The sequence below is a fragment of the Sapajus apella genome, unplaced genomic scaffold (genome assembly GCF_009761245.1).
Source record: "Sapajus apella isolate SASKATOON/1434 unplaced genomic scaffold, GSC_monkey_1.0 scaffold98, whole genome shotgun sequence".
Lineage (NCBI taxonomy): Eukaryota > Metazoa > Chordata > Mammalia > Primates > Cebidae > Sapajus > Sapajus apella.
Window position 1 is genome coordinate 4587338 of NW_022437038.1, and position 144179 is coordinate 4731516.

Genomic DNA, 144179 nt, shown 5'->3' on the forward strand with positions numbered 1-144179 from the left:
ATAATTTCTTAGCTGGGTATATAATGTACACATACAAGCAAACAAAAAGAAATATTAAAAGTCTGTAGATTTATGGAGTGAATTTGTAAATGCGGTAACGTGTCCTGACACCAAATGCCAACTGTTCATTTTATTGTGCAGCTTCACAGCTTCTTGATTCAACAGTGCAGGTGTACCCCATTACATGGGGTTTCACCAACTAGACATTTACCATAACAGAAAAGTAGGGAATAAATTCAATATATGCTTCCAGAAATCTCACATGAACCGAAATTTGCCAGCAAACTGTTTCCGAGAGCATATACAAAATGAGTTCTCCAGTTGTCTGTACCTTGCCACAGAAACAGCAGGATGTGACCAGCTGCTACTCGTATCTCCCACAGCTTGATCCTGGATGCAACATCAAATCTAGGCTGTGGCAATGGGGGATGAGAAGTTGTCTGCATGAGGCAAACATTTGAAACTAAAGCAAGGTGGAAAGAGCAGGAGTTCCTGCATTCCATGCTTGAACTGAGCCATGGCTTCAGGCAGGTGGCAGATGTTTTGAGTTAGTGGAGTACTGTACCCCTCTTGTGCTATAATCACCTTTAGGCAGGAACAGGAAAAAAAACTGAAACTGCAAAAGTTCAGGGACACATTTCTTCATTTCTTAAATTATTATGAAGGTTGATAGAAAAATAACTTGTTTTACACAAATTTGCTTTACAAGCCATTTTTCTGGGTGGTAGTTATTAGTTAAATCAGGTAATGCCCAAATGTAATGTAATTGACTAGTATTTAAATGATTAAATATTGAAAAGGCAACAATATTTTTTAAAAACCTGTGAACATTAAATAACACTGTTCAGGGGAGAAGTAAACATTCCTTGAAAAGTTTAGCTTAGCGAATAAACATTTTGTTTACTTGGTATTTGGTTCTAATGTCCCATGTCCAGGAATATTTTGATGTTATTATTGATGTGTGAGTTTATTCCTATCTTACCCACCCTTACCCCATATAATTAATTAGTAACAATTGTGAATCCCTAGGGTAGAAAGTGGAATAACGCCAATTGCCTAGAAACAGCTAATGTTGTTAATTATATAAGCCCAAAGGAAACAAGGTTGAAAAGTGAAATACAGGATCAAGTATAGGGAAGCTTATCTGACATCTCTGGACGTGGGTGCACTTTACATAAATGACTATATAACTGATGTTAATCTCTCTATTGGTTTGACTCTTAAAATATAAACTGTGTTTTAAAAAAAATTCTAGAACAAATAAAACATTTCTCTAACTCCTTATGGACATTATCCATTAGATAGTTTAATAGGACTATTACCTTTGATAATTACTGATTACTATACATAATGATCATTTTTTGTTGTTGTTGCTGAAAAAGAGTGACGCTTGGAGATGCTACTGAGACTGTGGGGTTGTTTGCCCAAAAGGTAAGCAAAGCCATTGTCTTTATGCTCCAGCTCGCTATCGATGGTTATCATGTCTCTCAGGGTTGTGAGCTGTTACATCAGGTTTCACTGAGATCAACGTGCCTATAATGCACCCATATTTTACACTTCTCATATACTATTTCTGTTGCATTTGGATAAGACAATAAGTAAATAAGACTGTGAAAATTTGACACAAGTAGATAAAGGACATTATATCATGGGTTTTATGGGAAATAATTGTTTCTTGCTATCAGCTTCTTGTGTTCTGCCTAGCTTAAAATTGCAGAATCTTAATCTCCAAATAAAAATCAAGTTACAGTTCATAAGACTTTATTTTTAAAAAAGAATCAGGAAAATAACAGTCATAGCAGCCATTATGGGTGGAGAGAATTTGCAGAGAGAAAGGTGTTAATACTAAGCCTAGGATAGAAATTCAAAGTCTCAACTCTCAGTGGAATATTCCTAAATTGTAGTTGTATAGTTTATTTGTAAATAACCTTGGTGATACATTAAACATGTAAACAATTACCTGCAAAACAGTCTTAATAATGTAATTTCAAGTTAACCATTACAAATTTTTAAAACTATAACTGGCCAAGTCTTTCATCATATCTTTAGCCCAGATTTACATCTTTGTACCAACAATTTTTTAAATTTTAGGTAGGATTCCTGTAGCCAACAGAATAAGTATAAGTACTTTTAATTATTTAAAGTCAAATATTGTGTCCAACATGAGTCTTCTTTTTTCTCCATGCAAATAATCTGGAGTTGCCTCATGTCTTCCTAAAATGACATGGTTTCAAGTCTTCCAGCCATCCTTGTTTCTCCTCTGTCAACATGTTGCATTTTCTCAGTTGGCATTCAGAGCTGAATACAGGTGCTCCTTGAATTACCATAGCATTACAACCTGATAAACCCATCATAAACTGAAAATACCGTTAAGTCAAACCCCATTATAAGTCAAGGAGCATAATGAATGCGTATTGCTTTCCCACCATTGTAACATTGAAAAATTGTAAATCGAACCATGGTGAGTAGGGAACCACACGTAAGATAGTCTTCTTTTATCCACAATTTCACTTTCTGTGGTTTTCTTTACTTGTGGTATGGGGCAATAAGATTTTTTTGTGAGAGAGAGAGAAAGAAAGAGAAATGGAGAAAGAGAGAGAGAGACCACATTCACATAACTTTAATTACAGTATGTTGTTTTAATTGTTCTAATTTATTTTTAGTTATTGTTAATCTCTTACTGTGCTTAATTTGTAAATTAAACTTCATAATTGGTATGTGTAGAAATATATATTATATATTTTCTATATGTATATTATATACTAAATATATATTATACACATATGTATATAATGTCTATGTACATTATATATAAAAATATATGTAAATAATACACATATGTATATAATACATATATTATATATTATATATATGTAGCTAAAAACTATCCATAATTTCCGGCATCTAATATGGGTGCTGGAACATATTGCCCATGGTTAAGGATGAATTAGCGTACAATGGTTCAGCTGTAATTGTGTCAATGTAGACTAAGTTTAATATTATTTGCGACTTTCATCTGATCTGCAATGCTTTTCTAAGTGCTTTTGCACTCATATCATGTTGCATTTGCTTTTATCTGGAATTTTAGGTATTCTAAATTTCTGGAATTTTAGGTATTCCAAATTTAATACGTAAAGGTGTATTTCAGACACAATTTTATGTTTTTAATGGTAGTTCTTAAGTGTGGTGTGTATTATGAATGATGAGATGATTTGTTTTTCTAGTGGGTGTCTTCTTTTGTTTACTTAGGACATTTTTGGCTGGTTTGTCTAAAGCCCCTATCCTTTAATTTTAATATAATTTTATTTTTAGTATCTCTGAATGGATGCCAAATCACTTCAAAGCAAGTTCCATTTTAGTCAAACTGAAATTGGATATTGGACCATTAGTAAAACTGATTTTAGCCAATGTGGGTGTTCTGCTGGAAACTGGACTAGGAGTTCAATTCCCCAGCTCAAGATCCTAATTTTTAGTGCAGTTTAAGATAATATTGGCTTAATTGGCAGTTCTATCATGCTCTTATAACATTTTGATCTTGCTTTACCTGAGAGTTTTTAAAAAAATACATTAAACACAGTCTGCTCTTAAACCACACTTCCCCTTTGTAATATCTGAGGAATTGTGATATGTCTGTAGCCAAGTTCTTAGTAGATCTGGTTCATTGCTAAGGTCATCAATAATATGTTGAGATTGCTTTTTCAATTCCTGATTCTATGGACTTGATCAGCATATTATCAATATGCTCATCCTGGTCATTGATTCTTAAAAAATTTTTTTTGACTTCCTAATTTATGCCAAACACTGACTGAAAGTCTAGCACTTCATAGTGTTCATAGTCTGGAAGGCCGTTCCCAAATATCAAAAAACAGGATGACTAATGACAGATTCCTCTGGTGTTCCACTAGAGATCTCTAAGTTGACATTTGCTTGTTTAACTGAAACTCTTTGAGTTTTATTGTTCAGCCAGCTGTGAATCGTCCTGTGTCCTAACATCAATCCCACAATTTGGTCCATCTTGTTCACATTCCTTGGAAACATCCACATACACCATTTGCGTCATTCTTTTGATTTAGTAAATATTGAGAAGGATGGAGATGGAAAGAGTGGTAAAAAGAATTCAAGGCCTGAATTTTTTGTTTTCAATTAAGAGCTTGCATCGGGTGAAGTAGCAGAATAGGTAGTTTGGAAAATATGAGTAGAATGTAGCAAGGAGAAAATAAAGTGGGGAAAAACAAAAGAAAGAAGCACAGTTACACAAATAGCAAAACAATTGGTCATCAAATCTTTTTGCCTCTGGATAAATGCTGCCGAATAAAAAGCATTTTCCATGTGCCTGACCAGAAGACCCATCTACATTCTCCTTCTTATTTTAGGTATATTCCTAAAAACTGGTTTGTTTTTCAGAAAAGCTGTCTGTTTATATTTTCTCCATGATGCAGTAAATTGCAATGTTCATGTCAGAGAGCATTAATCTGAGAAGAAAAGAGGACAGTGCAACTTTACATCATGGAATCATTTTCTTTTGTGTGTTTGCCTTTTCCATTCACTGGAATAAGTAAGCATGCATCTCTGTGATTGGAGTTCAGTATTTTGATTGAATGCTGTCTTCTTTACAAATAAAAGCAAACAAATCAATGCAAATTCAAAAATAAAAGTGGGATTGCCTTTGAAATCACAGTCCTGAGTTGCTGTTAGCAAAGAAAAACCCAGATAATTTACAAATGGCAAATGCATATTTAGTACAGCTTTAATGAGTCTCAGAACATTTACAATTTGTGGTTTGATGGAAAGAGCACTGCATGTGAGCAGGATGCTTGGATTCCAATTCTGGTTCCTCTATGAGTGTTCTGTGTATCATGATTCCTCTATGAGCTTTCTGTATATCAAACCTCATTTCTGTGAGTTTTTTATAACTCACATATCTTCTCTAAGTAGTCTTCCTTCTGACAAATAAAGGGGTTAGACATTGTTTGAAAGATATTTTTTAGCTCTGATGTTATTCCTTACATAGCAAGCAAAATGTCAACAAAGCTTATAATCAAGCTCTCCTTTGTGTTCCTGCAAGGGGATGACAGAAATTTGAACCCATTCTGGAACAACGACTTTTTTTTAAAGCCCTATAATTAAACTTTCTTGAATGGAAATTAAGACCTGCCTTCCACTGAATTTCAAGTACACTGAGGCTCTGGTACTTACTCTGGCTTTCTGATACTTCAGGTCTGTCTGTTGAGACCATGGAGAAGCCTGTCTGGCTCTACCCTATCCTTCAATAGTTCCCTCATCTATAGTGGAAAAAAACCACAGTCCCTTTTCTGTGCAGGCCATCATCAAAATCCTTTCTTGTATTGGCTGGGGAGGAAGTACAGAGGCAAGAACTGTTAAGCCTGAATGAAAGGCCTTTTCAGAGAAGGTTCAAACTAGGCTGACTTTTGAGTTGTTCACTTTTGGATGGCCACTAATAAAAAGGCTGAGTCTAAGCTCTCTTTTTTTTTTTTTTTTAAACCTTTCAATTTAAGTTCAGGGTTGCAAGTGCAAGTTTGTGTAAACTTGTGTCACGGGGCTTTATTGTACACATTATTTCATCACCTAGGTATTAAGCCTAGTACACATTAGTTGTGTTTCCTAATCTGTCTCTGACACTCCACTCTGTGAAAGGCCCCCGTGTGTGTTGCTCCCTTCTATATGTGTCTACATTCTCATCATTTAGCTTCCACTTATAAGTGAGAACATGCAGTATTTGGTTTTCTGTTCCTGTGCTAGTTTGCTAAGGATGATGGCCTCCAGCTCCATCTATGCCCCCGCAAAAGACATAATCTAATTATTTTTTATGGCTGCATAGTATTCTCTGGTGTTTATAAACCATAACTTTTATCTAGTCTATCATTGATCGACATTTAGGTTGCTTCCATGTCTTTGCTATTGTGAGTAGTACTGCAATGAACATATGCGTGCATATGTATTTATAATACAATGACTTATATTCGTTTGGGTATATACCCGGCAATGGAATTGCTGGGTCGAATGGTATTTCTGTCTTTAGGTCTTTGAGGAATTGCCACACTTTCTTCCACAATGGCTGAAATAATTTACAGTTCCACCAACAGTGTATAAGGATTCCTTTTTTTCTCCACAACCTCACCAACATCTGTTATTTTTTGACTTTTTAATAATAGCCATTCTGACTGGTATTAAATGGTATCTCATTGTGGTTTTGATTTCCATTCCTCTAATGAATTAGTGATGTTGAGCTTTTTTTCATATGATTGTTGGCCACATATATGTCTTGTTTTGAAAAGTGTCTATTTATGTCCTTGCCCACTTTTTTATGGAGTTGTTTGTTTTTCTCTTGTAAACATTTTTAAGTTCATAGATGCTGTATATTAGACCTTTGTCACATGCATAGTTTGCAAAAATTTTCTTGCATTCTGTAGGTTGTCTGTTCATTGTGTTGTGATAGTCTCCTTTGCTTTGCAGAAACTCTTTAGTTTAATTAGATCCCATCTGTCAATTTTTTTTCTTTTGTTGCAATTGCTTTTGACATATTCATCATAAAATATTTTTTCATGCCTGTGTCCTAAATGTTATTGCCTAGGTTGTCTTCCAGGGTTTTAATAGTTTTGAGTTTTATATTTAAGTCTTAATCCATCTTGAGTTAATTTTTGTTTATGGTGTAAGGAAGGGGTCCAGTTTCAATTTTCTGCGTATAGCTAGCTAGTTATCCCAGCATCATTTACTGAATACAGAATCCTTTCCCCATTGCTTGTTTTTGTCAGGTTTGTGAAAAATCAGATAGTTGTAGGTGTGGAGTTTTATTTCTGGGTTTTTTATTCTGTTCCATTGGTTTATGTGTCAGGTTTTGTACCGGTGCCATACTTTTTTAGTTACTGTAGCCCTGTAGCATAGTTTTAAAGTTGGGTAGCATGATATCTCCAGCTTTGTTCTTCTTGCTTAGGATTTCATTGGCTATTTGGGCTCTTTTTGGTTCCATATGAATTTTAAATAGTTTTTCCTAGTTCTGTGAAGAAGGTCAATGGTAGTTTAATGGAAATAGCATTGAATCTATAAATTGCTTTGGTCAGTATGGCCATTTTAATGATATTGATTCTTCCTATCCATGAGTATGGAATGTTTTTCATTTGTTTGTGTTATCTCTAATTTCTTTGAGCAGTAGTTTGTAGTTCTCCTTATAGAGATCTTCACCTCCCTAGTTGGCTGTATTAGGTATTTATTCTTTCTGTGTCAATTGTCAGTGGAATTGCCTTTTTGATTTGGCATTCAGCTTGACTGTTGTTGGTGTATAGGAATGCTAGTGATATTTGCACATTGATTTTGTATGCTGAGACTTTACTGAATTGTTTTATCAGCTTAAGAAGCTTTTGGCTGAGATGATGAGGTTTTCTAGATATAGGACCATGCTTTCTACAAACAGGGATAGTTTGACATTTTCTCTATTTGAATGCCCTTTATTTCTTTCTCTTTTATGGTTGTCTTGCCTAGAATTTCCAATACCCTTATATTTCTGATTTTTTGGCTCTTTACATAATGATGACAGGCAAAAGTTCTAGATGAGCCTGCCTTCTGTCAGTGACATTTGGTAGACCTAGGATTATTGCATTGTAGCCTCAGATAGCTCACTATTTTTTCTTATAAACATTGACACTATATTTTACAGCCCAAATTCACACCTTTCCTAAAACTAAAAAAAAAAAAGAATATAAAATAATTAAATGTCAGGATTAAGCATGCAGATTTTAGAAATTACACACTTTTCAGAAATGGATATAAATACTAATGTTAAAAGACAAGCTAAAGCCATATAAATTATTTTATTTAAAACTGAGTAGAAACATTGACTTTTAAAATCATTTCTGACACATAAACTGCTTTTGATGACACCTTCCGTATAAATTGTCTTTATGTTATGGAGAACAAAACTGAAATTTTACTTAAATCAAAACAGAGATCCAAATTGTCCCCAAAGCAGTTGGTTTGCAAAGAAAAGGCAACCTCTAAAATTTCAAGGAGAAAAATATACCTCATAAGGAGTAATTCCAGTAACTTTTAACATGTTATTCAGAGTAAAAATATAGTCTTAGATGCTATCTGGTGCGATTCCAGGTGGCACATTTATTTATGAGGTATTAAGATAAAGCCACTATGTCTGCAAAAAAGGCCCAAGAAAAGTAACTTATGCAAGGATAGAGTTCTGCAGAATTGGGCAAGCTACTTGGGCCTCATATTGTATTTCTCAAACCCACAGTATTTGCAGTTTCAGACCCCCATTGTCTTTCTATGTTATAACTTCAGGGACTGCCTCAAGAGCTACTTAGTCTCTTGTTCGCCTGCTAAATTACCCTTACATTCTGCAAATGTCTTTCTGATAGTTTCCCAATTACGGATGCTTGATACTAACTCAATACAATTCTGGTTTCTATCTGGCCCCAAGTCCCAGGAGATGCCAAGCAATGCATTATAAGAGATATGAAAAAGAGTCCTCCTTAAGATTAGTTAATATATGCATATGTCATTAATTACTTTTTTCTTTTTACAACTTCATGACCGACATTTTTTTCCTCATCAAAAGAACATGACTGACACAAGTCACATGAATAACATTTATATCCACTTGATAGAAAAAGTCCTTCTGAGAAAAACACTATATTGAAATCTTTCCAAGTAGCTTATTTCTCTTTGAGACATTCAATAAATGGAACAACCATTTAGAAACTACCCTCTTATTGTTCATAATGCTCCTTCTGCGTTGAACATCACATAAGTCAAGATGAAAGCTTGGAAGAAATATTTAAGTATTTTAATCTGATTTCACTTTAATAATACTAAGTGAGATGGAAAAAAAATCAGTAATAATTGACTAGATAGTTCAATTACTGGGACCTTAAAGTGCCTAGAGACATAAGAAGAAAAATTAGGCACCACAGATAATTTTATGGTATATAGGACTATCCAAGATCCTTCTACTTTTAGAGTAAGCATATAAATCATCCTCTAAACAAAAATACTTTTGAGAATGAGAGGAGCACTATTAAAAATTATATCCAGATAAAATGAGTTACCAGGAAACTTCCCCAATAAATAAGGGCATATAGTAACCCTTGGGTTGTTTGTTTTACCATATGCCCAAAACAGATGAAGACAGTACATACAGGATAGGAATTAAACACAAATATTTAAGTGATTTTAAGAGCTATGATATAGATACTTCTGACACTATTAATAAGGCAACATCTTACTAGTTGAATGGGGTATTTAAATATCAGGATTGTGTTGTAACTATATTGGAGAAAGGCATTTTAAAACTCCTAGAAGAATGCTCTAGCAATTGAAATTAGTAGGTAGTTAGAAGGCGCACATATATTTTTAAGTGGGAAAAAATATGTATGTTTTTATAAAAATAATATACAAACTAAAATGGGATATCTCTCTATAATTGGATATAACCTAATGAGCATTAATAACTTTCTTAAGAAATATGGTTTCTTTTTCTCTCCTTCCTTCCTTTTCTTTCTCTCTCTCTCTCTTTCCTTCCTTCCTTCCTTCCTTCCTTCCTTCCTTCCTTCCTTCCTTCCTTCCTTCCTTCCTTCCTTCCTTCTTTCTCTTTCTTCCCTCCCTCCCTCCCTCCCTCCTTCCTTCCTCCATTTCCTCTTTCCTTCCTTTTTTTCCTTTCTTTCTTTTTCTTTTCTTTTCTTTTTTTTTTTTTTATGTTCTTTTTTTTGAGACAGGGTCTTTCTCTGTCAGCCAGGCTGGAGTGCAGTGCTGCAATCTTGGGTCACTACAACCTTCGCCCTCCAGGCTCACGCGATCCTCCCACTTCAGTCTCCCAAGTAGGTGGAACCCCAGACACACACAATTTTTCTTTCTTTCTTTCTTTCTTTTTTTCTTTTTCTTTCTGTATTTTCTTTCTTTCTCTCTCCCTTCCCCCCCTCCCTCTCTCCCTCCCTCCCTCCCTTCCTTCCTTCCTTTCCTCCTCCTCCTCTTTCTTTCTTTCTTTTTCTTTATTTCAAGAAGTTCTACCTAGAGGTAAAACAGTTTTTTATTTTTCTAAACTGACTCTTCTTAACTTGTAAGAATTTCAGAATTAGAGCAAACTCTTGTGGCAAATTTTAGGTTGTGAATAATAATATTTCAATATAAATTGAAATTATTTCCTGCTATAACTATAGAAATAAATTTTGCTTATTTATAGGTCAAGGAGGAATTAAGACTTCATAGAGTAAGTTTTAAGAAGAGCCTAGCTGGAATAGAAATCTATACTCTCTAAAATACTTTGAAACATTTGGCTTCACTATAAAAGACATTTAACTCTATAATGAAAATTACAAAGGAAAAGAACATCTGATTTAATCAGAATTATTTCAACTAAAATAGATACAGAGACACTTAGCCAGAAAATCTAGAGTATGTCTGTTGTCTCAAAATTCTAATTTACATCCAAATAGACATTTTTAGTTCCAAATTTGGCCTATCATCATGCTTCACTGAAATGTTTCTTAGACCCATTCTGCAGATGGCTGGACTTAATGCATTGCCAGGGTAGAGGTAGTTAGATAGCCATGAATCCAAATCACTGGGTGGCATTAAAAGACTTGTTTAAATCAGAGGAAAAAAAAAGTAAAATTATCCTGTCAGATAGAAAAGGAGGCAATCAAGACAAATAACTAGATGACAGAAGCTGGTCGGACTAGCTGATATGGCAAGGACTGCAATCTCAGACTCTGTGGCCTAAAGAACATTGTCAAGTTTTGTGATTAAGAATTGTCCACTGTTAGCATCTTTAGAGTACAGAGAAAGGTGATTGGAAGTTAGAAGAGAGCACAAGGCTTTTTTCAATTAATGAGAAGGTAGGGATAAAATAATGAAAGCAAGAGAATTACAAATGGTTAGAATCAAAGCAGCACTACATGGCTAATGTCTAGAATCTGAGAGAGGGACTCTGAACCATTAATTTTTGTCTGATTGATGTGTGTCACATTATCTGGTATATATCAGACCCCTAATATGTATTTATAAAATGAATCAATGAAATGCTGATTTAAAGTATGTGGGGACCTGACCTAATTGACAATCCCTCTTCACATCTGCAAACATAATAGAAATTAAGTATAACTATAATGAAAACATTGTACGTATACACATGAGTTTAAATGAAATGGGGATCTTTGTACACTGCTGGATGTATTTTAGCATTCACATGGAAGATTTGATTGCTGGTCAGGATAAGGCAGGAAATTGTATATGAGATGTGCACAATTCACCAACCTGAAACGGCAGCCTCATTCATGAAAGAGGGGCTATAAAGACTTCAGTAACACGCATTTTTGTCTTGACTCCAGGATATTAACAAGCATTTTTGTCTCTGCTTGAGACCCTGAGTGGTAAACATATATCTGTGTTGTGGTTTGAATTGTGTTCCTCTCAAATTTATATGTTGCAGTTATAACTCCCAGCATTTCAGAATAGGACCTTATTTGAAGATAGGGTATTTATAGAGGTAATCAAGTTAACATGAGGTCATTAGGGTAGGTTCTTATCCAATACAACTGGTGTCCTCATAAAAAGAGAAATTTGGGCAGAGACATATACAGAGTAAAGATGATGGGGAGAAATAGGTAGAAGATAGCCATCTATAAGCTGAGAAGAAAGACCTGAAACAGATCCTTCCCATACAGCCCGCAGAAAAAACCAACTCTGCCGAGATCTTGATTTTGGACTTCTAGCCTACAGAACTGAGACAGCAAGTTTCTCTTGCTTAAGCCACTCAGTTTGTGGTACTTTGCCACAGCAACCGGAGCAAACTAATATACTCTGATACTAATGTGAAAGCTATAGATCTATGCTACCCTCAGGTGTGGATAGTAAACTCATACTACCTGTATGTCACAGGAATTCTCTGAGAAAATAATGTAGTATCGTACCAGACTACCAAAATCCTGAGATCTCTGTAGAATCAAATGCAAAACTACTTTTCTTTTCTTTTTTTTTCTTTTTTAGAGATATGGTCTCATTACATTGCCCAGGCTAATCTCCAGCTCGTGGGCTCAAGTGATCTTTTCTCTTCAGCCTTCTGAGTACCTAGGCTTATAGGTGCATGCCACCATGCCTGGTCAAAACCACTTTATAGTAACATAAAACCAAGGGTAAATGAAATTACCATAAAAAATCACTGATAAAGATGAGATCACAATAAGTAATGAAATACTACAAAGGGATGTGATATGCCATAAGGAAGAAGCAGAAGATACAATAAACAAAAGATTAGCAACCCTCAAACTTCAGATAATAGAATTTTCAGAAGTTGACTAACAAATTTAAGCTATAATTAGACAACTAATTATCTACTGTACTATATCCAAGTCCTCATTGAAAGAATGACTAAAGAATCTCTTGTGTAATTAACCTAAACTAGGAAGGAGGAAATGGAATGCAAGAGATTGGTAGAAATATAAACAAATCTTAATAAGCATTTGCTAAACAACGCAAACAACACAAGTAATAGTCTGGAGCTTAAACGAAGTTGGAAATAAAATGCAAGACAATAATAAAATAGAACTGGTAAAGAATGAATAGTATAAAAGCACTTGAAAGTCCTTGTTTTATGAGTTTAGTGGAGATATTGATTAATTTTATAATTTGTTGAGTCACATATACATATGAAACATGTAGCGTACTAGAAAAATTACAGACCTTCACACAAGTACAGGAGGAATACGGAAACAAATAAAAACCAATGAGCACAATAGAATGTAGGAAGGGATTACAAAATACAAACAAAACAAAAGCATAATCTAAATACATTTAAAAATTAGTAGTAAAATTTAAAAGATTAAAACTGTTTGGTAAAGAAATGCTTGGATTGAATTAAAAATTTAGTTTTATCTATTTATAAGTGCTATGGCTAAAATGTATGCCACAGAAAAGATGAATGTAAAAAGGTAGAGAAATGCATTGGTATTAAATTGCTACATCAGCTTTTTATCTGGATATTATTTCATTTCCAGATATTAATCAGTATCCAAAGAAAACTAATATGAATATCCAACATAATAGAGTTCACAAAAATATGCCTTCATGGTGAGAAATTATATCATTACATGGCAATAGAAGGAAAAATCAGGAATATATAATCAGTTCTGAATCATTTTCTACCTAAAAAACATAGCATCAAAATGAAAATGCTATAATCTAGAGGAGATTTTAAAACATTTTCTTAATAATTGATAGATTTGTGGAAGCTGTTAATAAATATATAAAATTTTGAGCATAAACCACAATAAACTTGATCAAAACTATACTTATAAAATTCCCACTCAATAATGAAAGACTTTACACTTTTTTCAAGCAAACATAAAACATTCATAAAAATAGAGTACCTATGAGGCTACAATGGAATTTTGAACAAATACCAAAGAATTAACATATAAACTATCTTCTCCAAAACAACACATAATAAAATTATAAGTCAATAACAAAGATATGGCAACCCCCATGGATTTGTAAACTTTAGAACAGACATGTGTTCTAAATATATAATAATTCTAAATAATTCATTGGTGAAGAAATAAATTATAATGACAACACAAAACATTATACAAGGAAAACCTATGTGGGATACAGGCAAAAAAATATGTACATCAAACTATAGCTCTAAAGGTACCTATTGGAAAAGAAGAAAGATTGAGAATTAATAAGTTTGGTTTATAATTAAACTGGCTGGAACAAAAATAGAAACAGCAAACATGAAAAGAAAAATGGTAGCAATTAAGGCAAACATTAAAGTAATGGAAAAAAATAGAGGATCAGCATAACCAAAAGCTGGCTCTATGTAAAGACTGTCATACCTCTTGCTAGATTGAATTGGGGAAAAGTATGAAGTTACAAAGACTTGACACGATATTCATTAGACATTGACAAAATTATAAGGACAAGTTATAAATAAATTTATCAAATAAATTTGAAAATAATTTGTATCAAATTAGATTTAGAAAACAGAAAACCTGAATAGACTTATAGTCATTAAGTAAATGAAATTTATTTTTTAGTTTTTATGTGTTTTTACAAAACAAAAACAAAATAGCATTTACCAAAAAAAAAAAAAAAAAAAGAGAGAATGAAACCCCAAATCAAAAATACCTGAGTAGATAACAACCAGGTAGAGAGTTTTACAGGAAAATTCTGCCAAATGTTTAAAACATAGATTAGTCCTCACTGACACAAAATCTTTAGAGTACAAAATAATCAAAAGTCCTCAAATAATTTTATACGGTATTGTGTTAACCTAAACTCTGGGCATTATTCATGCAAGAAAGAAAAGCATGGTATAATCTCATATAGATAAAAGAATCATAAACAATAAAATATTCGGAAGCAAATTCAACAATGTGTAAGATAAATTTTTGACACTGTGATCCACTACAGTGGAAGCCTAGGAAACAGAAAATTTTGCCTATGTTTGCTATAATGGTAAAATAGTAGAATTCTTATAATTTTCAGAGCTGTAAATGGAAAAATATTTTATTTGGTGTTTGAAATAGGAATAGTATTTATTCTGCTAGCAGGAGACTTTCTATTGGGTTTGAACCTACTTTTCCATGTTTATAAATGCATTTTGTATCTCAGACTTACAAAATATTAAATAATATAGAAAATCCATCCCAAGGATGTCTTCCAGTTTCAGCTCCAACATGTAAAGAACTTGTAAGCTATCACTCATATCTTTATCCTAAGGGAAAACTAGGCAAGGACTGTTCTTGGAGACATCATAGAACAGAGGTCACAGGGCAAACTGCAACCCCTAAATTTTGAGAGACAAGTAAATTTGGAGAATTTGAGCCAAGATCTCATTGCCTAGAACAGAAGCCACTGGATTCATAAACTAGTAGAATCACGTACATAGTAATTTTGATGAATTGCTGGAAGCTGAGTTTGGATTAGCATGAGGTTGAGAAATGTCTTGCACATTTTGGGGTTTAACTTCCAGGAACCCCACCAGATTCTCATGATAAATAAATGAGAAAGATACCTCTTGGCTCTGGTAGTAGGAGATAAGGGAATTCCTTCTGAGGTATACCTAGACCTTCTTCAAACAGAAGTATAACATATTTAAGGAGAAATTATACAACCTAATACATAAAATAAGACTTCAAATAGATCAGATTCATCAGTGAGAAGAGACTTGCTTTTATAAAATTGATAAACTCAATATCACCCTCTAAATAATTAGAAAACCTATAGTGTTGTTGGATTATGGGCTTTTTTGCACAATTTGCTGAGCTTATTTGAAAATTCTTATATATAAGTATCTTAGTCCATTTTGTGCTGTTTTAACAGAATACTCCAGACTAGGCAATTGATAAAGAAAAAAACAATTCTTAGAGTTTTGGAGGCTGCGAAGTTCAAAGTTGAGGGTCCTGCATCTAGTGAGGGCCTTCTTGCAGCCTCATTCCATGATGGAAGGCAAGAGAGTGAAAAAGAACAAGGGGAGAGGAAAGAGAAAAATGAGGCTAAACTCTTTTTTTTTTTTTTAATCTGAAAACTAATCCAGAGATAACTAACCCAATCTCATGATAATGGCCTTAATTCATTTATGAAAGTAGAGCCCTTATGACCTAATCACCTATTAAAGTTCTCACCTCTCAACACAGTTTCACTGGGGATTAAGTTGCCAACAAACAAACTTTGCAAAACACATTCAAACTACAGCAATGAATAAATGGCCAAAAACTCAGCCAAGTATAATTTAAAACAGAAAGCTAATTAGGTAGAACTTTTCTTACCAAATATCAATAATTAATATAAAGCCATAGTAATTAAAATAGTGTGATCTTAATTTAGGCATAGACAAATGGAGACTGATACATATTAAATGGCCTCAAAACAGACCCACGGAGTGATGGTAAGTTATTATATGATAGATGTGAAACTACTATACAGTGGTGAGAGATTCAGCTCTTCAATAAATGATATTTATTGTTAAAGTTTGTGATCTATATGGAAAGCAATAACCTTTATCCCTGTTTCACATTACACATAAAAAATAATCTTCATTTTGTCATTAATGGACTAAATGTGAAAAAGAAAGCTTAAAATATTTAGAAGAAAATTTAAGTTCATACCTTTGTAATTTAAGGATAATAAATCATCTCTTAAAAACACAAAGTTACAAATCATAAAGAAAAAGATGGATACAGGTGATTATAGTAAAATCATAAATTTTTATGTGAGAAAATATTTTAATAAACAATTAAAACAAAGAGATCTTGCTTACCACTCATAATATTTGAAAAAGAATTAACTTGATAATATCAAGTGGTGATAAAGATATGAGGAAACACATACATCACTGGTGTGAGTGTATATTAACACATTGACAGCCTTGAGAGGTAGAGCAAAATGGCAGAGTAGAAGGCTCCACCAACTGTCCCTCCAGACATGGACAACTTAACAACCACCTACACAACAAAAAGCACCTGATTTGTGGTTCTTATGAAAGTGCTTTTGTTGTGTAGGTAATTGGTAAGTAACTCTCACATGACCAAATGAGACACTGAAGAGGTAAGAAAAACAATCTTAAATTGCCAATGCCACACCTTTTCTATCTGCCGGCAGTGGTGACATGGTTCAGAAAGCATTTCTGTGCCCTGGAGAGATGGAGAGTCAATAATTTTGAGGCATTGAGCTCAGTGTTGTGTCAAGTGGACCAAACTCAGCTGATGCCTACCCTTGGAGGAAGCATTTAAACCAGCCATAGTCAGAGGGAAGTCACCAATTCTAGTGGTTGGAATTTGAATTTCTGCAAGCCTTGTCACAGTGGGCTAAAGCATTCTAAGGCCCCAAATAAACTTGAAAGGCAGGCTAGGCCACAAGGATGCAAAACCTAGGTGAGTCAAAGGGCCGAACTGGGCCCAGAGTGAACTGGGTGGGGCATGCAACCAAAATGGACACCAGCCAGGGCAGCTAAGTAAGTGCTGGCATCATGAATTCCCTAAGCCCAGTCTGTACAGCTCATGGCTTCAAAAGAAACTCCTGCCTTCTGCTTGAGAATAAGGGATGGAAGAGTGGTGGACTTAGTCTTGCATCTTGGAAACCAGCTCAGCCACAGCAGAATAGGGCACTAATCAGAGTCATGACACCCCCTCTCCAGGCTCTAGCTATCAAACATTTCTAGACACAGTGTGGGCCAGAAGAGACCCGTTGCCCAGAAAGGAAGAAACTAGTCCTGGCAGCATTCATCACCTGCTAATTAAAGAGCCCTTGGACCCCAAATAACCAGCAGCAATACCCAGGTTCTATAACAAGAACCTTGGATTAGATGCTAAGACTTGCTGTCCACAGGCAAGACTCAATACCTTCCAAGCTATGGTGGCTACAGCATGAGAGTCCTTCTGTGTGAGAAAAGCAGAGGAAAAAGTAAAGGGAAATTTGTTTTGAATCTTATGTATCAGCTTCACACAGGAATTTAGAGCACCAAGTGGGATCTTGGGGTAACCATTTCCAGGACTTGGTTCTTGGACAGCATTTCTGGACCTACCCTGGGCCATAGGGGAGCCCACTGCACTGAAGGGTGGCACCCAGGCTAGGAGACACTCACCATAAGCTGACCAAAGAGTCTTTGGTCCTTAAGGGAACATTGGCAGTAGTCTGGCATTACTACCAGTGGGCCTGAGTGATGGTGGCCATGGGGCGAAGCTCCTCTATCTTTGGAAAGAGGAGAGAAGAGTAACAAAAACTGCATCTTGTGGCTTAAGCGCCAGCTCAGCCACAGTACAACAGAACACTAGATGGATTTCCATGGTTTTTGATTGTCCCTAGAAATGCAACTTAAAAAAATGAGAAAAGCAAGAGCTAACCAATCCCCAAATTATTAGAAGATATATAATAAGTATCAGAACAGAAATATATAAAACTGGGGAAAAATGCCAGATATAGGTGAAGGAGAAGAAGGCAGCAAATCACACTGCCATGTGTGTACCTATGCAACAATCTTGCATGTTCTTCACATGTACCCACAAACCTAAAATGCAATAAAAAAAAGAGAGAAAAGAAGAAAAAAAAGAAAAAAAATAATAAAAAATTAAAAAAAGAAATATATAAAATTAAAATAAAAAATACAAAAGACCAATGAAACAAAAAGTTGATATTTGAAATGTTAAAAATAATTGACAATACTTTAGCTAGATTATCTAACAAGCCAAGAGAGTAGATCCATATAAATGAAATCAGAGATGAAAAAGGAGATATTGCAACTGATACTGCAGAAATTCAAAGGATCATGAAGGGCTACTATGAGCAATTATATGCTAATACATTAAAATTTAGAAGAAATGGGCACATTTCTTAGAAATATACAACCTACCAATATCGAACCAGGGATAAATCCAAAACGTGAACAGGTCAATTATAAGAAATGTGGTCAAAGTCATAATAAAAATTCTCCCAGTAAAGAAAAGGCTGGGAACCAGTGGCTTCAGTGCTGAATTCTAGTAAACATGTTAAGAACTAATACCAGTCCTACTCAAACCATTTGGAAAAATAGAGTAGGAGGAAAGACTTCCAAATTCACTCTACGAGGCTAATATTATCCTAATAACAAAACCAGACAAAGACATATCACAAACAAACAAACTATATGCCAATATCCCTGATGAATATTTATGCAAAAACTCTCAATAAAATATTAGCAAACCAAATTTATGAATATATCATAAATATTGTTCATCATGACCAAGTGGGATTTATCCCAGAGAGGCAAGGATGGTTCAGCATTTGCATATCAATCAATGTGAAACATCATATCAACAGAATAAATCAATACGATCATTCCAATTGATGCTGAAAAAGAATGTGATGAAACTCAACATCTGTTGCTGATAAAAACCCTCAAAAAAGAGCCCATGAAGGGAAATATACCTCAACATAATAAAAACCATGTATGACAGATCCACAACAAGTTTTACACTGAATGGGGAAAAACTGAAAGCCTTTTTTCTAAGATTTGGAACTTGACAAGAATGCCCACTTGCACCATTGTTGTTCAACACAGTACTGGAAGTCCTAGCTAGAGTGATCTAACAAGAGAAAAAAACAAAGGGCACCCAAATTGGAAAGGAAGAAATAAAATTATCCTTGTTTGCATATGATATAATCTGATATGTGGAAAAATCTAAAGATGCTACAACAACACTATTAGAAATGATAAATTCAGTAAAGTTGCAGGATACAAAATTAACACAGTAAAATAAACAGCACATCTATATGCCAACAACAGACAATGTGAGAAAGAAATTTTAAAAAGCAATTTCATTTGCAGTAGCCACAAATAAAATTAAATACCTAGGAATTTACTTAGCCAAAGATTAGTAAAATCTCTATAATGGAAACTATAAAACACTGATGAATGAAATTGAGGAGGACATCACAATTGGGAAGTTATTTCATGTTCATGGATTGGAAGACAGTTGTTCAAATGTCCATACTACCCATATCAGTCTACAGATTCAGTGCAATCTGTATCAAAATACCAATGACATTCTTTGCAGAAATTGAAAATAACTATCATAAAATTTATTTAAAAAACCCACAAAAGACCCAGAATAGCCAAATTTATCCTGAGCAAAAAGTACAAAACTCAGAGGAATCACATTACCTGACTTCAAATTATGCTGCTGAGCTATAGTAATCAAAACAGCATTGTGACAGCATAAAAACAAACACATGGACCAATGAAACTGAGTAGAGAAACAAGAAACAAATCCACACACCCACAGAAAACTCATTTTCAATAAAGTTGCTAAGAACATATGCTGGGGAAAAGACAGTCTCTTCCATAAGCGGTGACAGAAAAACTGGATATCCATAGGCACAGTGAAACTAGACTACTATCTTTCTCCATATAAAAAATCAAATCGAAATGGATTAAAGAACAAATACCAAAGAATTAACATATAAAGAAAAATGATGGTCTAAGATCTCAGACTGTAAAACAACTACAAGAAAACATTAGCGAAACTGTCCAGACATTTGTCTGTGCAAATATTTCTTGAGTAATACCCCACAAGCACAGGCAACCAAAGCAAAAACGGGCATGGCATTACATTAAGTTAAAAGCCTTCTGCACAGCAAAGAATACAATTAACAAAGTAAAGAGAAAACCCCATAGACTGGGAGAAAATATTTGCAAACCACCCATTTGAACAAGGATTCATAATCAGAATATGTAAGAAGCTCAAAACTCAATAGGAAAAAATCTAATAACTCTATTTTTAAAAAGGGCAAAAATTTGAATAGACATTTGTCAAAAGAAGACATACAAGTGGCAAATAGACATACAAAAATTTGCTCAACATTATTGATCATCAGAGAAATGCAAATCGAAACTACAATGAGATATCATCTCACCCCAGTTAAAATGGTTTATATCTAAAACACAGGCAATAGGAAATGCTGGCAAGGATATGGGGAAAAGGGAACACTGGTACACTGTTGGTGGGAATGTAAATTATCCTAACCACTATGGAGAATAGTTTGGAGATTCCTCAAAAAACTGACAATTGAGCTATGATATGATCCAGCAATTCCACTGCTGGGTATTTACCTAAAAGTAAGGAAGTCAATATATCAAAGATATATTTGCATTCTCATGTTTGTTGTAGCTCTGATCACGATCACTAAGATTTGGAATCAACCTGTGTCCATCAACAGATGAATGGATAAAGAAAATGTGGTACTTATACATAATGGAGTACTAATCAGCCATAAAAAAGAATAAAATTCAGTCACTTGCAACAACATGGATAGACCTCACGGTCATTATGTTAAGTGAAATGAGCTTAGCACAGAAAGACAACCATCATATATTCTTACTTATTTGTGGCATCTTTAGATGCCAAAAATCAAAACAATTGAATTCATGAACACAGGGAATAGAAGGATGGTTACTAGAGCCTGGGAAGGGTAGCGGGAGTTGGGCATGAGTTGGGGATGGTTAATGGGTACAAACAATAGAAAGAATGAATTAAACCTAATATTTAATAGTATAATAGGTGACCTAATATTTAATGATATAACAGGGTGACTAGAATATAATCCAATTCTTTTAGCTATTTTTAAAATGTACAATTAATTTTTTAACTCTTGAAAAATTAATTGTACATTTTAAAAATAGCTAAATGAATATAATTGGATTATTTATAAAAAAAGCATAAATGCTTGACGGGATGGGTACTCCATTCTTCATGATGTGATTATTCTTCATTGCATGCCTGTATCAAAACATCTCATACCTTGTAATTATATACATCTACTATCTACCCACAGACATATAAAAAATAAAATGTCATTCCTCAACCACAACAACAAAACAAACAAGTATTTTACAGACCAGTTAAGCAATGGCTAGTGAAGTTGAAGGTGCAGGCATTTTAGGACTTGGAAATTCCACTCTCAATCAGAACAAAAGCTACTCAGAGTCACTGGTCTGAGGACTATTTGTTATGTCTTCAATGAGATAAGAAACTTGTGTCCAAGTGTAAAATTAATTCAGTGCTTTCTTTATTGAGAAAGTCTTATTATGAAAATAATTATCAACTGAATTATATAGTAAATTTAATTACCATGTTGATTTGCATTCTGGGACCAGCTCCTTATCTAATTACAGACATGTAACTATCAGTTAATAGATTTGTGCTGATCTAAAGTCCACGTTTTGAGTAGCATTGACCTAGATAAAAATCTTGAAAATATTGACAAGGAGATAATTTTGTAATATCTTCAATTTGGAAACAACATGTATTCCTATCAATCAATAAATGGATAAACAAATATTACAAGGTGATTAAAATGATATAGTGGATATTCAATTATGGTGATATATACCTGACTTCATTTTTCTGTTTGACTGCTGACAGTTTTCAAGACCCACTACTCTCTCTTTCCCTCATGCCCACTGCTGGCCAAGCTGATAAGAAAGCCCTGGGCTCCGCTTTTAGTGCTGGCAGGAAGTTTAAAGCATGCAAACCTTGGCCCATGAACAGAAATCCCATGGCAGCCACATCCCCTAATCAGAGTAAAAGCCAAGACAGTCTTCTTTCTCAGCTCTCTGAAATAGTTTTCAGTTAAGGTTGGGAACTTTCACTACTCTCCCCAGAAAGTCTCATTATAAGAGTATAATAAGCCTTTTAATACTCTCTTGGTGCATATGTGCTAGCATCACGACAGCTTTAATATGTGAGCCAAGTTTTGGATGAAGGAGTTCATCCTACTTATGCATCATGACTACGTCAACTATTAATATGAATAAATCTGGAACACAGAGGGTTATTAGGAACATCATTCAATCACTTAAAACAAGTGTGAGATATCACCTCACACCAGTTAGAATGGCTATCAAAAAATCCGGAGACAGCATGCTGGAGAGGATGTGGAGAAATAGGAACACTTTTGCACTGTTGGTAGGAGTGTAAATTAGTTCAACCATTGTGGGAGACAGTGTGGCGATTCCTCAAGGACCTAGAAATAGAAATTTCATTTGACCTAGCAATCCCATTACTGGGTATATATCCAGAGGATTATAAATTGTTCTATTATAAAGACACATGCACACGAATGTACATTGCAGCACTGTTTACAATAGCAAAGACTTGGAACCAACCCAAATGCCCATCGATGATAGACTGGACAGGGAAAATGTGGCACATTTACACCATGGAATACTATGCAGCCATAAAAAACAATGAGTTCGTGTCCTTTGTAGGGACATGAATGAACCTGAAAACCATCATTCTCAGCAAACTGATGCAAGAACAGAAAATCAAACACTGCATTTCTCACTCATAGGCAGGTGTTGAACAATGAGAACACATGGACACAGGGAGGGGAGCATCACACACTGGGGTCTGTTGAGGGGTAATAGGAGAGGGACAGCAGGGGATAGGTAGGTTGAGGAGGGATAACATGGGGAGAAATACCAGATACAGGTGAAGGGGGGATGGAGGCAGCAAACCACATTGCCATGTATGTACCTATGCAACAACCCTTCACGATCTGCACATGTACCCCAGAACCTAAAGTGCAATAAAGTATATTAAAAAAAAAAAAAAGAATTCACAAAATAACCTGTGAGAGCCAAAACATTCAGCAAAGTTGCAGGATACAAAGCAAACATTCAAGTATCAATTGTATTTCTACACATCAATAATGAATAATGTACAAAGGGAATTAAAGCAATAATCTCATTTATGAAATTATCAAAAATACATATAAATAAACTTTCAAATAAATTTAAAATTTGTACACTGAAACCTATAAAACATTACTGACAGAAATTAAGGAAGACCTAAATAAATGGAGAGACATTCTATATTCATTGATTTGAAGATTTAATATCATTAAGATGACTATACTACCAAAACAATTCACAAATTTAGTGCAATCCCAATAAAATCTCCATGGCATTTTTCTATGGAAATGAGAAAACCAATTCTAAAATTCATATGGAATTTCAAGAGACCCACAATAGTCAAATATTAGAAGAAAACAACATTGGAGGACACACACTTCCTGATTTCAAAACTTACTACAAAGCGACAGTAATCAAAACAGTGTGGTACTGGAAAAGTATACATATATACCAGTAGAATAGAATTGAGAGTTCAGAAATAAACCGATATATCTATGGGTCAATTGAATTTTTACAAGGAAGTCAAGACTACTCAATGAGGGAAAGAACTGTCTATTTAACAAATGGTGCTAGGAAAACTGGATATACACATGTAGAGGAATGAAGTTGGACCCTTACCCTACATCATATACAAAAATTAACTCTAAAATATCAATTGAAGAGCTAAAACTGTAAATCTCTTAGAAGAAAACACAGGGGAAATGATGTATGATCTTGGATTTGATAATGGCTTCTTAAATATAACATCAGAAGTGCAGGCAAAAAAAAAAAAAAAGGATAAATTTGACTTCATCAACATTAAAAACTTTTGTGCCTAAAAGGACACTATCAAGAGAGTGAACAGCAGCTTGGAGTATGGGAGAAAATACCTGCAAATGATATATCTGAGAGGAACTTAATATACACAATATATAAGGAACTCCTATGTCTCAATGACAAAATTACAAAAAAGAAATGGGCAAAAGGCTTGAATAGACATTTCTCCATAGAAGATACACAAATGGTCAATAGGCACATGAAAAAATGCTCAATATCATTAGTCATTAGGAAGATGCAAATAAAAACCAAACTGAACCACCACTTCAAATAAGCCTATGGCATTTTTTATGGCAGCCTGAGCTGATTAAGACAGCATATAATTTACTATTATTCAGCCAGAAAAAGGAATAAAATTCTGATACATGCTACAACATGGACAAACATTGAAAACATGCTATGTGAAATAAACCAAACATAAAATGACAAATACGTTATGACTTCCCATATAGCAAATGTCCAAGATAGACAATTTCATTGAAACAGAAAGTAGATTAGAGGTTATAAGGGCTTGGTGGAAAAGTGTATGTGGAGTTATGCATTAGTGAGTATAGAGTTTCTGTGTGAAGTGATAAAAAAATTTCAGAAATAGATCATGGTGATAGTTGCACAGCATCGTGATGTAATTAATGTCACTGAATTGTACACCTAAAATGGTTGAATTGGTAAATTTAATCTTATATATATTTTGCCACTGTAAAAAAAAAAACATAGAAAACAAAGAGAGGACAATGGGAAAACATTACTGGTTGTCATAGGAAGGGAATGTCTCTCTCAATTATTAACACTCCATATCCAAAATTGATGAAAAATTTTACAATAGGATGTATTGTTCTATAAAGACTATGGTTACCCTTTAAATATGGTTCCAATCTTTTGGTGGACACCTGGAGGTAGAGAACCTGTTACAAATATAGAGTGCTAAAATTTGCTTCAAAATATTTCGGCTCAGTAGATATGAGCTGGAGCTCAGGGTTTTGCAGTTGAATAAACACTGTAGATGATTTTGATGAAAATGGTACACAGCCAATGCTTTGAGAAACAATGCTGTAAATGATGGTTAGATCCTCAGTTGAGACTATAGAAATGTATTTATCTCCAAATGTACATAAATATGGTAATATTTCAGTAATGCCTAACCATCATTTCTAATTTTATTCAACAAAATGTGTCCTAATATTCTTTCTATAGTGTTGAATAGGCAATAATAATTTTCTAGCTCTATACATTTTCATATATAATAGTCACCTTTCCAAGTAAATTTCAAGTCAAGCGCTCTAATTCAACAGACAGATAGCATATCCAGTTTAGGATATTACAGAGGACTTTCAGAATTCACTTGTATTATTATAGGTTATTTTTAAATTCAACTTTTATTTTAGATACAGGGGGAATATGTGCAGATCTGTTATGTGCCTATTAAATTGCATTCAGGGAGTGAGGATAGTACTCCGTAGGTAGTTTTTCAACCCACACTTTCTTCCTTCCTTCTCCCCACTAGTAATTAGTGTCTGTTATTCCCATGTTTATGTCCATGTGTACTCAGTGTTTAGCTCCCACTTACGAGTGAGAAAATACAGTATTTGATTTTCTGTTCTGGCATAATTTGCTTAAGATATAGGTCATTTCTAAAATGTTTTAAAATGAGGACTTTTTGTAACAGGGATTTTTATAAAGCAGAAAATTGCCTAAATTATAAGATTATGTATCAAATGTACTGGTTGTATATTGTAAAGCTCTTGAATATTAGTCAACTTTTATTTGTGCATGCTTGGCCTCCCTGATGGGATTGCATACTTCTGGAGGACAGAAACTATGTATGCTTATCATTGTATCTCCCATCACACCTAATAATGTTATTGACCAGACTAATCAACTGGGATGTTAACAGGCTATAATTGGCTTAGTGTGATACAGTTCACAATAGCAAACTAGGTCTCTTTGGAAAATATCAGTAGGACATTAATATGATTAGGACTGCTGACCAGATTGTCTTACCTCATAGCATAGAACAGAGAGAGGCAACCATAACAAAACTAGCTGCTGGAATGCCAGGAAGCAATGAAATCTTGAGCAATACATATGGCTTTAAAAAACGTTTACTCTATTTTACAACCACTGTGTATCATTATACATTTTTTTTTGCTTTCCAGAACAACCTCAGGAATATCTAAAGATGAGTACAAAGTGACAGGCTGATTTCTTCTGTTTCACAATAAACGTGGTCACAATTTGGTATACCTTAATAAATGTTATATATAGAATGGATTGGCATCAAGTTTCCAGCATCTTTGTGTTTGAAATGTCTCAATCTTCCTAAATGAGATTATCATTTGTTCAATCAAATTCAGATGTTGTTTCTCATAAGTCTTATCCTTGAACTAATGGAAAACACCAGAGGGTGAGAATAAGCAATAGTCATTTTTTACAGAATTTTATCATGCTAAAAGCAGTGTCCAAATATTATAAATTTTTACTGGCTCTTCACAGTGACTGTCTTGTACATGTAAATTTTATTCATGAAATTCATGAATATTAAGAATAAATAGTTATTTCTTCAGAAGCAAGTGGGCACCCTAAATACAGGGCTTGATAACATTAAAATAATTAAATCAGGATACTGAGATCTATTTGTAACTGCGGAACTGATCTCTATTTCTCTGCTAAATCAGATCCTCTTTTGTCAATCACTTTTGTTACCTGGTCAACAAGACAGAGATGCATTCTGTAAATAAAGCAACAATCTGGAGTCATACTTTCAGCCCTATACTTGCTATATCCTTTGCTGTGTACTGTGCCCAAGGACTTTACCTTCTGTGAGCCTGTCTCCTCAAAAGAAAGATACTAATAATTATCTAACTTACAGGGATTCTGTAAAGAGTAAATGAGTTCATAGATGTGCAAAATCACTTTGTAAAAGGCCAAATGATAAAGTCAGCCATTATTGCTATTATTATTATCATAAGTTTTTGCTTTGTGAGATCTTAAAAGAATTTACCAAGTGAAATAAAGCATTATTTCAATAATCAAAACCCCTGAAGCTTAACAATAATGACCATGATAATAGCTAGCATTAGATGTAACCCAACATGATCTAGCTCTGCCTATCGATCTGATCTCATGTCCTAATTCTCTTTTTCCCTTCACTCCATATTTTTCAGCCACAATGATGTCTTTGCATTTCCTAAAGAACATTAACAACATTCTTCCCTTTTAAAGAACATTACACTTTTTGTTCTCTCTGCCTGAAATGTTCTTCCCTGCCCACCCTCCCACCCCACTACGGTTATTTCATGGCTATCTCTTTGTGTGTGTTTCAGGTCTCTCATCAAGTGCCTCATCTTTAGAAAGAAGCTTTTCCAAACAACCCTAAATAAAATAGCATGTGTCCTACCCCTACAGTCAATCTGTAGTCCCTTATTCTGATGGCAATCATATCTGACATTTTTTGTTACGTATTATATATCTTTCCAATTAGAATATGAGATCATTGAGAGAAAGGACTGTTTTCTGTCTTGGTTCACCATTGTATCCCAGCCCATAAAACAGCGACACACTGATGGTAAATGCTTGATAAGCATCTTTTCAATGAACGAATTACGTTTATTGAAGTTTACATGCTAGGCCTTGTTTTGTATGTATCATTGTATTTAAAGTTGACAATAATCCTATGGGCTAGATACTATCATCCCTATTCTGCAAAAGAGAAAATTTAAGTTTAGCAAGGTTAAGTAAGTTGTTCAATGGTCACACAGCAGTTAATTGGAAAACCCAGGATTTGAACAGATATTCTGATTCTAGTGGACTTATTCATGATACTCCAATGCCTCTAGAGTTTATGTATTGAGCACTTAATATGTAGCAAGCACTATGTTAAATGATTTATGGGTATAATTTCATTTGGCTGATATCCCTGTCTTTATACAGAGAAACTTACATCTTAGATAGGTTATACAACTTGCCCTAGTTACACACATAATGATGGGCTATACTTTATGAAATATCTTTAAAAAAGATGGTAAAATTGTCACCTCATTTAAAGAACTCTCTTTGAATTTTTTTGTATTCTGAAAGAAAAAAATAAGAGTGAAATAAGTTGTCTCAACATTCTGGCCAAGTGGTCTCTTATTTCCAAAATCATATTTTTGCTTTCCTTTTTGGCTACTGTTAGCATATTCCTAATCAAGGTTGAACTTCATTTTTACAAACATACATTCTTATTTGTGAGAGCAACAAGAGCGATCCCCTTGCTCAGGCCTGTTCATGTCAAATAGTGACTTAATTGGTGCACTAAAACTAAAACTCAGATCTTCTGACTCTGGCTTAATTTCTAACTTCATTGTACTTTGTCCTCATCTTGCTTTAATCAACTGAGCTAATTGGAATGTAATAATGATGTGTTTTAATCTGTTTAAATACTTTTCTGTAATTTTAGATGAATCTCAATCATTGCTCTTACTGTCTATCTAGTTCAGGGGTCCCCAACCCCCAGGCCACCGACCCTCATGTAATGCCTCACAGCAGGAGGTGAGCAGCAGGGAGTGGGCATTAGTCCTTGAGCTCCACCTCCTGTCAGATCTGTGATGACTTTAGACTCTCATAGGAGCTCAAATCCTTTTGTGAACTGGATGTACGAGGGATCTATGTTGCATACTCCTTATGATAATCTAATACCTGATGATCTGAAGTAAAATGGTTTTATCCCAAAACTAACCCCCCACATCCATGGAAAATTGTCTTCCACAAAACCAGTCCCTGGTACCAAAAAGGGTGAGGAACACTGATCTAGTTTTACATATTCTTTTCATTCACAACCACTTACTCAGATATATGATTGTGTATCTATTTAAGGACAAGATTTTTTGAGGGTAGACGCGATGAGTAGTCTTTGTTATATACCTTTAACAATTCAAAAAAGAGTCAGTACTATCTGGATGCTGAGTATATCCTAGGTCACTTATGTTAGTTCCTTTAACCTTGGAGCACTGCAAAAGAAAGATGCCACTGAAACACGAAACATGAGATATTCAGACGGAACAAAAATCACAGAAAGCCTTGGATACATGTCAACACATACACATACACATAAACACAGAATTCCACAACATTTAAATTCATCCTTATTAACTTGGTTTGTACAGTTTTTCTTCTAACAAGGGATATCCCCAACAGTCATTCATGATAAACATCAAGTATTGTGGGCATTACCGCGATCACATTTGCCAAAAGGAATATGAATAATCCAGTGTTTGTTTAGCTACAGGGACAGGCATGTTTTGCCATTAGCAGAGAGAATCTTGGCTGACTTAGTGAGGACCAACTCATTCCATTCCACTAAGCACAAGTGGGAATCTTCTCCATTGTCTAGTTGCCAAATAAATATCTGCATTTATGTAAGGGCATTTTCATATTCAAAAGGAAAGGTTATTATGTGGGATACTTGCCATTTTTCAGTAATGATGAAATAAACAATCTCTGCAGGGCCTGTATAATTAAAACCTTTGTTTTTTAAAAAAGGCACAAATAATTTATACTTATTTCTAAGCTAAATTCTGTTGTTTTTTTGAACCAGTGATCTCATTTTCACAAACAAGAAGATGAGCCTCAACCTTTATGACGGTGGTATTACTTTCTGATTGTGAAAAATTGTTAACAGTCTGAATTTAAGCTTTTATCAGAGAAAAAATGAATTTTCTTTTTTTGAATACATGAGGAGAAGAGAAAACAATTGTCCTTGTATTATTAGTGCTATTTTCCTATTTCTACCGATTCTACGTGGTTAACATGAAATGAATGGATATTGCATGCAGATACATTATCTTAATTACAAGTAGCTTATAATTCACTTAGTGAAAAAATATATTTTCAAGGTACATAGAGTCAATATTGCTTATCAAGTTAGGTTACTAAGGGCAAAATAATCACCAATAGCCACTTAATATCTCCTGATATAATAAATTTTGTGAGGCAAAAGAGTTATTTAGAATTGATATTCAATGGAAAAAGTCAGAGGGGGCTTCTTGGAGGCAATGGCTAAATTTATTGAGCTGAATTTTAAAGCTTAGAGACATGGATCAGCAGAGAGAGGACATTCTAAGTAGGAACTCATTAGATTATGTGTTAATAGAGGAGGGTCCATTTAGGGAGAGTGGTGAAAATGGTGTTAATGATTAACAGGTGCAAGTTGATAGAGGTCTCTAAAGATCAGGAGGATCAATGTGTATTTGTTAATAAGCATAAGAAGAAAGCACTTTAGTTTTTTAAGAAAGGGAGTAACATAGTAAAGCAAATCCAGGCTACGACGGAGTATAGCATACTGGTACAGATCATACAGTCTGAACCTCAATTAATAGATTTGAATTCGGGTTCTTTCACTTCCTAGCAACTATCTGTTATTGAACTTCTTTGTGTTTCATATTCCTCAACAGCAAATTAGAACTAGTGATTGTGCCAACTTCATAGGGTTGGTATAATGATTAGATGATTTCATACAAGTAAAATGATTAGGAGAGTACCTCACATAGAGTATCCAATTAATAAATGTTAGTTCCTACGTGAGTGGTGTGAGGGAAACATCCCTTAACCATTTCTCAATGTAGCCATTCTTATTGTTTTTGTATGTTTTAATCTATGTCTTGTACTCCATCGAAACAAACCAGTTTGCTCATTCTGGTCGCTTAGACTTTGAACATACTATTCCTGCTTGCAGCAGCCTGTCCTTTTCCACCAAACAACATTCCTACTCTAGTTAAAACCCTGACTTCAAATGACATTCCTTCACTGAGCCCACCCAGATTCCAGAAATCCTGCAGCATTTTATATGTGGTGCAGGTGCTCCTGTCAACTTTTCTGTGGTTATCTTGGTGATTCAATCCTTGCCCCTCTCAACTGAAATGATCCTCCCAAATGCGACTAACTTGACCAAGAAGATAAGCCAGAATTCATTAGTGTTATCCACGCAAATTATTTTTTTCATCATAGTCTATATATATTTTCATTATAACATGTTTCTCTACTGCCAATTAGTCAAAAGGGAAGGAGGTAGCTCCCTGGAGAAAATGGTTAAATACTGAGTGCTTGCGGTGTGTAGGTATGGGAATTTGACTGTTTGGGTTTGTATCTTGGCTCTATTGTCTACTGGGCAACCTTAGGCAAGTGTTCTTAATGCTTCTGTGCGTAGGTTTCCTCATCTACAAAATAGAAAAAATAAATGATAAATCACTTGATATTGCTTGGATATATGTCCTCACCCAAATCTCATATTGAAATGTAATTCCTAGTACTAGAGGTGAGCCCTGATGGGAGGTGATTAGATAATGGAGGCAGTTTCTCATGCTTTAACATGATCCCTGCTTGGTGCTGTCATCATAATAGTGAGTTCTCATGAGATCCGGTTGTTTAAGAGATCAGGACCCTCTCTCTCGGTCCTGCTCCTGTCATGTAAGATGCCTGATTCCACGTTGCCTTCTGCCATGAGTAAAGGCTCCTTGAGGCCTCCCCAGAAGCAGATGCTGCCATACTTTCTACACAGCCTGCAGAATCATGTGTCAATTAAACATCTTTTCTTTATTAATAATCAGATTTCACGTGTTTCTTTACAACAATTTGAGGATGGACTAAAATACCACATCGCAGAAATGTTTAGAAAATTAAATAAAATAATGAATTTAAAGCATTTAGCACAGTGTCTGGCATGTACAAATATCTTAGTAATGTTAACTGTTATTTAGTCCTAAACCCAAAACATAGGAGAAAAATTATTATCTTCATCTTATAGAACAAGAAATAGGTTCAGAGTAAAGGACCTTATTCAAGTGACAGAGCTAAGAAATGCCTGCTGCTATTCCACTGCATTCATTTTATCCTGCTATTTTTCTGAGTTTTCACAACCTTTTAGATACTTAAAAGATTATTACTTTATGTCAGTTCAATTAGTAACATTTATTTATTTTGTACTTATGGCCATAGAATTATCAGCCCTGTACTAAGCCATCTGATTCTACCACTTTTGCCTCCAGGTGTATTGCTAATTTAGGTGTCTACTATGTAATACCTATGTAGGTGAAAGATGGTTTATTATGTGCAAATAAAACTGCATCAGTGAGGAAGAGCCCTGACTTCTTGTTTTCCAGAGCAATCCTAAAACTGGGTACCAAGGATTTATTTATTTGCATCTAACCGTGTGTATCACCACTGAGTGTCCCTAATTCTAAGAACATATAACAATTAATGTAACCCCAAGAACCTGGGCTTAAAATTCAACATTCAATAAATGTCCTATAGAAAAGTCACAGCAATGTTAAATTGATTATCTTAAACTAGTGCTTCCCCAAAGCATGTGTGGCCGAACACTGGTTTAATAAGAAGCTCCTTAAATAAAAGCATTTAGTGGTCAAATTTTAGTGTTTCCCCAAAATTCACATGTTGAAACCAAATCCTCAATTTGATAGTATTACGAGGTGGGGGCTTTTGGGAAGTGATTAAGTCATGAGGGTGGATTAGTGCCCTTATAAAAGAGGGCAGAAGGCCCTTAGCCTTATTTTTGCATGTAAGGACACCTAGTCTATGAAGAAAGAGCCCTTGCCAGACACTGAATCTTCTGGCATCCTGATCTTGGACTTCTCAGTCTCCAGAACTGTGAACAATAAATACTGTAACTTAAAAATTACTCAGTCTAAAATAATTTGTTATAGCAGCCTGAATAAACAAAGACAGGGAAGTTCCCAGAGAAGAGAAAATTCTTGTGAACTGCGTAGCCACCCCAAGAAGTTTCTGCCTTTAGAAACATTCTAAGAAGTGCCTTTTAAAAGAAATCTGCTTAGTTTTGTTGACTCAGATTTTACCTAAACTTATTTTACCATAAGATCCTATTTTTACCCATATGTAATAATATCACTGAGAGAAGTAATCTGCACAACACACATTAGGAAATGTTGTGTTAGAAAACTATTGAGTTAAAACTATTATTTCCTCATCTTCCCAGATTTCTGCCTAACCTTGCTATCAACTGATACATAATTTCTTTCTCTATATGACACAGTGGATGGCTCAGCCTCAGAGCTCTAAAGAATCTTTTGTCTCTTGGCTCACTACTTCATGAAATGCCTGGTATCAAAAAAGACAGGGATTTTATATAATCAAATCAGGTTAGCAAACATTGCATATAAACTTTTAAAATTTCAGTGTATTTAATCATTTAAAAGACTCTGAAAAGACTTGTAACAAAGATCAATTCTTCAACTTTGCTTAACCCAACATTTCTCAAACTTATTTTTTGAGAGGAGCTAACTTCTATCAATAAAGCCTACCTTATCCACACTCAGCAGCAGAAAGGAAGCCTGAAAATTGCAAGTCATTTTTTCCCCTTCATTTCTTCCTTCTTGCCTCTTAAAATCTTTATGGTCTAGAAAGAACAATCATTTTAGAAAGAATAGTCCCACAGAATTTCTGGTCTGAAATGGACCCTATTTAGCTATTACTTAAGGCATCTCTTTCTAACTTGCTTTGCTTTTTCCTCTATTATAAGAATGGTGAAGATCATAGCACATTCTTCTGAACCAAACAAATATTATGTCAAAAGTACCTGATATGAAAGGCATGCTTAGAATTCTGGTTCCTTGCAGTTGTATAACAAAAACAACTTTTGTTTTATTTTACAGCATTTAGAATTGATTTTGCTTAAATGCAAAACTGAGAAGCCACAAAAATTGGATTAACCACAAATCAAAGAATGCCTGGAGCAGGGCCTAGGTTATATACTTGTGCATCAGCTTCTTGAGTGTCTGCCTTAATGGATAATATTCCCTAAAGCATTTTTATGTATTTCAACAATAAATAAAACAAGTTACAATAGGTGTGTTCACCTACTGAATTTACCTGTTATTACATCTGCATTTGACATGGCTGCCCTTGAGTTTCATACATTTACAGAGCCAGGCTGCTGTGCTGCTTATTATGGGGGTGACTTGGATAAGTTTTGAGGATGAGCAGTCAGTGTACTTAAAGGAAGAACTAACTGGGTCACCATCAAACATTTTCCTTTACATTTTTCAGGGAAAGATCACATCTGTGAGAATCATAAGAAATGGGGAAGATAAAAGTATCAAAGCAAAATTGAGACTTAGCTTCCTGACACAGCTCTCCCATTCACCAACACTTGGCAAACAAAAAAATGTAAAAAAAAAAATAAAAAAATGTGAAGGTGAAGCTTAATAGGCATTTATTACTGTTATTTAAAATAAGGTCAGAAACCAAACACAAAGAGCCCAGCTCAAGCTGTCTGCCACCTGTCTGGGTCTGGCTGCATGAAGCTGCCACGTATTCCCTGGTGGCTGTCCTTCTTGACTACCTAACGGGTTAACCAGCCATCTGTGTCTCCTGCCATCACTAATCAGGGTGGTACACACATCTATTGTCCTTGGGCTTCAGGGCTCTTAGAGCATTGTGGTTCTTGCCTATGGCTTATTGCTTAAGGAAAGCTACTCTGGTTCACAGAGACTTTCTGAAGCTCTCCTTTTCTCTCCTTCCGTGACCCTCTGACAGCTTCTCTGCTCTTTCCACCCTTCAGTGGTCCCTCACTCGATTTCCATTTAATCATTAAAATCATCATCACCAAGCTGTCTTTCTCCAGGACTCCATCTGCTTTGCTTTCAAATTCCACGTCCTCTGGGACAAAGCACTCCTGAGAATTCCATCTATTTTGCAATCTTAAAACTTGAGTTTAGCAGTTACTGACTCTTAATAGTGAGGGAAGCCCCAGCTGTTTGGCTTTAAAGAGGGAAACTGCACACACACACACAGTCATAACTGGGCAACACAATAAAGAGAAAATATACTGAAAATCTTGGAGTTTCTGGTTTATTCTGACAGCCACCTAAAATTCCATTGAACAGATATTTGCTTAACATATAAGTAATAGAGTCTAAAGATAGAAAAATAAATTATAGACCCAGCCACATAAGGTATATGTTGTCTAATTTTATAGGATCTCAAAGTGCTTAACTTATAATGTTAGATTTAAGAAATAATGAGTAAATTGGGGGTGTGTGTCTTTGTTCTAAATGATCATAGTTTCCAGAAAAAGAAATAATAGTGTGTTTTTCAGATTTCATTGTTTGTTTTTAGTATTTTTCTTGTTTTATCTCATTTACAGGATGTTAATCCCTTTTATCTAATTTTTAAATATTCACAGAAACATAACTCAAATACCGTGTTTGCCTCACCATGCAAGCTTTCATTTGTGTGAGAAAGTCTAGCCTAATTTCTTAAGTTCTTTTCTAACATTACAGAATACTTTTAATTATAAGAATTAGGCCAGAACTTTGGTTTTAATCACTATGGAAATTCAATTCTTATTTCTCTTATGCAAAAAGAAAGCCAGCACACTTATTGTATGTGAAAGTCTTTTCCTAGTTGAAAAGAAAATAATGTTTTGATTATAGTAATTCAGTATTTCATTAGTACTATTCAGTTTTACTGCTATTCCTCACCCCAATATTCAGAAACTAATAAGGCAGTCTTAATTATTACCTGTCACATGCCTAGAATACATGTCAAACAGTCCATTAAGTGTCTTAAAAGTCCTTTCCCCTGCTGTTTTCTCTCTCTTTATTTTTATAGTACTAATCACTGACACCTAGATAACTCAGACAGGAAGAGAGCCTAAACCAAACAGAAAATAACTGTGATTGTGGAACTTGAATAAATACCAGGTGACAAATTTTAATAACATAAGGACAATAACACATGTGAAAATAATCCTGAGACCTGTAAAATAATTTGGGTAAAATAAAGCACAGGCTTTATCTAAACCACTGATTTAATATTGGTAACAGTTACAAGTATAATTAAATTATTCACTCTTGTTTTTATTTTTTCTGTTTCAAGTCACTCACACGCATTCATTCCGCAGGCTCCTTTTAAGGATGCAATCATAAAGACTAAACTATTCCAAGGGACCTCTTTCTTACTTAGACAGTCTTTCCCTACTGAAATTTTCAGCTCAAATTTCCCATGTGGTTTTCAAGCACATGTTTAGTATCAGTGTTTTTTGATAGAAAAAGTAAACTATTCTGCTTTTTAAAGTCTAACCACCTAAGTTTAAATAAGCATTACTAAATGCTTATATATATATATATATATATATATATATATATATATATACTTGTTAAGTTCACTTAGTCACAAAAAAGAGAATGTAAATACTAAACATGAGCATATGTGAGATACACCTGGGGACTTTCAGAAAAATTTAAATGTGACAGCAATTTACAAGGGATCTGTAAACAAATCTATGGAAAAACCTTTAGCTCACCAGTAATATAAAGTGTGTACATTAAAACAAAAAATTATTCTTCTCAGAGCAAATTAGCAATTATTTAAAATAATGAAAATGTGCAATACTAGCAAAGTCACATGGAAACAGGATTCCTAATCTCTTTTCAGTGGAAGTGAATTTGGTAAACACATTAGGAAACTAATTTGAAACTAAGTATTAGCATTTTTAAAAATGATCTTAGTATGATTCAATAAATTCACCTTTAGGATGCAATGCTTTGGCAATTGTGACGATTAATACTGATTGTAAACTTGATTGGATTGAAGGACATAATGTATTGATCCTGGGTGTATCTATGAGGGTGTTGCCAAAGGAAATTAACATTTGAGTCAGTGGGCTGAGAAAAGCAGATTCACCTTTAATATGAGTGGGCACAATCTAATCAACTTCCAGCATGGCTAGAATATAGAGCAGGAAGAAAAATGTAAAAAGAGAGACTGATCTAGCCTCCCAGCCTACGTATTTTTCCTGTGCTGGATGCTTGTTGCCCCTGAACATTGGACTCCAAGTTCTTTAGTTTTGGATCTCGGACTGGCTCTCCTTGCTCCTCAGCCTGAAAATGGCCGCTTGGGGCCTTGTGATCTTGTAAGTTAATACTTAGAAAACTACCTATATATATATATATATATATATATATATATATATATATATACACACACACACACATATATTCCATTGTTCTGTCCATCTAGGGAACCCTGACTAATACACATTTTGGTAACAGCAGTGGTTCCAGAGGAACAGAATATTAAGGATGGGGTTCTTTCATTGGCTTTGGGGTTTCTGGAGTTGACTGCTTAATATGATTAGACCCAAAAATACTAAGGACTCTATTTATAATAGTATGAAGAAAACTGACGATTTTTGGCATGAACTGTTTAGAAAGTTATGCAAAATAAATTAATTTGACACTCCTGATTGATTGCTCATAGGAGGCAGGGAGTTTAGCGACTCCATACGTAATACCTTTGACCATAGGTGGAGAACCAATGAAGCTTGTTGGTTGCTCCTAAGTTCAATGGACAAAGTGATGAAAGAAAATGATGAACTCAGGGATTCTATCTCCTGGCTTTAGAAGCAGATACTGAACCTCAAATGTGCTAAGGTTGTCCTGCATGAGAGTCTTATCTCCTGTAGAGAAAGAGTTCAACTTGTGGAAAAAAAGACACAAGCTCTTACCATTTGAGTGTCTGACCTGCAATGAAATGTTCATGCACAGCCTCTCCAGGTGTGTACTGTTAAAGTGAGGGCATTAATTAGAAAAGAATGAGACCCCACAACTTGGACTGGAGATGTGTGGGAGGACCCTGATGAAGCTGGGGACACTGAGTTTGTCAACTCTGATGAACCTTTTTTGCCAGAAGAAACAGCTTCCCCATCCCCAGTAGTGGCAACATCTCCTCCCATAACCATGCTGCCATCAGCCTGCCCACCTTATTCTGAGGAGATAAACCCTGTGCTGCCTGAGGCAACAGTGATGGCCTCCCCTGAGACAGTAGCTAGGTAAGATGTTGATTCTCCTCACCAGCCACCCCCAGCACCTCTGTTTGCTTCTAGGCCTATAACTAGACTAAAGTCCTAGTGGGCCCCTAGAGGTGAGGTTGAGAGTGTGACCCATGAGGGGCTGCACTACACTACAAAAAAACTGCTTGAGTTCTCTAATTTATATAAACAGAAATCTAGAAAATAGAAATTGGAATGGATATTAAGGGTGCGAGATAATGGTGGAAGGAACACAGAGATGAATCAGACTGAATTTATTGATTTGGCCCACTAAGTAGGGTCTCTGCTTTTAACGTGGCAGCTCAGGGAGTTAAAACATGTTCTGATAGTTTATTTGCTTGCTTAGCTAAAATATGGATTAAAAGATGGCCCACTGTAAGCAAGCTGGAAATGCCTGATCTCCCCTGGTTTAATGTAGAGGAAGGGATCCAAAAATTTAGGGGGATTGGGATGGTGTAGTGGATTAGTCACTTTAGATGTACTCATCCCAGTTAGTGGGGGTCCAGAAGATATATACTTTATGAACACCTTGTGAGACAGATTTATGAGGGCAGCATCTGCATCTTTGAAGAGCCCTGTAATAGCTCTTCTCTGTATGTCAGATCTAACAGTGGAAATGGCACTCACTCAACTACAAAATTTAAATACAATGGGAATAATTGGATCCCAATGTGCCAGGGGCCAAATGGTGGCACTCAACTGTCAAAGGCAGGGTGGGCATAGTTACCGTAATGGACAGTAGAGGCAAAACAGCAATCAGAATAGTCTAACTCACGTAGATCTCTGGCATTGGCTATTTAATTATGGTGTTCCTAGAAGTGAAGTTGATAGGAAGCCTACTCCATTCTTAATGTACATAAGCAGAAAACTTTCAAGTCAAATGGACAAAATACTAATTTGAAGTATAAAAACAGAGAATCATGGCCTCTCAATCAATTTCCAGACTTGAGCCAGTTTACAGCCTTGAATGAAGAGGAGGCTGGGTTCCCTTGAAGAAGGTTCCCACTACATTACCGACAACCTATGCAGCGAGACTTTCTCCCATACTTTCCCAAGGAGACCTCAGGCCTTTTACCAGGGTAACTGTGAATTAGGGAAAGGGAAATGATCAGATATTTTGGGGACTAATGGACACTGTCTCTGAGCTGATGTTGATTCCAGGGGCCCCAAAATGTCATGGCAGTCTTCCAGTTAAAATAGGGGCTTATGGAGATCAGGTAGTTAATGGAGTTTTAGCTCAGGTCTGACTTACAGTGGGTTCAATGAGTTTCCAGGCTCAAACTGTATTCATTTCCCCAGTGCAAGAATGCATAATTGGCATAGATATACTTAGCAAGTGGCAGAACCCCAACTCACTTTGGCTCCCTGACTGGTAGGGTGAGGGCTACTACGGTGGGAAAGACTAAATGGAAGCTGTTAGAGCTGCCTCTACCTAGAAAAATAGTAAATCAAAAACAATATCACATCCCTGGAGGGTTTCCAGAGATTAGTGTCACCATCAAAGACTTCGAAGATGCAGGGGTGGTGATTCTCACCACATCCCCATTCAATTCTCACATTTGGCCTGTGCAGAAGACAGATGAATCTTAGAGAATGACTGTGGATTATCATAAGCTTAACCAAGTGGTGACTGTAATTGCAGCTGCTATACCAGATACGGTTTTATTGCTTGAGCAAATTGACACATCTTCTGGTACCTGGTATGTAGATATTGACTTGGAAAATGCCTTTTTCTCCATTCCTGTCCATAAGGCCCACCGGAAACAATTTGCCTTCAGCTGGCAAGGCCAGCAGAATACTCTTACTGACCTACCTCAGGGGTATATCAACTTTCCAGCTTTGTGTTACAATCTTATTCAGAGAGATCTTGGTTGCTTTTCACTTTTGCAAGATATCACACTGGTCCCTTACATTGATGATATTATACTGATTGGATCCAGTGAGCAAGAAGTAGCAAACATACTAGACTTACTGCTGAGCCATTTTTGTGCCAGAGGATGGGAAATAAGTCTGACCAACAGTCAAGGACCTTCTATCTCAGCAAAATTTCTAGCGATCCAGTGATGTGGGGCTAGTTGAAATATTCCTTCTAAGGTGAAGGATAAGTTGCTGCATTTGGCCCCTCCTACAACAAAGAAAGAGGAACAATGCCTAGTGGGCCTATATGGATTTTGGAGGCAACACATTCCTCATTTGGATGTGTTACTCCAGCCCATTTATCAAGTGACCTGAAAGGATGCCAGTTTTGAGTGGGGTCCAGAACAGGAGAAGGCTCTGCAGCAGATCCAGGCTGCTGTGCAAGCTGCTCTGGCACTTGGGCCATATGACCCAGCAGATCCAATGGTCCTTGAGGTATCAGTGGCAGATAGAGATGCTGTTTAGAGCCTTTAGCAGACCCCCATAGGTTAATCACAGTGGAGGTCTCTAGGATTTTGGAGCAAGGCCCTGTGATCTTCTGCAGATAAATACTCTCCTTTTGAGAGAGAGCTCTTGGCCTGTTACTGGGCTTTGGTGGAAACTGAATGTTTGACTATGGGTCATTAAGTCACCAGGTGACCTGAACTGCCTATCATGAACTGAGTGTTTCTGACCCATCTAACTATAAAGTAGGTCATGCACAGTAGCATTTCATAATTAAATGGAATTGGTATGTATGTCATCAGGCCCAAACAGGTCCTGAAGGGGCAAGTAAGTTAGGAAATGGCTCAAATATCCATAGTCTCTACTCCTGCCACCCTGCCTTCTCTCCCCCAACCTACACCAGTGGCCTCATGGGGAGGTCCCTAAGATCAGTTTACAGAGGAAGAGAAGACTAGGGCCTGGTTCACAGATGGTTCTGCACAATATTCAGGCACTACCCAAAAGTGGACAGCTGCAACATTCAGCTCCTTTCTAGGACATCCTTGAAGGACAGTGGTGAAGGAAAATCTTCCCAGTGGACAGAACTTCAAGTAGTGTGCCTCGTTGTGCATTTTGCATGGAAGGAGAAATGGACAGATATCCAATTATATATTGATTCATGGGCTGTAGTCAATAGTTTGGCTGGATGATCAGGGACTTGGAAGAAGCATGATTGGAAAATTGGTGACAAAGAAATTTGGGGAAGAAATATGGGCATGGACCTCTCTGAGTGGTCAGCAACTGTGAAGATATTTGTACTCCATGTGAGTGCTCACCAACAGATGATTTCATCAGAGGAGGATTTTAATAATCAAGTGGATAGGATGATCTGTTCTGTGGACATCACTCAGCCTCTTTCCCCAGCCACCTCTGTTATCGCCCAATGGGCCCTTGAACAAAGTGGCCATGGTGGCAGGGATGGAGGTTATGCATGTGCTCAGCAATATGAACTTTCACTCACCTAGGCTGACCTGGTTATGTCCGCTGCTGAGTGCCAATTTGCCATCAGCAGAGACTAACACTGAGCCCTCAATATGGCACCATTCCTCAGGGTGATCAGCCAGCTACATGGTGACAGGCTGATTATATTGAACTTCCTCTATCATGAAAAGGGCAGAGGTTTGTCCTCACTGGAATAAACACTTACTTGGGGTATGGGTTTGCCTATCATGTACACAATGCTTTTGCCAAGACTACTATCCATGGACCCAGGGAATGCCTTATTCACCAACATGATATTCCACACAGCATTGCCTCTGACTAACGCACTCACTTCATGACTAAAGAAGTGTGGCAGTGAGCTCATGCTCATGGAATTCATAGGTCTTACCATGTTTCCCATCATCCTGAAGCAGCTGGATTGACAGAATGGTGGAATGGCCTTTTGAAATCACAATTAGACAATGCCCACTAGGTGACAATACTTTGCAAGGCTGGGACACAGTTCTTCATAAGGCTGTGTATGCTCTGAATCAGCATCCGATATATGATACTCTTTCTCCCATAGCCAGAACTCAAGAATTCAGGAATCAAGGGGTAGAAGTGGAAATGGCACCACTCACCACCACCCTAATTGATCCACTAGAAAAGTTTTTGCTTCCTGTTCCCGTGACATTATGTTCTGGTTACCTAGAGGTCTTAGCTCCAAATGGTCATTAAGCAGTCTAACAAATAACAGCAACAATCATCAGACAGTATAACTTACAAAAGTCCTAAGACTTTTGTGACCTTATGAATACAAGTAACAGACAAAAAGAATTTTCTTCAAGGAGGTTCTTGAAACAATATCCAATTACTCAGAATGCTGCCACTAGGAGACAACAAGGATTCCATTAAACTGAAAGTTAAGATTGCCACATGGACACTTCGGGCTCCTCCTACCTTTAAGTCAACAGGGTAAGAAGGGACTTACAGTCTTGTCTGGGGTGATTGACCTGGACTCTCAAGATGAAATCAGTCTACTACTCCACTGAAGTAAGGAAGAGTATGCATGGAATACAGGAGATCCATTTTAGGTGTCTGTTAATATTAACATGCCCTGTGATTAAGGTCAATGGGAAACTACAATAGGCCAATCCAGGCAGGACTATAAACGAACCAGACTCTTCAGGAATGAAGGTTTGGTTACTCCACCAGTGAAAAAAAAAAAAAAAAAAACCCATGACCTGCTGAGGTGCTTGCTGAAGGCAAAGGGAATATAGAATGTGTAGTAGAAGAAGGTAGTCATCAATACCAGCTATGACCACGTCACCAGCTATAGAAATGAGGACGGTAATTGTCATGAGCATTTCCTCCCTTTCTTTGACAAAAACATGTTTGTGCATGTATACACTTATCTAAGAAAGTATCTTCATTTTATTTCCTTTCTCCTGTATCATGTGACGTAAGATTTATTGACTTCGCATCAGCATTTAAGCATTGTTAACTTTATGTAGTAGTATTTGGGTTGGGGATTGGTGCATTTCTGATTGTACAAAGGATAGTTGTTTTATGTTAGGCATAATTATGACCTTACTTTTTTAGCTTTCAATTTGTTATTGAATGGAAAAGAAACATTTACTCTTTGGTCTCTATCATTTTTGCTGTTGATATTACTATTTAGCAATAGATGATATTAAATTCAAAATATGTATCTAGTACATGTAAATTGTATAATGCACAGAAATTAAAATATGTACCTTTTAACTACCTACAGTGAAGCACAGAGTATAAGAAAACTGTCTTTTTGAATAATTTCAATGCTTTTTAGAGGACAAATGACATAAACATATAACTCTCAAGTTAATAGGGTTTATGATCATAATATCACACACAAATATTTTTTATTATCCTACAAAATCAACAAGAATAAACTCTCCCAAATGACATATGATGGACAGAGCCAAGTGACAGTAAGCTTCTCACAGGCAGATATCTCAGAATCATTTTTTTCTTTCTGTTTTAAACATTTTTAATGTAATACTTAAATGCATAGTGGGGGTGTCTGGCACACTCCTTGTGTATAAAGAAGAAAATCACCTGTTTATTTCATTTCTAAAACCCACTAAAATTATGATACCAAGGCAACAGGAAAGGAAATGGTTCAATCTGTTACCTTAGTCAGTTGGGCAACTGTTTTTGTAGGGTGGACATAGGATTGTAGATATAAAGAATGGTCTGGAATATAAAAACAACGAAGTGTTTTTTAGCCATTCTTAGAACAACCTGTACATCACTGCTACTTGACTCCCCACTGCCCAACATATGTTCCTTGCTTTAGTGGATATGTTAATCTGCAGTTTACAAAAGTTAGTTTAATAACAATTGTGCAGTTATATACCATATAATGTCTAGAGTAAAAACACACTTTTATGTTCCAATAATATGACTGTTGACTATATCGTGACTCATCTGTTTTGGCTTTCTAAGGATAGCCAATTTTAAACGATGGCAACCTCACTGAGTAAGAAGGTTTAACAGAGAAGCTAGAAAACATAATCATGAACCTCCATAAAACAATTTCTAATATGAGAAATTACTTCTGTTGTTTTCTTAATATGAATGCCAATCTCAGTTGATATTTATGAGTAATTGGATACTGTTTCAAGGACCTCCTTGAAGAAAATTCTTTTATCCATTACTTGTATTCATAAGTTCACAAAAGTCTTAGGGCTTTTGTAAGTTATACTCTCTGATCATTTCTACTGGTTTTTGTTAGACCACTTAATGATTTCAAGGCAATAGCTCATAAGATTATGAATTAAATTATGTTGACATATCAATATCACTTATGGCTTTACTTAAAGTACACTAGGCAATTTTGAGTGAAGAAAACTCAAGGGATCCTCTGATCCCTCCAGTGTATGTCACTCAGTAACATTTTCCACTAGATAATCTTTTCTCTCTAGGGCACCATCAGGGTTTGTCTAAAATTCCACACAATGCTGCCATATACTGAAACTGACAGTACCTCATGCAGAACCAATTAAACCACAATTTAGGAAGCAATCTTTTTTTTTCCAAACTTATGGAAAATGTCAAAATCAATATTTAACTTTTGACATTTTACAAGAATTGTATTCACAAGTGTAGTATATTATTTTAGACAAATGTATGTGTATGTATGCATACCCATTAACCAGGTCTACCTAAAATAGGTTTGTCTTAGATAAAACTGCAAATTGTTGGGGAGACATAGGGTAGAAGTAGTATATTCATTTGCTTTAGGGTACACAAATCTTGTGTGAATTAAACTACTCATTAGTCAAAGCACATATCAGCTGGGGCACTATCAGTCTGGTCCTCTTGTCTGGCCCAGCCCTTACTAAAGCTGAGCTTTCTAACTCATATTTTCTCTGTCTATATATCTACGTTGTATGCACTGTTTCCCTTCATGCCCTATATACATTGATTACATGGGAAAAATAAGAAATGAAGAGTTTAATGCAAAGGCAGTGTTAATTTGTAGATGGGAGTAGGAGCAAAAGGCTAATTTGATAATTAGATGCATCATTTTAATTTCAGAAGGGTTCTGATCAAGAGCCAATTATATTCCTGCTACTGTGCAACAGTATCATGCTGTCCGCATGACAATTTTTGCTTTTATTCATGATAAACTTATCCATTCCACAAGTATGTGGTATATTATGCACCTTCTATCTACTAGCCATTGATTTAGTCTCAGAATACAAGAGTAAAGCCAGCAGACATGACCTTTGTCTTTAAGGAGATAGTAGGAAGTAATGGCTAAAGGTCTACATTCTGAAGTTATATTCAGATTCTGTCTCTATTACTCATTGGCTGTTTAGCAATGGGCAAGATTCTTATACCTCTATGTGCCTTACTTTGCTCACCTGTAAATTGGTAAGTTATCATTGCTATGAGGAGTAAATATAAAATATATAAAGTCTTTAGAAAAGTGTCTTGCACATAGTATATACTTAAGTAATAGCAGTTATTTTTATAGTGGAGGGAGCTTACAATTAGGGGAGAAGATAAGCAAATAAGTGATTAAAATACAATGTGTTGTGTGGTATAATAGAAGAATCAGAGTCACCATGGAAGCCACAAAAAAAATTCCATATAACCTTAATTTGAAGTGCCATGGAAGGCTTTCTGGAAAAAGTGATGTTTAAATTGGGAATTTTTATAAGAAATTAGTTAGGTGAGGAGAAAACATTGAGAATGCAGGGGGGACTCTACTTCTCACAGGAGAAACAGCAAAAGACCATACAACAAGAACACATTCAGAAATTTAACTCTTGAAAACACAAACCTTTTTTGTTATAAGTGAACCATGTGACTGGGTGCAGTGGCTCACACCTGTAATCCCAGCACTTTGGGAGGCCAAGGTGGGCAGATCACTTGAAATCGGGAGTTCGAAACCAGCCTGTCCAACATGGGTGAAACCCTGTCTCTACTAAAAGTACAAAAAGAAAAGTTAGCTGGCCATGCCTGTAATAGCAGCTACTCAGGAGGCTGAGGCAGGAGAATCACTTGAACCTGGGAGGCAGAGTTTGCAGTGAGAAAAGATCAAACCACTGCACTCCATCCTGGACAACAGTCAGTAAGACTCTGTTTCAAAAAAAAAAAAAAAAAAAAAAACTGACCCACGTTTATTTCTGATATCATGTCTAGGCTATTCTTTGTCCATTGCAGTGTTACAGAATGTAAAGGGAATCTAGCAACTGAAAGATTTATCCCAAAAAACAACAGGTATTCCTTTCTCTTCCCCACCCCTATTTCTTTTCTTTTCTTTTTAAACATCAGAACACTGTTTAAAAGTCTTTTATTGGCTCCATATAAAAAATTTCATTTACAAATGTACCCAAACTATTTCTATAGTCACTACTTTATTCATCCATGAACCCACATCAACCCCCATATCTTCAAAGGGAATTTATACTTGGCTTGAGATATTCACAGACTTTAAATCTGGCTGCTGCTAGCCAAAATTCTAGGATTCAAGATGCACAATTTGCACAGAACAATTTTTACTGAAAAAAAAGTAATTTCACAGATAAGGTTTCTCTATTAAGAATATCTGATAAATAGTGAAAGTTGTAAAACACTTTTCTATGAAAGAAAATATACTTCTTTATATTTTCCATTTGCTGTAGCCTAAAAAAGCCTAATTCTGATGCATTGTCCTTCACTCTGGATCTCCATTTAAAAGATAGAACAAAAATACTAGCACTTCCTGGCAGCTAAAGGAGGTCACGACTTAAATGAACTCTGAGCAAGGCTCCCATGGGAAAGTAATTGTGTCACACTTCCCCATTCCTAGTACATAAGATTCCAAATATTCTAGAAGTGAATGTTGTTCATTGGTAATGATACAGACAATAACACAGAAAAATAAGAAAATATTATTATTAGGTACTTTTAGATGAGAGTTTGATGTATCCACGTCAGATATTTCTATCTAAATGTAGATTAAAAGTAGACTTTTAGTTTTTTTTCAGCAGACCATTACGTTACTTTGTTCAAAAAACCAAGAGAAAGAGGTAGTCATTTCTCCCAAAATGTCACAATGTCATATCTTTCCTTGTCACAAGCAAGGCAAATGCTTCTTGTTTCATATGCAGTAAGAGAATATACTGGGTTATGCTCTCATTGAATCCTATTGGCCCACTACATCTTTGGAGCAAATTTCAATTTGAATTCCAGCTAAAATCATCCTTTTTCTACACAAGAATTTAAGGGCAAGTCATGGTATTTGACAGATTCATTTGGTACACTTGTGAAGCAAAAATTAAAAACAAGAAATATTCTAGTATATACCTTGAAAGATGTGAAGGACAATATGAACACCTAAATTGAGAGATCAATTTCATCAGAAAACAATAGGTATAAGTATGGAATAGTTTTAAGAGGCTGATTGTGGTCAAAATATGTATACATATCAAATTCTTATCCGAATTTTTGGATGAGAATCATGGTCAGGTAACTACTTTGGAGAACATGGGAGGAAAACCCTCAAATTGGGAAACGAAGCTAAAACAACTGTCTTCCAAATGTAAAGAAAAAAAGTTACAGAAATTCATATATGTGGTTCAGAAAATTCTAATACTTAACTTGCCTATATTGCATATTTAAATAAATGCCTTCATATATAAAGTCAGAAGAGTTAGAGAAAGTCATCCACATTAATGTAACTATAAAGAACACTCCTTGAAGGCTTTTGCAAGTAATATGTAGTTACAGATATTCAGTGAAAGTGACTGGTGAAGACACTGAACTTCTCAACACACTGGAAGTCTTCCAAAACTCTGCCTATATTGGAGAGAGAGAGAAAAAAAAGGAACAAAACTATGCTCGGATGTGACATACCTAACGTTAAATAATTATAATGAAAGAACATTTCAAAGCTACTATATTAGAATAGTTTCTAAAATGTGAGCCATCTTTTTGTTCCCCACTTTCAGAAATTAGTCTACAGCAGAATCAAGAATATATGAATGCCAGTTATGCTCATTCTATTCCCTGGATCTTTACACTTTTCTCTTTCTCAGGAACCAGCATAGTTCTGATCACAGGGTGAATACTCAATTTCTTCCTAATAATGAATAACTAAAACTGATTTTTAAAAAATAATTATCGAAAACTCTGACAGGATTTTCAATTAACTGCCAAAAAGGATACTAATAAAACCAATCAACACTTCCTACGTGTCAAGCATAAGTCAAAGCACATTACATGTGTTATTAACTTTTTAAAACTTGCAATAATCTTCTGAATTAGATACTATCATTATCAAAAAAATGGGAAAATTGAGGCATGGACAGGTTAAGTAATTTTTCCAAGGTCACAGAAATTCTGCATTCTTAATCTGAATACCACATTGGTGAATTATTTGGAGACTGGAGGTATCTGGCATTGAAATAATGAAAATTCTGTATCTTTGCCTGTATCAGAAAGAACCTGGAGCAGGTCCACAGTCATAGCCCAGAATTCTGGGGTTGAGATGATACCCAAAGGGCTCTTACAACTAGCCGCATTTGCTGTCTAAGGATTTGGAACCTTTTCACCAAGAAGATGGATCAAACAGAACATTTTAATGATCTGGTCAGGAATTATATAATTAGGCAAACATTTTTATCCCTAGAGGACTTTCTCATCATCCAAGGCAGTACCTGTGATTACTCTAACTGCTCTAATCCCATATCTTTTTGGCAATAACAACAGCAAAATCGTATTCCTCAAATGCATGATTGCATGCAGTTTTAATCAAAGTGAAAAAAGAACACTCAAACCGGTATCAGCAGTGGGTTGGCTTCTAGCATTTTCCTTTACTTTTTTATGTTTATTGAATGACTTTTCTCTTTGTAGACCTGACTGAAAAGAACTTGACTGTGGGACTATATTTCACTCACATGAAAATGTCAAGACATGTAAAAAAAGCAATAAAAACAGAAGAAATACTGAGAGAATTTATAATGTTGGTGGGTGTCTTGCTTCTCTGATGTTCATTGTCTGCACACACAGTAGATTAATAAAAAGTAAAAAAGAGTGGATATTTTTTCATTTTTTACACTTTAACGAACAAAGAACAATATTAGATGCTGTTTATCAAAATGTAAACACATAATTCTGGTGATGATCATCAATATTTTTCTCTTTTCCGCCGTACAAAGAAAGATAAAATGAGTGCTTTCACTTCTGAAACTTCAAGGTTTCCTCTAGTTCAAGGACCCTGCTTTATTCATTTTTGAGTCCCCTGTACTCAATAACATGACTACTACTTAGTATGTATTCAAGAATTTTCTGCTGTATCAAAATGTAAGAGAGAAAAACCAATTCTCATAGAACTTGCAAAGAGACCACCTGAAGGCATGCAAGCAATAGACACCATGGATTTTAAATCCAAAAGCATAGTTATTTGCCAATGATATTTGCCAAGTAAATGAAATTGCTTATTATTTAATCTAATCTACAGTTATTATTCTAACAGTAACATTTATCAGTTACCTACTAGGTGCCAAACCCTTTAGTGGAAAGCTAGTATATTTGTGTTTTAAGATTCTCGGGGCCGGGCGCGGTGGCTCAAGCCTGTAATCCCAGCACTGTGGGAGGCCGAGGCGGGTGGATCACGAGGTCGAGAGATTGAGACCATCCTGGTCAACATGGTGAAACCCTGTCTCTACTAAAATACAAAAAATTAGCTGGGCATGGTGGCGCGTGCCTGTAATCCCAGAGACTCAGGAGGCTGAGGCAGGAGAATTGCCTGAACCCAGGACGCGGAGGTTGCGGTGAGCCGAGATCGCGCCATTGCACTCCAGCCTGGGCAACAAGAGCGAAACTCCGTCTCAAAAAAAAAAAAAAAAAAAAAGATTCTCATAAGACCTGTGAGGTAGAAATTGTTACCAACCAAAGTGAGATTGCTGAAGGTCAGACAGTTAATATATGGTGGAATTAGAATAAGAAACTTAAATGTGTGTCTCTGGAGCCTATACTCTTGCTGTCATTTACATTGTCTGAAACTTTGAGCTGAGCCATGTGTATATACTTTATGAACAGCAAGCATACTGTTTAAACATTGTCAATTAGGACTACAGTGGACATATCAAAAAATAATATCAAAGAGAAAACGTTGAGCATTATGAAAAGGAGTTTCCTGTGCCAAGGGAAGATTAGGTTGGTTATTTATGTGTGCAGTTTTTGTTTTACACGTAAGGTTTTAAATATTCAAAGGAAAAACTAAAGGATTCTAGAAAAAAAGCTAATTTACTAGATTATTTCTAAAATAATCAATAATTATAGTCCACAACTAGAAAATACAGAAAGTCTTGGATGTAAAGTTAAACATAACGAAAATATCTCTAAGCACAGTGTTCTTTTTTCTTCATGTTGTAAAGCTAGTGGAATCCAAAGGCCCTTAGTTAATATATAATTGAGAGGCAACATTCCTAGAAAAATAAACAGTGGTGTGTGTGTGTGTGTGTGTGTGTGTGTGTGTCTGTACCTGTTACCACTAGTCCAGTTTTATAATTTTATCTATAATTTATAAATATGCTTTCATTTGGAACCTTTATGCTTTGTTGATCTGAGCGTGAGAAAGACGTTAAGACCTATCCCCTTTTCTTTCTCTTTCTCTTATGATGGCAACACTTTGTATTGGTTTTCAGAGGTTTCAAAACACTTCAACACTCTTCATCTCAGTGAATCCTCACACAGTCAATAGCAATATTACCAATATTATTTTGTCCATATTGCAGATGAGAAAGCAGCAGAACAGGGGAACTTGTAGCAAAGTAAAATCAGAACCGAGTTTCCTGGTAGCCAGATTCAGTGTTCCTTCCTCTAATAAAGCGCTGGTCTAGATATTTTCTTGGTCCAATCTCCTTGCTTGATTGTCTTCACCTTGAGTTTCTAACCTGACAGGATAGAAATGCTGACTGTTTTTGAAATGATTTACCAAACTAAAAAAAAAAAAAAAAAAAAAAAATCAAATCAACACACACGAGAAAGCCTAAGAAACCCAAATCACCGTTGCTTTTTTAAGTTTAAACTGATAATTTTTCCATTAATAAGCTTGAGAAAATCTGGACATAAATTTTTCCAGATATCCCTTCCCCAGTTCCTCTTTCGCACCATAGGCTTTAGAGCTACTAGCAGGCAAGAAAACAATGCCAGGACTGAGTGCCGTGTGAGGACTGGCATACCACGACTGCAGCACCCCGTTTGGTGTTCTTTTTATATTTCTACACACTGTTCCACAAACCTTAAGCACCAAACTTCTCATTTTTTATATAAGTGTTTATCTCCAGCAAACTTCCTCCTTTGTTTAATATTTTAATAATATTAGGAGAGAATAGAAATTCCTAGGGGGCAAAGGACCAGCCATGGTAGAACAAAACGGTATGTTCATATCCATGTTGGAATGATCAAGAGAGAGAGAGTGAATGTGTATATCTAGAGAGAGTCCTTAAACTGGCATTAGTATGTATGAAGACAATGTTAAAAGCCTTGCAAAACATGCAGAAGCAAACCATCTCTGAAATTACTGGAAGAGATTTCCAATTCATCAAGTACTATTTAATTACTTTAAAGCTTCAACTTAAAAACAAATCCAGCAGAATGATGGCATTGAGGGGTTTTTAATCATATTTTATCACACTCCCTAGGAGATTGGTCCGTGAAAGGAGCAAAATCAATCTGAAATATCCTGGGATTATTAACCATTTAAAACACTAGATTTTTGTATTGGCCAATCCATCAAACAGAAATATGCTTCTTTAAGGCATGAAAAGGTTATTAATTCACTGACCCATGATTATTTTTCTATGTGAAACACACAGTTAATAATAGGGATAAGCAACTTCTCTAAAAATTCCATAATTCAAATAAAATCAAACTTGATTTACTTGGAAATCTGCTTCCCCCTCCCCCAGGGACTGCATTACAGCTGCTGTAGGATTATCATGAGATTAGTAACCTTTGTGAGATTTCTTATCAGGTGTTTGGTCTTTGTCCTAGCAGAGAAAATACTCCTTTTAGGATGAGCAGTGATTTGTGTGTGCATACAGATGGAACAAGTTTGTCAGGATTTTGCTGGACCCCTCAGCTCAGCTTAAGACTGGGAACCTTAAACTTTAAGTTCAAAGCTAAAAGTAGTACAGAGGGCCGGTGCAGTGGCTCAGGCCTGTAATCCCAGCACTTTGGGAGGCTGAGGTGGGTAGATCACGAGTTGGAGACCATCCTGGCCAACACGGTGAAACCCCATCTCTACTAAAAATACAAAAATCAGATGGGCGTGGTGGCATGTGCCTGTAATCCCAGCTACTCAGGAGGCTGAGGCAGGAGAATCACTTGAATCTGGGAGGTGAAGGTTGCAGTGAGCTGAGATTGCGCCAATGCATTCCAACCTAGGCAACACACAAACTCAGTCTCAAAAAGAAAAAAGTAATACAGAGTATTCAGCTAATTTTTAGTACCAAGGTATGGACTTTATTCTGCTTTTTCCTAACATATTTTGTTGGCTTTTATTCTGGACCTGTTAATGCAGAGTTTCCAGACCTCTTGTTAAATTCTCTAATTTTTTTTATTCTGAATTTCCCAAGGCAAATTTATATATGTTGATGAATGTTCTCTATGTTCTGCCTCTTCCATCTCCCAGTGATATACACTACCACTTTTTTGTGTGTTCAGAGAGGAATCATTTCTACTAGACACCACCATCCCTTTTGAGCACTGCAGTCTTTGTCGAGATTCATTATCACATCTTCTTAGTACCACTATTTCATACCACAATGGTGCGTTTTCTTTGGATTCCTCAATATTCCTTAATCACCTTATGTTCATTGTAGAAATGGAGACAATGGCTCCCTCCTATGTAAACGTTAGACTTTTTCTGCAAATGAATGCACCAAGTATTTAAAATTCTTTAGTAAAGCATTTTAAAATGTTTTTTCTCTGTTTGCAATGAGTCCCCACCCCACTTCCTCATGTGACACATAGGAATGTCTGCGATGTGAAGATTCTACATTAAAAAAATAAAATAAGTAATAAATACTGTGTGTGTGTGCTTTTAGCTTTTTAGGTTCAGGGGTGCATGTGCAGGTTTTTTATATTTTTAGGTAAATTGTGCATCATTGAGGTTTGATGTACAGATTCTTTTGTCACCCAGGTAATAATCACAGTATCCAATAGCTAGTTTTTGATCCTTTCTCTCCTCCCACACTATCCCTTCAAATAGGCCCTGATGTCTGTTGCTCCTTTCTTTGTGTCCATGTGTACTCAATGTTTAGCTCCCACTTATGAGAATCTGTGGTATTGGGTTTTCTGTTCCTGTGTTAGCTTGCTTAGGATAATTGTCTCCAGCTCTATCCATGTTGCTGCAGAAGACATGCACTCATTCTCTTTTATGACTGCATAGTATTCCATGATGTATGTGTACCACATTTTCTTTATCCAGTCTACTGTTGATGGGCATTTAGGTTTATTCTATTTCTTTACTAATGTAAATAGTGCAACAAAGAACATATGCATGCATGTGTCTTTATGCTAGAACAATTTACATTCCTTTTGGTATATACCCAATAATGGGGTTGCTGAGTTGAATGGTAGTTCTGTTTTAAGTTCTTTGGGAAATCGCCACACCACTTTCCACAATGGTTGAACTAATTTACATTCTTACCAGCAGTGTGTAAGCATTCTGTTTTCTCTGCAATCTCACTAACATCAGATTTTTTTTTTTTTTACTTTAACAATAGCCATTCTGACTGGTGTGAGATGGTATCTTATGGTTTTGATTTGCATTTCTCTAATGAGTAGTGATATTGAGCTTTTATTCCATGCTTGTTGGCTGCCTGTATGTTTTCTTTTGACAAATACCTGTTTATGTTCTTTGCCCATTTTTATGAGGTTGTTTGTTTTTTGCATGTTAATTTGTTTAAGTTCGTTATAGGTGCTAGACATTTGTTGGATGCATAGTTTGCAAATATTTTCTCCCATTCTGTAGGTTGGTTGTTCACTCTGTTGATAGCTTCTTTTGCTGTGTAGCAGCTCTTTAGTTTAATTAGGTCCTGTTTGTTAGCTTTTTTGTTTTTGTCGCAATTGCTTTTGGCATCTTCAGCATGAAATCTTTGCTAGGTCCTATGTCCAGAATAATATTTCTTAGGTTACCTTCAAGGGTTGTAGAGTTTTATATATAGTTTTATAAGTATTATATATCATTTTATAAGTTTTATATATAGTTTTACATTTAAGTCTTTAATAAATTTGAGTTGATTTTTATATATGGTGTAAGGAAGGGGTCCAGATTCACTCTTCTGCATATGGCTAGTTGGTTATTACAGCATCATTTATTGAACAAAGTGTCTTTTCCCCATTGCTTGTTTTTGTTGACTTTGTTGAAGGTAAGATGGTTGTAGGTGTGTGGCTGCATTTCTAGGGTCTCTATTCTGTTCCATTGGTCTGTGTGTCTGTTTTTGTACCAGCGCCATGATGTTTTGGTTACTATAGCCTTGTAATATAGTTTAAAATTGGGCAATGTGATGCTTCTAGCTTTGTTCTTTTCGCTTAGGATTGCCTTGGCTATTTGGGCTTTGTTTTGTTTAATATGAATTTTAAAATAGCTTTTTCTAGTTCTGTGAAAAACATCACTTGTAATTTGATAGAAAGAGTATTGAATCTGCTTTGGGTCATAAGGCCATTTTAACAATATTGTTTCTTCCTATCCATGAGCATGGAATGTTTTTTCATTTGTTTGTGTCATTTATGATTTATTTGGGCTGTTAAGCAGCATGTTTTATAGAGGTTTGCATGTTTACAAATCTTTCTTCTTTTAGTATAATGACTCAGGCCTACATGTCAATAAATTTTGGTAAGTCTCATAAGCTAACAATTCCTAGATATGTAAAGAAAAGTGAAATCAACTGAAATATAGTCTTGGTCATGTTATTCTTTGCTCTTACATGGAGTTGCTAATGAGTACAGGAGTATGGATGGGAGTGTTGCTAAAAACCCACCAATTCATTGTGTTTTCAATTTTAATTTGTGTCCTTGTCAAACTATCCTCTATCAGGCTAAAAATAGTTGTGTAAGTACAGCCTGCTACAATATAATTATTTTCAATATTTTTGTATCTGAACTGTTCATATGCACCAGACATTCTCTTAAAATTTTCACATTGTAATGATTCTTAAGAAAGTTCTCAAGGCTGGGGAGGGAGCTGTAGGAAGTGGATGCATAGAACATGTATCAGATAATCTGGGCTGTGAGGAAATATGTGTAGTCTCAAAAACCCCAGCCCCTGGAGATTTTTACATCATCAGAGCCCCACCCTTGCTTCATGGAATAGTAAAAGATTCCTGGAATGGGGGTATTGTTTTTTCCCCTGTGATCCAGGTTATTTTATTAATTCTTAATTTACTGTGACTTTTGAACTTCGTCCTTGTTTTTGTTTACACGATTTTTCCTCTACAGAAGAGGCATGTGTTGTAATTGTTTTGATGTTTGAAATGCTGTTTTTTGTTTTGTTTTTTGGAAATGCTGTCTCGACCCAATTTGAGGTCAAGGCTAGTCAGCTCCCTTCTTGAGCAGCTGATTAAGTCCACACCCCAACTACATTCCTTATGAAGCTTTCACACTCCTCTGCGCCACTCTACACCTACTCTAATTACCCTAGGACCAGGTATCAGTCAACTAGAGACATCCCCTATACCCCAGAGCCTACTTGGCCAATTCACAGGGAACCTGTGAAACCAAATTAACCCCACTGCATTTGCCATACATTATGCTGCCCCCTACAGCTTCTACTTGCTTTTACCCTGTTCCCATGAGTAACTCCCTGTGTGGCTCTGCCTGGCAGCATTCCCTCATTTGAAGATATAAGTAACAAAGCATTTTGCCTTTCATCTATTCAAGTGACCCTGCATTGTGTCCTGCCATCTAAAGAACCTTTAAGTCTTATAATATCTATTTTTATATAGTAAGATTTATCTTGTCTTTCAATTGCATCTGACTTTAAAATCATATCTCCCCTAATCAGATACCTGTAGCAGAATATAGTGAGACTTGGAGTCAGACCTGTCTGAATTCAGATTACAGACACTGATTAGCTGTGTTACCTGAAGCAAGGTCCTGTCTCTCTGGGTCTTGGTTTCTTTATTTTTAAAGTAAGCCTATCAATAATAGTGCCTATTTCACAGTGTGTGGTAACAATTAAATGACATATTATATGTAAAATCTTTGCATACTATCTGGCATATAGCAAACACTAAATAAATGCTAGCTATTATTATTAATTGGTTAATATTTTACATTTCTGTCTTTCTGGTTTGACTATAACTATTTCTGTTGTTCTCCTGGGGCTTATTTTGTTGAATAACAACATGAATGTTTCACTTCTAAAGGATAAGCAAAAGTCCTAGTAGGATTTTTTGAATTAATCCTTCCATTATCCAATAATTTATTTCTCAGCTTTTGCCATATGCTCCTTATGAGTTCTAGGATATTTTTGTGTTATCTGTTTTGCTCCATTCATCTGGTTATTCTTAAACTAGTATTACACTATTTTAATTATTGATGATTTAAATACCTTTAATGAAAGATGACTTTCTTCGTTTTTTTGTTTGTTTGTTTGTTTTTGTAATTTCTTAGATATTCTTGCCTTTTTACTATTCACAGTAAATTTTAGGACAATTATGGCATGTAAAAAATACTTTATTTGTAATTGTATTATAATCACATTAAGCATAAAGATATGGGATAAACTAAAATGTTTTTTATTATAAGTTCTGGAATACATGTGCAGAACGTGCAGGTTTGTTACATAGGTATACACATGCCATGGTGGTTTGCAGCACCCATCAACTCATCATCTACATTAGGTATTTCTCCTAATGCTGTCCCTCCCCAGCCCCCAACTCCCTGACAGGCCCTGGTGTGTGATGTTTCTCTCCCTGTGTCCATGTGTTCTCATTGTTCAACTCCCAATTATGAGTGAGAACATTCAGTGTTAGGTTTTCTGTTCCTTTGTTAGTTTGCTGAGAATGATGATTTCCAGCTTTATCCATGTACCTGAAAAAAATATGAACTCATCCTTTTTTATGGCTGCATAGTATTTCATGGTGTATATATGCCATTTTCTTTAACCAGTCTATCATTGATGGGCATTTGGGTTTCTTCCAATTCTTTGCTATTGTGAACAGTACTGCAATAAATATACATTTGCATGTGTCTTTATAGTGGAATGATTTATAATCCTTTGGGTATATATCCAGTAAGGGATTTCTGGGTCAATTGGTATATCTGGTTCTAGATCCTTGAGGAGCCACCAAACTGTCTTCCACAATGGTTGAACTAATTTACACTCCCACCAGCAGTGTAAAAGCATTCCTATTTCTCCACATCTTCTCCAGCATCTGTTGTCTCCTGACTTTTTAATGATTGCCATTCTAACTGGTGTGAGATGGCATCTCATTGTGGTTTTGATTTGCATTTCTCTAACAACTGGTGATGATGAACTTTTTTTCATATGTTTGTTGGCTGCCTAAATGTCTTCTTTTGAGAAGTGTCTGTTCGTATCCTTCACCCATTTTTTGATACGATTGTTTACTTTTTTCTTGTAAGTTTGTTTAAGTTCCTTGTACATTCTGGATATTAGCCCTTTGTCAGCTGGATAGATTGCAAAATTTTATCCCATTCTGTACGTTGCCTGTTCACTCTGATAATAGTTTATTTTTCTGGACAGAAGCTCTTTAGTTTAATTTTGGCTTTTGCTGCCATTGCTTTTGGTGTTTTAGTCACAAAGTCTTTGCCCATGCCTATATCCTGAATGGTATTGCGTACGTTTCCTTCTAGGGTTTTTATGGTTTGACATCTGACATTTCCGTCTTTAATCCATCTTGAGTTAATTTTCATATAAGGTGTAAGGAGGGGGTCCAGTTTCAGTTTTCTTCATATGGCTAGCCAGTTTTCCCAAAACCATTTATTAAATAGGGAATCCTTTTCATATTGCTTGTTTTTGTCAGTTTTATTAAAAATCAGATGATTACAGATGTGTGGCTTTATTTCTGAGGGCTCTGTTATGTTCCATTGGTCTATATATCTGTTTTGGTACCAGTACCATGCTGTTTGAGTTACTGTAGCCTCGTACTATAGTTTGAAATCAGGTAGTGTAATGCCTCCAGCTTTGTTCTTCTTGCTTAGGATTGTCTTGGGTATATGAGCTCCTTTTTGATTCCATAGGAAATTTAAAGTAGTTTTTTCTAATTCTGTGAAGAAAGTCAATGGTAGCTTGATGGGGATAGTATTGAATCTATAAATTACTTTGGGCAGTCTGTCTATTTGCATGTTATTGATTCGTTCTATCCCTAAGCATGGAATGTTTTCCCATTTGTTTGTGTCCTCTCTTATTTCCTTGAGCAGTGGTTTGTTCTCCTTGAAGAGGTCCTCCACATCCCTTGTAAGTTGTATTCCCAGGTGTTTTATTCTCTTTGTAGCAATTGTGAATGGGTGTTCACTCATGATTTGGCTCTCTGTTTGTCTGTTATTGGTTTATAGGAATGCTTGTGATTTTTGCACATGGATTTTGTATCCTGAGACTTTGCTGAAGTTGCTTATCAGCTTAAGGAGATTTTGGACTGAGACCATGGAGTTTTCTAAATATCCAATCATGTAATCTGCAAACAGAGACAATTTGACTACCTCTTTTCCTAATTGAATACCCTTTATTTCTTTCTCTTGCCTGATTGCCCTGGCCAGAACTTCCAATACTATGTTGAATAGGAGTGGTGAGAGAAAACACCCTTGTCTTGTGCCGGTTTTCAAAGGGAGTGCTTCCAGTTTTTGCCCATTCAGTATGATATTGGCTGTGGGTTGTCATAAATAGCTTTTATTATTTTGAGATACGTTGCATCAATATCTTGTTTATTGAGAGTTTTTAGCATAAAGGGGTGTTTTAAATTTTACTAAAGGCCTTTTCTGCATCTATTGAGATAAGTATGTGATTTTTGTCATTGGTTCTGTTTATGTGATGGATTACATTTATTGATTTGCATATGTTAAAACAGTCTTGTATCCCGGGATGAAGCCGACTTGATTGTGGTGCATAAACTTTTTGATGTGCTGCTGGATTCAGTTTGCCAGTTTTTTATTGAGGATTTTTGCATCAATGCTCATCCGGGATATTGGGCTGAAATTTTCGTTTTTTGTTGTGTCTCTGCCAGGTGTCAGTATCAGGATGATGCTGGCCTCATAAAATGAGTTAGGGAGGATTCCCTCTTTTTCTATTGTTTGGAATAGTTTCAGAAGGAATGGTACCGGGTCCTCTTTGTGACTCTGATAGAATTCAGCTGTGAATACATCTAGTCCCGAGCTTTTTAGGGTGGTAGGCTATTAATTACTGCTTCAATTTCGGAAGTTGTTATTGGTCTGCTTAGGGATTTGACTTCTTCCTGGTTTGGTCTTCGGAGGGTGTATATGTCCAGGAATTTATCCATTTCCTCTAGATTTTCTAGTTTATTTGCACAGAGATGTTCATAGTATTCTCTGATGGTAGTTTGTATTTCTGTGGAATCAGTGGTGATATCCCCTTTTATCATTCTTATTGTGTCTATTTGATTCTTCTCTCTTCTTCTTTTTTCATCTGGCTAGGGGTCTATCTATTTTGTTCATCTTTTCAAACAACCAGCTTCTGGATTCATTGATTTTTTAAAAGGTTTTTTGTGTCTCTATCTCCTTCAGTTAATTTTCTGTCTCATTGATCTGCCTAATATTGACAGTGGGGTGTTAAAGTCTCCCACTATTGTGTGGGAGTATAAGTCTCTTTGTAGGTCTCTAAGAACTTGCTTTATGAATCTGGGTGCTCCTGTATTGGGTGTATATATATTTAGTATAGTTAGCTCTTCTTGTTGCATTGATCTCTTCACCATTATGTAATACTCTTCTTTGTCTTTTTTGATCTTTGTTGGCTTAAAGTCTGTTTTATGAGATACTAGGATTACAACCCCTGCTTTTCTGTGTGCTTTCCATTTGCTCAGTAAATATTTCTCCATCTTCTTATTTTGAGCCTATGTGTGTTTTTGAATGTGAGATTGGTTTCCTGAATACAGCACACCAATAAGTCTTGACTCTATCCAATTTGCCATTCTGTGTCTTTTAATGGGAGCATTTAGCCCTTATAAATTTAAGGTTAATATTGTTATGTGTGAATTTGATCCTGTGATTATGATGCTAGCTGGTTGTCTTCCCCATTAATTGATGCAAGTTTCTTCATAGTGTTGATGGTGTTTACAATTTGGTATGTTTTTGTAGTGGCTGGTACTATTTTTTTCTTTCCATATTTAGTGCTTTCTTCAGGAGCTCCTGTAAGGTATGCTTGATGTTGACAAAATCTTTCTGCATTTGCTTGTTTGTAATGAATTTTATTTCTCTTATTCTTAGGAGGCTTAGTTAGGCTGGATATGAAATTCTGGGTTAAAAATTCTTTCCTTCAAGAATGTTGAATATTGGTCCCCACTCTCTGTTGTCTTGTAGGGTTTCTGCAGAGAGATCCGCTGTTATTCTGATGGGCTTCCCTTTGTGGCCTAACCCAAACTTTATCTCTGGCTGCCCTAAACATTTTTGTTTCTTTATTTCAACCTTGGTGAATCTAACAATTATACGTCTTGGGGTTGCTCTTCTTGAGGAGTATCTTTATGGTCTCTGTATTTCCTGAATTTCAATGTTGGCCTGTTTTGCTAGGTTTGGAAATTCTCCTAGATAATAACCTGAATAGTGCTTTCCATTCTCCTTATTGGAAGAGTGCTTTCCATTCTCCTTGTTGGAAGAGTGCTTTCCATTCTCCTTGTTGGAAGAGTGCTTTCCATTCTCCTTGTTGGAAGAGTGCTTTCCATTCTCCTTGGTTCCATTCTCCTTGTCACTTTCAGGTATACCAATCAAACATAGGTTCGGTCTTTTCAAATAGTCCCATATTTCTTGGAAGCTTTATTTCTTCTTATTATTTTATTTTTATAATCTTATCTTCATGCTTTATTTCATTAAGTTGATCTTCAATCTCTCATATCCTTTCTTCTGCTTGATTGGTTCAGCTATTGATACTTGTGTATGCTTCACGAAATACTCATTCTGTGTTTTTCAGCTCCATCGGGTCATATGCGTTCTTCCCTAGTGATTCTAGTTAGCAATTATTCTAACCTTTTTTCAAGATTCTTAGCTTTTTGCATTGGGTTAGAACATGCTCCTTTAGCTCTGAGAAGTTTGTTATTAACAACCATCTAAAGCCTACTTCTGTCAATTTGTCAAACTCATGCTCCATCCAGTTTTGTTTCTTTGCTGGTGAGGAGTTGTGATCCTTTGGAGGGGAAGAGGCATTCTGATTTTTGGAATTTCACCCTTTTTGCACTGGCTTTTCCTCATCTTCATGGATTTATCTATCTTTGGTCTTTGATATTGGTTACCTTCAGATGGGGTTTCTGTGTGGAAGTAATTTTTGTTGATGTTGATGCTATTTCTTTCTGTTTGTTAGTTTTCCTACTAAAAGTCAGGCCCCTCTGCTGCAGGTCTTCTGAAGTTTTCTGGAGGTCCACTGTTTGCCTGAGTATCCCCAGTGGTGGCTGCAGAACAGCAAAGGTTGCTGCCTGTTCCTTCCTCTGGAAGCTTTGTCCCAGAGGGGCACCTGCCAGATGCCAGCTGAAGCTCTACTGTATGAGATGTCTGTCAACCCCTGCTGGGAGGTATCGCCTAGTCTGCAGGCATGGGGGTCAGGGACCCACTTGAGGAGATAGTCTGTCCCTTAGCAGAGCTCAAGCACTGTGCTGGGAGACCTGCTTCTCTCTTCAGAGCTGGCAGACAGGAACATTTAAGTGTGCTGTAGCTACAGCCACAGTCGTCCCTTCCCCTAGGTGCTCTGTCCTAGGAGATAGGGTTTTATCTACAAGCACCTGACTGGGGCTGCTGCCTTTCTTTCAGATATGCCCTGCCCAGCAAGGAGGAATCTAGAGAGGCAGTCTGGGTACAGGGACTTTGCCAAGCTGTGGTGAGTTCCATTCAGTTTGAACTTCCTGGTAGCTTTGTTTACACTGTGAGGGGAAAAATGTTTACTGAAGCCTCAGTAATGGTGAGTGCCCCTCCCCCCACCAAACTTGAGCATCCCAGGTCGACTTCAGACTGTTGTGCTGGCAGCAACACTTTCAAGCCACTGGATCTTAGCTTGCTGGGTTCCATGGGGGTAGGATCTGCTGAGCAAGACCACTTGGCTTCCTGGCTTTAGTCCCCTTTCCAGGGGAATGAAGGGTTCTTTCTCACTGGCATTCCAGGTGCCACTGTGGTATGAAAAAAAATCTCCTGCAGCTAGTTCAATGTTTGCCCAAATGGCAGTCCAGTTTTGTGCTTGAAACCCAGGATCTTGGTAGTGTAGGCACCAGGGGAAATCTCCTGGTCTGTGGGCTGTGAAGATGATGGAAAAAGCATAGTATCTGGGCTGGAGTACACTGTTCCTCATGGCACAGTCCCTCAGGGCTTCCCTTGGTTAGGGGAGAGAGTTACCCGACCCCTTGCACTTCGTGGGAGAGGTGATGCCTCACTGTGCTTCAGCTCGCCCTTGATGTGCTGCACCCACTGTCTAACCAATCCCAATGAGATGAGCTGGGTACCTCAGCTAGAAATGCAGAAATCGCCCACCTTCTGTGTTGATCTTGCTGGGAGCTGCAGACCAGATCTGTTCCTATTCAGCCATCTTGCTAGCCACCCTCTAAACTAAAATCTTAACAACATTTAATGCCTCTATCTAGGAAAACATCTCTCCACTTAGACTTAGAAACCTGTAAGAGGGGCTAGCTGCATATAGTTCAATTCTTTTTGTAACTAGTTATGTGCTTTACGATATATGCAATTCCTATTCTACAGAGCTCATGCCATTTACATTATGGTTAAATGAGTTAAAGTGTTCATAAAAAGTTGAAAAATAAGAAGTTAAATATTCATAGAAAAGCAAAAGGATGTTATCATTAAAAAATTAGACTTTGATAAAAAGGCCAATTTTACATGAAATGTATTTTCCATCTCAAATAAAGGATGTCCACAAAAGAAGATAAAAGATACTCAAAAAATCAGTGAGACCCCTGGATCTCAATATTGACCAGGTCATTAAAAGAACTATTCATTAGCTACTAGTATTTTAGTCCTAGTATCTTCTTATGATGAACACATTTCACCATGGAATCTGTGCCCTTAATGTAGTAGAGTCAACCCCATGTTCTTAGAGCTTGAAGAAACCATGGAGGTCATCTAACTTAAACTCTCATTAGGTAGAAATGCCTCATCTTGAATGTTTCCAATAGCAATGAAATACAGCTTTGCAAGTAATTATTAATAATCTCATTTTCAGGAGGCTGAGGCTGAACCCAGGAGGCGGAGGTTGCGGTGAGCCGAGATCGCGCCATTGCACTCCAGCCTGGGTAACAAGAGCAAAACTCCGTCTCAAAAAAAAAAAAAAAATCTCATTTTAAAATATAGTTATCATACCAAAATCCATCTCCCTATAGCTTTTATCTATGCACAGGTTTTGTGGGAACAGGAAGATGAAGTATATAATCCCATTTGAGCAAAAAATAGGTAAAAGAGTGGGAAAGGACAGTCAAGCAGTGAGTTTCAGAGGCAGTACAGCTTGAGCTGAATCTTGAAGTGGGAGAGGCTAAGGTATTCCTGGTTGAAGAACATCACTGAAAGACTACACATTTGGGAACTCTAATAAGTTTTGCTCTGCTGAAGCAAAGCCTGTGAATTAAGGAGTAGTAGAAGTTGAGGATGGAGAAATCAACCACTGGCTGGAATCTGAGGGTGTTTCATGCTAACTGAAAGAGTTTAGGTTTTCTGAACAAGGGGAAGTCATTAAAAGTTTCTTTAAATTTGAAAGTATTCTTTTTATACTCTGGACCTACACAAAATTTATCTTATATTTTTTCTTTAACCTTTCCAAATTCTTCAAAACACTTGAAGGTAGTCTCTATATCTTTTTAGTTCTTTTAGGAGTTTACCATCAATATGCTTTTTAGATTATCGCCATCCTGGTTGCCTTCCTCTAGACCCACTCTGGTTTGCTTAAGTTCATCTGAAATAGCAATACCCAGAATTAATTCAATACTTCAGAAATACCTTAATGCTGCAAAGTAGAATGGGATTATTTTATCACATTAACCCTATATAAAACTTCTTTTGGAAAAGATTAAAATTATGTTTGGTTTGTTTTGGAGTTGGAGCAGGGGTGATTTATCAGTCAATAGGGGCTTCATTATGTTGTACCAACAAAGAACTACAAAATCTTGGTCACTTTATACAGCAAACATTGATTTCCCACCTACAATGAATATCCAATATGTATCACAGTAATTCAGGAATCCAGGCTGACAGAAACTCTATTACCACATCTACTTCCATAGTCAACAAGACCTGAAAAGAGAAAGTGGTAAATTGTGTACTGGCTTTTAAGTTTCCAAAGCCAATGAGTTCTCCTCAATAAAATTCAAAGGCGTTAAGGACAAACAACCCTACAATGGACTTGGAAGTAGAAGAAAACTAGACAATTTGACCCACCCTCATGACTTCCCTGTGACCAATTCCATGCTCAGATTTTCTGTTGTTTTGGCATATATGGCTGATAAGTCAGGTCTTATTAATGTTATATTTATCAAATCCTGCTTTTTGGTTAAAAAATATTACTTGAATTTTTACCTACTTAGATTCATTCTACTGCTGCAAACTGCTTATATCAATTAGAATCATTATTCCGGCACTTATTATAGTAGTTTACACACAGCTTTGAGTCATCTTCCAAACTAGCAGTGTATCATCTTTGTCCTCAGAAACCTATGGCACAGTGCAAGGGACTGCAATTTAGGTTGACATTGATCAATGAATTAATTGATGTCATTATGGTAAGGCTGTACAACCAGTTCTCAATCTATCTAACTTTATCTGAGTGATATTTCAGCATATGACTACAAGATTATCATCTGAGACTTTGTCAAATTCTTTGCTTACAACATGTAAGCATTTTCTTGGTATAGCAACCTAACAGCCTTTGATAAGGAACAAAGTTTAGCTTATCATGTTTTATTATGCTCTGTGAACCCACATTGGCACCTACTGATTATGATCATTCTTTTCTAAATTTTATAAAGAAATCCTGATAATAATTTGTTTTGAAATTTATAGTTAAAATTTAAAACCAGCATTGTTGGCCCATAGATTCTGAAAACCGCCTTTTCCCCTTCATTTTTGAAAACAGGTAATATGTCCTTATCTCCAATATTTAAGCTTGTTTCTTGTTTTACATTCGTCCTCAATTATTACATTGGCACTGTTTTAAAATCTGCACATCTTTAGATGGAGCTTCTGGGGGACATGTAAGCTCATTTAAATGCCACCAGAATTTTATTGGGCTTTAAATGGAATCTCCATGATATTTTCTATGACGTTTGTTCTAGATTTTTCAGTTGGAAGGCCGTTTTACTTGCTGGAAACTATCAAAATAAAATAAGTTTGAAATGGTTCAAACTTCTCTCATCTGTTAACATTAATCATCTCACCCATTCAATGAAACCCTTCCTTTGTTGTGTTTTTTCTTTTTTCCTTTAAACTGAAAGATTTCTTTTTTTCTTATTTGTACAAATTTATGGGATACATAGGAATGTTATTGCATGTACATAATGTGTAGTTATGAAGTCAGGGTATTTAGGGTGTCCGTCATCTGAGCCCAATACCTTTTTTTTAAGTATGGTTACCCTACTCTGCTATTGAACATTGACTATATTCCTTCTTTCTTACTGTATGGTTGTGAACTTTAACCTACTTCTCCTCATCCTTCTACCTTTCCCCTCCCCGCCCTTCCCAGTCTGTGTTATCTGTCTTTTCACTCTATCTTCATGTGATCAAATTTTTTAGCTCCCAAATAAAAGAGAGAACATATGATATTTGTCTTTTTGTACCTAGTTTATTTCATTTAAGATAATGAAATCCAGTTCCATTCATATTGCAGCAAATGCCATGATTTCATTATTTTTATAGTTAAATAGCATTACATTGGATATACATTTACTTTATTTGTTCATCCACTGATGGGCATTTAGGTTAAGTCTATGTCTTTGTTATTATGAATGGTGCTCCAATAAGCATGGAGATGCAGGTATATTTTGACATATTGATTTCTTTTCCTTTGGGTACATACCCAGTGGTGAGATTGTTAGATCAAATGGTAATTATATTTTTAGTTTTTTGAGAAATCTCTATACAGTTTTCCATAGTGGCTGTACTAGTTTACATTCCTATCAATAGTTTATGAGTTGTCTTTTCTTTGCATCCTTGCCAACATTTTTTTTTTTGTCTTTTTAATAATAGTCATTTTTACTGGGAAGAGAAGGCATCTCATTGTGGTTTTGATTTTCATTTCTCTAATAATTAGCAATGTTGTATATATTTTTTATAGTTCTTGGCCATTTAAATATTTTTCGACAAATTTTTAATGGGATTTGTTTATTGCCTGTTGATATCTTTGTATAGTTCCCTGTCAGATGAAGAGTTTGCATATATTTTCTCCCATTCAACAGATTGTCTCTACTCTGTTGATTAGTTCTTGTGCTGTGTAGAAGCTTTTTAGTTTAATGAAGTCCCATTTATGTATATTTGATTTTGTTATCTGTGTTCTTGAAGTTTTAGTCATAAACTATTTGCCTAGGCCAATATTCAGGAGAGTTTTTCCTAGTTTCTTTTCCAGTAGTCTAATCGTTTCATATCTTACATTTAAGAATTTAATTCCGTTTGTATTGATTTTTGTATACAGTTAGAGATAGGGGCCTGTTTTTATTATTCTACATGTGCCTATCCTATTTTTCCAGCACCATTTATTGAAGGAGGTGTCCTTTCCCCAATATAAATTATTGTTATTGATCTTTGTTGAAGATCAGCTGACCATTAATATGTGGATTTATTTCCAGGCTCTATCTTCTGTTCCATTGGTCTATGTGTCTGTTTTTATAGCAATGCCATGTTGTTTTAGTAACAATAGCCTTTTAAAATATTTTGAAGTAAAATATTGTGATGTCTTTGGCTTGGTTCTTTGTGCTCAGAATTCCTTTGGCTATTTGGGCTCTGTTTTGTTCTCTATGAATTTTAAGATTTTTCAATTCTAATTCTGCAAAGAAAGATGTTGGTGTTTTGATAGAGATTGCATTGAATTTAAGACTGCTTTGGGTAATATGGGCATTTTAACAATATTAATACTTTCTGTCCATGAATATGGAAAGTTGTCACAATTGTGTCCTCTTCAATTTATGTTACCAATATTTTATATTTTTCCTTGCAGAAATAATTAACCTTCATTGTTAACTTTATTTCGAGGTAGCTGTTTTTTTGGTAGCTATTGTAAATAGGATTGCCTTGCCAATTTCTTTCTCTGTTACTTGGTTATTGGTGTACATAAATGCTACATAGCCTGGGCAACAAAGCAAGATCCTATCTCTACATTTTTTTTTTTTTTCAAATGGCCAGGCATGGTGGCATGTGCCTATAGTCCCAGCTACTTGGGAGGCTGAGGCAGGGGGATTGCTTGAGTCCAGGGATTTAAGACTGCAGTAAGCTATGACTGTGCCACTGAACTCCAACCGGGGTGGACAGAGGGAGAGCCTGTCTCAAAAAATAAAATAAAAACAAATAAATGCTACTAATTTTTATACATTGATTTTTTTTGTCCCGCAACTTTACTGAATTCATTTATTAAATCTAAGTTTTCACAGGAATCTTTACACTTTTTAAAATATACATCATATTATCAACAAAGAAGGACAATATAACTTCCTTGTTTTCAAATTTTGTGCATTTTTTCCCCTAATAGCTCTGACTAGGTCTTTCAGAGCTATATTTAATGTGAGTGGTAAAACTTGGCATCCTTCCTTGTTTCAGTTCTTAGAGGAAAGGCTTTCAGCTTTTCCCCATTCAGTATGAGATTCGCTGTAGGTTTGTCATATATAGCCTTTATTATTTTCAGATATGTTTCTTAACTGCTTAGTTTGTTAAGAGTTTTTATTAAGAAGGTATTGTGACTTTTATCAAATTCTTTTTCTGTGTCTCTTGAGATGATCATATGGCTTTACACCTTATTCTGTTGATGTAATGTATAATACTTATTGATTTATGTCAAACCATCCTTGCATCCCTGGTATAAACACCACTTGATTGTGGCATATTATCTTTTTTATATGCTGCTGGAATTAGTATGCTGTTACTTTTTTGAGGACTGTTGCATCAATGTTCATAAGAAATATTGGTCTTTTTTTTTTTTTTGGTGTGTTCTCTGATTTTGGTATCGGGTTGATTCTGGACTCATAGAATACGATAGGGAGAATTCTCTCCTCTTCAATGTCTTGGAATTGTTTCAGGAAAATTTGTATTAGTTCTTCATACATTTGTGTAGAATTTGGCTGAGAATCCATCTAACTGGGCCTTTCTTTGTTGGGAGATTTTTTGTTAATGATTAAATCTCACTACTTGTTATTGGTCTGTTCTGGTTTTCTATTTCTTCATGATTCAATCTTGGTAGGTAGTAGGTTTTCAGGAATTCATTAGGTTCCTCTAATTTTCCAGTTTGTCAGCACATAGTTGTTCATAATAGGTTCTTGATGATCTTTTGTATTTTTGTGGTAAGAGTTGTAATTTCTCAATTTTTATTTCTTATTTTGTTTATTTGGATATTTTTTCTTAGTCATCTTTTGACCTTTATTATTTCTTTTCATCCGTTAATCTTGAGTGTGGTTTTTTTTGGCTTTTCTGGCTCCTTGAGGTACATTGTTATATTGGTCATTTGTAATTTTGCCATTTTTTTCATGTAGGAATGAATTGGTATAAATTTTTCTGTTAGCACTGTTTTTTCTGTATCTCATAGGATTTATGTTGCATTTCCATTTTCATTTGTTTGAAGAAATTTTTTATTTTGCTTTGTAATTTCTTCATTTACACAACGGCCATTCAGAAGCATGTTGTTTAATTTCCATGCATTTGTGTAGTTTACAAAGATCCCTTTGGTATTTACTAATAGTTTTATTACATTGTGGTCTAAGAAGACACTTGAGGTTATTTCGACTTTTAAAATTTGTTGAGATTTGTTTTGCAATATAACATATGGTTTATTCTGTAGAATCATCTACATGCTGATAAAAATAATGTATATTCTGTAATTTTTGAATTAAATGTTTTGTAAGTGTCTGTTATGTATATTTGGTCAAAAGTTCAGTTTAAATCCAATATTTATTTGCTAATTTTCTGTCTAGTCGATCTGTCTAATGCTGAGAGTGGGGTGTTGCAGCCTCCCACTATTATTATATTTCGGTCTGTTTTCCTCATTAGATGTAGTAATATTTGCTTTATGAGTCTGGGTAACTTTAGTGTTGAGTGCATATATATATGTATAATTGTTATGTATCTTTTGGCTTAATTGATCCCTTTGTCATTATATAATGACTTTCTTTTTCTATGTTTATTGTTCTTGACTTACAATCTGTTTTATCTGATATGAATATAATTATCCCTGCTTACATTTCTTTTGTTTTCTGTTTGTGTGGAATATCCTTCTGCATTCCTTTATTTTCACTGTATTTTTGTCTTTACTCATAACATGCATTTCTTGTAAACAACATATGGTTGGATCATGCTTTTTTATTTTTTTTCCATCAAGCTATTCTATATCTTTTAAGTCAAGAATTTAATTCATTCGTGTTCACTGTTACTATTGATATGTAAGGTTTTGCCCTGTCATATTCTAAATTGTTTTCTAATTGTTTTATTTATCCTTTGTTCCTTTTTTTTTTTTTTTCCTTTCTGTTTGACCTTGTCATCTGATGAATTTCTTTAGTGGTACCATTTGAGACCTTTCTCTCTCTCTTTTGTGTGATTGTTTTACCAGTGTGTTTTCTTCTTTTATGTGTTTTCATAATGGTAAATATTGTTCTTCTCCTCCAAGATTTAAGACTCCCATGAGCATTTCTTGTATGGTTGTTTTAGTGGTAACGAATTGCCTCATTATGTGCTTGTCTGAGAAATACATTTTTTATCCATTTATGAAAGATAATTTTGGTGCATGTAGCATTTCTGGTTGCAAGTTTTTTCTTTAAGCACTTTGATTATGTCATCCCATATTTCTGTTGAGAAACCCACTATTCGATGAGGTTTTCCTTATAGGTGATTAGGCATTTTTCTCTTTCTTTTTTTAAGATGTGCTCTTTATTTTTTAATTTTGACAGGCTGATTATAATGTGTCATGGAGAAAACCTTTCTACATTGTATCTTCCTGGGGAATGGTGAGCCTTCTCTATGCAAATGTATAAATCTCTTGCTAAACCTGGAACATTTTCATCTATTATTTTGTAAAATAGATTTTCTTATCCTTTCCTTTTCTCTTCACTCTTAGAGATAATGACACTTTGTATATTTATTTACTCTATGATGTTTCAAATATCATAAAGGCTTTGCTCATTCTCTTTTATTTTTTACTAACTAGGTTATTTCAAAAGACCTGTCTTCAAGTTTTGAGCCTCTTTCCTCTGTCCTATCTAGTCTGTTACTGAGATCTTCTAATGTATATTGCATTTTCTTCAATAAATTATACAGTTCCAGAATTTTTACTTGGTTCTTTTACAAATATATATTTCTTTGGTAAATTTCTTTTTCTTGTTCTGATTTTTAAAAATTTCTTCATATTGTTTTTGAGAATTATCTTGCAACTTACTGAGCTTCTTTGGCATCAATATTTTGAATTGCTTATCTTGAATTTTAAACATTTCTTTTTTACTAAGATATACTGCTGGAAAGTAATTGTGTTTCCTTAGAGGTGTCATATTTTCTTGCTTTTTAAAAATGCTTTCTATGCCCTTACATTGATATTTGCACAACAGGTGTAAGAGTTGTTTCTTCCTATTTTTGAATTTACATTTGTAATGGAGGACATATTTCTGAAAATATATCTGTGGTGTTTGTTGGGTAGAGTATTTTTTGGCTTTGATCCTGGATGTGTATAGTGTAGTCTCTATATGACTTCTTTGACTGTAAACAGTGTTAGTGCTTTTTGTGATTTACTGGAGAATTAGGGCACAGTTGTTAATGGAGGCTGTGGTAAAATTGTGTGAAGTTGTGCTGGGGACTGGGAAACCGGGTGGACCAGTCTTCAAGGCCCAGTGGTGGCAGCAGTGGACCGATTGTACCAGCCTTTGTGCCCCATGATGGTATATGCTGTGTTGGCAGTTACTGGAAGCCCAATTCTTGGGACTCAAGATGTCTTCCTCAGATGCTATTAGCAATAATTGAGGGATCAGTGGGCTCTTGGATACCTGAGCAGCTGGTGTGATGTGGGCAATAATAGGTGAATGCTATCACACTCCTCTTGGCTTTGAGTGGTGCCAGCTGTTGTTTGCTCTAGCTGTGGTGTGGGTTCATCCCCAAAAGCTCCAGAGATGCTGCTCTTAGGCTCCTTTGCTCTCTGCAGCAGCAGCATCACAGCCCCATGCAAAGTGGGTAGAAACTCTGATTTCATGCAGAAGCCACACCGAGAGGTAATGCCACCAGTAGGGTTGCAATTGTTACTCACTGTCCCAGACTGATAGCTTTCTGGCTCACCCACTCTGGCCTCTGATGGCAGCAGAAGCAGTTTGGTGGTGGAGGAGGAGGGGACTCATTTTCTAGATGAGAGTCTTCACACAGATACCACTCCACTGGTGGAAGGAAAATTCAGTCTTCAAAGCCAGGTACAGAGATTGTGCAACTACTGGGGATAAAATCACTTCTCACAGCCCCAGACAGGGAGTTCTTAGGCTCTGGAAAGCACATGATTTGAGTACCAGGGGCTACGTTTTGGTGTGCCACACTGTCATGTCCTTGGGGCACAGCACTCCTTGAGGGCTAGAGTACTGAGAACCTTGAAGCACCTTTGGGTCTAGCCAGCTCTGTACCACTGTAATCCTCTGAGTGGATACTGGGAAATGTCAGTGTCAATTACCAGAATGTGGAGATACAGAGGCTGTTGGTTCCAGGACAGGATACAATTCCGTGATGGCTGTGCTCTTAAAATGGTACTCTGCTGAATTTCTAGGTATTGTATTATTTTTGTGGCAATTGTGAATAAAATGCTTTTCTGATTTGGTTTTCAGTTTTGCTGTTGTTGTTTTACAGGAAAGTTAGTGATTTTTGTACATTGATTTTGCTAAAGTTTGTCAGCTGGAAGAACTTTCTTAGATATATAATTATTTCATCTGCAAACAGATAGTATGACTTCCTCCCTTTCTATTTAGTTTTGTTTGTTTGTTTGTTTTCTTTTCTTTTCTTTCTCTCTCTCTCTCCTTTTTTTTTTCTTTTTTGAGATGGAGTTTTGCTCTTGTTGCCCAGGCTGGAGTGCAATGGCATGATCTCAGCTCACTGCAACCTCCACCTCCCAGGTTCAAGTGACTCTTCTGCCTCAGCCTCCCAAGTAGCTGGAATTACAGGTATGCACCACCACAAATGACTAATTTTGTATTTTTAGTAGAGATGTGGTTTCTCCATTTTGGTCAAGCTTGTCTTGAACTCCCAATCTCAGGTAATTCACCTGTCTTCGCCTCTCAAAGTGCTAGGATTACAGGAATGAGCCACCATGCCCAGCCTTGATCGGATTTATTTCTTTCTCTTGCCTGATTGTTCTAGGCAAGACTTCCAATACTATGTTGAATAGGACTGGTGAGAGACAGCATTCTTGTCTTGTGCCAGTTTTCCAGGGAAATGCTTCTAGCTTTTGTTCATTCAGTATGAGGTTGGCTGTGGGTTTGTCATATCTGGCTCTTATTATTTTGAGGGATGTTCCTTCAGTACATAGTTTATTGAGAGTTTTTAACCTGGAGATATGTTGAATTTTATCAAAAATCTTTTCTTCATCTACTGACATAATCATGAGTTTTTGTCTTTTGTTCTGTTTATGGGATAAATCACATTTGTTGATTTGCATATGTTGCGTATCCCAGGGATGAAGCCTACTTTATTGTGGTAGATTAGCTTTTTGATGTGCTGCTGGACTCATTTTGGCAGTATTTTGATGAGGATTCCTGCATCAATATTTACCAAGGATATTGGACTGATGTTTTTTGCTGTTGTTGTGTCTACATCAGGTTTTGATATCAGGATGAGTCTGGCCTCACAGAATGAGACCAAAAAGAGTCCTTTCTTACCCATTGTTGGAATACTTTCAGTAGGAATGGCACTAGCTCTTTGTATTATACATCTGGCAGAATTTAGCTTTGAATGCATCTGGTCCTGGGCTTTTTTTGGTTGGTAGGCTATTTATTATTGGCTCAATTTTGGAGTTTATTATTGGTCTGTTTGGGAATTTAAATTTTTCCTGGGTTAATCTTGGGAGGGTTTAAGTGTGCAACAATTTATCCATCCATCTCCTGGTTTTCATGTTTTTGGCACAGAGGTACATCTAGTAGTTTCTGATGGTTGTTTTTATTTCTGTGGTAGGGTAGCTGCACTACTGGCAAGAGCTTGGGGTTCCATTTGTCAAAGAGCAGGGGTTCAAAGTGGTAACATCCCCTTTGTTATTTCCAAAATTGTGTTTATTTGGATAGTCTCTCTTTTCTTCTTTATTAGAAGCTAGCAGCCTATGTATCTATTTTTTTTTTCAATGAAACACTCCTGGATTTGTTGATCTTTTGAATAGTTTTTTGTGTCTCAATTTCCTTCAATTCAGCTGTAATTTTTGTTATTTCTTATCTTCTTCCAGCTTTGGGGTTGGTTTGCTCTTGCTTCTCTAATTCTTTTAGTTGTGAGGTTAGGTTGCTACTGTGAGATCTTTCTAACATTTTGATGTGAGTGTTTAGTGTTATGAATTTCCCCCTTAACATTGCCTTAGCTGTGTCCCAGAGATTCTCATATGTTGTATTTTGTTCTCATGCATTTCAAAGAACTTCTTGATTTGTGCATTAATTTCATTGTTTACCCAACAGCCATTCAGGAGCATGCTATTTAATTTTTATGTAATTACATGGTTTTGAGTGACTTTTTGGTCTTTACTTTTATTTTTATTGCACGGTGGTCTGAGAGTCTGTTTGGTATCATTTTTGTTCCTTTACATTTGTAAGGATTGTCTTGTGGCCAATTATCTGGTCAATTTTAGAGTATGCTATGTGGCAATGAGAACAGCGTGTAGTCTGTGGATTTTGGGTGAAGAGTTCTGTAGAGGTCTATTAGATACATTTTATCCAATGTTAAATTCAAGTCCTAATTATCTTTGTTAATTTTCTGCTTCAATGATCTGTCTAGTACTGCCAGTGCGGCATTTAAATCTCCCACTATTATTGTGTGGGATTCTATGTCTTTTTGTAGGTCTCTAAGGACATGCTTTATGAATTTGGGTGCTCCTATGTTGGGTGCATATATATTTAGGATAGTTAGGTCTTTTTGTTTAATAGAACTCTTTACCATTATGTAGCAGTCTTTTTTGATCTTTGTTGGTTTAGTCTATTGTGAAATTAAGATTGCAATCCCTGCTTTTTTCTGATTTCCATTTTCTTGGTTAATTTTCCTTCATCTGTTTATTTTGAACCTATGGGTATTATTATGTGTAAGACTGGTCTCTTGAAGACAGCATACCATTAGGTCTTGCTTTTTTATCCAGCTTGCAACTCTGTGCCTTTTCAGCCTGTTTACATTCAGAGTTAGTATTGATATGTGTGGATTTGATCTTGTTACCATGCTATTGTGTTATTAGCTTGTTATTTTATTTTGCAGATTTGCTTATGTGGTTGCTTTATAGTGTCAATAATCTGTGTATTTAAGTGTATTTTTGTATTGGCTGGAAACAATTCTTTTTTTTTTCTATATTTAGTGCTCTTTTGAAGATCCCTTGTAATGCAGATCTGGTAATAACCAACTCCCTCAATACTTGCTTATCTGAAAATAATCTTATTTCTCTCTTGCTAAAGAAGTTCAGTTTGGCTAGATATGAAATTCTTGGTTAAAGATTTTTTTCTTTAAGAGTGTTCAATATAAGCCTCCAATCTCTTCCAGCTTGTAGGGTTTCAGTTGAGAGGTCCACTGTTAGCCTGACGGGATTTCCTTTGTAAGTAACGTTCTCTTTTTTCTAGCTGCCTTTAATACTGCCTTTCATTTCTACCTTGGAAAATCTGATGATGATCTTGGGGATGATATCCTTGTCTAGAATCTTGCAAGAGATCTCTGTATTTCCTGAATTTGACTGTTGATCTCTCTATTAAGGTTGGAACGCTTTCATGTACAATATCCTAAAATATGTTTTTCAAGTTGTTTGTTTTTCCCCCCACTTCCTTTCAGGAATGCCAAAGTTTAGTAGTTCTAGCCTCTTTACATAATCTCATATTTCTTGGAGGTATTGTTTATTCCTTTTAATTCTTTTTGTTTATTTTTGTCTGATGATTATTTCAGAAGCATAGCGTTCAGTTTTTGAAATTCTTTCCTCAGCATGGTTTATTCTGCTGTTAATACTTGTGATTACATTGTCAAATTCTTCTGTTTGTCAGCTTTGTCATATTTCTTAGGTTGTTTTTTATATTGTCTATTTTATCTTTCAGTTTCTGTATTATTTTATTATGAGTCTTAGTTTTTTTTAAATTGGGTTTTTCCATTCTGCTGAATCTCAATTACCTTTGCTCCTATCCATATACTGAATTGTGTTTTTGTGATTTCAGCCAACTCAGCCTGGTTAAGTTCCCTTGCTGGAGAACTAGTGTGATTGTTTGGAGGAAAAAGACATTCTGGTCACTTGAGTAACTGTAGTTCTCGTATTGGTTCTTTCTTATTTCTGCTTGTAGGTGTTCTTTTAACTGCAGTGTAAATTGAGTGCAGTCAATAGACATCTGGATGTTTTCATTTTGCTGAGGCTTTGTGCAGGGTCTTTGTTTGAAGCTGATTCTTGTCTCTAGTTTCACAGGGAGTATGTTAGCAAGGTTCTTTCTGTGTTGAAGCTTTGGGGTCCACTAGGTGGCACTTAGGCTTAGTCGTCATTTGGTAGGCTCTTGCTTAGTGATATCATTTGGCTGTGCACCCACCCAAATCTCATCTTGAATCCCCATGTGTTGTGAGAACTCAAGTACTCCCATGTGTCGTGAGAACTCCCAGGCTGAGGTGGTTTCCGATGGAGTTGAGGAATCTGTTGGGAACAGAAGCAAAGGTGACTCTTGTTACGTTTCAGCAAAGAGAACAGCAGCATTTGTCCCTGCCCTAGAAATTTGTGGAGTTTTGAATTTGAGAGAGATGATTTAAAGTATCTGATGGAAGCAATTTCCAAGCAGCAAAGCATTCAAGAGGTAATTTTGGTGCTGTTAAAAGCATTCCATTTTAAAAGGGAAACAGCATTAAATATCAGAAAATTTGCAGCCTGACAATGTAATAGAAAAGAAAATCCCATTTTCTGAGAATAAATTCAAGCTGGCTTCAGAAATTTGCATAAGTAAGGAGGAGCCAAATGTTAACGTTTGCTACTCTGTGCCTTTTCAGTCTGTTTACATTCAAAGTTAGTCTGTTAGTGAGACAATGGGGAAAATGTTTTCAGGGCATGTCAGAGACCTTTACAGCAGCACTTCCCATCACTGATATGGAGGCCTAGGAGGCAAAAATGGTTTTATGGACTGGGCCCAGGGCACCTCTGCTCTCTGCAGCCTAGGGACTATGTGCTCAGCATTCTAGGGACTCCAGTTATGCTTAAAAGGGGCCAAGGTACAGCTTGGGCTGTTGCTTCACAGGGAGCAAGCCTCAAGCCTTGGCAGCTTCCATATGGTGTTGAGCCTGCAAGTGCACACAAGTCAAGAATTGGGGTTTGGGAACCTCCACCCAGATTTCAGAGGATGTATGGAAATTCCTGGGTGTCCAGAAAAATATTTGCTGCAGGGGCAGGGCCCTCATGGAGAACATCTGCTAGGGCACCACAGAAGAGAAATGTGGTTTGGGAGCCCCCACATAGAGTCCCTACTTAGGCACTGCCCAGTGGACCTGTGAGAAGAGGGCCACCATCCTCCATACCCCAGAATGGAAGATCCATTGAGAGCTCGTAGCTTGTACCATGCACCTGGAAAAACTGCAGACACTTATTGCCAACCAGTGAGAGCAGCCAGGAGGGAGGCTGTACCCTGCAAAGTCACAGTTGTGGAGCTGCCCAAGACCATGGGAACTTACCTCTTGCATCAGCATGACCTGGATGTGAGATATGGAGTCAAGGGAGATCATTTTGAAGCTTTAAGATTTGACTGCCTCACTAGATTTTGGATTACATGGAGACTGTAGCCCTATTGTTTTGTCCAATTTATCTTATTTGGAATGGCTGTATTTACCCAATACCTATACCTCCATTGTATCTAGAAGGTAACCAATCTACTTTTGATTTTACAGGCTCATAGGTGGAAGGGACTTACCTTGTCTCAAATGAGACATGGGACTGTGAACTTTTGAGTTAATGCTGAACTAAACGAAGACTTTGAAAGACTGCTGGGAAGGTATGATTGGCTTTGAAGTGTGAGGACATAAGATGTGGGAGATGCTGGGGTAGAATGATATGGCTTGGCTGTGTCCCCACCCAAATCTCATGTTGAGTTCATGTTGTGGGAGGGACCTGGTGGGAGTAATTAAATCATGGGGACAGGTCTTTCCCATGCTGTTCTCATGACAGTGAGTAAGTCTCATGAGATCTGATGGTTTTATAAGAGGTAGTATCCATGCACAAGCTCTCTTTTTGCCTGCTGTCATCCATGTAAGATGTGACTTGCTCCTCCTTGCCTTCTGCCTTGATTGTGGCCTCCTCAGCCACATGGAACTGTGGACCCATTAAACCTTATTTTCATCCCAGTGTTGGGTATTTCTTTATCAGCAATGTAAGAACAGACTAATATACTCAGTCATGTGGCTTTTCTATATTTCCTCACAGCTGCAGCTGTGCTCCCTCTAAATGTTCTGAAATATGTACTCCTCTCCTGTTTGAGTGCTGGCTGTAGTTTGTGGCTTAGCACTCCTGGGCTGCCCACGGCTACTCTGGGGCAATCTCAGGGCTTATGTTTCATCTCCAATTTGGAGGCAGAAAAGGAAGGAATCTTAGTAGTGGTTGTGGCCAATCATCTTTTGCTTGTCTCCTTGGGACTGCACTCCAGAGAGGGGTAAGAGAGCAATTGCTCAGTGCAATCAGACCAGGATAGAGAACGTATGCAGTGGGCCCAAGCTAGGGGTTCACTGCCTGGTAACTAGCTCTGGGGGTTGGGGAATGGGTCAGACCAGTGGGAGATGCACTGGTCTCCTCTCCTTGTGTCAAATGCAGCTTATTGGAGGTGAGGATAAGGCACTTACAGTCTTTGCTCTTTTGTGAATCTGAGGGTAGCAAGGGCAGCTTTGCTGCAGAGGCAGTGTCAGAGAGGCTTTCAGTTGTCACTGGAGCTCCACCTCTAAGGAACGTAGAGCTGCTGCTACTGAGAATGTTCAGCTAGTGGTGTGGTGTGGCTGCACTACTGGCATGAGCTTCGGGTTCCATTTGTGGTGGAGCAGAAGGTTAATGGCTCACAGGAATAAGAGACTGATGTCCTCTCTGTATGGTGGCTGTTGCATGCTGTAAGCTTGGATGTAGCCTTAAGGCCCTTTGTTTCTTTTCCAGACCAAGGATGGCAGGAATTGAACAATTGCTGTGGCAGAGGCAGAGGGGCTGTCTTATGCCTCTTTGAGCCTCTCCCCAGGAGAACTCTGGGCCACTACCAATGGTTATGCTCAGCTGTGGGTGGGGTGACTGTTCTACATTCATGAGCCAGGGGCCTGCCTGGTGAAGGGTAAGGGTGGGGGTTTGCAGAGAAGAGGATCTGGGTTTCTGCCTGCATGGTGGATGAAGTATGCTGAAGGTGCTGGCATAGTGACTAGGCCCTTTGCTCCTTCTCCAGCCTGAGAGCTCTTAGGACTAGACCACTGCAACTGTAGTGGTAGAGGGTAGACCCGTTGTGGGTTGACTCTAAGATTTCCTCCTTGGAGAAATGCTGCACTGCCTCTGATTGTGGTGATCTGGCAAGGGCAGAGTGGTTTTTGTGGAGTCACAGTTCAGATGGCCCTCCCCAGTGAGAAGTGAGGACCAGGATCTGTGTAGAGACCAGGCTAGCCACTTTATTTTAGGGGGTTGCTCTGTACTGATGGACTGGATCCGGCCCCCACAGACTCTTCCAAGACACTTCCCTGGGTAGGGAGGTTCCTCTGGCTCTATGTTACTCCTAGCTGCACCGTCATTCTGCCTCACTTTTCCCCATTTTTCGTTCATCAGATTGTTTCCTTGATTAGTCCCAGTGCATGTACCTGGATGTTTTAGTTGAAGGTTCTGTATTTACTTGCCCCTTCTGTTCCTCTCTGATATGGTTTGGATCTGTGTCCTCACACAAATCTCATGTTCAATTGTAATCACCAGTGTTAGAAATGGGACCTGATGGGAGGTGATTGGATCATGAGGGCAGTTTCTTAGGGTTTGCCACCATCACCCTTAGGTGCTGTCATCAAAATGCTGAGTTCTCATGAGATCTGGTTCTTTAAAAGTGTGTGGCACCTCCCCCCTGTCTGTTTCTGCTGTGTAAGACACCTTGCTCCACCTTTGCCTTCTGCCATGATTAAAAGCTCCCTGAGGCCTTCCCAGAAACAGATGCTGCCATGCTTCCTGTACAGCCTGTGGAACCGTGAATCACTTAAACCTCTTTTCTTTATGAATTACCCAGTCTCAGGTATTTCTTTATAGTAGTGCCAGAATTGACTAATACACTCTCTGCAACAGTGGCAGACACTAGCTGCTTCTAGTCAGCCATCTGGCCACCCCCCAAGTTTTTCATTTTTAAGTGTTACCATTTTTAACAATATTGGTAGAGTTTTGTGACGTTCTCTTACATTCTGATGTTTTGAGACATTCTTTTATTAAAAGTATGAATCGCTTCTGTAATGTTATTATTAATACATATCATACCGTGTGTGTATGTGTGTGTGGTTGCTTTTTCACATGCATTGTCTACTTGTAGTCACTGCTTCTTTCAGTGTGTGTGTTTGTATCTTAAAGAGATAGCAGAAACAAAACACAAATATCCGTAAGTATACAGAATCAAGTCCAGCAATGGCTTTTGCTAATATTTTTGAGATTTTCTTCACAGTACTGAAAAAAAATAGTTACAGTTATTCTGAGATTTAACCTCTGTCTAGCTCTATTTCATTACAAAAATGAGAGCAGCAGTCTATGACTAAATTCCTACTTAATATTTATTAAATCTTTCTTATATATTTCACTGAGTTTCTGTCACTAATATAGCTGAGTTGTCAAAATAAAGAGATAATTTTCAAGAAAGAATGATAATAATTATGAGCAGATGGAAAGGCAAATATTAATAACAATAATAATTATTGTTACTATAAAAACACATATGTAGGTTTTACTAGTTGTTAGCTATTCTTCGAAGAACACCTATTTAATTTCTTATCTTTATGAGAATTCAGATAGGTTCTTGGTATGTAAAAGCTGTGGAGGAACAGCAGACAAGGTTTTTTCCCTGTGTAAGATAGGATGTGGGGGTCAGAATTGAGAACTCCACATAAAGTATGATCTATGGATTACTATGTTCAACTTTAATGAAAAGTTACATTACAAGAACTCTATTTGCCTGCAAAGAGAGATCATGAGAAACGCTATTAGTCTTAGCCTTCCTCTGGGATTAAAAAATATAATTTTATATGTTTAATTTGTAATCAGGTATCAGGTTCATATTTATACTACATGTAAGTTCTGGGAATCCCTAAACAGAGACATCAATGTAAAGTCGCCTGAAATAATAATGCCCCAAGACACCTATAAGAAGCAGTTGCACATACTATCTGATAAGGTGTATCTTCAAGCCAGGGCTTGAACTCTAATTTAAACTAACATGGACTGAAAAATGATGGTAATGATAAAGGTGATAAAATGACAATGACAATAATAATTAACATTAAGTATATGAAGACAAGGTTAAACTAAATTGCTGGTCACTAATAATATAGAGAATGGAAGAAATTATCAATGTATTTTAAGACCCTTCTGTTGATTGAGAGAAGGGAAGAGATATTAAAATTAGAATTTATTAAATCAATGATATATGTTACCTTTATAAGGATAATCATGAAATAATTAGAATGCCTGATGTGAAAAAGTTAAAGGAAAAATTAAAAATAATATTTTTAAGAGATTTAAACAAATTGGACACCTCATCTCAATTATATATTCAGTAGAAATTAAAGCACAACAATTGTAATTATAAACAATTTTATGTCAAAAATTCTAAAAGAATAAGACAAATTGACTATTTTATATAAAAATATAACTTCAAAACAGAATCAACACAAACACAGACACCCTGACTAAATTTATAATCATTAAGGAAATCATATTAGTAATTAAAACTCTTTCCTAATCAACCCACTGCCACACAAGTAAATAGGCCCAGACTTTCACCCATTAACTCTAGCAAATGTTAGAAGACTACATAAATCCAAATGCTGAAAATTTTTCCAAATATTGCAAAAACAGAGAATTCTTCCCAATTCATTTTTTTTGAGGCTACTATGTGCTTCACACTGAAACCAGATAAAGAAAATTTGAGGAAGGAGTTTTTGGCTAATCTCACTTCAAATATAGATGTAAAAATAAACCAAATATAAGCAATTGCATATAGAGTATATATTAGAAAAAAATCACAACCAAATTTAGTGTATTCTATTAAGGCAAAGTTGATTTAAAATACCAAAATCCATTTATATAATTAACCATATTAATGGATTAATAGAGAAAAACTTATGATTACCTCATTAGATGCAGAGAAAAATCATTTGACAAAATTTGTCATGTTTAATTAGTAAATTGAAAAGAGAAAAACACTGCCTCACTCTCATAAAAAGTATCGATCTAAAACTCTAGTAAATATTATTCTTAACAGTATAATGTTAAAAGCTTTCAATGTATAACAAAAAAAAAAAAGTGAGACAAGGATTCCTGCTATCACCACTTTCCAACAACATTATAATTAATGTTTCCAGCTAAGTCAGTAAGATGATCAATTATAAGAAAGAAAGAAAGAAACAAAATGTTCATTTTCACAGTCAAGAGTATTGCATGCATAAAAAATCCAAGAGAATTTATAAATAAATTATTAGAATTAATAAAAGTGTATAGAAAAGTCTATGAGTATAAGATCAATATTCTGAAATCACTTGCAATCCTAATTACCAGGAACAAATAAAGTATAATATTTAAGCAGCATGTCTCTTAAAATAGTATTAAATATTAGGTACCTAGAAATAAATTCAACAGATATGCAAGTCATTTTAAAAAGATAATTTGAAAACTCAATTGAAAGAGATTTTAAAAATCTACATGGTTGCAGAGAAACTCCACGTTCGTGGTGTGGAAGAATTAGTGTCATAAAGATGACAACTCATCTTACATTATTCCATAAATTTAATTCAATTAAATTCAAATAAGAATCCTAACAGTGTTTTTTTTTCTGCAGAAATAATAAATGTATTCTAAAATTTATGTCTGTATTAGCCAAGATTCTCCAGAGAAACAGAACCAACAGAAAGGAATATACACACATATACACACACATATACACTCATACATGTGTAAATATGTGTGTAAATATATATACACATACACACATACACACACAGAGGTATCATAAGAATTGACTCACATGATTATGAAGGTCAATAAGTTCCACTGTCATCTTCAAGCTGGAAAACTAGAAAAACCAGTCATGTAATTCAGCCCAAACTCCTGAGAACCAAGGGAACTCAGTGTGTAAATCTCATTTGGAGTCGGAATGCCTGGAACCTGGAGCACTGATGTCTAAGGGAAGGAGAAGATGGATGTCTCAACTCAAGCATAAGCAAATTTGCTATTCCTCTACCTTTCTGTTCTCGTACGGTGTTCAATGAATTGAATGATACCAACCCCGTTGGTGAAGATCGTATTTATTCCTTCTACCTATTCAAATGCTAACATCTTCCAGAAACACCCTCACAGACACATTCAGCAATAATATTCTACCAGCTACCTGAGTGTCTCTTAGCCTAGTCAAATTGACACCTAAAATTAATCAACGGTATAGAAATACAAAGGGCCAAGAATAGGTGAAACACACTGGAGGAAAAAAGTGGAGGAATTTTCCTAATAGATATCAAAATACCATCAAGTTATGGTATTACTCCAGTATGATGTTGGCTCAGAGATGGACAAATACACTTACAGAACAAGAGAAAGCCCGGAAATATATGTGCATTAATAGAAACTTTATATAACAACTTTTAAATAAATTGTGCTTGGAATATGAATAGCTATATAAAAAAAGTGATAAATCCTTACATCAAACTGTACACAAAAATTTTTAATTGATTTTAGACATAAATATAAAAAAACAAAACTTTAGAACTTCAAAAATATAGAAATATACAAATATATATTACTTTGCATAGAGAAATATATCTGTAAAAAGACACAAGAAGCTCATCTTTATAACCTTACAAAATACATAGGTCATTTGAACAAAATTAAACAAACAGGAAAATAGAAAATGCTGAGCATAATTGAAAAATGATAAACAAAATTAAAGAAAAACACAGACTAAGAGAAAACATTTGCAAATCATTTACCTGACAACAAATTAATATCTAAATTCCAAATATAGAAATAATTACAAATATATGAATATATAATTCACAAAAGAATAACTAAGTGGTGCATAGTATATGAAACTATACTGAACTTCACTAGTATTCAGAGAAATGCAAACTAATCTGGGAATATACCATTTTGCATTTACTGAAATTGAAAAATGTAAGTCTAACTATGAAGAAATAGAACTTTGAAACCACAAATATATATACAGGCCATCTGGAAAATAATTTGGCATTACATGCTTTTTAATTTATATATATTTTTATTTTCTTTAGTTTTTAATTTTTAATTTTTGTAGGTACATAGTAGGTGTATATATTTATGGGGTAAATTAGGTGTTTTCATATACGCATGAATGGGAAATAATCATATCGTGGACTATAGGCTGTCTATTCTGTTAAGCATTTAGCCTTTGTGTAATCAAAAAAATCCAATTACACTCTTCGAGTTTTTTTAAAAATGTGCAGTCAAATTATTACTGACTACAGTCACCCTTTTGTGCAATAAAATAGTATGTCTTATTCATTCTTTCTAATTATTGTTTCTGTACCAATTAACCATCCCCACCTCTATCTCAGCCTCCTATTACACTTCCCAGCCTCTTGTAACCAATTTTCTACTATCTCCATGAGTACAATTGTTTTGATTTTTATATCTTAGAATCAAGCAAGATTATGTGATGTTTTTCTTTCTGTGCCTGGCTTATTTCACCAAACATAATGAAATACATGTGTTCCATCCATATTGTCACAAAGGACTGTATCTCTTTAGTTTTAAGGCTGACTCCATTATGTACATGCACCACATTTCTTTATCTATTCATCTGTTGATGGATGCTTAGGTTGCTTCCAAATGTTAGCTATTCTGAACAGTGCTGCTACAAACAAAATGTGCAGATTTCTCTTCAATATACTAATTTCCTTTTTTTGGGTATATACCCAGCAGTAGGATTGCTGGATCATATGGTAGCTAAATTTTTAGATTTTTGAGGAACATCCAAACTATTCTCCATAGTGATTCTAAGAATTTACATTCCCTCCAACAGTGCATGAAGGTTCTCTTTTTTACACAACCTTGCCAGCATTTGTCCTTGCCTGTCTTTTGTATATAAGCAATTTTAACAGTGGTAAGATGTCATAAGACATTGTAATATCTTCAATGAGATATTGTAATTTTGACCTGAATTTCTCTGATGATTAGTGATGTTGATCATCTTTTCATATACCTGTTTGCCATTTGCATGTCTCCTTTTGAGAAATGTCTATTAAGATTTTTTTGCCCATTTTCTGATCGAACTATTAGATTTTTTTCCCTATAGAGTTGTTTGAGCTTATATATTCTGGTTATTAATCCCTTGTTGGATGGGTAGTTTGCAAATATTTTATTCCATTCTGTGGGTTGTGTCTTCACTTTGTTAATTGTTTCCTTTGCTTTGCAGAAGCTTTTTAACTTGATGTGATTTCATTTATCCATTTTTGTTATGTTTGCCTGTGCTAGTGTAACCAGGGCATAGGAGCAGGGCTGTGGGGGCATTCCAAAGATTCTTACTATTCCCTGGTCAGAGGTGTTTTTTTCCAGGGCCTTGGGATCTCACACACCCAAGAATGGGGAGGGGACCCAGGCAGCATGGTAATATCCTTCAAGTAAGGATACCCTATTCTTCATGATGTGATTATTATGCTCTGCATGCCTGTATCAAAACTTCTCATGTACCCCATCAATATATACACTTGCTATATACCAACAAAAATTAAAAATATAAAAATATTCAATATAATATTATATATTATTTTGATTTTCATATGTATTAGTCCATTTTCACACTGCTGATAAAGACATAACCAAGGCTGAGTAACTTACAAAATAAAGAGGTTTAATGGACTTACAGTTCCACATAGCTAGGGAGGCCTCATAATCATGGTAGAAGGCAAGGAGGAGCAAATCACGTCTTAAATGGATGGCAGCAGGCAAAACAGTTTAGGCAGGGGAACTACCCTTTTTAAAACCATTAGATCTCTTGAGACATTCACTAACACAAGAATAGCACAGAAAACACTTGCCCCATCATTCAGTTACCTCCCACAGGGTCACTCCCACAATACATAAGAATTCAAAATGAGTTCTGTGTGAGAATACAGCCAATCCACATCATTCCACTTCTGGCCCCTCCCAAATATCATGCCCTCACATTTCAAGATCAATCATGTCTTCCCAACAGTCACCCAAAATCTTAACTCATTTTAGCATTAACTCAAAAGTCCACAGTTCAAAATCTCATCAGAGACAAGGCAAATCCCTTCTGCTTAACAGCCTGTGAAATCAAAAGAAAGTTAGTTGCTTCCTAGATACATTGGGGGTACAGGCATTGGGTAAATACAAGCATTCCAAATGGGAGAAATGGGCTAAAACGGGGCTATAGGCCTCATGCAAGTCCAAAATGCAGCAGAGCTGTCAAATAGTAAAGCTCCAAAATTATCTCTTTTTTTTTTTTTTTTTCACTCATGTTACCCAGGCTGGAGTGCAATGGCATGATCTCGGCTCACCGCAACCTCCGCCTCCTGGGTTCAGGCAATTCTGCCTCAGCCTCCTGAGTAGCTGGGATTACAGGCACGCACCACCATGCCCAGCTAATTTTTTGTATTTTTTTTTAGTAGAGGCGGGGTTTCACCATATTGACCAGGATGGTCTCGATCTCTTGACCTCGTGATCCACCCGCCTCGGCCTCCCACAGTGCTGGGATTACAGGCGTGAGCCACTGCGCCCGGCCCAAAATTATCTCTTTTGACTCTATCTCTTATATCCAGCTCACACTGATGCAAAAGGAGGGTTCTCATGGTCTTTGACAGCTTTGCTCCTGCAGCTTTGCAGGGTATAGTCTCCTTCCTAAATGCTTTTAAGGGCTGGCATTGACTGTCTGTGGCTTTTCCAAGCACACAATGCAAGCTGTCAGTGGACCTACCATTCTGGGTTCTGGAGGATGGTGGCCCTCTTCTCACAGCTCAACTATGTAGTGCCCCAGCAGGGACTGTGTGTAGGGGCTTTGACCCCACAATTCCCTTTCGCACTGTCCTAGCAGAGGTTTTTCATGAGAGCCCTGCCCCAACAACAAACTTTGCCTGGACATCGTGGCATTTCCATACATCCTCTGAAATCCAGGTGAAGGTTCCCAAACCTCAATTCTTGAGGTTGTACCTTGGCCCCTTTACTCATGGCTGGAGTGGCTGAGATGCAGGACATCAAGTCCTTAGACTGCACACAGTATGGGGACAGTGAACCCTGGCACAAAAATATTTTCTTCTCCTAAGCTTCCAGGTGCGTGAGAGGAGGGGCTGCTGTGAAGACCTCTGACATGCCCTGGAGACATTTTCCCCATTGTCTTGGTGATTAACATTCCTCTCCTTGTTACTTATGCAAATTTCTCCAATTGGCTTAGATTTCTCCTCAGAAAATGGGATTTTTTTTTTTCTATTGCATTGCCAGGCTGCTAATTTTCTGAACTTTTCTGCTCTGCTTCTATTATAAAACTGAATGCCTTTAACAGCACCCAAGTCATCTCTTGGATGCTTTGATGCTTAGAAATTTCTTCTACCAGATACCCTAAATCATCTCTCTCAAGTTCAAAGCTCCACAAATCTCTAGGGAAGGGGCAAAATTCTGCCAGTCTTTTTGATAAAACATGCTGCTGATAAACATAAAGAATCACCTTTGCTCCAGTTCCCAACAAGTATCTTACTTCCATCTGAGACTACTTCAGTCTGAACTTTATTGTTCATATCATTATCAGCTATTTTGTCAAAGCCATTCAACAAGTCTCTAGGAAGTTCCAAACTTTCTCACATTTTCCTGTCTTCTTCTGAGCCCTCCAGACTGTTCAAACTTTTTTCTGTTACCCAGTTCCAATGTTGTTTCCACATTTCCAAATATCTTTTCAGCAAGGCCCCACTCCTGATACCAATTTGCTGTATTAGTTCATTTTCATGCTGCTGATAAAGATATATTAAAGACTAGCAATTTACAAAAGAAAGAAGTTTAATGGATTTACAGTTACACATGGCTGGGGACGCCTCATGATCATGGTGGAAGGCAAGGAGGAACAAGTGACATCTTATGTGGATGTCGGCAGACAAAAAGAGTTTGTGCAAGGAAACTCCCCTTTTTAAAACCATCAGATCTCATGAGACTTATTCTCTATCATGAGAACAGCATGGGAAAGAACTGCCCCCATGATTCAATTACCTCTCATCAGGTCCCTCCCACATCATGAAAATTTCTTTTATTTATTTATTTATTTTTGTGTGTGTGTATGTTTGGCTTCTCAGCGATAGTTAGTGTTAGTGTATTTTATGTTTGGCCCAAGACAATTCTTCTTCCAGTGTGGCCCAGGGAAGCCAAAAGATTGGATACCCTTCTGGAACTATATGTCTCAACATACATGGATCTTAAAAGCAAAATCTTGAACCAAAAAAAAAAATCAAGTTACAGAATAATACTGTATTTGTTTATGAATATATATATACACACATACAATCAACTTACGGAGTAATGCTGTATTTGTTTATGAATAGATATAATGCTATATATATAATTTATATATAATAATATATATAATATAATCTTCCTACATAATATATATATGAAAATTATGAAAACATAATTGGAAGTGAAAAACACCAAATTAAAGATAGTAATTCCTTCTGCAGAGTGGGGTGTGGGAAGTGGAAGAATGGGACTGGGGAGTGATACACAGGGGCTTTCATCATATCTGTAATTTTTTTTATTATACTTTAAATTCTGGGATACATGTGCATGTGCAGAATGTGTAGGTTTGTTACCTATGTATACATGTGCCATGGTGGTTTGCTGCACCCATCAAACTGTCATCTACATTAGGTATTTCCCCTAATGCTATCCCTCCCCAGCACCCCACTACCTGACAGGCCCTGGTGTGTGATGTCCTCCCTGTGTCCATGTGTTCTCATTGTTCAATGCCCACTTATGAGTGAGAACAGGCAGTGTTTGCTTTTCTCTTCTTGTGTTAGTTTGCTGAGAATGATGGTTTCCAACTTCATCCATGTCCCTGCAAAGGACATGAACTCATCCTTTTTTATGGCTGCATAGTATTCCATGGTGTATGTGTGCCACATTTTCTATATCCAGTCTATCATTGATGGGCATTTGGGTTGGTTCCAAGTCTTTGCTATTGTGAACAGTGCCACAATAAACATACATGTGCATGTGTATTTATCATAGAATGATTTATAATCCTTTGGGTATATATCCAGTAATGGGATTGCTGGGTCAAATGGTATTTCTAGTTCTAAATCCTTGATTAATCGCCACACTGTCTTCCACAATGGTTGAACTAATTAACACTCCCACAAACAGTGTAAAAGCTTTCCTATATCTCCACATCCTCTCCAGCATCTGTTGTTTCCTGACTTTTTAATGATCACCATTCTAACTGGTGTGAGATGGTATCTGATTGTCATTTGGACTTGCATTTCTTTAATGACAAGATCATATGAAATTTCAAGATGAGATTTGGGTGGGGACACAGCCAAACTGTACCAGCATATGTAGTATATGGTGTCAAGTTAAAATTTGAGATATGAATCTTGGGGAGATGCAAACATTCAGTCCATAACACTATGACACTCATAGAAACTAAGAAATAATATAAATAAAAATCAGCATTGTTATTTTTGTGGAGTGAAAAAAGGAGAATCTGATTTTGAGGGTATACATAAGTCTTCACTTTGTTCATTTTACTTATTTCTTAAGCTGAATTGGGATTTCTGTGGTTTAGCTGTGTTCCCGCCCAAATCTCATCTTGACTTGTAATCCCCATGTCCCCTGCCAGCATGCAAGCCATCCCTTTGCTCTTTCTACATCTTCCACCATGATTGCGAGGCCTCCTCACTATGTGGAACTGTGAATCCATTAAGCCTCTTTACTTTGTATATTATCCAGTCTTGGGTATGTCTTTATTAGCGGCATGATCATGAACTAATACAGGGATGTATGTGTATGCTTTTTTAAAAATTAGGCTTTAATTTTTTGCCTTATAAATTTGATGATATATAAATTACTTCTTGATAAATGTTTTAAAAAATTAAAAATTTTCTAAAACAGAGCAAGGTCTTTGAACACAGCACATTTATCTTGCTTCATGGACTCAGTAAATATTAGTTGAGGCTGAGAAGAAGAAAGGGACTTTGATTGCTCTACCTCTCTGCCTGTTTAAGCTGATACAGGTAAAAATCTCTGGTGTTCATCATTTAATTTTGTCAGAAGATATTCTCTTTGGTTTCATTGCATCTGATGTTATGATGGTTTTTTTATGTTGAGTTTAATTATTTGTAACAAAAAGCAAACAGATACTTTCTCAAAGTCTATGTTTTAAAGATTTATAAAATTTGTCTTTAAATAATTAACAGTATGTTTAAAAAAGATAAAAATCCATGATTCTCTGATCAAATATTTTGAACATTCTTTAATAAAAATCTGACCCCAAATTATTTGCTCTTATCTAAATCAGAAAGATTTCTAAAATATTAATAAGCTAGAAAGGTATCTTTCTATTTAATAGGATAGAATGCTTCTAAATATGCTATAGGCTTATCTGTTCTTTTATATTGTAATGTCCAGCAAATAAAAATATGATCCAAACTCATGCTTTATCATCTTTCAGTTATTTACCCTGTCTGCTAAAATACATGAAAGCCTTCATTAAGTATGCATGATTCATATGAGAATACTCATTGGGTATACAATGAATCTGTATAAAAAATTTTAATGTTTATTTATGAAATACTCTTTTGGCTAAAAGATACCAATCAATTAACTTCACTAAAACCTGATGTCTCTTAAAGTTCCAACTAACATATTTGAAATAAAGAGACTGGGTGAACATTCAACACTGTGTTTAAAAGGCATCATGAACACTATACTAATAATAAGACAAAACAAATTTTTTGCATGCAGTATGATTTTTATCAGCCTGAGTGTTTAATGAGGTTGTAAGAATGAATTGCTAAGAACAATCTCAGCAGAAATACAACCATGTTACCCTGACTCTCTATGTATATTAGACATCCAGAATTTACAGAGATTATTCTCCAAACAAAGGGCATTCTAGATAAATAAGTGTCTTAGTCAGTCTGCGTTGTTAAGACAGAATGCCATGGACTGGGTTGTTTAAAGAACAAACATGTATTTCTTCAGTTCTGGAGGCTGGGAGTCCAATGACAAAGCACCAGCAGTTAGAGTGTTTGGTGAGGGCCTGCTTCTTTGTCTATAGATGTCTGTGTTCTCTTTATATCTTCATGTGACAGAAAGAGGGCTAGAGAGCATTCTGTGGTCTCTTTTATAAGATTACTAATCCCGTTCATGAGGGATCCACCTTCCAAAGACTCTACCTCCTAATACCATCACATTGGGGGGTCAAAATTTGAGATATGAATCTTGGGGGAGATGCAAACATTCAGTCCATAACACTATGACACTCATAGAAACTAAGTTAGATAGTAACTTTTTAGGCAGAAACTCTCTCACAATGCTATATAATGCTATAATAAATAGCAGTATAATGCTATAGTAAATATAGCAAATATAATGCTATAGTAAATAAAGTTACCCACTGGCCTAAAAGACTGAATATATCATTCAAAGTTGAGCACACTTAGAAAGTAAGCTTAGTCATATGGCCAGGTCTTTTTTGTTGCCACCTAATATAAATTGCTACAATAAAATGAAAATATTTTGTTTAAAACTTCGTAATTGCATTTGGCAGGATGCCCTGTCCTCTTGTCTGTGAGAACTAATCAGAATTCACAGTGACTGTTAAACAGAAACAAATTGAAAGTGTAAGCTTACCATTGAAAAGAAGACATAAGAATACTGCATTATTGCCAGGGGTGAGAAGTAAAATTGGTATAAACACACACAAACTCAAACCAACACACACACGCACACACACGCACGAACAAACACACACACACACACACACACACACACACAGAGAGAGAGAGAGAGAGAGAGAGAGAGAGAGAAACAGTTGGGATCCAAACATCCCATTACACAATGTTATTTAATAATGTCTTTGCTTCCATGGTTTTTGTAAATGAAATTAAACTAGAAATAGAAATTAAACTAAAGAAATAGACACACTGCATTTTATGTCTTTCTTCTTCCAATATCCTTTCCAATAAATTGTCAACAAATTTGAATATGCAATTTTGAATGTCTCAATTAATGCTTTTTACCTTCCCCCAATCCTGTGCCCTGCAACCACTTCATAGTTACTTGTATTTATTTATATTTTAGGGTTATGGAGCACACATTAACAATGAAGCCTCTTTTCAAGTAAAGAAGTGAGTAGTGAGTATCTCTCTGGTCACAGTCACAGTCCTGTCTTGGTGGGTAGTTGGATAAAACAGGGGCCAGAACAGTAATCCGCAGATCTGCATAGGAAGTATTTACCAGGCTAAAAGCCAAGCAATGCCATATCCAGGTTATAAACTAATTCTCTGGGGGCACACTGAAGGAAAGCTGCTTTCTTGATTGAGGAGGCAAGAATGGAAAAAGCCACTGATATTTGTCCTTTGGAGAAAGGAGTTAAGAAGAATCTCAGCTTAGGGAAAGGGTACTCCCAATCTTTGTTAATCAAAAAGCAACTAATAAAGGTATTTTAGAATTTAAGAAAGGTCTCATAGTTTCTATACCGTTGCCATTATAAGAAACTCAAATATCATGAGAGAGTAAACAGACTTTTACAAAGGGAGCAAGTTAATGTTTAACATATTTAAACATGTTGCTTAAAACAGCGTCACCAAGGGTTGTGAATATGTCCCTCCGCTCCCCACATTATTTGCACAAAAAATGATGGAACAAATTGTGTTAGGTCACAGTTTCGTATAAATTTAAACTGAGTGTCTCTTGTTCCCAACTTGAAACATCCTGTTGGATAGAACCATTTTCCAAAAAGAAAGTAAGATTAATTCTCATTGTATGTGTTTTTTTAATTAGCTAATTATTTTGTATGAGTTTTTTTTTTTTTTTCAACTATATCCTAAGTATGTCTTAGGATTCTGCAAGGTTCATTGCAACAAACAGAATAGATTAGAATCGGTCGTTTGGCCTGTTCCTTCTGACTTCTTTTCTTTGTATTTTATTCATTTATTTTTTTGAGACAGAGTTTTGCTCTTGTTGCCCAGGCTAAATGTACAATGGTGCATTTTGGGCTCACTGAAGTCTCTGCCTCCTGGGTTCAATCAATTCTCCTGCTTCAGCCTCCTGAGTAGCTGGGATTACAGACCCCCGCCAACACGCCAGGTTAATTCTTTTGTATTTTTAGTAGAGACAGGGTTTCACCATGTTGGTCAGGCTGGTCCCAAACACCTGGCCTCAGGTGATCCACCCACCTCGGCCTCCCAAAATGCTGGGATTACAAGCATGAGCCATCGCACCCGGCCCTCCTTCTGATTTCTTAACAAGCATTTCCTGAATGCATACTACATTATAGTACTGCCTTTTTTTGGCTCCTGAACTATCCAATCATTTTATTTGATTTATCATGCATCATGTTTCCGGCAACCTGTTTAAATCAACCATTTATCACTTCTGCCCAGCTGTCAAGTCCTGAATGAAGAAGACTTTTATTCAAAAAACTTTGTTTTGTTCACAGAGTATTTTTTATAAATGCTGGAACACCAACAGTAGTTCATGGCATTTAAAGCTCACTTGGCTTAAGGTAGATGGTAAATATACTTTTTACAGATACATTGAAAGAAAAGACCAAAATTGGATATTGATGCTGTTTAAAAACTTTATAACACTCTAGATGTTTTTTGAAAATTGTATCATTAATAAAAAATAACATGTTGAAATTATACAAGTCTAGATATCAACATGCATTTCAAGCTTTCTTTATATATATTCATAAGATATCATGCTATTGTTATTTGTTATGTTGTTTCTTAGTGGTATGTTATTACATACTTATGACTACTATTAACAGTTATATAAATATTGAAGAATTTTTATTTCATACATTAAAACGTAATTTTTTAATAACAGTTTTACTGAGGTATTATTCACATGCCATAAAATTAACTAATGATTTTTTTTAGCATAGTCATTGAGTTGCAAAGCCATCACTATTATCTAATTGCAGAACATTTCCATCACTCAAAAAGGAAACCTCCTACTCACTAGCACTTACTTACTCTTTCTTCCATAGCCTGACCTTAGGCAACTGCTAATCTATCATTCTTCATTCTGTACATTTTGTTTAAATGAAATTGCACACTATGTGGCCCTTTGTGTGTCTGGTTTCTTTCACTTAGCATAATGTTTTCAGGGTATATTTATATCATAAATGGCATGAGCATCTCATTTTTTATTGTCAAATAACATTCCATTTGTCTATCCATTCATCAGTGGCTGTAATTATCCTAGGTATATATCTAGGAGTGGAATTTCTGGGTCATATGGTTATTCTATGTTAAACTTTTTGAGAGACCACCAAACTATTTTCCAAAGTGATTGTATCATTTTACGGAGACATTTAATTTTAAAAGTCGGACAATTATCAGAATTATTATGTTCAGTGTATAATCCTTAATATCTCATGAACACTGGTATTTGAGGAATATATAATAGTTTAGAAAATCTAGCTAAGTCTCCCTATTTTGTTTTCAACTCAGTGTGTATTTGGTTATCCCCTGGATATGTCCAGGGTTTTGTAAGGTATGAAGGTAAGAATTGGAATACATAGTCATAGACTATATTACATAGTCATGTCTATAGTGCCTATTCATTTATTTGAAATACTTGTTTATTCTCAAATGGAAATTGTCTTTGTAGAGGACATTTTATCTTCATGAAATAAAATAAAAGTGTTTGTTAATCTTTTTTGTTTAGTAAGGGAATTAGATTGATTTTTTTTTCGTAGCTGGAAATAAAGACAGAAAAGGGATTTTGAGGTCTCATTTAGACTTTTAATAATTTATTTAATTTAATATTTTAAATTACTTCTCTGCATTTGAGTGCTATAATTGTTAGAGGTACAGTATTAGAGGTACTGGAAAACTGTTAATTAATCCCACCAAATACTGATAAAGCCTCAAAACAACAGACTTACGTAAATCTTACGATATGCAATATAATATGACCAAAATAATTTTACTACTTCTTCCTGTGTTTTAAAAATCTGGTTAACTCTCCTAGAGAGAAATTCAATTTAATATTTGGCTTTCACCTTTTCTGAGACTCTTATAAGATCAGTGGTCATGGCATTGTTGAAACAATAAACCTAAGATTCCTCAAACACTTGCGTACATTCAGTTTTTCCCACTAAGTTGTGCTGAATAGGAGTCTCATCATCCTTTTTAAGGCATATGCTGTACTATCTGGGAAACTGAATACCTCCTCAAACAGATCTGATATCTTGCTTATGAAATAGCAGAATGTCAGAGGCTGAGGTGATTAAATGACTAGAAGCAGAAAAAAAATAAGATATTTTGTCCTTTCTTGTGACGTGAAACTCTGATTATACCCATTTTAATACTTACCTACTTTAGGAAAAATCAAAATTAGAGGGAAGTGTTGGAGTGGGTGAAGATGAAAAAATAATGACAGAGACAAAAACAGAGGGCTAATATGGAGTGGTTGGTTCACATTTCTTTTCCAGAGAGTGTATAGGTAAGAAATAGGAACATCAAGGAGGAGAAGCACAATAACGTCACTGAACAGTCAGAGTACTGTCCCACTCTTCAGACTCTTCCATACAATCCTCCATAAAGCACTGATCAACTTACTAAAGAATTTCTTTGAGTGGAAGGTTTACCTAAATGCTAGCCCAGATACTAGCTAGTTCCTGGTGCGATGCAATCTCAGGGTGTTCAAATAAGTCAGTAAATATGAAGGACTTGCTAATAAGACCACAGTATTATATAACTGAGTCATAGGTGACTGGTGTGTTTTAATATCTTCCAGAAATCCCTTGGTACTAGTTTTATGTGGCTGCAAACCAAATCATCACAAACTCAATGGTGTTTGAAACAATACATATTTATTATCTCACAGTGTCTGTAGATTAGAAGCATGGGCACAGCTTAGCTGGATTTTCTGCTTCAGAGTCTCACCAGTTGGCAAAGTAGGTGTCAAACTAGGCTATAGTCTCATTAGGGAAAGATCTGCTTCCAAGCACACTCAGGTTGTCACAGAATTCATATTCTCGCTGCTTCAGGACCAAGGGTTTGTTTCTTGCTAGAGGCCTTCCTCATTTCCTAAAGACCACCTATAGTTCGTTGTCACATGAGCTTCTCCAACATGACCACTCATTTTACAAAACCTACTCCTTCAAAGCTAGCGAGGGAGAGAGAACAAATCTGCTAGCAAGTTGAAGTCTTATATAATGTAACTTGCTAATGGAAGCAACATTTCATCACCTTCGCCATATTCAATTTCTTTTTTTTTTTGAGACGGAGTTTCGCTCTTGTTACCCAGGCTGGAGTGCAATGGCGCGATCTCGGCTCACCGCAACCTCCGCCTCCTGGGTTCAGGCAATTCTCCTGCCTCAGCCTCTTGAGTCGCTGGGATTACAGGCACATGCCACCATGCCCAGCTGAATTTTTGTATTTTTAGTAGAGACGGGGTTTCACCATGCTGACCAGGATGGTCTCGATCTCTTGACCTCGTGATCCACCCGCCTCGGCCTCCCAAAGTGCTGGGATTACAGGCGTGAGCCACCGCGCCCGGCCCATATTCAATTTCTTAGAAGCAAGTCACAGATCTCATCAAGATACAAGGAAAGCAGATTACAAAAATATGTGAACCCCGAGATAGAGATCATTGGGTGTACATTTTAGAATCTGTCCATGCACCTTGCATGTTACTGCAGGTTCAACTCAGTAGCACTAGTGCCAATCATGTCATTTTCTGCTTTAGAATAAGTCATCAGGGGAAGTCTCATTTACATTTTTTTATTTAATAGAGTATCTAGGAGATATGTCAAGGAAACAGACAAACCTAGCCAACTCAGGATTGGAGAGAGACAGAATGAACATTTAGAAAATCAGGGAGATCAAACTTCACCTCTATGCATTTGTGGAAAGGCTGCAGGGACTGCCTAATGTGGTAACAGTTGATAATGATGGCCTTGTTATCAATTATAACTAGGCCTAGACCTTTTTTGTTAATACCTAAAGGAAGATTGGCAATGTGAAGCTTACACAATGAATAAAGGAGCATAGAGTTGTACTCCTGTGTCTCTGCTTGAAAGACTTGCATATTTTCTCAAAGTATAAGAAAATCCAAATGAACTGGAAAATATTTGATTTTTCAAATTTAAGAGAGATAAAGGAAAAACTAAGTCAGAGAATTCTTTTGGATTTTCCTTCATGATTCATATAGCATTGCAGGTGTGAGAAGCCCAATTTATTTTCTTCTCAGTTACATACATTTTCACCTAGCCTTGTTCATCTTCACCAATTTGTCATATTTTGACTCAGTTTGATTATACAGTGAAATGTGCAGGGGTTTGGTAATATACGGATGCAGTTTGTGGGTCCAGATTACTCATTAAGCCCCCCAAAACCTCCATTTATGAAGAATTTTGATAACAGGTCAAGTCTCAAGATTTCTTTCACTCTACAGATGGCAGAACTGATTCTAACAGTGAAAAGTGAGTAAAAAAAAATTATACATTAGCTCTTTAAGGGTACTTTTAATATTCATTTTGTAAATGATTACTACTCACTGACAGAATCAGATCCCTGGTGTTATTTTCTAATGACTTCTCAGGAGATAGCCGAGATAACTGATCTGGAAGAAATAGTAAGAAAAACCTACAAAATTGGCAAGGTTATTGATGTTGCTATCACTAGTACCAAAAAATGTGACCTAAATACAACATCTGCTAAATAGATGTTCAAACATTCATGGGCATGACTGTCATGTTGCACAACTCTAGAAGGCCATATTCAGCTTTTGCATTTGTTTGAGGGATTGCAATTCACCTAGGTAACAATTCTTTATGAATTGTTTCCTTTGAAGTTGTGCAATTTGGCAGCCCTCATCATGGGATCATAACTAAGAAACATTATAAAAATCAACTTCAGTATCATTTGTTGGCCTAGAGTGGTTACTTGATAGCGTTTTACATCTATAGCCAATAATCTTGAAGGCAGGAGATGAGAGCAAGCTCATTAAATTTGTAAATTATGTCAATTACATGAGTGTGTACTGATACTGTAGCTATTGCTCTTCCTCTGCCCTAGAATGCTGTACTGGTTCAGGGCATGGGACGCTGGGAAAATGCCACTGATTTTCTAGCAATGGAGATTTTATTAATGTTGATGTTTCACTTTTATTTATTTATTTGAGAAAGAGTATTCTGTCTCTCAGGCTAGAGTCTACTGGTGCAACTTTGACTCACTGCAGTCTCCCCATCCCGGGTTCAAACAATTATTGTGCCTCAGTCTCCCAAGTAGCTGGGATTACAGCCATGGGCCACCACGCCTAGCTAATTTGTTGTGTATGTGTTTATTTTTAGTAGAGACAAGATTTTGCCATGTTGTCCAGGCTGGTGTTTCCTAGCCTCAAGTGATCTACCTGCTTTAGCCTCCCAAAATGCTGGTATTACAGGCACAAGTCACTGGGCCTGGCTGAGGTTTCACTTCTTTCAAAGGCATTATTAACATTTCTCTTTTGCTGGTTTACTTTGCTACCAAGATCCTGGAAATCCCACACAGGGAGAGTTTGCCCCAGTAAAATACATCTGGAGGAGTCTTGTTAAATCAGTTTTCCTAAAAATGCAGACTTTTCTTTCTTTCTTTCTTTCTTTTTTTATGATTTTAGTTCCCAAACTGATATTTTTCATATGCGAGGGAGATAGACATAGCTTTCACACAACTTTCTACACAAATTGGACACAGTGTAAGAAGAATGAACTGCCCTTTTGCTGTGACTGCTTACTTCAGAATGTCTTTGATAAGGAACGTGCTAAGCTTATCTACAAATGTACAAAATAGTAGAGGAAAGATTGAAGGGAAGATTTTATTAAAAGTAATGAGAATGTAGCTCTGAATTGAAGTGTCATAGCTTTTGATTATTTAATTCTTTATTTGATAGGCTTAACATCCAAATTACTGCATTAATGTAAAAGAAAAATGTAGCTAACACTGATTCATTGTATCCCTCTCCCCAAAATATGCACGCGCGCACACACACACACACACACACACACACACACACACAAATCTCTCTCTCTCTCATTCAGCACTAATTAGATGTTTTACCAGACTCATTCTTATCAACAAGTTTCATGCCTCAACTATTTGGTCAACAACTACTTAAGGATTAGGATAATTTTAAAGCCTGAAAGGAAATTGTAGGTTGTTTAACCTATGTCTTTCATGTATAGATGAAGAAATATGCTCAATGATTATATGTAATTTGTCCAAAACTGGACATCTTTGAGCACATTGGTAAGGTGGATTAAATCTTTTTGCTCTCTCCTGAGTATCAGAGTGAGACTCTGTCTCAAAAACAAAACAAAACAAAACAAGAGTCTTGCTCTGTTGCTTTGTGGCCCAGGGTGGAGTGCAGTGGTGCAAACTTGGCTCACTGCAACCTTTACATCCCAGCTTCAAGCAATTCTTATGCCTCAGCCTCCACACCCAGCTACTTTTTATATTTTTAGGAGACGCAGGGTTTCGGCATGTTGGCCACGCTGGTCTCGGAACTTCTGGCCTCAAGCGATTCATCCACTTTAGCCTCCCAAAGTGCTGGCATTACAGAATCCTTTTTCTCTTGACTCCTAATTTAATGCAGCATACCACTGTACCCATAAGTAAGCAACCTAGTCCTGTGGCTACTTTATATGGCAATAATGTACAACTTAAATGTAGTTTATGAAGAAAAGTCCTATATATATGTTCTTATACATTTTTGACTCTGAATTTTTATTTGTTTCATTTTTACTGTGTTGCTCTGCACTAATTCCCCATGGACAGCTAATACTCTTACAGATAAAACCGCAATAGATAACCAATGTAGTGCTTATTTTATGTTACGTACTATCCCAAGTATTTTACATAGATGAAACCATTTAATCCTCATAAGTTTGGGAAGCATGGAATGCTATTATTCTTATTTTACAACTGAGAGTATTGAGACACAAAAACTCTAAGTCACTTACTCAAGATCATACAGTAACTACATGGTATCCTGGTATGTTAATTCAAACACTGAAACTTCCTAGTTCATACTCAATAAAGGCAGATATCAAGTACATTTCTACAAATCAAATCATTCTACAATTTATTTTCAGACTGCAATGTAGTTTCAAGAAATAATCTGGTATCCAAACACATTAGGAAAATTAGACCTAACTGTTGAAAACACTTAAAAACCATATTTAAAGAACATTTGATGAAAATATCAAATAAGTCTTAAAGTGCAAATGCCATGACAAAATTATGATATTTACTTATAATGTTTTCTTTGTAGAGCAAATTTATTTTAAGAGACGACAATTCCTGTTAGTTGCCTTGTTTTAGGCAATAGACATGTCCCTAAGATGACTAAAATTGTATACATGTACAATTTGATGCTGCATATAAATTTAATTATTAAGAAAATAATTCAATGTAATTGGTCATGATTATTTAAATAAAACTTTTGCAAGTTCATTGTAAAATAAATTGTTATCTTCCAATACAGCTGTGTTGTAAATTTTTATCTTAAGTAATTTGTCTTCTATGCAATTTTTAAAATTGAAATTAGATTCCATTTTGTATCTGATAACACACACAAAAAATCTCACAATTCCCTCACCTGTAACATTTACAAAACATACTACATGAACATTGACCCAAAATTTAAACAATGCAGACAGATATAAAGAAAGTAAAAGACTACCTAATTCTTCCTAGTCCTGATCCCCAAAAGTTAATGCTCTTAAGATGTCTTGCACATTCTTCCAGATTAAATACACACACATATACAGATACACAAACATCCCTGTTTAAATGCACATAATGCAATTTCTTTTTATTTATGGTAAAATTGTTATACTCTATTGTACTTTAGAGATTATAATAAGCTTTGTTGTTTTTTATTAGTATCTTATCTGCACATACAGATTTGGTTTATTATTTTAATGGTTACATATTATTGCATGTTCTCCATTACTTTTATAAAAGATACACAAACTCCCAAAGTATCTATAAACACTATAACATTATGATAATGTTATTTATCATTAACAGTTTTAAGGTTTATATCTATCTCTATATAGACAGATATCTGTGTGTACACACAGTTTTCTACTATTATAAACAATGTTGCAAAGAAAATCAATGCTCATATATCTTTACATATTTTGGCTAAATACAGAAAGTAAATCTATAGCAGTGGAATTTTTGTATCAAACAGTATGTGAATTTACTATTTTGATAGGTTAAACTCCCCCATGAAGAATTCAACCAATTTAGCTTTGCATCAACTATGATTGAGAGTGCTTTGCTTTCTTAACTCTCAACAATACTGGGTTTTTATTTATTTTAGTTTTAGCCTTTCAGATAATTCAAAATTATGTCTGATGTGGATATGAATTTTTTAAATTCAGAGGGATTTTTAAACACAAATTTCCTTCCATTTCTTCTTTTTTTAATTAAGTGAACTGATCACACCCTTTGCCCATTTAAAAATATTAAATTGTTTGCCTTTTTCTTTTTCTGATGTGGGAGTTCTTTTTAAATTGTAAAATTATCTACTTGTTTGCTGCAAATGTTGCATTTTCCTGCTGCGTTTTCATTTGTCTTTTTATTCTATTTATGTTATCTTATTCTATGCACTATTTGAAAATTGTTATAAGATAAAATTGATTATCAATGTTTAGTTCTCCTTGTAAAATTATAGTTTATTATTGACATCTTATGTCTTAGAGATTTTACTTGGTCTAAAATAGCAGATTTGGCCCACTATAAGTAGCTTACCTCTACAGTTTAATTAAATTGAGAGCATCAAAGTTTCTGCTTCACCTGTTCCACTTCATCTTCTAAACCTCTGAAACAATGCCCAGCTGAGCCATATTGAAGCTTGAGGCAAAGGGAAAAATCAGCAATGCTGATTCTATCTTTACTTAAAATCTTAGTATTTTGTGCATCAAGGATTTTTGCATTGATTTATTTTTATTTTTATTTTTTTTGAGACTGAGTCTCACGTTGCCACCCAGGCTAGAGTGCATTGGTGTGATCTCAGCTCATTGCCACCTCAGGCTCCCAGGTTCAAACGATTCTCCTGCCTCAACCTCCTGAGTAGCTGGAATTACAGTCACCTGCCACCACGCACAGCTAATTTTTGTATTTTTACTGGAGATAGGGTTTCACCATGTTGGCCAAGCTGGTCTGCAACTCCTGACCTTGTGATCCACCCACCTCAGCCTCCCAAAGTGCTGGGATTATAGGAGTGAGCCACTGTGCCTGGCCATTAATTTTTATTTTTAGAAAATATTGCGTTAGTTTTTCTTGGTGAGGTTTTTGGTGCCCCTTTAAATTTTGGGCCCAAGGTGAGTGCCCCACTTTACTTCAAGCCCTCTTCTGATTATCAGATTTCTCAGGGCTCAGTACATAAGTTCTTGGATCCCTTTTGAACCTCTTTTTTTTTATATCTGCACTCACTTCCCTAATGATCTCATACCTTGACTCTAAGTACTGTCTATACACTGATGACTCCTAACTTAATATCTTCAATCTAGACCTCATTCTTGAACTACAGACTCATCTTCCCAATTGCATAGTCTACAACTTCCCCATATGGATGTCTAAAAGATATCTTAAATCTAATAAGTGAGAGGCCAGACTCTTGAATTTTACACCTATCTGCTCCTTCTCCACACTTTTCTATTTCTTTAAATGGTACCACTAACTACATATTTGCTTCAACCAAAAACTTAACCATTACCCTTGTCTTTTTTTTTCTTTATCTCTCGCTCAATTAAGTCTGTGAGTATGCAATCTGTTCTACCTCTGAAATATATTCTGAGTCCATCCACTAATCTTCATTTCTACCACCATTGTCCTGGTCCAAGCTCTCATATTTTCTGGCCTGGATTATTGCAATAGCTGCTGCTTCGACCTTTGTTCCTTTCACCGTGCCCCTCTCTACACAACAACTAGAATTATTTCAAAACATAAGTGAGATCATGTTATTTCTCTACTCAAAACCCTGCAATAACTTTCAATTTTATTCACTGTAAAATGCCCTTACAATGGCCTCCAGAACTCTGTGTAGCCAGTGCACCCTTATCACTGCTTTCATTAGTTCGTCTCCTGCTCTTTCTCCTCTGCGCATTCCATCACATTTGTTTCATTTCTAATCTATGTAAATACCAAGCATCCTTCCTCCTTGGGAATTTTGTGTTGCTGTTCTTTGTCTGGAAAGTAATGTGCCCCCAATATCTGCATCATTTATGGTCTTCATTTCTGTCAGATCTTGTCTCAAATACCACCTTAACAGAAAGACTATCAATGTCCCCATCCGTGTAGAATAGAACTCTCCCCCCACTTCCACTGGCATTCTCTAAATCTCTTACTTGGCTTTATTTTTCCTCTTTAAGGATTTTTCACCATTGGGCACAATGTCTCTTTCTCTCTGTCTCTGTGTATGTGTGTGTGTGCGTGTGTGTATTTATTTACTAACATTTACTTTTTTTAGTCTTTATCCCCTAGATTGTAAGTTTTTTGAGGGCAGGGACTTTGTTTGAATGTGTATATGTGTGCATGTTTACTACTGTATCTCCAGCACTTAATGCAGAGTCTGGCACATAGTAGGGCCTTAATAATATTTGTTGAATAGAGGAATAAATTGAATCCATAAATCATTCTTCGCAATGTCTATTCAGTATTTTTTCTCTTCCTCAAACTCCAATATTCTGCTTACCCCTTTACATAGTTCACTTAGAAAAAAATTCGCATCACACTGTGATAGACTATCAAGTCTAAAATTCTCAAACTATTCCTCTTCCATCTAAAACTTTCCTGATTTCTGCACTAATAAAATTTTAATATACCCTGCTGTTTTAGAGGCATCTCCTGACATATAATCAAGGACTGTTTTTAATAGAAGGCAGATTACTGCAATCACTAGAAGCATGGTTCATGGAGTCATCTCTTTTGCTCTAATACATACATGAAACAAGATACCTAATGTCTCTTTGCCTCAGTTTTCTCATCTACAAGATGGCAGCAATAATAATACCTATTGCATAGGATTATTTAGAGAACTGGATGGGTTTAGTGAAAACATGCAATCAGATTCATTGTAACCGTCACCATAAAAAAAAATCATATAGCATATAACATATGCCAGGTAGTTATTCTAAGCACTTTAAATACATTATACATCTTGTTCTCATCTTATCTTTGTAACGTATCTATGGTTGTTCATGCTTTCTTTGTCATTCTTTATTGTTACGTAATTTTCATGTTAGGACATTCCTCTTTGAAGTACTCTGACTCATGCAGCATATTCTTCTCCAGTGTGCCAATGTAATCTCTTTAATATCATCTTATTTCTCTACCTCATAGTGTGATATACCACATATTTATTGAGTGTATATTTATTATCTGTTCACTACTGCTGAATAATTCACCTTGCTAGGCACTATAGAGATTTTCTTTATACATGTTATCACCATTTAAAAAGTCATACTGTCCAGTGCTAGCAAGGTTATCATGAATCCTTTTTGGTGACATTTTAAAATTGGAAAGAAATATGGATGTATATACCAAGGCCAGTAAAGACATGCACTGTCTTTGACAAAGCATGGCTTGTTATAGAAATATATCCTATATAATTGAACATATTCATTGTGGCATCATATATGAGGGAAAACAACTGAAAATATTCTACATGTAAAAGAGTAGGTTAAAAGCATATGGTGATTATTTAATAAATACTGAATAAAAGTATGCTATATTATCAGAATTAAATATTTTACCACTGTTAAAATTTATTTGATGAATATTATATGGAAACATGGAAATATTTATAAGGTATTGTTTTGTAAAATATACAATTAGATATACCAAATTATTTTAATCATGGGCAAAAAGATATTTTAATATGGGCAAAAATTGGAAAATGATAAGATGCCGAAAAGTTATGATAAGATGTGATATTTTGAATTAATGTTTTATTGTTCTCAAATTGTCTATAATATCAGTGTTTCTATTGATTTTATTTTAAAATTTTTAATTTCTAATTTTTAATTTTTTTACATACATAGGAGTTGTATATATTTATGGGATACATGAGATATTTTGCTACAGGCATGCAATATGTAATAATCATATAAGGGAAAACTGAGTATCCATCCTCTCAAGTATTTATTCTTTGTACTACAAACAATCCAGTTATACTCTTTTAGTTATTTTTTATGTACAGTTAAATTGTTATTTACTGTAGTCACCCTGTTGTACTATTAAATACTAGTTTTCATTCATTCTTTCATTTTTTTTCTACCCATTAACCATCTTTACTTCACATCTACTGCCCCACCACCATTCCAAGACTCTGGTAACCACTCTTCTACATTCTATCTCCATAAGTTCAATTGTTTTGATTCTTAGATCTCACAAATAAGTGAGAACATGTGATACATGTCTTTCTATGCCTGACTTATTTCATTTAACATAATGATCTCCAGTTTCATACGTGCTGTTGTAAATGACAGAATCTCATTCTTTTTTCTTGTCTAACAGTACTCCAGTGTGTATATGCACCACATTTACTCTATCCATTTATCTGTTGATGCACACTGATATGGTTTGGCTGTGTCCCCACCCAAAATCTCATTTTGAATTGTAATCACCATAATCCCCATGTGTCAAGGGAGAGACCAGGTGGAGATAATTGAATCATGGGGGTGGTTTCCCCCATGCTGTTCTTGTGACAGTAAGTTCTTATGAGATCTGATGACTTTATAAGTGTTTGGCAAGTTCCTCCTTTGGTCATTCTCTCTCCTGCTGCCTTGTGATGAAGGTGCCTGCCTCCCTTTCACCTTCTACCATAATTGTAAGTGTCCTGAGGCCTTCCAGCCGTGCAGAACTCTGAGTCAACTAAACCTCTTCTCTTTATAAATTACCCAGTCTCAGATATTTCTTTACAGCAATGTGAGAATGAACTAATACAGACACTTAGGTTGCTTCCAAATGTTAGCTATTTTAAATAGTCCTGGAACAATCGTAGGAGTGCAGATATCTTTTTGGTATACTGATTTTCTTTCTTTTGGGTATATACCACCAATGGGAATGCTGGATCATATAGTAGCTCTATTTTTTGGAGGTTTCCTGAGGAACCTCCAAACTCTTCTCCATAGTGGTTGTACTAATTTACATTTTGACCAATAGTGTACAAGTGTTTCATTTTTTCCACATCCTCTCCAGCATGTGATATTGCCTGACTTTTGGATAAAAGCCATTTTAATTGGGGTGAGATTATATCTCCTTGTAGTTTTGCTTTGCATTTTTCTGATGATCAGTGATGTCAAGCACCTTTTCATACTCCTGTTTGCCTTTTGCATGTCTTCTTTTGAGAAATATCTGTTCAAACCGTTGGCCTATTTTTAAGTTAACTTATTAGACTTTTTTCCCATAATTTGACCTCCATATATATATATATATACTCTGATTAGTAATCTCTTGTCAGTTGAGTGGTTCACAGATATTTTCTTTCACTCTGTAGATTGTTTCTTCACTTTGTTGATGGTGCAGCTTCCTGTGCAGAAGCTTCTTAACTTGATGTGATCTCATTTGTTCATTTTTGCTTTGCTTGCATGTGCTTGTGGGGTATTACACAAGAAATTTTTGCACAGACCAATGTCCTGGAGAGTTTACCCAAAGTTTTCTTATAATAGCTTCATAGTCTGAGGTCTTATATTTAAGCTTCTAATCGAGTTTGATTTGATTTTTGTATATGACAAGAAATAGGAATCTAGATTCATTATTCTGCCTTTGGATATTTAGTTTTCCTAGCACCATTAATTGAAGAGACTGTCTTTTCCCAAGCATATGTTCTTGGTACATTTATAAAGAATGAACTCACTGTAAGTATAGATGGATTTGTTTCTGCATTTTTTATTCTATTCCATTGATTTATGTGCCTTTATTTAACCAGTACTATGCTGTTTTAGTTATCATCACTCTGTAGTATAATTTGTAGTATGCTCTAGTTTGGTTCTTTTCTTACTATATATTTGGCTATTCTGGGTCTTTTGTGTTTCCACATAAATTTTAGGTTGTTTTTTCTATGTCTGTGAATAATGTTATTGATATTTTGATAGAGATTGCATTGAATCTATAAATTGCTTTGGGGAGCAGGGATATTTAAACGATATTGATTCTTTTAATCCATGAACGTAGGATATCTGTCAATTTATTTTGTATCCTCTTCAATTTCTTTCACCAGTCTTTTATGGTTTTCATTATAGAGATCTTTCACATTTTTGATAAAGTTATTTTTTAGGTATTTAATTTGTGACTATTGTAAATGAGATTGCCTTTTCTTTTCTTTTTCTGATTGCTCACTATTGATGTATAGAAATGCTACTGATTTTTGTATGCTGATTTTATATCCTGCAACTTTACTGAATTTATCAGTTCAAATAGTTTTCTTGCAGAGCCTTTAGGATTTTCCAAATATAAGATCCTATCATCTACAAACAAGGGTAATTTGACTTCCTTCTTTGCAATTTGAATACCCGTTACATCTTTCTCTTGCCGGTTTTATCTAGGTAGGCTACACTCAATAACAGGGGTGAAAGTGGGCAAACTTGTTATGTTTCACATCTTAAAAGTCTTTCAGTTTTTCTCTATTCAGTATGATAGTAGCTTTGGGTCTGTCATATTTGACTTGTATTATGTTGATGTATGTTCCTTCTAAACTGTTTTTTGAGAGTTTATATCATGAAGGAATTTTGAATTTTATCAAATGCTTTTTTGACATTAATAGAAATGATCACACAGTATTTGTCCTTTGTTCTGTGATATGGTGTATCACATTGATTGATTTGCATGTGTTAAACCATTCTTGAATCTCTAGGATAAATTTCAGTTCATCACAATGAATGATATTTTTAGCAAATTGTTGAATTCAGTTTGTTGATATTTTATGGAGGAATTTTGCATCAATACTCATCAGAGATATTGGTCTGTAGTTGTCCTTTTCAACAACTACAGGGTAATATTGGCTTTGTATAATGAGTTTGGAAGTACTTCCTACCCCTCTAGTTTTCAGAATAGTTTGAGTATGATTGTTGCTAGTATTTCTTTAAATGCTTGGTAGACTTTAGCAGTGGAGCCACTGGGTCTCTGGATTTTCTGGGAGACTTTTTATTATGGCTTCAATTGCATTACTTTTTCATCTGTTCAGATTATTAATTCTTCATGGATCAATCTTGGTTTCTTGCACATGTCTAGGAATTTGTCAGTTTCTTCCAGATTTTCCAATTTATTTGTATACAGTTGCTCACAGTAGCCACTAATGATCCTCTGAATTTCTGCAGTATCAGTTTTAATGCTTATTTTTCATCTCTGATTTTATTTATTTAGGTCTTTTTATTTCCTCATGAGTATGGTTAAAGGGTTGTCAATTTCGTTTATCTTTTCAAAAAAATACCTTTTTGCCTTGTTAGTCTTTTGTATTGCTTGCTTCATTTCAAATTTATATATTTCTGCTTTGATCTTTATTATTTATTCCATCTACAAATTTTGGCTTTGGTTTGCTCATGTTTTTTAGCTTTTCTAGCTGCATCATTAGGTAATTTATTTAAAGTTTTTTTTTTCTTTTTTGATGTAGGGACTTATAGGTATAATTTTCTCTCTTAGAACTACTTTTGCTGTATCCCATAGGATTTGGTGTGTTATGTTTCTGTTATGATTTGTTTCAATAACTTTTTCGATATATTTCTTAATTTCTTCATTGACTCACCAGTCATTCAGGTGCATATTGTTTAATGTCTATGTATTAGTATAGTTTTCAAAATTTCTCAATTTGATTTTTTTGTTTTATTCCATTGTGATTGGAGAAGATGCTTGATATTATTTCAATTTTTTGCATGTTTTAAGACTTGCTTTGTGACCAACATGTGATCTATCCTTAAGAATAATCCATGTGCTGAGAAAAAGAATGTGTATTGGGCAATCCTTGGATGAACTATTGTGTAAATACCTATTAGATTCATTTATTCTATAGTGCAGACTAACTCTGATGTTTCTTTGTTGATTTTTTGTCTGGGAGATCTATCAAATGCTGAAAGTAGGGTGTTGAAGTCTCCTGCAATGATTGTATTTGGTCCTATCTTTCTCTTTATCTCTAGTAATATTTTCTTTATATAGCTGGGTACTTCAGTGTTGAGTGCATATATATTTACGATCATTATGTCCTCCTGATTAATTGACCCTTTTATCATTATATAATGACCTTCTTGTTTCTTCTTACAATTTTTGTGCTGAATTCTATTTAGTCTGATAGAAGTATAACAACTCCTGTTCTGTTTTGGGTTTTGTTGGCACAGAATATCTTTTACCATCCCTTTCTTGTCAGTCTATGTGTATCTTTATAGGTGAAGGGTGTTTCCTGTAGGCAAGAGATCACTGGGTCTTGTTTTTCAGCCACTCTATGACTTTTGGTAAAGAATTTAGTCCAATTACATTCAATGTTATTACTGATAAGTAGAGACTTATTCCTGCCATTTTGTTATTTGTTTTCTGATTGTTTTGCCATCTTCTCTTCCTTCTTTTCTTACATCCTGTTTTTTTTTTTTCCTAGTGAAAGTGATTTCCCCTAGTGGTATAATTTAATTTATTCCTTTTCAGTTTTTGTGTAACTGTTGAATGTCTTTTGATTTGCGGCTATCATGAATCAGGCAAATAATATTTTATTTTTTTCCCCATTTATTTATTGCTTTTCAGGTTTTGGGGTACATGTGAAGAACATGCAAGATTGTTGCATAGGTATACACGTGGCAGTGTGATTTGCTGCCTCCCTCCCCGTCACCTACATCTGGCATCTCTCCCCCTGCTATCTCTCCCCAGCTCCCCACCACCCACCCTCGCTCCCCTATTTCCCCCCAACTGACCCCAGTGTGTAGTGCTCCCCTCCCTGTGTCCATGTGTTCTCATTGTTCAACACCCACCTATGAGTGAGAACATGCGGTATTTGATCTTCTGCTCTTCTGTCAGTTTGCTGAGAATGATGGTTTCCAGGTTCATCCATGTCCCTACAAAGGACACAAACGCATCGTTTTTGATGGCTGCATAATATTCCATGGTGTATATGAGCCACATTTTCCCTATCCAGTCTATCGTCGATGGGCATATGAGTTGGTTCCAGGTCTTATTGTAAACAGTGCTGCAATGAACATTCGTGTGCACGTATCCTTATAGTAGAATGATTTGTAATCCTTTGGATATATACCCAGTAATGGGATTGCTGGATCAAATGGTATTTCTATTTCTAGGTCCTTGAGGAATCGCCACACTGTCTTCCACAATGGTTGAACTAATTTACACTCCCACCAACAGTGTAAAAGTGTTCCTATTTCTCCACATCCTCTGCAGCATCTGTTGTCTCCAGATTTGTTAATGATCGCCATTCTAACTGGCGTGAGATGGTATCTCAATGTAGTTTTGATTTGCATTTCTCTGATGACCAGTGATGATGAGCATTTTTTCATATGTTTGTTGGCCTCACGTATGTCTTCTTTTGTAAAGTGTCTGTTCATATCCTTTGCCCACTTTTGAATGGGCTTGTTAGTTTTTTTCTTGTAAATCTGTTTTAGTTCTTTGTAAATTCTGGATATCAGCCCTTTGTCAGATGGGTAAACTGCAAAAATTTTTTCCCATTCTGTTGGTTGCCGATTCGCGCTAATGACTGTTTCTTTTGCTGTGCAGAAGCTGTGGAGTTTGATTAGGTCCCATTTGTCTATTTTGGCTTTTGTTGTCAGTGCTTTTGGTGTTTTGGTCATAAAGTCCTTGCTTACCCCTATGTCCTGAATGGTTTTGCCTAGATTTTCTTCCAGGGTTTTTATGGTGTTAGGTCTTACATTTAAGTCTTTAATCCATCTGGAGTTAATTTTAGTGTAAGGTGTCAAGAAGGGGTCCAGTTTCTGCTTTCTGCACATGGCTAGCCAGCTTTCCCAACACTATTTATTGAACAGGGAATCCTTTCCCCATTGCTTGTTTTTGTCTGGTTTGTCAAAGATCAGATGGTTGTAGATATGTTGTGTTGCCTCCGAGACCTCTGTTCTGTTCCATTGGTCTATATCTCTGTTTTGGTACCAGTACCATGCTGTTTTGATTACTGTAGCCTCGTAGTATAGTTTGAAGTCCAGTAGTGTGATGCCTCCTGCTTTGGACTTGGCTATATAAGAGCAAATAATATCTTATAACTGATTATTTCAAACTGATGACAACTTAACACTTATTTCATAAACAGACAAACACACCAAATGAAAACCAAAAACAGCCACCAGGTCCCTCCTTTGACACATGAAAATTATGAAGATTACAATTGGAGATGAGATTTGTATGGGATTACAAAGCCAAACCATATCATTCCACTCCTGCCCCTCCTAAATCTCACAGTTCCGCATGGCTGGGGAGGCTTCAGGAAACTTACAATCATGGTAGAAGGGGAAGCAGGCAAGTCTTACATAATAGCAGGTGAGAGACAGCATGCGAAGAAGGAACTGTTAAACACTTATAAAACCATCAGATCTTGTGAGAATTCACTCACTGTCATGAGAATAGCATGCGGGAAACTGCCCCCATGATTCCATTACCTCCTACTAGGTACCTCCTTTGACATGTGGGGATTATGCAGATAACAATTCAAGATGAGATTTGGGTCAGGACACAGTGCAAAACTATATTCCTTTCCCCGTGCTGAGCCCCCTGGGACTGATGATGTAGCGATGCAAGCACCTCTGTGGCCACCACCGCTAGGACTACGTTAAGTCAGACCTGAACCTAACCCAACACTGGGTTTTTCCCCAAGCCCCTCCCTTTATGGCCGCAAGATCCTCCAGGCCCTGGCATGTCCAGAGATATTATTTAGGAGCCAGGGATTGAAGTCAAAACCTCAGCAATTTACCTGATATTCTATTGTACTACAGCTAAGCTGGCACTCAAACCACAATACAGTCTTTCCTGCTCTTCTTTCACCTTTCCACAGGCAGAGGAGCCTCTCCCTGTGGCCACCACCACCAGTAGTCCAAAGGGATTTTGCCAGCCCCCATCAACATTTACCTATAGATCAAAGTCTTCTCCGTCAGCTTGTGGTAAATGCTGCCAAGCCTGGCACTCACACTTCAGGGCAGTGGGCTCCTCTCCAGACCAGGGCAGGACCATAAATACTATTTTATTGCCTAGGCCTGAACTCAGAGATCCTAAGGGCCTATTTGTTGCTCTCCCCCCTTGTGGCTGGGTAGGTTCCTAATGTACAAATCAAACTCCCCTTTACTTTTCCTTTTGCTTTTCTCAAACAGAGATATTCTGCTGCCATAGCGAGCACAGCTGGGAATGTGCTGGATCACACATGAAGTCAGCATGTCTCAGAGCCTTACCCAGGGCCCACAGCATACTCTCTAGGTGTTGCTGTTGTTTATTGAGGGCCCAGCAGGTCTTTAGTTAGCTGATTATGAACCTTCTAGGACTGGGTCCTTCTCTTCAAGTCAACCAGTTCCCTTTTGTTCCATGATACATCAATAAATGTCATCCAGGAGCTGGCTCCTAGAACAGGGACCTTATGACACTGCCCAGTGTCCTACTCTTCTATGGCTGAGCTGGTCTCTAAGATGCAAGACAAATTCCTTCTTACTCTTTGCTCTCCTTTCTTTAAGCAGATGAAAGGAGTCACTTTCATTGTTGTGAGCTGCACTGCCTAGTGTAGGGGGAGGGCTAGTACAGATACTCCCTTAGCCACCCCAGCTTGTATCTCCCTAGGTCACATATCACTCTAGTCCACTGACTCTAAGACCCACCTAGCACTAGGAGTTGCCTAGGAATTATGGTATTTGTATCTTAGACTGCCTATCAAGTTTACCTAGGACCCCAGGGAACTTCGGCCCACAGTGGCAAGGCTTGCACAGAACTCAAGTTCCAAATGTTGGGATTGGCAATTCCTCTCTGACAGGGCCAGTTCAAATGTTCCCTCCATACACAGATGCTAGCTGAGCCCAGTGAGGCTTTGCTCTCTACTGTAACAGGACAGCATTGAGTTCAATGTGAAGGCCCCATCACTGCACTCTCCCTTCCACAAGCACAAAATTTCTATCTCTGCACCACACAGCTACTGCTGGAGGGTGAGAGAAGGGTGGCACTGGCAATAAAAGACTGTCTCTCCTGCCTTCCTCAATACTTCTTTTCCTGATATAAAGTTAAAATCAGGTACTGTGATTGCTCACCTGCCTTTTGGTTCTTGTGGTGATGCTTTTCTGTGTGCAAATAGTTTTTTAAGTTTAGTGTTCCAGCAGTGGGAATGAACAGTGTAGACTTCCATTTCACCATCTTGCTCTACCACCCTTAGATACGTCTTCTATTTAAGACAGAGAAGAAAACAGAAAAATATGTTGTACTTATGGTTCCTATCTTTGGTGAACTTATACATATGACACATACATAAAAGAGTTACGTAAGATGATTCAACAAAGCAAAATATTCAATAGCCATTTGTTTAATAGGTTTCCTTTAATGTACATAGTATAGTATGCATTTATACGTACACACATATAATATTCATATATATAGTATCAAGTGTTTTATGGAAAACAAATGAGCATAAGGCTTCTGGAGGGCAGTCAGTACATATCTCAGCTTAGGTCCAGTTCTTTGTCTTCTACCATTTTATTCTAGAATTTATGGTGTTTCGTTTTAAAACATATTCCTCTAATTTGGTATCTCTAGTAATAACTCCTCTTTTTTTTCATAATGGCTAGGAGGTGCATACTTGGCTATTAAACAGCAGTAGACTAGTTCAATTCCATTTTGATTTGCAACAGTGAGACTAATAATTTTTTCTTCTCAGTTTTTGGATGTAGTCTCTTACATTTGTTATTTACATAAAAATAATAGCAATTTGATGGTGGCTGAGAGAGCTGTGAGATTAGTTGAGGGATTAGGAAGGGCTTGAGAACATTGGGGATATGTGAATTCATAAATTTAAGGCCAAATGAGTTTTCAATGAACAGTGATGATCTAAATTGATTATATTCACTATCATATGCTTGAGTATTATCTAAAACTCCGTAATGTTAATATTTGAAGAAATTGATTGTCATCTGAATGTCTTCATTTAAAAAACTGGCCTCATCATATAGCCAAAAATAGTTTCTTATTTTTATTTCCCACCAATGCATTTGACATTTTTGGTACTTCTTGGATTTGACACCAGCACAAAAATAACAGAAGCACATATTATAATATTTAGTTATTTCCAAGTTTCAGAACTCCATAAGTCCACAAAATAAAAGTTTCATACACTAAGAGACATCATTTTGCATCTAGAATGTCTCAACATATCTATAGAACAAATGCAAAAATCATATTCATTTCCACTAAAAATAACAGCCCACATATGTCAAAATATTATCAGAGATCATTACAAAAATACTAAGAGAGTGTTTTGGATTTTCTCTCACTTTTACTCTAATAGGTGGTCTGTGGATAACAACTGGTTTAATGAATAAATTTCAGGTAATCTTTCGAGCTCATTCAAAATGTCAGAGCAAGATGTCCTTATGCCTTAATACCTACTTTCTTTTGAAATTCATATCAAACATTACTTCAATGAAGATTTTTCTCATATCTGTTCTTCCCTCTCCCCTTCCAGAGAGAATCTATGATCCTCTCTTTATTTGTATCAGCCATTGTCCCATGTTTGACATTCTATTTGAACCCCTTAAAATGTGACCATACTTATTTGTTTACATGTCTATCTCCCTAACCCTAGACTTGGAGCTCTGCTCATTGAGGACAAGGATGGTATCTCACCCCTTTGACTCCCTAGTACTTAACACTGAGTGTGAGAATTTGATTGTATTAACAGTCCTAAATTTTGATCCTTCTCAGTATCCATACCCTTTACATGTCAACCTGTAGTATTCTTCCACTCTAACTCTGAGGTTGGCCAAATGACTAGACACAGCCAATAAGATGTTAGCAAATGTAATGCAAATATGGGTTGAAATGTGCTTGTGTGATTGGCCAGCTTGTTCTTGCATTACTCCACTACTATGAGAACGTGCCCAAGTTAATCTGCTGGAGGTAGAGAGACACAAGGCCACTTCAGTGTTTCTAGAAGAGGCTGCCCTAAATAACCTAAGAACCAGTCAAGTCCCATGCATGTGAACAAGTCTAACTGAAGCCAGTAGACCACCCAGCCAACTGAGCAAAGATTGGTGCAGTTGCTACTAAAACACCCCAGATTCATAAAAATCGCTTATCGTTGCTATGTACAAATTAAGTTTTGATGTTAATACTTGCAATTGTTTTGTCATTAGATAGTTGATACAAAGGGAACAGCACATGGTGTGTGCTTAATAATTGAAGGATGAGTGATGTTTCTAGGTGGCACAAGGAAAAGGAAAAATGATAAATGGAAAGACAAAGGCAAAAGATATGTTTGTCCTCTAAATCTCTTTCGTTTTAAACTCCCAAATATAAAATTCAAAAATGTTAAAATAGTCTACATAAGAAAAAGGCAAAAATTATTCTTGGCTTTCAGCCATTGGGTCTGGAAAAAATGAAGCATATTAATTGATCACCTATTATACCCCAGCCATTTTTTTACATCATTTATTTCATTTAATTATCATGTTAAACCAGCAAGGTAGGAATTATGTCCACTTGAGAATGAGAAAACTAAGACTCAGTCAAATAACTTGCTGAAAGTTATAAACTTAGCAAGTTATAGATTTAGTAAAAAAAATCTATTTGGAAAGCGTATTTAGGAGATAGGGAAGAGAGGCACAGAAAGAATGGAGTTAGAATTCCTCATACAAAATGAGGATTAATATAATTATTTGTTAACCACCTACTGTGTATCAAATACCTTACTTGGCACTGAAATATAATAAGCATTGAAAAATGGTATTATTTCAAAGTAGACTCCAATAAAATTAAGACGTGTATTGTAAGTGCCATAGCCACCATTAACAAAGAGGTATAACCAATATGAAAATCCTGGAGATAAAATACAATCAATTTTTAAGATCTCTAGTTATGCAAGGGAAAGTAATAAAACAAGGGGGATCCACATTTGTAATATAAACCCAGCCACCTCTGTAATATAAATGGTTAAACTTTCTAATTAAAAGACATAGATTTATAAATTGCATAGAAAACCTGACACTTACCTATATGATATCTACAATAAATTCACTTTAGAGATAATGACAGATTAAAAGTAAATGGACAGAGAAATAAATATATCATACAAACACTGATAGCTAGAGTGTTATACTAACATCAGACAAAGTAGACTTCAGAAGGAGTACTACCAGAAATAGAGATGGACATTTTATAAGAAGTAAAAGATTAATTCGTCAAAGAGACATAAAAACCCTAAATGTATATGCATCTAATAACGGAATGTTAACATACACAAAACGAAAGCTGATCAAAGTGAATAGAGAGATGGGCAGCTCCACAATCACAGTTGATTTCAACACTCCTATATCAGTAATTGAGGTAATTTGCAAGGAAACAAAATTGGGTTGTTATTGGTTGTTATATTTTTGTGTTTTTTTCTGATATTGGATATTTATCAATATAGACAGGAGAATAATGAAAAATTGGTCTCCCCTTCCTTTTCAATTCCAATTTGTTCCATCATTCTTTACTTTGTTGTGAAGTCAATTATTTAAGCAAAAAGGACAGCTGCAGCATATCAGTAAAAAATACTAAATATTTTTATTTAGTGTTACTACCTGCCAGAATTTTTTTAAAGCTATTTTAATGAAGTCATAAACTGTACCTTCAAAAATCACATTTTTTTTTTCCTTTTCTCGATCTTATTGATCTTTGTTGAAAGTAATAGCATCTGTATATGCATTCTTAGCCAGGGATCACTTTTTTGAGGTATATTGTCTTGAAACAGTAAATAGCACTGGCATTGTTTTGCTAAACTGGTGCACATTTTTAGTATTAATACTGTTTTGCTAAATAGATACATATTTTTGTAGAATCTTTGGTCCAATATTTTATGTTAAATATTGAACAAATATTTGGACCACGAGTTGACAAACTGTAACCTGCTGGCCAAATCTGGCCTACTGCTTTTTGCTTCATGTCTGCATTGGCAGAGTGGTTGCAAGAGAAACCTATGGCCAAAAACGACTTATCTGAAACTATACAGAAAAATGTTTGTCGCTCTCTGATCTAAGTTGTGAAAGTTTAGTCAAGATGTTAATATAAATATGTGTAATTAACAAAGTAATACTATGTCTACAAATACAGAAATCTAAGTAGAACCTTAGGACACAGTACACATGAATATTAAATTCTGATTTTCTGTAAACATATTAATTATGAATGTTCAATTTCAAGTACATGTACATAGACATACACACATTTACACACATGCATCTGCAACTCTTATGAAGATAATTCATAGTTCCTGTATTCAATTTATAATATCCAGCTATCATCTCATGAAAACACAAGGTAGCCTTTAAAACTGGTAATGGGGTAGTTGATTATATATACATAAATTTATACTGCATAGAAATTATATATAATTAATTATATGTGTATATAATTTCACACACCAGGCCTTCAGTCTTGGATAACTTTCACAAAAGCTTGCAACTCTATTCTCCATCTTGATTGGTTCTCCTCACTTGCTTAACTGATGTCCAGAAAGAAATGAATACCTGGGAAAGCAAGAAAATGCTTAATCTTGGAATAAGAGTCATTTAATCAACAGATATGCCCAAGAACAGATTGGTAACATCACTTGAATTATTGTATACAAGTCTCAGAAAGAAAAAAAATCTTACCAAACCTATATGGAAGTTTCTGATCTTAAGAAAATGAAGAGCTCAGGTGTGCTCTGATATTCTGTAGATCGACTTTAATCTTTGCATGATGAATTTTATCACCCCAAGGAGCCTTCAGCCTGCATCTTCAAGCAAATTATATCAGCAGGTAGTTTCTCTTACTTTGTTTCTCACTCATTCATTTAGTTAAGCCCCTTTTTAATTTCCAGCATGCAGAGGATGGCATAGGATCTTCTAGGCTTCCAAGCTGAAGACTTTTTTCTTTTCTGCCACAGAAAACAGTAATCTGCTTATAGATACAGCTTCTCTTTATGATAATTTGTTTTGTCCCAATTACAGAAATAAAAGTTATTTCTTGGTAGGGAAATAGGAATTTTTGCAATACCATAAACTGTACAATTCTAATGACAAATTCCAAGGTAATAAATAAATTTGTGTATTAAGAGTATGTAACCTATAAACAATATTTATCCTCAAACTTCGAAGATGGACTAACGTCAAAAAATCCATATTAGCAAACTACAGAAAAAGTAAAAAAAAATCTAATTATGTCATTCTTTAACAGATATACCAGGGTCTACTTGTGTGGGGAGGGTGAGAGAAAGTAATTAATACATCTCAACATACATACTTTTTAAAATTTTTCTTCAACTTTTATTTTAGGTTCAGTGGGTGCAGGTCCGGGTTTGTACATGGGTACATTGCATGTCACTGGGATTTGGTGTACAAATGATTCTATCACTCACTTAGTAAACATAATACTCAATAGATAGTTTTTTGAATCTCATACTGCTCTCACCCTCCCCAGACAAGTAGACTCTGGTGTCTATTTTTCACTGTTTTGTGTCCATGTGTACTCAATGTTCAGGTCCAACTTATATGTGAGAACATGTGGTCTTTATTCTTCTGCTTCTGTGTTAGTTGGCTTAGGATAATGGCCCCCAGTTGCTTCCATGTTGCTGCAAAGGACATTATTTCATTTTTTGGCTGTGTAGTATTCCACTGTGTATATGTACCACATTTTCTTGAGCACACATGGACAGAAACATAGGAACAACATATATGGCAGACTACCAGAGGGAGGAGTGGGGAGGGATGAGGGAAACATGGGTTGACAAACTACCTGTTGGGCTGTGCTTAATACCAGGTGATGGAATCCATACCCCAAACCTTAGGCTCATGCAATATACCCATGTAACAAACCTCCAGATGTACCCTCTGCATCTAAAATAAAAGTTGAAATTAAAAAGAAAATATGCTCAATATAGTATTAAATAGATGTATAGTCAATTTTCCTAGCTGCAATTTCTTAGCATCAAGATCATCTCCAACTCTTAAGATAATAAACGCAATGTATTTGAGTCAAAATATCAAAAAGATTTTATGGTATTTGATAATTTGATGTGAATATTACTGGGAAGAAAATATGCACTGGAATAGTTCAGATACATAAAAAAAGAATCGGTAGTGAAACTTGTGCCAACAGATTTTAAACATGCTATGATGCTATAATAATTAAAATGGTGCAAAATGCAAGAGGCTACAGGGATAGACAAATATACAATAAAAAAGGTCAGGGAGTCCAGAAAAAAATCAATTTATTTAAGAGATTTGGTACATGATAAACATGGCATTTCAAATCGGCAGGGAAAAGATGGGCTCTTCAATGAAAGATATTTGGATATTTACAGACAACTGTTTGGCCATAAAAGGAAAAACTTAGATACATCTGTCACACTAGAATTATAAATAATTTTTAAGACGTAATAAGAAATTTGACATAAAGAAGCAATTTATAAGTGTTAAAAGAAATCATGAAAGTACTTTTTGCAATGAAGAGCAAGATACAAAACTTGGAAGTTGTAAAAGAAAAATATGGACGATAATACTGCAAAAAATTAAACATCTGAACTCCAAAAGATACCACATAGTTTTAAAGAAGTGATAAACTAGACAAAAATGTTTATGTTTTATATAAAACAAATATTTGAAATCAAGAATAGAGAAAGTACCATAAATATGGGAAATAGAGATGGGAGGTTGGGAGGAAGCCAAACAACCAAACATAAGTTGATAGACAGAGGATATCAATAGATAGTTCACACAAAAAGACATACAAATTGCCAATAAACACATGAAAAGACATAAGATAAATTTTCATTTTACCTTATGAAAATTCAGGTAAGACAAATTGAAACAATGATGACATATTTTTCCTGTTAGAGAAGCAAAAAAAAGGAGTAAGAGACAAAGAGCAAGATAGAATTTCTAGTGTTCTAGCATTGGTAAGAATGTGGTGAACCAAATTCTATCATGCACAGTTGACAGAAATACACCTTGGAACAAACTTTTGAAGGAAAATTTTACAGTATCTACCCAAACTGTAAAAGTGCGTGCTTTGGCCTGGCCTGGTGGCTCATGCCTGTAATCCCAGCACTTTGCGAGGTCAAGGCAGGTGGATCACCTGAGGTCAGGAGTTCGAGACCAGCCTGACCAACATGAAGAAAACCTGTTTCTACTAAAAATACAAAATTAGCTGGGCATGGTGGTGCATGCCTGTAGTCCCAGCTACTCTGGAGGCTGAGGCAGGAGAATCGCTTGAACCCGGGAGACAGAGGTGGTGGTGAGTCGAGATCATGCCATTGCACTCCAGTCTGGGCAACAAGAGTAAAATTCTGCCTCAAAAAAAAAAAAAAAAAAGTGCATGCTTTTCAATCCAGCAATTCCATTTATAGGACTGTGTTCCAGTTAAATGTTTATTTGTATATATTCACAAAGAGCCATTTACACAGATTTTCATTGAAACATTGATTATAGGGGAATAAAATGAAAACAAGTTAAAAGTCCATGATTATGGACATAGTTAAATATAGTAATGTGCAATTATATTACAGATAATTACGAAATATTTACCATAAGAGTGAGATAGATCTTTATGTACTGACATGGAATGATCTCCAAGGCATATCAGCAAGGAACAAAGCTAGTTGTAGAATAACACGTCAAGTGTGATCACTTAGCCACATACATTTACATGCATACATGTACAAAAGGGGAAATGATAGCAGTGGTTATTCTCAGGAGCCCAGGTTGTTGGCATTGATAATGGAATGAAAGGAGGACACACTACAATTTTTTTCTGATATCTCTCTGTGATATATGACACATTTACTTCATTACTTGTATCATCTAAAAATTTAACTTTAAATTTGCAAGCTGTTTTGTATCCAGCATTTTCCCATACCTCCAAATTATTTCCTACAATTATAGATAAAATTTTAAGAAAATTATTATAATTACTATTGTTATTATAAGTAATCTATTTTGAACATTACTACAGTAAACCAACTGCTATGCTAAATGCCTCATTTGCATTATGTTTTTAATTTTTTCAAGGACCACTCAGTTGAATTCCATTTTTGTGCTCCAGGCTCTTGCTAAAGTGTTTCACTAATTATATTCTGTCATTTATTTTTCCAACAATTCAAGGACTTGGCTACTATTATTCTCATTTTCAGGTCAGGACACAGCAGTTTCGTAAACTTAAATAAATTTTCCAAAATGCCACAACTCCTCAGTGGTGGAGACAGGATTTGAAGCTAGCTTGCCTGCTGCCAGAAACCACACTGTTAGCCACCAAAATATATTTCCCCTTCTCCAAGATTCTAAATATGCTGATTCTAAATTTCCCATCATGGGAAAACTCAAGCGGGCATCATACAGACCTAGAAGGATTCCCAATCAAATTTCGACTTTTAAAAAGTAATAGACATAATTTTAGTTGAAGTGGCCCGATTTGATAATCAGGAGTAAAGCTCTGCTTAGTCATAGAATAACATAAAATTCTTCATTTGCTACCAAAGTTTAATGCTCCAACGTTGCATTCTGTTTTCAAAGGGCAGTTCTTTCATTAAGGGATGCCCACTTTGGACTCACTGCAACTTTACTACAAGTTAGAATTTAGTCCTGTATGTCTTGGATTTTTTCAGTGTTTAATCATTCAATTGTGTTGCTACCTGCCATGGCATAAATATAATTGCCTTTGTTTTAACATTTCCTATTGCTTGGTTGGAATCTTTGAAATATAACTTTTGTTATAAACTGGTAAAGAAAATACCAACTCTGTGTGCAACATCGGCCTCATATCTCACTAGTACTCTTTTTTGTCCTTCTATATTTTATATTTTGTGCTAAACTTCTAGCTAAATACCACTATTCTGTGAGATTAAACAATTTTTATTGACTGTATCTTATTTCCATCTATTATATCCCATTTCCAATCAATCCTTGCCAATACATCTTTATGTATCATGATTTGAATTTCTTCATTTTTTTGCCTTAACATACCAATTTCCTACCATTTCATTTTATTTTCTGGGTAATGTTTTAATTGTAATACAATGACATTTTTACCTTAATCGCTTGGTGAGTTTCCTCATCAATCTTGATCAATTATCATGCAGCAGCTTATTTTTATATGTGCTTTGCTTATTACTAATTTGGCAACATAAGCATTAAGCTTTATGATATAGGTGCATTTGCTGCCCTTTATTTCTCCTATGGGTGTTTTTTCTTTCCTTCGTAAACCTCATCACAAGGTCTGATTTTCATATTTATCAAGGTTTGTCATTTCTCAGGTAAATGTTTTCATCCTTTTTGCCTTTGAGATGCACATTTGTCACAACATTGTCAGCTAACATAATTTTTCTTAAAAATTTTAAAAATATTATGTACATGAATCAGATAAGCTTGTAAATATTCACTGAAGTAATACACACACCCCAAAAAACATGTCAGTGGGAATATTAGCAGTATGTTTAATCAACAGCAAAAAGAACTTGACTGAATCACAAAAACAAAAAATTTTAGGTATAAATGCAAATATGTGAGCACAGTCTAACTTTCCATAAAGCAAAATTTAGCAAATTATAAGCCAACCAATTAAACCTAAGATCAGCATTAAGACATAGGTTAACAAGGTAGGATACTCATGCAATGGGGCTTGAAATTACTCATCTGAAATGTAATATAACAGCTATGCAAGAGTGATGAGATTGGTTGTCTTTAGCCTCAGTAAGGAGACGCTGTAGTATATAAGGTAGGCCTAATTTAGACTTCGGAGTGTATTTGTATGAACTGTATTTTCAGAGCTGATGTTACAGTATTATGAGTGATTGAAAAGTCATGCATGTTCCACCACATGAGATGAATAATGTGAAATGCATTTAAAAATCTTTGTGGAAATGTTATGCCCTGTCAAGGTGGCTGAGCACCTGACCAAGAAAGGTACACAAAATTATAAAAACTCTGGAGACTGTATTCATGATTTTTTTTGCCATGAAATCTAAGGTTTGGACCAAAAAAGGAATAATGAATTTCTTAGCTTTGCTTTTCTCTACTAATTAAGCCTTAGCTCAGGATGATTTGCTCACTCTTTTCATTGACCTCACTGGTATCTGCAAAGCCTGAAAGAGCTCTCCTTAGGAAGTGGTGTCCTTACAGGACAGAGGAATTCCCATTTTTTCTAGTGTATAATAAAATATCTGGCAATCAGCAACTCCTCAAGACTCAGGCTTTATTTATTCAAAAGTCTCAGAGAGACCATTTAAAATGTCCTACACTAAGAGAACAAATCAAATTTAGAAATATGTATACTTAGTTTTGAAGTTCTATATTTGACCAAATCACAATGTTTAATAATTGTAGGATGGAGGCACTTAAAATACTCATAAATTTGTATGTACCCATATAATGGCTTTAGAGAGGGCTGCAGCTCTTTTATCCAGTGACATTTTAGCCATATGTAGTAGGCATCCTCTAAAATGGCCTCCACTGAGCCCTTTCTCCAGATATTCACACCTTTGTGTCATCTCCCACCCCACCAAGTGTGGGTCAGAACTAGTGATTCATTTCTACACAACAGATACAGAAAAAGTGATGGGATGTTACTTTTGAGCATAGGGTACCAACAGATTGTATCCTTTGGAGCACTTTCTTACTTTCCGACTGTCCGCTCACTTACTGTGGGAGAAAACAGTTGCCATGTTTTGAGCTGCCCTATGATGCTTACCATATGACATGGAGCTAGTATAGCCATTTAAGAGTCAGTGAAGACCGGCAGCCTGCCAACAGGTTTGTGAGTATATTTGGAAGTAAATTCTCACCCATTAGAACTGTGAGATGACTGCAGCCCCTGCTGATAACTTGATTGTATCCTTGTGAGAGACCTTGATTCAGAGACATACAACTAAGGCAGACCTGGATTCCTAACTCACAGAAAATGTGAGATAATTATAAGCCACTGTATATTGGGATAATTTGCTAGACCACAATAGACTACTAATACACCACAGTAGCATTCTTTCTGATTGTTAGTGCCTTGTGATGAAGGATCTTCTTATTTATTAGTAATGTAGATGAAAGGTAATGAAACATAAGATTTTAAATTAAAAACTTGATTGTTGACTGAAGAAGATACTTTAGATACCAAGGACTTTGAAGAGTCTAGCTGTCTTTAAGAAGCTACATTTTATAATCATTTCACAGCATTAGCATGATCTGAGTGCCGATGTGGGACTTATATCATGGAAAGGTTCAAAGAGCAAATATGATGATTTGCAATAAGGTAAGCGTAAAGATAGAGAGAAAATTACATTACAGTTTTGCTTGACTATAACACAAAATTAATTAAGATGAAATTCTCCTTCATCTCCCCCAATAAAAAATACTTCTCACCTTTAGGTATTGCCATATATATTTAGCTAATTATACCAGAGCTCAGCTTTGTACTTAACCCTAGGCAAACACCGGGGATACAGGTATGCTTTTGTTCTTTCATGCAATTTGTGAAATTGAAAAGAGGGACAATGGGAAAAAGGGTTCAACTTGGAGATATGCCAAAATGGACAGAGGGCACATCTTTCTGTAATTTCACTGTGAAAGTACAGTTGCTTTTCCTTTCTTTTTTCATTTTGATTTATGTTGTTTTGTGTGAAACACAACGTATAGATTTCAGTATGAAAGCTGAGACAGTTCAAATGTTCACAGTCCCAAACATTCATTGACAGCAGAGAAGGGCAAATTGCCATTAACATCTATTGCTGGTCAATGTAGAGTGTTCTTAAGCGATAGACCAATGGAGAAGATAAAAAAACTTGTAGGCAAAGACAAGGGGGGTTTAACTCAAAGTAATTATTGAAAGTATTGAATTAAGTAGTTACTAAATATATAATTTTTATGTAGCTGCTGTAACAACATGCCTTAAACTGAGTGGCCTAAAATAACAGAAGTTTATCCTACTGCAGTTCAGCCGGAAGTCTAAAAGTCAAGGCGTTAGCCAGGGTGGTTCCTTTAGGAGGCTTTGAGAGAGAAACCACCCATGCCTCTGTGCTAGCATTCAATAGTTGTAGGCAATTCTTGGCATTTCTTGTCTTGTAGACACGTCATTCAGTGTCTCCCTCCGTCTTCATATGGTCTTCTCTTCTGTGCCTCATAGCCCTCTCCACTCATAAGTTTACACCAGCAATTGAGTTAGGGCCCACTTTAAATCTCAAATGCGTTCACCTAGAGATCCCTAAGTAATCACATCTACAAAAACCGCATTTCCAAATAGGATCACATTGCAAGGTTCTGGGTAGACATGAGTTTTGGGGGATACTAAACCTATTATCAACAGCCATACTTAGTTAGGCATTAGTTAAGATTTATGTGAAGTTCTAAATGATTCACAATAAAGTATTGGATATAATCCTAAAATAAGACTTTGGATCCTTTATTTCTTTGGTAAAATCAAACTTATTAGAATGTTGTTGTTAACATAAAGTATTTAAAAAGATAAAAGCGACAATAGTCCCCTCAAGGATATTTAAGTATGTTACGTACTCTGCAGAAAAAACAAAAACAAAAGCAAAAAACCTCACAAATAATTCAAAAGCAGAAATCTTCACAGTAGACAATCCCTGCATTCCATGCATTTTGGAATAGGTCATTTATATGTCCATTCCTACCTTAACTCATAAGCTTTGAGCAGAATTGGATTGAACTCAACTACTCCTTACAACAGGGCTGTACAATTTTTTTGCTGCCCTGGGCCACACTGGAAGACAAGAATTGTCTTGGGTCACTTATAAAATACACTAACACTAACGATAGCGAATGAGCTAAAATTTAAATAAAATGCAAAAAAAATCACAATGTTTTAAGAAAGCTTACAAATTTGTGTTGGGCTGCATTCGAAGCTGTCCTGGGCTGTTTGTCTTGCAACTTTCTATATGCTGTTCCATGTTGTTTTTTATTTCGTTTTGTATATTTACTTGATTAATGGTTTGTTTTAGGGGTATATATCACATACCTGGCCCCAGTGAATAGATACCTAAGATAACTAATGCCATTTTAAATGTGGCATTCTAATATTGGGGAGCATAAGATGAAATAGACACTATCACACATGACTGGTAAGAACTTTGTTTCATAAACTCTTTGCAGAGATAAGTCTAGAAATATGTACCAAACATCTTAAGGATATTCATATTCTTTGAACATCTACTTACAAAAATTTAACTTAAAAATAAACAAATAGCTGCACAAAAATATATGTAATGGAATCTTTATTGCAGTATTGCCGTTATCAGTGAAAAATGAGAAATATCCTAAATGCCCTAAAACAAGAGTTTGGTTAGATATTTTTGAGGCTGTATAAAAAATAGCATGGGATACCATGCAGTTATTAAAAGTGATTCAGTAGAAAAGTATTTAATGAACTAAATGATCTTTATGACTCATGATGAAGAAAGCAATATGAAAAATGTGCTCTCATTTATGTAATAAATGCAAAAAAAGTCCTTGAAAGGCTACAGATTAATATGTTAATACATCATTTACCTCAAAAGATGAGATTATTTTTTCCCTTTTTGCTAATTTGCATATTATAATTTTAAAATAAATATATTTTTAAAATGTTCAATAAATGGTAACAAAAATCTTAGCCTAAGACATGAGTTTTTATCAGGGCATGAATTCCAAATTAGTTTTCTCTTCTCCTATTAACTTTATACATCAGTTTCCTATCCCAATTATTAAAAAGTAAATCAAAGGAAGACTTTTACAAACTTTAGCTGAACTGGAATTTCCTTATTTTATTATGTCTTATGTTTAGGTGTGTATGTTTTCCTGAGAAAATTTAGAAACAAATGTAATGATTATAAAGAAGAAAGCTTTCCAAATTCTTGTGCAGTGTCATCTGTCAAGCTGTCCTTGGGAAGCAGCCAGATAATCTTAGGCCAGACTACTGGGTGTTAAAAGATTCCTCTCTTGGCGTCAGGCGCGGTGGCTCACACCTGTAATCCCAGCACTTTGGGAGGCCAAGGCAGGCAGATTGCTTGAGCACAGGAATTTCAGACAGGCCTGAGCAGCACGGTGAAACCTTGTCTCTTCAAAAAAAAATAGCCGGATATGGTGGCAGGCACCTGTAGTCCCAGCTATGCAGCTGGCTGAGGTGGTAGGATTGCCTGAGCCCAGGAGGCAGAAGTTGCAGTGAGCTGAGATTGCACAATTTAGACAGAGTGAGACCCCGTCTCAACAATAACAGCAACAACAACAGCAAAAAGTTTACATTGCAACATTGTGTCATTGATTCTTTTTTATTGTAAGTTATTATTGCAATTTATGCTCCTATAAGATCCCTGACACACACATTTTCTATTTGCTGCCTAGATGTTTTCTTTGAACATAGAGTTATTCTGAATGTAAAGCATTAAACAGCAATGAATCAAAACTCTAGAATACTAATTCATATTTTGTATGATTTGATTTTATGCCATTATGAGATGACAGAAATATATTAGAATGACTAATTATATATGCATACACACACACACACACACACACACACACACACACATATCAGGCTACCGAACAACAATTAACCTACTTGAAAAATAGCCAGTTATTATGAAGAAAGGATACCCTAGTCTCATATCCATCAGAATTTATATTTCACAAGACATTCTACCGCAATTGTTATATATGTTTATTTAATCCTTTCCTAAACATGGAATCCATTCCTTTTCCAAAAATTGGAAATATATCTACATTAGAAATTAGGAGCCATATTTTAGCTTTCTTATCACATAGGTTTGTAATGAAGCGGTAAAAAATTTCATGTAGAAAGGCAACAGTGCCATTACTTGTAATTAATTTCACTCTTGTAACTTTTGCAAATTCAATTGTTATAATAAAAAATAATTAATATATTCAGATTAATAGCAAACTGAGTTGGTGGTTCCATTCTAAGACCTAACAGTCATGAGTTTAAATTCCTAACAACTTTTTAGCACAAAAGGAAGTGACTTAGTCCCTTGTAAGAGAATGAATGGAAAGTTTTTGTATTTAAAACAAGGAACCTGAAAATTGTCTCACAGTTCAAATTTCTAAACTATCAGTTGGAGAGGCGTAAGGTCTTATAATGGACAACACAGGGAATATTCTCTAACAATAAGGAGAAGTCAAAGAAAAAAAAAATCCGAATGGTAGAAGGAAAAGAACTGTGTGATCCTAAGCAAGTTATTTAACATTCATAAGAGTGTTTTCTCATTTGTAAAACTCATGTATGAGTACTTCATGTGTAGTGTCTCTGTTACAATTACATGAGATAATAAATGCCTTTTTAGTCACAGATCTAAATTAGGAATATCTTCTAGCCTGAAGGCAGTTAAAGACAGCAAGCACAGCCAGTATTTATATTTATTTTGTGATTCTTACAGCTTAGGAACAAGCTTCTCTATGAATCCTGTTCAACCAGAAAGCTCTGCCCTGTTCCTTTCTCCAGGTCTTTCAACTCCTTACTTGATCACTGTGAACAGGGGAAAAGGTACAGTAACCTTTCTCTTTCATGGCCTTCTGCGAATAGAGCAGGCTTTCTGTTTCTGTACCTGCTGCATATAGCCTCAACAAGAAATGCTATGATCATTAACCCAGGACTACATTGTGACCACATTTAGATATTTTTTTAATAGAAAAAGAGACTTTTTCTGGGGCTTAGCATATCAGCGAGCCAAGGTTACACTATAAATTTGGACTTTTTTGTGTGCCCCAAGTTGTAATTTTTTCCTGCTTCTCAGCTTGCTTCCGTCAAAGTACACTTATAAAACCCAGGTGATAATACATCCCACAGAGTGAGGGAAAACATGGAGTCAGGTGAATTAGGAGCTGTTGTAGGGTGAAGATTTAAATCATATGTTTTATCTAAACAATCATTTGACTTTCGCATTTCACTTTATATTATCTTGTTGCTCGTTATAACTAAAAATATTTATTACTAAATAAAACTGACTCTTTATACAAGTACTCTCACCTACTCCTGCCTACTCCAGTTTGAAAGGGAGAAATTTCGTATTTCTAAGAAAATATTCAAAATGATATCAGAAAGGATTATATAAAATTAAATGCTTTATCAAAAATGGTTACTCATCAATATTATTTCTAAATCATGAGTAATAACTTAGTACACTCTTACAAAATAATTTTGAAAAAAAGATCAGTGAGTATAAAGCAATATATCACGATTTTATGCCCTGATTATTAGTGATTAGAGTGAAGTAGTGAGAAAAACCTGAGTGTAGTATACCAAGAAATTTGTAAGAATGAAAAACATGGGGACATTTTAAACTGCACAGGAAAATGTAAGTAGAGCAAATTTGTTTAATTCTTTCTTGATCATCAAGTAGTTTCTGTAGGTAGTCAAAATTGTGCATATTCATATTCTGATTCTTTATTCTTCCTGAATCATGCAATTCTTTGAAGAAGTTAAATAAGAGTTCATCACATCACTTGAACTCTAATAAATAGTGTAATTTCATTTGTTTTATTATGTGTAACCATTGATTAAGGTGATTCTATCTCAGAAATTATATGGTAGTTTATGAATTAGTATGTATTCAATAGAAACACATGTCATTAGCTGAGGTACAAGATTACATCCAGAGGAATAATCTTAAGTTTAAAATATTACTTTCTTAGCAGGAGAGAGAGAAATAGCTGTCAAGCGAAGTTATTTTATTGAGTTTTATGTAAACACTATAAAAGCTATTCTTGTTAATACTTCATGCTTTTCAACCATCTAGTTTTCCTTCTTTTTCTTTCACATTAGTAGTGATATGGTTTGGCTGTGTCCTCACTGAAATCTCATCTTGAATTGTAATTCTGATAATCACCACATGTTGTGGAAGGGACCAGGTGAAGATAATTGAATCACGGAGGCAGTTTCTCCCATTCTGTTCTCATGATAGTGAGTGAGTTCTCACGAGATCTGATGGCTTTAAAAGGAGCTTCCCCCTTCAGTGGATACTGATACTTCTCCTTCCTGCCATCGTGTGAAGAAGGATACGTTTGCTTTGTCTTCTGCCATAATGGTAAGTTTCCTGAGACCTCCTGAGCCAAGTGGAACTGTGAGTCAATTAAACCTCTTTCCTTTATAAATTACCCAGTTTTGGATATGTCATTAAAGCAGTGTGAGAATGGACTAATACTGTAAACTGGTACCACATACTGGGGTGCTGCTGTAAAGATACCTAAAAATGTGGAAGCAACACTGAAACTGGGTAACTGGCAGAAGCTAGAAGAGTTTGGAGGGCTCAGAAGAAGACAGGAAAATGTGGGGAAGTTTGAAACTTCCTAGAGACTTGAAGGGCTCAAAAGACAGGAAGCTGTGGGAAAGTTTGGAACTTCCTAGAGACTTGTTGAATGGCTTTGACCAAAATGTTGATAGTAATATGGATAATAAAGTCCAAGCTGAGGTGGTCTCAGATGGAGATGAAGAACTTGTTGGGAACTGGAGTAAAGGTGACTCTCGTTATGCATTAGCAAAGAGACTGGCAGCATTTTACCTCTGCTCTAGAGATCTGTGGAAGTTTTAATGTGAGAGAGATGATTTAGGGTATCTCGAGGTAAATATTTCTAAGCAGCAAAGTATTCAAGAGGAAGCAGAGTATAAAAGTTTGAAGAATTTGCAGCCTAACAATGCAATAGAAAAGAAAAAAAATCATTTTCTGGGGAGAAAGTCAAACCTGCTGCAGATATTTGCATAAGCAGCAAGGAGCTGAATGTCAATCACAAAGACAATGGTGAAAATGTCTCCAGGACATGTCAGAGACCTTTGCAGTGGCTTCTCCCATCACAAGCCGGGAGGCCCAGGAGGGAAAAATGATTTCCTGGGTAGGGCCCAAGGCCCCTCTGCTGTGTGCAGCCTCAGTACTTGGTGCCCTGCATCCAAGCCACTCCAGCCATAGCTAAAAGGGGTCAAGGTGCAGCTCAGGCTGTGGCTTCAGAGGGTGCAGGCCCCAAACCCTGGCAGCTTCCATGTGGTGTTGAGGCTGTGGGTGTATGGGAGTCAAGTATTGAGGTTTGGAAACATCTGCCTAGTTTTCAGGGAATGTATGGAAATACCTGGTCATCCAGGCAGAATTTTGCTGCAGGTATGGCTATGAAGAACCTCTGCTAAGGCAGGGCATGAGGGAAGTGTGGAGTCCCCACTGAGTCACTGCCCAGTGAAATTGTGAGAAGAGGGCCACCATCCTTCAGACCTCAGAATGATAGATCCACTCACAGCTTGCACCATGTGCAAAGGCTGCAGACACTCAATGTCAGTCAACATAAGCAGCCAGGAGGAGGGCCATACTCTGCAATGTTGTAGGGGTGGAGCTGTCCAAGGCTATGGGAGCCCACCTCTTGCACCAGCATGACTTGGATATAAGACATGAAGTCAAAGGAGATACGTTTTGAACTTTAATGTTTAATGACTGCCCTATTGGATTTTGGACTTGCACATGGCCTGCAGCCCTTTTGTTTTGGCCAATTTCTCCCATTTAGAACAGATGTATTTACCCAGTAGCTGAATTCCCATTGTATCTAGAAAGTAACTGATTTGCTTTTGATTTTGCAGCCTCATAGGGGGAAAAGACTTGCCTTGTGTCAAATGACACTTTGGACTTGGAGTTTTGTGTTAATGCTGGAATGAGTTACAATTCTAGGGGACTGTTGGAAGGGCATGATTGTGTTTTGGGATGTGAGGACATGAGATTTGGGAGTGGCCAGGAGTGGAATGATATGGTTTGACTTTGTCCCCACCCAGGTCTCATCTTGAATTGTAGTTCAAATAATCCCCATGCAGAGTGAGAGGGACTGGATGGAGATAATTGAATCATGGGGGTGGTTTCTTGTGATAGTTAATTCTCACAAGATCTGATGGGTTTATAAGGGGCTTCAACCTTCATTGGGCACAGGTTCTTCTCCTTCCTGCTGCCAAATGAAGAAGGACATGCTTTCTTCCCCTTCCTCCATGATTGTAAGTTTCCTGAGGCCTCCCTGGCCACGTGGAACTGTGAGTCAATTAACCTCTTTCATTTATAAATTACCCAGTCTCAGGTATGTCCTTATAGCAGCATCAGAATGCACTAATACAAGTAGGTTATCTGTACTTAAACAAAATAGCAAATGCTCTGAAGGATCTAGGGTTGAAAAAGGCACTAGTTCAGATTTAAGCAGAATAGTCATTTGGAAAATACAAATTTGAACATCAATAAAATAATGTGGCAATAGTTTAATAGCTTCTACATGGCCTTAGATATAATGTGGCTAATTGAGAAAAAAATGCTATAAGAATTTATTGACCAAGCTTGCAGAAGGATTGACAATTGCCAAATTTATGAAGCAGTTTCACCTGACCCAATAAATTATGTCAGCATAGAGCAACTTGATTAATCAGAGTTCATCAAATAGTATCAAAAACCAGAGTTTGGATTAGTGTACCTCAACTGGTAAGTATATTTGCCTTGTATATTTTAAAAATAAAGCAGAAATTACAGACCTCAGCTTTTATCAGGGCTTACAATCTCTTTCTATTGAACCCATATCCTATATTGCCTTACTTTTCAAGATTTTTTTGTAGATGTTATTTCTCATAGTAGATAACAGGTTCCTTGAATGTGTGTGCTGTCTTATCACTTTACATCCTTCAGAGAACTACCTCAGAGCCTTGCACAAGGTAACAAAGAGCCTCAGTAAATAGTTTTTGAATGAATGTGACATTTTTCCTCAGGAGCTTCCAAATATGCGCACATATTCAAAGGTGTTCTCAGAACATATGCTAATGACACAGTTTTCTTATACACATACAAGTCATCTGCAACTGTTCAGACTGAACAGAATTTCCAAAAATTACTGAGTAGAGGGTAATCAAGTTACACTGAATCTCAAAAAAAAAAAAAACAATTAGAATTTCATTTGCTTATAGTCAGACTTGATTTAAAAAAGCACTTCTTAGAAATTAATGTTAATGGTACTTTAGTTTACTCTACTTTAAAACATTAGCTTAACAATGTATCTGGGTGTGAAACCAAAACCAAATTCAGTCATTCAAAGACCATTTAACAGGCCTAAGTGGGGAAGTAGCATCAAAATGGATTTTTCCAGACTTGTTACAGTGTTTATCACACCAAGCAGCAGAGGACGCCTACCATGCATTGATTCTGTCCCTCTTTAACTACGGGAAGACATCCTGAGTCAATGTTCAAACAAAAAGTAGTTTTTTTTTTTTCCCATTTATTTATTTTATTGCATTTTAGGTTTTGGGGTACATGTGAAGAACATGCAAAATTGTTGCATAGGAACACATGTGGCAGTGTGATTTGCTGCCTTCCTCCCCATCACCTACATCTGGCATTTCTCCCCTTCTTATCTCTCCCCAGCTTCCCACCCCCCACCGTCCCTCCCCTATTTCCCCCCAACTGACCCCAGTGTGTAGTGCTCCCCTCCCTGTGTCCATGTGTTCTCATTGTTCAACACCCGCCTATGAGTGAGAACATGCGGTGTTTGATCTTCTGCTCTTCTGTCAGTTTGCTGAGAATGATGGTTTCCAGGTTTATCCATGTCCCTACAAATGACCCAAACTCATAGTTTTTGATGGCTGCATAATATTCCATGGTGTATATGTGTCACATTTTCCCTATCCAGTCTACCGTCGATGGGCATTTGGGTTGGTTCCAGGTCTTTGCTATTGTAAACAGTGCTGCAATGAACATTCGTGTGCACGTGTCCTTATAGTAGAACGATTTGTAATCCTTTGGATATATACCCAGTAATGGGATTGCTGGGTCAAATGGAATTTCTATTTCTAGGTCCTTGAGGAATCGCCACACTGTCTTCCACAATGGTTGAACTAATTTACACTCCCACCAACAGTGTAAAAGTGTTCCTATTTCTCCACATCCTCTCCAGCATCTGTTGTCTCCAGATTTGTTAATGATCGCCATTCTAACTGGCGTGAGATGGTATCTCAATGTAGTTTTGATTTGCATTTCTCTGATGACCAGTGATGATGAGCATTTTTTCATATGTTTGTTGGCCTCACGTATGTCTTCTTTTGTAAAGTGTCTGTGCATATCCTTTGCCCACTTTTGAATGGGCTTGTTAGTTTTTTTCTTGTAAATCTGTTTTAGTTCTTTGTAAATTTTGGATATCAGCCCTTTGTCAGATGGGTAAACTGCAAAAATTTTTTCCCAATCTGTTGGTTGCCGATTCACTCTAATGATTGTTTCTTTTGCTGTGCAGAAGCTGTAGAGTTTGATTAGGTCCCATTTGTCTATTTTGGCTTTTGTTGTCAATGCTTTTGGTGTTTTGGTCATGAAGTCCTTGCCTACACCTACGTCCTGAATGGTTTTGCCTAGATTTTCTTCTAGGGTTTTCATGGTGTTAGGTCTTATGTTTAAGTCTTTAATCCATCTGGAGTTAATTTTAGTGTAAGGTGTCAGGAAGGGGTCCAGTTTCTGCTTTCTGCACATGGGTAGCCAGCTTTCCCAACACCATTTATTGAACAGGGAATCCTTTCCCCATTGCTTGTTTTTGTCTGGTTTGTCAAAGATCAGATGGTTGTAGATATGTTGTGTTGCCTCCGAGACCTCTGTTCTGTTCCATTGGTCTATATCTCTGTTTTGGTACCAGTACCATGCTGTTTTGATTACTGTAGCCTTCAAACAAAAAGTTTTAAACTAAAGTGTAACATTTTACCAAACACTCAGCTAGGTGAGTTACACCAAATAACAACTAAAAAAGAAAAATAATTTGCCACAACTTTGCTGAAATGAATCTATTTCATCTTAGAATAAAGACAATGATTCCAAAATTCCTGGGTATAGTTGAGAAAATTAATAAGAAAATTGATGTGCTAATAGTCTTCTCATCTACAATGGCTTATGTATCATAATTATCTCAATATTCTAGTTATAGCTGCATTTAAAAATAGTGGTTGGAGTTACTTAAAAATGACTGTGCTAAATATACAATTCAGTTCATTAGACCGACATTGGGATTTTCTTTGAGACAGAATTCTTTCTAAGCTGGCAATTTGATGCCAAGTTTTAGCCAGATACAATTTAGAATGGTTGTGAAATAGCTCAGAGGGAAAAAAAGAAATGCTGATAATGAAAGTGGTGACAAACTTCAAGCACAGGAAGCTGTCCAATGCTGCCCACTAAAATGTAAACTTTCAGGTATGGAAAGACTGATTTCATAATATAAGTGACTGTAATGAAAGATTCACTTGATACTTAAAAAAAGAAAAAAACACTGCTGCATGCACTATAAAGTCCTTAGTAAATAAATTGTTAATGTATTGGAATAATCATTTCAAGTTTAGAATATTTGAAAAGCCCTATCTGTACTTTTTTGTTCTCTGGAATAACTCCCAGATTTTCTTTTATAAATAATGTATGATTTTCTGCATGATGGAGTTGACTAGTTTCAATGGGTTTGTTCGGCATTTCTGTGGTTGATTGTGATTTGTTCTTCAATGAAATATTCTTAAGCATTAACTTCTATGGAAAAGGAGCATTGCCAAAAATGGTTTTAAAAGCTAATGTAATGCTTTCTATTCACATTATAGGCAGCATCAATGATGAGCGCAATATTTAATTCCCAGGGTACAGTTATCTTGAAATCAAAAGATGGAATGATGAGATCAAGGATGTTCTGAGATGTTAATGTGGTTAGTGTTGTCAACAGCCTTGTCAAATGAGAGAGATAATTCACTCTGCTCTGCTTCCCACATAGAATACTGCTTTTACTATTGTCAGATTTCAAGTATTCATGCAGTCCTTCAATTCTTCTTTCTTAGATTGCGTTCAAGCCATCCTAACTTCTTAATATCAAAGTGTAATTGTTTATCATTTACATAAAATTGAGTATGGGCAAGCACAATATAAATAAGGAATGCTCAATAATGCAGTGAAAATAGTATCCACAGGTTTCCAGGCTATACAGACCTGAGTTCAAATCCTGGCTTAGACTCTTCCTAACTAGCTATGTGCTTATAGGCAAATAATTTAGCTCCTCTGAGCCTTTGTTTCTGCTACTGAACCAAACTTGGGTCTATCTACCCAGTATGCAATAAAAGCTAAACCCTGATACCAGGATTTGCAGTGAGAGAAAGTGTGATATTTATTGCAAGACACCAAGCAAGAAAAATTGGGAAGCTAATGCTTAATACCCAAACTCCCTGATGTCTTACAAGCAAAGGCTTTTAAAGGCAGGGATACAATTCAGGAAAGCAGAAGTTAGAGGCAAAATTATAAATTAATACATAGAGGTTATACATTGGTTTTTCTCACAAAGGTGAGATATCTTGAAGTGGGAGCTTACAGGTTATAGGTGGATTCAGAGACTCTATGCTTTGCAGTTTGTTAAAGAAGCAAGGCTTTGTGTAAAAACTTGGGATTGGAAGAAAGTAATGTTAACGTTTGGCCTGGCCTGTAGGCATGATTCACCAGGCCTTGCAGGAAGATATTTAAAAAAAAAATACTTCAGTCACTGTTCGGTCCTCAGCTCCTTCTTCTCTTAGGGTTACATGATAGTGGTCAGTATTTTTCATCTGGTGAGGGTCCAGGTTTCTGAAAAACAAATCAAGAATACATGTTATGATGTTAGCTTTTAGTTTGTATAGGGAACCAAAACACTTTGTGACTCTAGTTTGCTTGGGATGCTATTGTTTATGTTATTGTTATCTTCTTGATTATTAGGTTGATCATTTACTTCTCAAGGCTAGCTAGGTGCCTAGAATTTTCCTTGAAGAGACTCATTTTTTTTTTTTCATGGGTGAGGAGGGGGTATCAGGCTCTTAAGAGAGGTCCTTGTTTCATCTCCTTTCTTCACTGCTAATGGTGCTGATGTAGCCTACCTTGGTTTGTTTTGAAGATTACAGACAGCCTATGTAACAATGTCTAACATTGCCTTAACTGGCTTGGTTCTTGTAACATGTAACATGCCCTTCTATGCTCCATCTATCTTTGCCTTTGGAATGTTTGCAGGTTCCTTCTCCCACTCTTGGCTGCCTAGAGTTCCCAGCTTCAAAAAAGCCCCAGCTTCCTCTCATATTCCTTATAAATTTTGGAAGGAAAATTAGACAAACCCAGTGCCTGGCATATTGTAGTTGTTAGGAAAATAAGATTATTCTATTTGTATTTTATAATATATTTTGCATGGACATAAAGGACTATCAACATGTACATGGAATATGCATGGTGTATTGCTGAAGTAAATACCTTTTTTCCAGGCAAGCATCTTTATTCAAGTATCTACCTTTTAGCATTGCTCTCATTTTCCTGTGAGGGACCATCACCTTTCAGTTCTTCTAATCCATGGGATTAAAGTGGAGCCCTTGGTCTCAGAAGTAGGAGCATGACCCAGATCTGATCATCCTCACAAATGTTTGTTCACCTATATGAACATGACCCAGAGCAAATAAGAATGAGCTCTAGGATTTCTATTGAGCCACTTCTTTATGTTAGGGTTGCTAGCTTGTTGATATAGCACTGGGGCTGTTGCCACGGCATGGGGGAGTCTGCCTGCATAGACAAAAGACATAACAGTGAAAGCATGTAAAGCAAGTACAGATAAAAGCTGAGCCAAGAGATTAGAAAAATCATGTCTTGATGAAAAGGTTTAAGCTCTTGGATTTATCCCTTCTTGTTCCTAGATACTCTTGGACATTACAGTTTTATGAGTCAAAATGCTTTAAAATGGATTATTATCATCAGCATTACCATTATCATCATTATTATTAATAACTTAAGCCAACTTGAGACCAGTGTCTGTGACTTGTAAGCAAAAGTATCCTGACACAGTTGTTTTCTCCACAGAAAACCTCCCTAACTACACCTAGAAACATAACTGCTAGCTAGAATTATTTTCAAATCCCCAACAAACAATTAATGGACACTTTCTGAAGTATCATCAAAAACAATAACAATGTAACAAGCAAACGATTTTTAAAAATCTCACCACGCTAAAAATCACCGTGTTTCACCACTATTCCTGAAAACCTCATTTAATAAGCCACATTATTGAAAATTTAGAGAGAAAAATAGCTCCGTAAGAGTATTGGGCTGGATCATTTATTTCTGATTTGATCTGAAATTGTGACATTTTAAGTGTTTGAGTTCATGACTTTCAATATCTGTAGCATATTTTTTTGTGATTTGAAATGAATTAAAGGTAATTTTGTTTTGAGAATTTTTGACAGCCTCTGACATTCTTGGAGACATCTTGAATTGTTATGCAACCAGGATTTGGAATCATGGCCTTAGGCTCCCTTTACACAGTGGCAATTCAACTGGCAAAAAGAAAAATAAAATCCGTCAAATGGTTTTTGAATTAAAAAGAAAAAAACGAAACAAAACCCAACAAGTATCTTATTTCTTGGGACTTTTAAAAAATCGCTGAGTTTACTAGATGTTTGATTGAGCTGACTAGCCTAGCCTGTGGTTTTGGAATTACATAGAAATGCCTTAGTTAAATTCACTATAAGGAAGACCATGTTTTTCCTTATCCAGTTACAAGAAACCAAGTTCATAGAGGCCAAGTGTAAAAGTTTCAATCTTGCCCTTTTTGTTTCCCAGACTGTAAATCTACACAGAGTATAGATTTACATTGACCTGCTGAGATTAGAATTCTCTTATAATTCAAATACCTCATTGGTTTGCATGTTTTGAATATTGTTACTTTCTGATAGAAGCAAACTGGCTAAAGAAACTAAGCCTTATTTCTCCAGGCAACAATTGCAGCTCTCTATCAGGTGATATAGGCCTCCTTTTGGGGATTACAACAGATAGTGCTCTATTCCTAACAATGATTCTAATATTTATGAACCCATGGAATTTTTACTTTGAAAATGACTAAGTGACAAAATAGGGAAAAATTTAACTACCACATCCACAAACAGTTCATTATTAAACTGTTACTGAGTACCACTAAAGAAAGAGCTAGCACTGTGGGAAGTTTGATGCTTTCCAGCTTGCAATTCTCAAGCAACCATAGATGAATCAGACACTTTAACCTGTAAGAAACAGATTTCTCAGGGAATGGATATATTTTGGTCAATAACCATTTAAATTTTAAACTATTTTCTTAGATATCTTTTTTGCTTTCATCTCGTAAAGAGGAAGTCTCTAATAGAAATATCCCTTCCCAGTAGAAACTAGTAGAAAAAAAATGCATCTCTCAGATTTCAATTTCTAAAAATCTTATTATGCTTTGTTCTGCATGTACCTCAAAGTGACAGTCTCCCGTGGTCCTAATCACAGGAGCCTGGCACAAAAGATAACACAGCTTGGTGCTACTGAAGGATGGCAGCCAAAACATTTTGTCCAAACTCCTACTGGCACTAGATTCCATAAGCAGAAAGCCTGCCCTTGGCCCTAGTTTGGCTGAAGCTTAGCAACTAGATATGTAGACACAATTTTTTTTTTCTTTTCTCCAAGGACAGCCTTGTCATCTTAAGTCAAAGATATAATTTTCAAATATAAATGATTTATTTTTCATGCTACCTTGTAACCCGAAACAATCATCAATAGAAACAGAGAGGAGAAACCAGAGCATGTAGCCTGAGAAAGGTGAGGAGAGTCAGGGAGAAGCCAAATATGGAAGGTCAGGACCAGAGACCTTTCAGGTAAGCAACTGTGGAATTACTTTGGCAATTGTAATAGGCAAAGGAAATTTCTAGGGTGTAGACAATGGAATGAACAGAATTAGTAGAGAGAATGGGAGAGATGAGGGAAGAGGAGGAGGAAAAGGCATGAAAGGAGCTCAGACAAGATTGAAACTTGTCAGTGAGGATTATTTTACCAAATATATCAGAGGAAATTTAAACTGCAGATGTGTTCTTCCCTACAACAGAATGTCTGAACAACTCATGCTTAAATTTATTGGCGAAGTCTATTTATTTAACCAGTTATTTATTCTCTAGTTAAGTACACTTTTCTTCATTTCTGATTTAAATTCTATATTGCTTTTGAGGTTTTTGTCTCTTTAAATCACAAATGATTCACAACTCTTACCTTCTCTACTTTTTTGTTTTAAATTTTACAACTTGACAAATGTGGATATATGTATATACATATATAAATGTGTGTGTGTGTGTGTGTGTGTGTGTGTGTGTGTGTGTGTCTCAGTTTTCGAAGCACAGAAAAAAAACTTTGCTATGCTCTCAGCTTGAGATGTTTTATACTCTTCACTCTATACTGCGATTGTGGCAATTCTTCCAAATTCATGATATACTGTTTAAAGAAATGAAAGTGGACAGTTTGAGGCTTTGATTCACAGCAGAGATTTTAAAAAATCTTTTATTCTTTACAAGGCAAAGGGCTCTTTTGAAGGGCTGATGGGGGTGGGAGAGGAGAAAGGCCTCAGAAAGAAAGCTTTCAGGTTATAATGGACAAGAATTACAGCAGTCAGAAAAGTCAGCATGGCACTGCCTTGCTGCTACCTTCCTTTCGTATATGAAATGGCCATTAGCACCATCGGGAAAAAAGTGCTATTAATAGCTTTTGTGACAAGGATCTTTAGAAGGAAAATGTAATTAGATTGAAAAAATATAAGGGAAAACACCTGTGTAAACATGCCATATAATTTCTTAATACAGTTGTTGGGTCCAGATGTTTATATTCTATGAGCCCATTGATCCAATGTTTCATAGAAAAGGTGTGAGGAAGGGAGAAGAGCTGTTCTGGTAAATACGAGCATATGCGTAGCTAGAAACATATAACTGCTTTTGAAATATTGGCAAGACCGCATTTATAGGGGCTTCAGTCAGTCTTGTGTTTTTGGAAAAGGTACAGGGGAACAGAAAAGGAATGCCATCAACAAGTAAGAAAATAACTTTAAAACATCCTGAGGGAAACTTTTGCTCATGACAAGAAGAAAGTATGTTTATTTATTACTGATATTCAGGCAATCTCTGAGATAGAGCACATTGTGTGACAATGGCCTTGATACACAGAAGGATTCTGAGACACTTCCTCATCACCAAATCGTAACCGAAGTCCACTGCCAGCCAGGTCATAGCAGCGAGCTCCCTTATTACAGTGTGGATATGCCTGGATTACCTTAGAAAAAAAAGTAGAATGGAAATTTATTGACTTTGGCAGACCTACTATGGTAATGTGAGTCAGAAAGAGGAGATTTGTGCTTAATTTTCATTTGAATATTTTTTAACAAAATCACACGATTTTTTAAGTCAAACAATACAGAAATATAAACAGTTAAAAGTAGATTCTATTTTCCTCATTCATCTTCTTAAGAAACAAATGCCAATAACATTTTAATGTGTATCTTTTAGCACTTTGGAAAAGTGCTAAAAGCACATACGTGTAAAAACACACACATCTTTATATATATATACATTATAACATTTCTTCTCACAAAAAATGGAATTAAAGCAAAGAACCTTTGCAACCTTTTTTCAGTAAACACAACAATGATAAACTTCTATGTTAAAACACACAAATGTCCCATATTCTTTGTAGTGGATGCAAAGCATTTCACTTTATATGTACCACAATTTATTTATTTGCTCTTTGGACATAAACATTTAGGTGGTTTCCAGTCTGTTGCTGTTAAAGATAATGCTGCAATGAACATCTTTTGACAGATGTCTTTACATAGTTATGAAGCGTTTGTATAAGAGATACTTGGTATTAATCATTGTTTAACATGCTTTATTTGATATGATTAGAATAACTATAACATATATGCAAAGTATGAATCCCAATAATAAAATGAAGAAGCGTGAATCCATCATTCTACTCAAGAAGTAAGGCATTATGATTCCTTTGTTATTTCCATGTGCTCTATCCCTCTCTTTCTCCTGCCTTCCCTGCCTGCAAGGCGCTTACAGTTTACTGAATTTTTGCATTTTGCTTTCTTAAAGGTTTTTTTTTTTTTTCAATTCCTGAACACATAAATAATGTATTTGATCTGCATGTTTTTTTACCTTTATCAACATTATATTTTGTTGTATGTAGTCTGAACTTGCTTTTTCCATCAATATTATAATGACTTTATCTACATTGTTATGTGTAGTTACGGTTCATTCATTTTTCCTCTTATAAATTATTGCAATATGTTACTGTCCTACAATTTATTAGTCCATTCTTCTGCATTGCAGGATCACATAATATATGCATGTTCAAATTTCCAAGACACTACAAAATTGTTTTCCAGAATAATTGTGTAAATTTAAGCTTTCATAAGAATAGTATTAGAAGTATTATTGTTGTTCTACATCTTGATATCATCACAATTAATTTTATCACATTTACTAGTTTTTGCCAACTTTGAAGATCTATATCATTTTGCTAGTAATTTGAATTTCCTTTATTCCTAATGAGGTTGAATAATTGTTAATATGTTCATGCTTCTATTGTTTTACCATTCTGTGAAATATTCATGCTTCTGATCAGTTTTCGGTTGTCTTTTTCTTATTGATTTGTGAGAGTTCTTTGTATATTCTAGCTACCAAAATTTTGTCTATTTTATGTATTTCAAATATCTTCTCTCTGTTTAGTCTGTCTTCCCACTTTTTTATTTTGTCTTTTTATGAATATTCTTATATATATTTTAAAATAATTAAATTTGCTAATCTTCTGTATTACGGTTAGTACTTTGTGTGTCTCAAAAAAAAAGTTTTCCTTACTTTGAGGACATAAAACTCTTCTTCTATATGCTTCCAGGTTGTGCCTTTCACATTTAAGTCATGAATCAAAATTCGATTTGGGGTTTGGTGAGATAAATATACAATTTCTTTTTCACATACTGCAAACTTTATCAATACAATGTATGATATTGATCAGCCTTCTCCCAACTAATCTTCAATAACACTTCAGGCATATTGTTGCCGCATGCATCACAATATGGCCCAAAAATGGCCACAGGAACAGAGCCCATGTAATATGCTCTTTTTACAATGTTGCATGATATTCTTCCATAGAGAGTTGCAGTCTGTGTTCCTCTCTTTGAGTATGGTCATGCCAGTGACTGCAAAGGAGTATCTGGATGACTTCTTAGGCTAGGGCATAATAGGTGATGCAGCTTCTTTGTCTGGCTATCTCTCAGAACACATGCTTTTTGAGCCTTAAGACACCATGGAATAATTCTGGCTATACCAAAGGCACCATAGAGAGGAAACCATGTAAAAATTGAGAGAAATACCTAAAGTAACACCAGTATTCCAATCCCCAGTTGTTTGAGTTTTGCCATCCCATGCACTAAAGGTTTTAGATTACCTCTACTTTTGCTGTCATCTCACTGCAACTTAATGAGATCCTGTGAGAGAATAAATTATTGTTGTTGATTCAAACCACTAAATTTGACAATGATGTTTTTACACAGCATTATGTAAACAGAACATAATGTCTCCTTCTAGAATCTCTATTTGTTTCATTGGTCAGTTGCTTATTACTTAACTTCTTTGTGATTCAGTTTTTAAATTTTTTAAATGGAGAAAATGAATACTATTGTCTTAAAGTTGTTGTAAGGATTAAAACCATTAATATGTAGTGTTATGTATTACTATTGGCATGACTACTAATTATTATGATTATTTCTGAGGCAATGTCATATTTTCATAATTTTCATATTGTTATAATAATTTTTGATATCTGGTAAAGCAATTTCTCATACTGCCTCCTTCTCCTCCACTTCCTCCTTCATGTTTCTTTTGACTCTTCCTGGGCACTTTTTCTTTCATATGAATTTTGGATTTTTTTGTGAGCTTCCTTAATGTGTTAGGATTTTAATTGCATTTTCATTGGCTTTATTAATCAATTTGGAAAGAATTATTATATTTAAGATTTCAATCTTCCTCGAGTTGTAAACCTAGCAAAGTAACATTTCAAGAATAGGGGTCAGAAAAGCTTTTCTATAAAGGGCCAGATAGTAAATATTTTAAACTTTTAGGATCAGATAGTCTCCATCACAACTAGTCAACTCCGCCTTTGTTGAGCAAACACAGCCATAGATAGTAGATAATTTAATGGGTGTCATAAGCCAGATTTGTCCCACAGGCCATATTTTGCTGACTTCTGGTCAAAAAGAGGGTAAAATAAAGTCTTTCTATGCTTCCATCACTATATGCTAAACTCTCATACGCTGACTTGGTTTCTTTCTGAGCTCTTATTTAATTTCACTTGTATATTTCTCTGTGAGTTCACTCTTTAACATATCCCAATCCCAGCACTTTGAGAGGCCGAGGCGGGTGGATCACGAGATCAAGAGATCGAGACCATCCTGGTCAACATGGTGAAACCCTGTCTCTACTAAAAATACAAAAAATTAGCTGGGCATGGTGGCGCGTGCTTGTAATCCCAGCTACTCAGGA